At 51.4% G+C, this 139,906-nt stretch overlaps 1 protein-coding gene across 7 annotated transcripts; it reads left to right on the forward strand.

The window, feature by feature from the left end:
• Nucleotides 1–53,606: 53,606 nt before the first annotated feature.
• On the forward strand, nt 53,607–116,465 carry CAPN15 (calpain 15). 7 transcript variants are annotated; one of them, XM_062588273.1, is made up of 13 exons: nt 53,607–53,638; nt 71,217–71,536; nt 100,481–101,978; nt 105,292–105,500; nt 105,753–105,936; nt 108,677–108,900; nt 110,082–110,207; nt 111,035–111,187; nt 112,127–112,288; nt 112,645–112,874; nt 113,091–113,251; nt 113,593–113,771; nt 114,118–116,465. In XM_062588273.1, exons 2-13 carry the CDS (start codon nt 71,361–71,363, stop codon nt 114,293–114,295), a joined length of 3,480 nt encoding a protein of 1,159 aa, XP_062444257.1. In that variant the 5' UTR covers nt 53,607–53,638; nt 71,217–71,360; the 3' UTR covers nt 114,296–116,465. The 7 variants fall into 7 exon arrangements, with proteins under 7 accessions (XP_062444257.1, XP_062444256.1, XP_062444259.1 ...); XM_062588272.1 differs by lacking the exon at nt 53,607–53,638 and adding an exon at nt 53,725–53,818; XM_062588275.1 differs by lacking the exon at nt 53,607–53,638 and adding an exon at nt 53,725–53,818 and having other exon boundaries at nt 105,753–105,846.
• Nucleotides 116,466–139,906: the final 23,441 nt, after the last annotated feature.

Genomic DNA, 139,906 nt, shown 5'->3' on the forward strand with positions numbered 1-139,906 from the left:
TGCTGCTGGTGGTGCTTGTCAGGTGCCTTGTGAAGCAGTGAGTGCTAGGGTAGTGCTGGTTGCATGGCTGCTGTTGGCAGTTGTGAGGTGAGTGCTGCGTGAGGCCCTGAGAGGCCACTGGGAGGCCAGCAAGCTGCTGTTTGGCTTTGGGAGGTGCCTTTGGCTGTGGCCATTGCTGCTGTGGCTGCTGCCTTGGGCCACAGTGCCTGAGAGGCCAGAGCTCTAGGCAGGCTTGTGAGGTCCCTTGTGCCTCAGCAGGCAGTGCCAGGCTGCGGGATGCTGCTGCTGGTGCTTGTGAGGTGCCCTGTGAAGCAGTGCGTCCTCATGCAGCGGTGGCTCCGTGGCTGCTCTTGGCAGTTGTGAGGTGAGTGCTGCATGAGGCCCTGTGGGTCCACTGCGAGGCATAGAAGGTGCTGTTTGGCCTTGGGAGGTGGCTTTGGCTGTGGCCATTGCTGCTGTGGCTGCTGCCTTGGGCCACAGTGCCTGAGAGGCCAGAGCTCTAGGCAGGCTTGTGAGGTCCCTTGTGCCTCTGTGCCTTAGCAGGCAGTGCCAGGCTGCAGGCTGCTGCTGCTGGTGCTTGTGAGGTGCCTTGTGAAGCAGTGCGTGCTAGGGTAGTGCTGGTTGCATGGCTGCTCTTGGCAGTTGTGAGGTGAGTGCTGCGTGAGGCCCTGAGAGGCCACTGGGAGGCCAGGAAGCTGCTGTTTGGCCTTGGGAGGTCCCTTTGGCTGTGGCCATTGCTGCTGTGGCTGCTGCCTAGGGCCACAGTGCCTGAGAGGCCAGAGCTCTAGGCAGCCTTGTGAGGTTACATACGCCTCTATGGCTTAGCGGGCAGTGCCAGGCTGCGGGCTGCTGCTGCTGGTGCCTGTGAAGTGCCTTGTGAAGCAGTGCATGCTAGGGCAGTGCTGGTTGCGTGGCTGCTCTTGGCAGTTGTGAGGTGAGTGCTGCGTGAGGCCCTGAGAGGCCACTGGGAGGCCAGCAAGCTGCTGTTTGGCCTTGGGAGGTCCCTTTGGCTGTGGCCATTGCTGCTGTGGCTGCTGCCTTGGGCCACAGTGCCTGATAGGCTAGAGCTCTAGGCAGGCTTGTGAGGTCACTTGTGCCTCTGTGCCTTAGCGGGCAGGGCCAGGCTGCTGGCTGCTGCTGCTGGTGCTTGTGAGGTGCGTTGTGAAGCAGTGCTTGCTCATGCAGCGGTGGCTCCGTGGCTGCTCTTGGCAGTTGTTAGGTGAGTGCTGCGTGCGGCCCTGAGAGGCCACTGGGAGGCCAGCAAGCTGCTGCTTGGCCTTTGGAGGTCCCTTTGCCTGTGGCCATTGCTGCTGTGGCTGCTGCCTTGGGCCACAGTGCCTGAGAGGCCAGAGCTCTAGGCAGGCTTGTGAGGTCCCTTGTGCCTCAGCAGGCAGTGCCAGGCTGCGGGATGCTGCTGCTGATGCTTGTGAGTTGCCTTGTGAAGCAGTGCGTGCGCATGAAGCGGTGGCTCCGTGGCTGCTCTTGGCAGTTGTGAGGTGAGTGCTGCGTGAGGCCCTGAGAGGCCACTGGGAGGCCAGCAAGCTGCTGTTTGGCCTTGGGAGGTCCCTTTGGCTGTGGCCATTGCTGCTGTGGCTGCTGCCTTGGGCCACAGTGCCTGAGAGGCCAGAGCTCTAGGCAGGCTTGTGAGGTCCCTTGTGCCTCTGTGCCTTAGCGGGCAGTGCCAGGCTGCGGGCTGCTGGTGCTGGTGCCTGTGAGGTGCCTTGTGAAGCAATGGCTGCTCTTGGCAGTGCTGGTTGCATGGCTGCCCTTGGCAGTTGTGAGGTGAGTGCTGCGTGAGGCCCTGAGAGGCCACTGGGAGGCCAGCAAGCTGCTGTTTGTCCTTGGGAGGTCCCTTTGGCTGTGGCCATTGCTGCTGTGGCTGCTGCCTTGGGCCACAGTGGCTGAGAGGCCAGAGCTCTAGGCAGGCTTGTGAGGTCCCTTGTGCCTCTGTGCCTTAGCGGTCAGTGCCAGGGTGCAGGCTGCTGGTGCTGGTGGTTGTGAGGTGCCTTGTGAAGCAGTGAGTGCTAGGGTAGTTCTGGTTGCATGGCTGCTGTTCGCAGTTGTCAGGTGAGTGCTGCGTGAGGCCCTGAGAGGCCACTGGGAGGCCAGTAAGCTGCTGTTTGGCTTTGGGAGGTCCCTTTGGCTGCATACATTGCTGCTGTGGCTACTGCCTTGGGCCACAGTGCCTGAGAGGCCAGAGCTCTAGGCAGCCTTTGAACTTACGTACACCTCTATGCCTTAGCGGGAAGGGCCAGGCTGCAGACTGCTGCTGCTGGTGCTTGTGAGGTGCCTTGTGAAGCAGTGCGTGTTCATGCAGCGGTGGCTCTGTGGCTGCTGTTGGCAGTTGTGAGGTGAGTGCTGCGTGAGGCCCTGAGAGGCCACTGGGAGGCCAGCAAGCTGCTGTTTGGCCTTGGGAGGTCCCTTTGGCTGTGGCCATTGCTGCTGTGGCTGCTGCCTTGGGCCACAGTGCCTGAGAGGCCAGAGCTCTAGGCAGGCTTGTGAGGTCCCTCGCGCCTCAGCAGTCAGTGCCAGGCTGCATTCCGCTGCTGGTTGTGCTTGTGAGGTGCCTTGTGAAGCAATGGCTGCTAGGGCAGTGCTGGTTGCGTGGCTGCTCTTGGCAGTTGTGAGGTGAATGCTGCGTGAGGCCCTCAGAGGCCACTGGGAGGCCAGCAAGCTGCTGTTTGGCCTTGGGAGGTCCCTTTGGCTGTGGCCATTGCTGCTGTGGCTGCTGCCTTGGGCCACAGTGCCTGAGAGGCCAGAGCTCTAGGCAGGCTTGTGAGGTCCCTCGCGCCTCAGCAGTCAGTGCCAGGCTGCATTCCGCTGCTGGTTGCGCTTTTGAGGTGCCTTGTGAAGCAATGGGTGGTAGGGCAGTGCTGGTTGCGTGGCTGCTCTTGGCAGTTGTGAGGTGAGTGCTGCGTGAGGCCCTGAGAGGCCACTGGGAGGCCAGCAAGCTGCTGTTTGGCCTTGGGAGGTCCCTTTGCCTGTGGCCATTGCTGCTGTGGCTGCTGCCTTGGGCCACAGTGCCTGAGAGGCCAGAGCTCTAGGCAGGCTTGTGAGGTCCCTTGTACCTCTGCAGGCAGTGCCAGGCTGTGGGATGCTGCTGGTGCTTGTGAGGTGCCTTGTGAAGCAGTGCATGCTAGGGCAGTGCTGGTTGCATGGCTGCTCTTGGCAGTTGTGAGCTGAATGCTGCGTGAGGCCCTGAGAGGCCACTGGGAGGCCAGCAAGCTGCTGTTTGGCCTTGGGAGGTGCCTTTGGCTGTGGCCATTGCTGCTGTGGCTGCTGCCTTGGGCCACAGTGCCTGAGAGGCCAGAGCTCTAGGCAGGCTTGTGAGGTCCCTTGTGCCTCTGTGCCTTAGCGGACAGTGCCAGGCTGCAGGCTGCTGGTGCTGGTGCTTGTGAGGTGCCTTGTGAAGCAGTGCGTGCTCATGCAGCGGTGGCTCCGTGGCTGCTCTTGGCAGTTGTGAGGTGAGTGCTGCGTGAGGCCCTGAGAGGCCACTGGGAGGCCAGCAAGCTGCTGTTTGGCCTTGGGAGGTGGCTTTGGCTGTGGCCATTGCTGCTGTGGCTGCTGCCTTGGGCCACAGTGCCTGAGAGGCCAGAGCTCTAGGCAGGCTTGTGAGGTCCCTTGTGCCTCAGCAGGCAGTGCCAGGCTGTGGGATGCTGCTGGTGCTTGTGAGGTGCCTTGTGAAGCAGTGCATGCTAGGGCAGTGCTGGTTGCATGGCTGCTCTTGGCAGTTGTGAGGTGAATGCTGCGTGAGGCCCTGAGAGGCCACTGGGAGGCCAGCAAGCTGCTGTTTGGCCTTGGGAGGTCCCTTTGGCTGTGGCCATTGCTGCTGTGGCTGCTGCCTTGGGCCACAGTGCCTGAGAGGCCAGAGCTCTAGGCAGGCTTGTGAGGACCCTTGTGCCTCAGCAGCCTTAGCGGGAAGGGCCAGGCTGCGGGCTGATGCTGGTGGTGCTTGTGAGGTGCCTTGTGAAGCACTATATACTAGGGCAGTGCTGGCTGCATGGCTGCTCTTGGCAGTTGTGAGGTGAGTGCTGCGTGAGGCCCTGAGAGGCCACTGGGAGGCCAGCAAGCTGCTGTTTGGCCTTGGGAGGTGGCTTTGGCTGTGGCCATTGCTGCTGTGGCTGCTGCCTTGGGCCACAGTGCCTGAGAGGCCAGAGCTCTAGGCAGGATTGTGAGCTCACGTACGCCTCTATGCCTTAGCGGGCAGGGCCAGGCTGTTTGGTGCTGCTGGTAGTGCTTGTCAGGTGCCTTGTGAAGCAGTCAGTGCTAGGGTAGTGCTGGTTGCATGGCTGCTCTTGGCAGTTGTGAGGTGAGTGCTGCGTGAGGCCCTGAGAGGCCACTGGGAGGCCAGCAAGCTGCTGTTTGGCTTTGGGAGGTGCCTTTGGCTGTGGCCATTGCTGCTGTGGCTGCTGCCTTGGGCCACAGTGCCTGAGAGGCCAGAGCTCTAGGCAGGCTTGTGAGGTCCCTTGTGCCTCAGCAGGCAGTGCCAGGCTGCGGGATGCTGCTGCTGGTGCTTGTGAGGTGCCCTGTGAAGCAGTGCGTCCTCATGCAGCGGTGGCTCCGTGGCTGCTCTTGGCAGTTGTGAGGTGAGTGCTGCATGAGGCCCTGTGGGTCCACTGCGAGGCATAGAAGGTGCTGTTTGGCCTTGGGAGGTGGCTTTGGCTGTGGCCATTGCTGCTGTGGCTGCTGCCTTGGGCCACAGTGCCTGAGAGGCCAGAGCTCTAGGCAGGCTTGTGAGGTCCCTTGTGCCTCTGTGCCTTAGCAGGCAGTGCCAGGCTGCAGGCTGCTGCTGCTGGTGCTTGTGACGTGCCTTGTGAAGCAGTGCGTGCTAGGGTAGTGCTGGTTGCATGGCTGCTCTTGGCAGTTGTGAGGTGAGTGCTGCGTGAGGCCCTGAGAGGCTACTGGGAGGCCAGGAAGCTGCTGTTTGGCCTTGGGAGGTCCCTTTGGCTGTGGCCATTGCTGCTGTGGCTGCTGCCTAGGGCCACAGTGCCTGAGAGGCCAGAGCTCTAGGCAGCCTTGTGAGGTTACATACGCCTCTATGGCTTAGCGGGCAGTGCCAGGCTGCGGGCTGCTGCTGCTGGTGCCTGTGAAGTGCCTTGTGAAGCAGTGCATGCTAGGGCAGTGCTGGTTGCGTGGCTGCTCTTGGCAGTTGTGAGGTGAGTGCTGCATGAGGCCCTGAGAGGCCACTGGGAGGCCAGCAAGCTGCTGTTTGGCCTTGGGAGGTCCCTTTGGCTGTGGCCATTGCTGCTGTGGCTGCTGCCTTGGGCCACAGTGCCTGATAGGCTAGAGCTCTAGGCAGGCTTGTGAGGTCACTTGTGCCTCTGTGCCTTAGCGGGCAGGGCCAGGCTGCTGGCTGCTGCTGCTGGTGCTTGTGAGGTGCGTTGTGAAGCAGTGCTTGCTCATGCAGCGGTGGCTCCGTGGCTGCTCTTGGCAGTTGTTAGGTGAGTGCTGCGTGTGGCCCTGAGAGGCCACTGGGAGGCCAGCAAGCTGCTGCTTGGCCTTTGGAGGTCCCTTTGCCTGTGGCCATTGCTGCTGTGGCTGCTGCCTTGGGCCACAGTGCCTGAGAGGCCAGAGCTCTAGGCAGGCTTGTGAGGTCCCTTGTGCCTCAGCAGGCAGTGCCAGGCTGCGGGATGCTGCTGCTGATGCTTGTGAGTTGCCTTGTGAAGCAGTGCATGCGCATGAAGCGGTGGCTCCGTGGCTGCTCTTGGCAGTTGTGAGGTGAGTGCTGCGTGAGGCCCTGAGAGGCCACTGGGAGGCCAGCAAGCTGCTGTTTGGCCTTGGGAGGTGGCTTTGGCTGTGGCCATTGCTGCTGTGGCTGCTGCCTTGGGCCACAGTGCCTGAGAGGCCAGAGCTCTAGGCAGGCTTGTGAGGTCATTTGTGACTCTGTGCCTTAGCGGGCAGGGCCAGGCTGCGGGCTGCTGCTGCTGGTGCTTGTGAGGTGCCTTGTGAAGCTCTGCGTCCTCATACAGCGGTGGCTCCGTGGCTGCTCTTGGCAGTTGTGAGGTGAGTGCTGCGTGAGGCCCTGAGAGGCCACTGGGAGGCCAGCAAGCTGCTGTTTGGCCTTGGGAGGTGCCTTTGGCTGTGGCCATTGCTGCTGTGGCTGCTGCCTTGGGCCACAGTGCCTGAGAGGCCAGAGCTCTAGGCAGGCTTGTGAGGTCACTTGTGCCTCTATGCCTTAGCGGGCAGGGCCAGGCTGCGGAATGCTGCTGCTGGCGCTTGTGAGGTGCCTTGTGAAGCAGTGCTTGCTCATGCAGCGGTGGCTCCGTGGCTGCTCTTGGCAGTTGTGAGGTGAGTGCTGCGTGAGGCCCTGAGAGGGCACTAGGAGGCCAGCAAGCTGCTGTTTGGCCTTGGGAGGTCCCTTTGGCTGTGGCCATTGCTGCTGTGGCTGCTGCCTTGGGCCACAGTGCCTGAGAGACCAGAGCTCTAGGCAGGCTTGTGAGGTCCCTTGTGCCTCTGCAGGCAGTGCCAGGCTGCGGGATGCTGCTGGTGCTTGTGAGGTGCCTTGTGAAGCAGTGCGTGCTCATGCAGCGGTGGCTCCGTGGCTGCTCTTGGCAGTTGTGAGGTGAGTGCTGCGTGAGGCCCTGAGAGGGCACTGGGAGGCCAGGAAGCTGCTGTTTGGCCTCGGGAGGTCCCTTTGGCTGTGGCCATTGCTGCTGTGGCTGCTGCCTAGGGCCACAGTGCCTGAGAGGCCAGAGCTCTAGGCAGGCTTTTGAGGTCACTTGTGCCTCAGCAGGCAGTTCCAGGTTGCGGGATGCTGCTGGTGCTTGTGAGGTGTCTTGTGAAGCAGTGGTTTCTCATGCAGCGGTGGCTCCGTGGCTGCTCTTGGCAGTTGTGCGGTGAGTGCTGCATGAGGCCCTGAGAGGGCACTAGGAGGCCAGCAAGCTGCTGTTTGGCCTTGGTAGGTGCCTTTGGCTGTGGCCATTGCTGCTGTGGCTGCTGTCTTGGGCCACAGTGCCTGAGAGGCCAGAGCTCTAGGCAGGCTTGTGAGGTCCCTTGTGCCTCTGTGCCTTAGCGGGCAGTGTCAGGCTGTGGGATGCTGCTGGTGGTGCCTGTGAGGTGCCTTGTGAAGCAATGGCTGCTAGGGCAGTGGTGGTTGCGTGGCTGCTCTTGGCAGTTGTGAGGTGAGTGCTGCGTGAGGCCCTGAGAGGCCACTGGGAGGCCAGCAAGCTGCTGTTTGGCCTTGGGAGGTCCCTTTGCCTGTGGCCATTGCTGCTGTGGCTGCTGCCTTGGGCCACAGTGCCTGAGAGGCCAGAGCTCTAGGCAGGCTTGTGATGTCACTTGTGCCTCTGTGCCTTAGCGGGCAGTGCTAGGCTGCGGGCTGCTGCTGCTGGTGCCTGTGAGGTGCCTTGTTAAGCAATGGCTGCTAGGGCAGTGCTGGTTGCATGGCTGCTCTTGGCAGTTGTGAGGTGAGTGCTGCGTGAGGCCCTGAGAGGCCATTGGGAGGCCAGCAAGCTGCTGTTTGGCCTTGGGAGGTGGCTTTGGCTGTGGCCATTGCTGCTGTGGCTGCTGCCTTGGGCCACAGTGCCAGAGAGGCCAGAGCTCTAGGTAGGCTTTTGAGGTCCCTTGTGCCTCAGCAGGCAGTGCCAGGCTGCGGGATGCTGCTGGTGCTTGTGAGGTGCCTTGTGAAGCAGTGCATGCTAGGGCAGTGCTGGTTCCATGGCTGCTCTTGGCAGTTGTGAGGTGAGTGCTGCCTTAGGGCCTGAGAGGCCACTGGGAGGCCAGTAAGCTGCTGTTTGGCCTTGGGAGGTGGCTTTGGCTGTGGCCATTGCTGCTGTGGCTGCTGCCTAGGGCCACAGTGCCTGAGAGGCCAGAGCTCTAGGCAGGCTTGTGAGGTCACTTGTGCCTTTATGTTTTAGCGAGCAGGGCCAGGCTGTGGGCTGCTGCTGGTGGTGCTTGTGAGGTGCCTTGTGAAGCAATGGCTGCTAGGGCAGTGCTAGTTGCATGGCTGCTCTTGGCAGTTGTGAGGTGAGTGCTGCGTGAGGCCCTGAGAGGCCACTGGGAGGCCAGCAAGCTGCTGTTTGGCCTTGGGAGGTCCCTTTGGCTGTGGCCATTGCTGCTGTGGCTGCTGCCTTGGGCCACAGTGCCTGAGAGGCCAGAGCTCTAGGCAGCCTTGTGAGGTTACATACGCCTCTATGCCTTAGCGGGCAGTGCCAGGCTGCGGGCTGCTGCTGCTGGTGCCTGTGAGGTGCCTTGTGAAGCAGTGCATGCTAGGGCAGTGCTGGTTGCGTGGCTGCTCTTGGCAGTTGTGAGGTGAGTGCTGCGTGAGGCCCTGAGAGGCCACTGGGAGGCCAGCAAGCTGCTGTTTGGCCTTGGGAGGTGGCTTTGTCTGTGGCCATTGCTGCTGTGTCTGCTGCCTTGGGCCACAGTGCCTGAGAGGTCAGAGCTCTAGGCAGCCTTGTGAGGTTACATACGCCTCTATGCCTTAGCGGGCAGTGCCAGGCTGCGGGCTGCTGCTGCTGGTGCCTGTGAAGTGCCTTGTGAAGCAGTGCATGCTAGGGCAGTGCTGGTTGCGTGGCTGCTCTTGGCAGTTGTGAGGTGAGTGCTGCGTGAGGCCCTGAGAGGCCACTGGGAGGCCAGCAAGCTGCTGTTTGGCCTTGGGAGGTCCCTTTGGCTGTGGCCATTGCTGCTGTGGCTGCTGCCTTGGGCCACAGTGCCAGAGAGGCCAGAGCTCTAGGTAGGCTTTTGAGGTCCCTTGTGCCTCAGCAGGCAGTGCCAGGCTGCGGGATGCTGCTGGTGCTTGTGAGGTGCCTTGTGAAGCATTGGCTGCTAGGGCAGTGCTAGTTGCATGGCTGCTCTTGGCAGTTGTGAGGTGAGTGCTGCGTGAGGCCCTGAGAGGCCACTGGGAGGCCAGTAAGCTGCTGTTTGGCCTTGGGAGGTCCCTTTGGCTGTGGCCATTGCTGCTGTGGCTGCTGCCTAGGGCCACAGTGCCTGAGAGGCCGGAGCTCTAGGCAGGCTTGTGAGGTCACTTGTGCCCTTATGTTTTAGCGAGCAGGGCCAGGCTGTGGGCTGCTGCTGGTGGTGCTTGTGAGGTGCCTTGTGAAGCAATGGCTGCTAGGGCAGTGCTAGTTGCATGGCTGCTCTTGGCAGTTGTGAGGTGAGTGCTGCGTGAGGCCGTGAGAGGCCACTGGGAGGCCAGCAAGCTGCTGTTTGGCCTTGGGAGGTCCCTTTGCCTGTGGCCATTGCTGCTGTGGCTGCTGCCTTGGGCCACAGTGCCTGAGAGGCCAGAGCTCTAGGCAGGCTTGTGAGGTCCCTTGTGCCTCAGCAGGCAGTGCCAGGCTGCGGGATGCTGCTGGTGGTGCTTGTGAGGTGCCTTGTGAAGCAATGGCTGCTAGGGCAGTGCTGGTTGCATGGCTGCTCTTGGCAGTTGTGAGGTGAGTGCTGCGTGAGGCCCTGAGAGGCCACTGGGAGGCCAGCAAGCTGCTGTTTGGCCTTGGGAGGTCCCTTTGGCTGTGGCCATTGCTGCTGTGGCTGCTGCCTTGGGCCACAGTGCCTGAGAGGCCAGAGCTCTAGGCAGGCTTTTGAGGTCACTTGTACCTCAGCAGGCAGTGCCAGGCTGCGGGATGCTGCTGGTGCTTGTGAGGTGTCTTGTGAAGCAGTATATGCTAGGGCAGTGCTGGCTGCATGTCTGCTCTTGGCAGTTGTGAGGTGAGTGCTGCGTGAGGCCCTGAGAGGTCAGTGGGAGGCCAGCAAGCTGCTGTTTGGCCTTGGGAGGTGGCTTTGGCTGTGGCCATTGCTGCTGTGGCTGCTGCCTTGGGCCACAGTGCCTGAGAGGCCAGAGCTCTAGGCAGGCTTGTGAGGTCACTTGTGCCTCTATGCCTTAGCGGGCAGGGCCAGGCTGCGGAATGCTGCTGCTGGCGCTTGTGAGGTGCCTTGTGAAGCAGTGCTTGCTCATGCAGCGGTGGCTCCGTGGCTGCTCTTGGCAGTTGTGAGGTGAGTGCTGCGTGAGGCCCTGAGAGGGCACTAGGAGGCCAGCAAGCTGCTGTTTGGCCTTGGGAGGTCCCTTTGGCTGTGGCCATTGCTGCTGTGGCTGCTGCCTTGGGCCACAGTGCCTGAGAGGCCAGAGCTCTAGGCAGCCTTGTGAGGTTACATATGCCTCTATGCCTTAGCGGGCAGGGCCAGGCTGCGGGCTGCTTCTGCTGGTGCCTGTGAGGTGCCTTGTGAAGCAATGGCTGATAGGGCAGTGCTGGTTGCATGGCTGCTGTTGGCAGTTGTGAGGTGAGTGCTGCGTGAGGCCCTGAGAGGCCACTGGGAGGCCAGCAAGCTGCTGTTTGGCCTTGGGAGGTCCCTTTGGCTGTGGCCATTGCTGCTGTGGCTGCTGCCTTGGGCCACAGTGCCTGAGAGGCCAGAGCTCTAGGCAGGCTTGTGAGGTCACTTGTGCCTCTGTGCCTTAGCGGGCAGGGCCAGGCTGCGGGCTGCTGCTGCTGGTGCCTGTGAGGTGCCTTTTGAAGCAGTGCATGCTAGGGCAGTGCTGGTTGCATGGCTGCTCTTGGCAGTTGTGAGGTGAATGCTGCGTGAGGCCCTGAGAGGCCGCTGGGAGGCCAGCAAGCTGCTGTTTGGCCTTGGGAGGTCCCTTTGGCTGTGGCCATTGCTGCTGTGGCTGCTGCCTTGGGCCACAGTGCCTGAGAGACCAGAGCTCTAGGCAGGCTTGTGAGGTCCCTTGTGCCTCTGCAGGCAGTGCCAGGCTGCGGGATGCTGCTGGTGCTTGTGAGGTGCCTTGTGAAGCAGTGCGTGCTCATGCAGCGGTGGCTCCGTGGCTGCTCTTGGCAGTTGTGAGGTGAGTGCTGCGTGAGGCCCTGAGAGGGCACTGGGAGGCCAGGAAGCTGCTGTTTGGCCTCGGGAGGTCCCTTTGGCTGTGGCCATTGCTGCTGTGTCTGCTGCCTAGGGCCACAGTGCCTGAGAGGCCAGAGCTCTAGGCAGGCTTTTGAGGTCACTTGTGCCTCAGCAGGCAGTTCCAGGTTGCGGGATGCTGCTGGTGCTTGTGAGGTGTCTTGTGAAGCAGTGGTTTCTCATGCAGCGGTGGCTCCGTGGCTGCTCTTGGCAGTTGTGCGGTGAGTGCTGCATGAGGCCCTGAGAGGGCACTAGGAGGTCAGCAAGCTGCTGTTTGGCCTTGGGAGGTCCCTTTGGCTGTGGCCATTGCTGCTGTGGCTGCTGTCTTGGGCCACAGTGCCTGAGAGGCCAGAGCTCTAGGCAGCCTTTTGAGGTTACATACGCCTCTATGCCTTAGCGGGCAGGGCCAGGCTGTGGGATGCTGCTGGTGGTGCCTGTGAGGTGCCTTGTGAAGCAATGGCTGCTAGGGCAGTGGTGGTTGCGTGGCTGCTCTTGGCAGTTGTGAGGTGAGTGCTGCGTGAGGCCCTGAGAGGCCACTGGGAGGCCAGCAAGCTGCTGTTTGGCCTTGGGAGGTCCCTTTGCCTGTGGCCATTGCTGCTGTGGCTGCTGCCTTGGGCCACAGTGCCTGAGAGGCCAGAGCTCTAGGCAGCCTTGTGAGGTTACATACGCCTCTATGCCTTAGCGGGCAGTGCCAGGCTGCGGGCTGCTGCTGCTGGTGCCTGTGAGGTGCCTTGTGAAGCAGTGCATGCTAGGGCAGTGCTGGTTGCGTGGCTGCTCTTGGCAGTTGTGAGGTGAGTGCTGCGTGAGGCCCTGAGAGGCCACTGGGAGGCCAGCAAGCTGCTGTTTGGCCTTGGGAGGTGGCTTTGTCTGTGGCCATTGCTGCTGTGTCCGCTGCCTTGGGCTACAGTGCCTGAGAGGTCAGAGCTCTAGGCAGCCTTGTGAGGTTACATACGCCTCTATGCCTTAGCGGGCAGTGCCAGGCTGCGGGCTGCTGCTGCTGGTGCCTGTGAAGTGCCTTGTGAAGCAGTGCATGCTAGGGCAGTGCTGGTTGCGTGGCTGCTCTTGGCAGTTGTGAGGTGAGTGCTGCGTGAGGCCCTGAGAGGCCACTGGGAGGCCAGCAAGCTGCTGTTTGGCCTTGGGAGGTCCCTTTGGCTGTGGCCATTGCTGCTGTGGCTGCTGCCTTGGGCCACAGTGCCAGAGAGGCCAGAGCTCTAGGTAGGCTTTTGAGGTCCCTTGTGCCTCAGCAGGCAGTGCCAGGCTGCGGGATGCTGCTGGTGCTTGTGAGGTGCCTTGTGAAGCATTGGCTGCTAGGGCAGTGCTAGTTGCATGGCTGCTCTTGGCAGTTGTGAGGTGAGTGCTGCGTGAGGCCCTGAGAGGCCACTGGGAGGCCAGTAAGCTGCTGTTTGGCCTTGGGAGGTCCCTTTGGCTGTGGCCATTGCTGCTGTGGCTGCTGCCTAGGGCCACAGTGCCTGAGAGGCCGGAGCTCTAGGCAGGCTTGTGAGGTCACTTGTGCCCTTATGTTTTAGCGAGCAGGGCCAGGCTGTGGGCTGCTGCTGGTGGTGCTTGTGAGGTGCCTTGTGAAGCAATGGCTGCTAGGGCAGTGCTAGTTGCATGGCTGCTCTTGGCAGTTGTGAGGTGAGTGCTGCGTGAGGCCGTGAGAGGCCACTGGGAGGCCAGCAAGCTGCTGTTTGGCCTTGGGAGGTCCCTTTGCCTGTGGCCATTGCTGCTGTGGCTGCTGCCTTGGGCCACAGTGCCTGAGAGGCCAGAGCTCTAGGCAGGCTTGTGAGGTCACTTGTGCCTCAGCAGGCAGTGCCAGGCTGCGGGATGCTGCTGGTGGTGCTTGTGAGGTGCCTTGTGAAGCAATGGCTGCTAGGGCAGTGCTGGTTGCATGGCTGCTCTTGGCAGTTGTGAGGTGAGTGCTGCGTGAGGCCCTGAGAGGCCACTGGGAGGCCAGCAAGCTGCTGTTTGGCCTTGGGAGGTCCCTTTGGCTGTGGCCATTGCTGCTGTGGCTGCTGCCTTGGGCCACAGTGCCTGAGAGGCCAGAGCTCTAGGCAGGCTTTTGAGGTCACTTGTACCTCAGCTGGCAGTGCCAGGCTGCGGGATGCTGCTGGTGCTTGTGAGGTGTCTTGTGAAGCAGTATATGCTAGGGCAGTGCTGGCTGCATGTCTGCTCTTGGCAGTTGTGAGGTGAGTGCTGCGTGAGGCCCTGAGAGGTCAGTGGGAGGCCAGCAAGCTGCTGTTTGGCCTTGGGAGGTGGCTTTGGCTGTGGCCATTGCTGCTGTGGCTGCTGCCTTGGGCCACAGTGCCTGAGAGGCCAGAGCTCTAGGCAGGCTTGTGAGGTCACTTGTGCCTCTATGCCTTAGCGGGCAGGGCCAGGCTGCGGAATGCTGCTGCTGGCGCTTGTGAGGTGCCTTGTGAAGCAGTGCTTGCTCATGCAGCGGTGGCTCCGTGGCTGCTCTTGGCAGTTGTGAGGTGAGTGCTGCGTGAGGCCCTGAGAGGGCACTAGGAGGCCAGCAAGCTGCTGTTTGGCCTTGGGAGGTCCCTTTGGCTGTGGCCATTGCTGCTGTGGCTGCTGCCTTGGGCCACAGTGCCTGAGAGGCCAGAGCTCTAGGCAGCCTTGTGAGGTTACATATGCCTCTATGCCTTAGCGGGCAGGGCCAGGCTGCGGGCTGCTTCTGCTGGTGCCTGTGAGGTGCCTTGTGAAGCAATGGCTGATAGGGCAGTGCTGGTTGCATGGCTGCTGTTGGCAGTTGTGAGGTGAGTGCTGCGTGAGGCCCTGAGAGGCCACTGGGAGGCCAGCAAGCTGCTGTTTGGCCTTGGGAGGTCCCTTTGGCTGTGGCCATTGCTGCTGTGGCTGCTGCCTTGGGCCACAGTGCCTGAGAGGCCAGAGCTCTAGGCAGGCTTGTGAGGTCACTTGTGCCTCTGTGCCTTAGCGGGCAGGGCCAGGCTGCGGGCTGCTGCTGCTGGTGCCTGTGAGGTGCCTTTTGAAGCAGTGCATGCTAGGGCAGTGCTGGTTGCATGGCTGCTCTTGGCAGTTGTGAGGTGAATGCTGCGTGAGGCCCTGAGAGGCCGCTGGGAGGCCAGCAAGCTGCTGTTTGGCCTTGGGAGGTCCCTTTGGCTGTGGCCATTGCTGCTGTGGCTGCTGCCTTGGGCCACAGTGCCTGAGAGACCAGAGCTCTAGGCAGGCTTGTGAGGTCCCTTGTGCCTCTGCAGGCAGTGCCAGGCTGCGGGATGCTGCTGGTGCTTGTGAGGTGCCTTGTGAAGCAGTGCGTGCTCATGCAGCGGTGGCTCCGTGGCTGCTCTTGGCAGTTGTGAGGTGAGTGCTGCGTGAGGCCCTGAGAGGGCACTGGGAGGCCAGGAAGCTGCTGTTTGGCCTCGGGAGGTCCCTTTGGCTGTGGCCATTGCTGCTGTGGCTGCTGCCTAGGGCCACAGTGCCTGAGAGGCCAGAGCTCTAGGCAGGCTTTTGAGGTCACTTGTGCCTCAGCAGGCAGTTCCAGGTTGCGGGATGCTGCTGGTGCTTGTGAGGTGTCTTGTGAAGCAGTGGTTTCTCATGCAGCGGTGGCTCCGTGGCTGCTCTTGGCAGTTGTGCGGTGAGTGCTGCATGAGGCCCTGAGAGGGCACTAGGAGGTCAGCAAGCTGCTGTTTGGCCTTGGGAGGTCCCTTTGGCTGTGGCCATTGCTGCTGTGGCTGCTGTCTTGGGCCACAGTGCCTGAGAGGCCAGAGCTCTAGGCAGCCTTTTGAGGTTACATACGCCTCTATGCCTTAGCGGGCAGGGCCAGGCTGTGGGATGCTGCTGGTGGTGCCTGTGAGGTGCCTTGTGAAGCAATGGCTGCTAGGGCAGTGGTGGTTGCGTGGCTGCTCTTGGCAGTTGTGAGGTGAGTGCTGCGTGAGGCCCTGAGAGGCCACTGGGAGGCCAGCAAGCTGCTGTTTGGCCTTGGGAGGTCCCTTTGCCTGTGGCCATTGCTGCTGTGGCTGCTGCCTTGGGCCACAGTGCCTGAGAGGCCAGAGCTCTAGGCAGCCTTGTGAGGTTACATACGCCTCTATGCCTTAGCGGGCAGTGCCAGGCTGCGGGCTGCTGCTGCTGGTGCCTGTGAGGTGCCTTGTGAAGCAGTGCATGCTAGGGCAGTGCTGGTTGCGTGGCTGCTCTTGGCAGTTGTGAGGTGAGTGCTGCGTGAGGCCCTGAGAGGCCACTGGGAGGCCAGCAAGCTGCTGTTTGGCCTTGGGAGGTGGCTTTGTCTGTGGCCATTGCTGCTGTGTCCGCTGCCTTGGGCTACAGTGCCTGAGAGGTCAGAGCTCTAGGCAGCCTTGTGAGGTTACATACGCCTCTATGCCTTAGCGGGCAGTGCCAGGCTGCGGGCTGCTGCTGCTGGTGCCTGTGAAGTGCCTTGTGAAGCAGTGCATGCTAGGGCAGTGCTGGTTGCGTGGCTGCTCTTGGCAGTTGTGAGGTGAGTGCTGCGTGAGGCCCTGAGAGGCCACTGGGAGGCCAGCAAGCTGCTGTTTGGCCTTGGGAGGTCCCTTTGGCTGTGGCCATTGCTGCTGTGGCTGCTGCCTTGGGCCACAGTGCCAGAGAGGCCAGAGCTCTAGGTAGGCTTTTGAGGTCCCTTGTGCCTCAGCAGGCAGTGCCAGGCTGCGGGATGCTGCTGGTGCTTGTGAGGTGCCTTGTGAAGCATTGGCTGCTAGGGCAGTGCTAGTTGCATGGCTGCTCTTGGCAGTTGTGAGGTGAGTGCTGCGTGAGGCCCTGAGAGGCCACTGGGAGGCCAGTAAGCTGCTGTTTGGCCTTGGGAGGTCCCTTTGGCTGTGGCCATTGCTGCTGTGGCTGCTGCCTAGGGCCACAGTGCCTGAGAGGCCGGAGCTCTAGGCAGGCTTGTGAGGTCACTTGTGCCCTTATGTTTTAGCGAGCAGGGCCAGGCTGTGGGCTGCTGCTGGTGGTGCTTGTGAGGTGCCTTGTGAAGCAATGGCTGCTAGGGCAGTGCTAGTTGCATGGCTGCTCTTGGCAGTTGTGAGGTGAGTGCTGCGTGAGGCCGTGAGAGGCCACTGGGAGGCCAGCAAGCTGCTGTTTGGCCTTGGGAGGTCCCTTTGCCTGTGGCCATTGCTGCTGTGGCTGCTGCCTTGGGCCACAGTGCCTGAGAGGCCAGAGCTCTAGGCAGGCTTGTGAGGTCACTTGTGCCTCAGCAGGCAGTGCCAGGCTGCGGGATGCTGCTGGTGGTGCTTGTGAGGTGCCTTGTGAAGCAATGGCTGCTAGGGCAGTGCTGGTTGCATGGCTGCTCTTGGCAGTTGTGAGGTGAGTGCTGCGTGAGGCCCTGAGAGGCCACTGGGAGGCCAGCAAGCTGCTGTTTGGCCTTGGGAGGTCCCTTTGGCTGTGGCCATTGCTGCTGTGGCTGCTGCCTTGGGCCACAGTGCCTGAGAGGCCAGAGCTCTAGGCAGGCTTTTGAGGTCACTTGTACCTCAGCTGGCAGTGCCAGGCTGCGGGATGCTGCTGGTGCTTGTGAGGTGTCTTGTGAAGCAGTATATGCTAGGGCAGTGCTGGCTGCATGTCTGCTCTTGGCAGTTGTGAGGTGAGTGCTGCGTGAGGCCCTGAGAGGTCAGTGGGAGGCCAGCAAGCTGCTGTTTGGCCTTGGGAGGTGGCTTTGGCTGTGGCCATTGCTGCTGTGGCTGCTGCCTTGGGCCACAGTGCCTGAGAGGCCAGAGCTCTAGGCAGGCTTGTGAGGTCACTTGTGCCTCTATGCCTTAGCGGGCAGGGCCAGGCTGCGGAATGCTGCTGCTGGCGCTTGTGAGGTGCCTTGTGAAGCAGTGCTTGCTCATGCAGCGGTGGCTCCGTGGCTGCTCTTGGCAGTTGTGAGGTGAGTGCTGCGTGAGGCCCTGAGAGGGCACTAGGAGGCCAGCAAGCTGCTGTTTGGCCTTGGGAGGTCCCTTTGGCTGTGGCCATTGCTGCTGTGGCTGCTGCCTTGGGCCACAGTGCCTGAGAGGCCAGAGCTCTAGGCAGCCTTGTGAGGTTACATATGCCTCTATGCCTTAGCGGGCAGGGCCAGGCTGCGGGCTGCTTCTGCTGGTGCCTGTGAGGTGCCTTGTGAAGCAATGGCTGATAGGGCAGTGCTGGTTGCATGGCTGCTGTTGGCAGTTGTGAGGTGAGTGCTGCGTGAGGCCCTGAGAGGCCACTGGGAGGCCAGCAAGCTGCTGTTTGGCCTTGGGAGGTCCCTTTGGCTGTGGCCATTGCTGCTGTGGCTGCTGCCTTGGGCCACAGTGCCTGAGAGGCCAGAGCTCTAGGCAGGCTTGTGAGGTCACTTGTGCCTCTGTGCCTTAGCGGGCAGGGCCAGGCTGCGGGCTGCTGCTGCTGGTGCCTGTGAGGTGCCTTTTGAAGCAGTGCATGCTAGGGCAGTGCTGGTTGCATGGCTGCTCTTGGCAGTTGTGAGGTGAATGCTGCGTGAGGCCCTGAGAGGCCGCTGGGAGGCCAGCAAGCTGCTGTTTGGCCTTGGGAGGTCCCTTTGGCTGTGGCCATTGCTGCTGTGGCTGCTGCCTTGGGCCACAGTGCCTGAGAGACCAGAGCTCTAGGCAGGCTTGTGAGGTCCCTTGTGCCTCTGCAGGCAGTGCCAGGCTGCGGGATGCTGCTGGTGCTTGTGAGGTGCCTTGTGAAGCAGTGCGTGCTCATGCAGCGGTGGCTCCGTGGCTGCTCTTGGCAGTTGTGAGGTGAGTGCTGCGTGAGGCCCTGAGAGGGCACTGGGAGGCCAGGAAGCTGCTGTTTGGCCTCGGGAGGTCCCTTTGGCTGTGGCCATTGCTGCTGTGGCTGCTGCCTAGGGCCACAGTGCCTGAGAGGCCAGAGCTCTAGGCAGGCTTTTGAGGTCACTTGTGCCTCAGCAGGCAGTTCCAGGTTGCGGGATGCTGCTGGTGCTTGTGAGGTGTCTTGTGAAGCAGTGGTTTCTCATGCAGCGGTGGCTCCGTGGCTGCTCTTGGCAGTTGTGCGGTGAGTGCTGCATGAGGCCCTGAGAGGGCACTAGGAGGTCAGCAAGCTGCTGTTTGGCCTTGGGAGGTCCCTTTGGCTGTGGCCATTGCTGCTGTGGCTGCTGTCTTGGGCCACAGTGCCTGAGAGGCCAGAGCTCTAGGCAGCCTTTTGAGGTTACATACGCCTCTATGCCTTAGCGGGCAGGGCCAGGCTGTGGGATGCTGCTGGTGGTGCCTGTGAGGTGCCTTGTGAAGCAATGGCTGCTAGGGCAGTGGTGGTTGCGTGGCTGCTCTTGGCAGTTGTGAGGTGAGTGCTGCGTGAGGCCCTGAGAGGCCACTGGGAGGCCAGCAAGCTGCTGTTTGGCCTTGGGAGGTCCCTTTGCCTGTGGCCATTGCTGCTGTGGCTGCTGCCTTGGGCCACAGTGCCTGAGAGGCCAGAGCTCTAGGTAGGCTTGTGATGTCACTTGTGCCTCTGTGCCTTAGCGGGCAGTGCTAGGCTGCGGGCTGCTGCTGCTGGTGCCTGTGAGGTGCCTTGTTAAGCAATGGCTGCTAGGGCAGTGCTGGTTGCATGGCTGCTCTTGGCAGTTGTGAGGTGAGTGCTGCGTGAGGCCCTGAGAGGCCATTGGGAGGCCAGCAAGCTGCTGTTTGGCCTTGGGAGGTGGCTTTGGCTGTGGCCATTGCTGCTGTGGCTGCTGCCTTGGGCCACAGTGCCAGAGAGGCCAGAGCTCTAGGTAGGCTTTTGAGGTCCCTTGTGCCTCAGCAGGCAGTGCCAGGCTGCGGGATGCTGCTGGTGCTTGTGAGGTGCCTTGTGAAGCAGTGCATGCTAGGGCAGTGCTGGTTCCATGGCTGCTCTTGGCAGTTGTGAGGTGAGTGCTGCGTGAGGCCCTGAGAGGCCACTGGGAGGCCAGTAAGCTGCTGTTTGGCCTTGGGAGGTCCCTTTGGCTGTGGCCATTGCTGCTGTGGCTGCTGCCTAGGGCCACAGTGCCTGAGAGGCCAGAGCTCTAGGCAGGCTTGTGAGGTCACTTGTGCCTTTATGTTTTAGCGAGCAGGGCCAGGCTGTGGGCTGCTGCTGGTGGTGCTTGTGAGGTGCCTTGTGAAGCAATGGCTGCTAGGGCAGTGCTAGTTGCATGGCTGCTCTTGGCAGTTGTGAGGTGAGTGCTGCGTGAGGCCCTGAGAGGCCACTGGGAGGCCAGGAAGCTGCTGTTTGGCCTTGGGAGGTCCCTTTGGCTGTGGCCATTGCTGCTGTGGCTGCTGCCTTGGGCCACTGTGGCTGAGAGGCCAGAGCTCTAGGCAGGCTTGTGAGGTCACTTGTGCCTCAGCAGGCAGTTCCAGGTTGCGGGATGCTGCTGGTGCTTGTGAGGTGTCTTGTGAAGCAGTGGTTTCTCATGCAGCGGTGGCTCCGTGGCTGCTCTTGGCAGTTGTGAGGTGAGTGCTGCGTGAGGCCCTGAGAGGCCACTGGGAGGCCAGCAAGCTGCTGTTTGGCCTTGGGAGGTCCCTTTGCCTGTGGCCATTGCTGCTGTGGCTGCTGCCTTGGGCCACAGTGCCTGAGAGGCCAGAGCTCTAGGCAGGCTTGTGAGGTCCCTTGTGCCTCTGTGCCTTAGCGGGCAGTGCCAGGCTGCGGGCTGCTGCTGCTGGTGCTTGTGAGGTGCCTTGTGAAGCAGTGCGTGCTGATGCAGCGGTGGCTCCGTGGCTGCTCTTGGCAGTTGTGAGGTGAGTGCTGCGTGAGGCCCTGAGAGGCCACTGGGAGGCCAGCAAGCTGCTGTTTGGCCTTGGGAGGTGCCTTTGGCTGTGGCCATTGCTGCTGTGGCTGCTGCCTTGGGCCACAGTGCCTGAGAGACCAGAGCTCTAGGCAGGCTTCTGAGGTCACTTGTGCCTCAGCAGGCAGTTCCAGGTTGCGGGATGCTGCTGGTGCTTGTGAGGTGTCTTGTGAAGCAGTGGTTTCTCATGCAGCGGTGGCTCCGTGGCTGCTCTTGGCAGTTGTGAGGTGAGTGCTGCGTGAGGCCCTGAGAGGCCACTGGGAGGCCAGCAAGCTGCTGTTTGGCCTTGGGAGGTCCCTTTGGCTGTGGCCATTGTTGCTGTGGCTGCTGCCTTGGGCCACAGTGCCTGAGAGGCCAGAGCTCTAGGCAGGCTTGTGAGGTCAGTTGTGCCTCTGTGCCTTAGCGGGCAGTGCCAGGCTGCGGGCGGCTGCTGCTGGTGCTTGTGAGGTGCCTTGTTAAGCAATGCCTGCTAGGGCAGTGCTGGTTGCATGGCTGCTCTTGGCAGTTGTGAGGTGAGTGCTGCGTGAGGCCCTGAGAGGCCTCTGGGAGGCCAGGAAGCTGCTGTTTGGCCTTGGGAGGTCCCTTTGGCTGTGGCCATTGCTGCTGTGGCTGCTGCCTTGGGCCACAGTGCCTGAGAGGCCAGAGCTCTAGGTAGGCTTGTGAGGTCACTTGTGCCTCTATGCCTTAGCGGGCAGGGCCAGGCTGCGGGATACTGCTGCTGGCGCTTGTGAGGTGCCTTGTGAAGCAGTTCGTGGTCATGCAGCGGTGGCTCCGTGGCTGCTCTTGGCAGTTGTGCGGTCAGTGCTGCATGAGGCCCTGAGAGGGCACTAGGAGGCCAGCAAGCTGCTGTTTGGCCTTGGGAGGTCCCTTTGGCTGTGGCCATTGCTGCTGGGGCTGCTGCCTTGGGCCACAGTGCCTGAGAGGCCAGAGCTCTAGGCAGGCTTGTGAGGTCCCTTGTGCCTCTGTGCCTTAGCGGGCAGTATCAGGCTGTGGGATGCTGCTGGTGGTGCCTGTGAGGTGCCTTGTGAAGCAATGGCTGCTAGGGCAGTGGTGGTTGCATGGCTGCTCTTGGCAGTTGTGAGGTGAGTGCTGCGTGAGGCCCTGAGAGGCCACTGGGAGGCCAGCAAGCTGCTGTTTGGCCTTGGGAGGTCCCTTTGCCTGTGGCCATTGCTGCTGTGGCTGCTGCCTTGGGCCACAGTGCCTGAGAGGCCAGAGCTCTAGGCAGGCTTGTGATGTCACTTGTGCCTCTGTGCCTTAGCGGGCAGTGCTAGGCTGTGGGCTGCTGCTGGTGGTGCCTGTGAGGTGCCTTGTGAAGCAGTGCATGCTAGGGCAGTGCTGGTTGCGTGGCTGCTCTTGGCAGTTGTGAGGTGAGTGCTGCGTGAGGACCTGAGAGGCCACTGGGAGGCCAGCAAGCTGCTGTTTGGCCTTGGGAGGTCCCTTTGGCTGTGGCCATTGCTGCTGTGGCTGCTGCCTTGGGCCACAGTGCCAGAGAGGCCAGAGCTCTAGGCAGGCTTTTGAGGTCCCTTGTGCCTCAGCAGGCAGTGCCAGGCTGCGGGATGCTACTGGTGCTTGTGAGGTGCCTTATGAAGCAGTGCATGCTAGGGCAGTGCTGGTTCCATGGCTGCTCTTGGCAGTTGTGAGGTGAGTGCTGCGTGAGGCCCTGAGAGGCCACTGGGAGGCCAGTAAGCTGCTGTTTGGCCTTGGGAGGTCCCTTTGGCTGTGGCCATTGCTGCTGTGGCTGCTGCCTAGGGCCACAGTGCCTGAGAGGCCAGAGCTCTAGGCAGGCTTGTGAGGTCACTTGTGCCTTTATGTTTTAGCGAGCAGGGCCAGGCTGTGGGCTGCTGCTGGTGGTGCTTGTGAGGTGCCTTGTGAAGCAATGGCTACTAGGGCAGTGCTAGTTGCATGTCTGCTCTTGGCAGTTGTGAGGTGAGTGCTGCGTGAGGCCCTGAGAGGCCACTGGGAGGCCAGCAAGCTGCTGTTTGGCCTTGGGAGGTCCCTTTGCCTGTGGCCTTTGCTGCTGTGGCTGCTGCCTTGGGCCACAGTGTCTGAGAGGCCAGAGCTCTAGGCAGCCTTTTGAGGTTACATACGCCTCTATGCCTTAGCGGGCAGTGCCAGGCTGTGGGCTGCTGCTGCTGGTGCCTGTGAGGTGCCTTGTGAAGCAGTGCATGCTAGGGCAGTGCTGGTTGCGTGGCTGCTCTTGGCAGTTGTGAGGTGAGTGCTGCGTGAGGCCCTGAGAGGCCACTGGGAGGCCAGCAAGCTGCTGTTTGGCCTTGGGAGGTCCCTTTGGCTGTGGCCATTGCTGCTGTGGCTGCTGCCTTGGGCCACAGTGCCTGAGAGGCCAGAGCTCTAGGCAGGGTTGTGAGGTCACTTGTGCCTCTATGCCTTAGCGGGCAGGGCCAGGCTGCGGAATGCTGCTGCTGGCGCTTGTGAGGTGCCTTGTGAAGCAGTGCTTGCTCATGCAGCGGTGGCTCCGTGGCTGCTCTTGGCTGTTGTGAGGTGAGTGTGCGTGAGGCCCTGAGAGGGCACTAGGAGGCCAGGAAGCTGCTGTTTGGCCTTGGGAGGTCCCTTTGGCTGTGGCCATTGCTGCTGTGGCTGCTGCCTTGGGCCACAGTGCCTGAGAGGCCAGAGCTCTAGGCAGGCTTGTGAGGTCCCTTGTGCCTCTGTGCCTTAGCGGGCAGTGCCAGGCTGCGGGATACTGCTGCTGGCGCTTGTGAGGTGCCTTGTGAAGCAGTTCGTGCTCATGCAGCGGTGGCTCCGTGGCTGCTCTTGGCAGTTGTGAGGTGAGTGCTGCGTGAGGCCCTGAGAGGCCACTGGGAGGCCAGCAAGCTGCTGTTTGGCCTTGGGAGGTGCCTTTGGCTGTGGCCATTGCTGCTGTGGCTGCTGCCTTGGGCCACAGTGCCAGAGAGGCCAGAGCTCTAGGCAGCCTTTTGAGGTCCCTTGTGCCTCAGCAGGCAGTGCCAGGCTGCGGGATGCTACTGGTGCTTGTGAGGTGCCTTATGAAGCAGTGCATGCTAGGGCAGTGCTGGTTCCATGGCTGCTCTTGGCAGTTGTGAGGTGAGTGCTGCGTGAGGCCCTGAGAGGCCACTGGGAGGTCAGTAAGCTGCTGTTTGGCCTTGGGAGGTCCCTTTGGCTGTGGCCATTGCTGCTGTGGCTGCTGCCTAGGGCCACAGTGCCTGAGAGGCCAGAGCTCTAGGCAGGCTTGTGAGGTCACTTGTGCCTTTATGTTTTAGCGAGCAGGGCCAGGCTGTGGGCTGCTGCTGGTGGTGCTTGTGAGGTGCCTTGTGAAGCAATGGCTACTAGGGCAGTGCTAGTTGCATGGCTGCTCTTGGCAGTTGTGAGGTGAGTGCTGCGTGAGGCCCTGAGAGGCCACTGGGAGGCCAGCAAGCTGCTGTTTGGCCTTGGGAGGTCCCTTTGCCTGTGGCCATTGCTGCTGTGGCTGCTGCCTTGGGCCACAGTGGCTGAGAGGCCAGAGCTCTAGGCAGCCTTTTGAGGTTACATACGCCTCTATGCCTTAGCGGGCAGTGCCAGGCTGTGGGCTGCTGCTGCTGGTGCCTGTGAGGTGCCTTGTGAAGCAGTGCATGCTAGGGCAGTGCTGGTTGCGTGGCTGCTCTTGGCAGTTGTGAGGTGAGTGCTGCGTGAGGCCCTGAGAGGCCACTGGGAGGCCAGCAAGCTGCTGTTTGGCCTTGGGAGGTCCCTTTGGCTGTGGCCATTGCTGCTGTGGCTGCTGCCTTGGGCCACAGTGCCAGAGAGGCCAGAGCTCTAGGCAGGCTTTTGAGGTCCCTTGTGCCTCAGCAGGCAGTGCCAGGCTGCGGGATGCTACTGGTGCTTGTGAGGTGCCTTATGAAGCAGTGCATGCTAGGGCAGTGCTGGTTCCATGGCTGCTCTTGTCAGTTGTGAGGTGAGTGCTGCGTGAGGCCCTGAGAGGCCACTGGGAGGCCAGTAAGCTGCTGTTTGGCCTTGGGAGGTCCCTTTGGCTGTGGCCATTGCTGCTGTGGCTGCTGCCTAGGGCCACAGTGCCTGAGAGGCCAGAGCTCTAGGCAGGCTTGTGAGGTCACTTGTGCCTTTATGTTTTAGCGAGCAGGGCCAGGCTGTGGGCTGCTGCTGGTGGTGCTTGTGAGGTGCCTTGTGAAGCAATGGCTACTAGGGCAGTGCTAGTTGCATGTCTGCTCTTGGCAGTTGTGAGGTGAGTGCTGCGTGAGGCCCTGAGAGGCCACTGGGAGGCCAGCAAGCTGCTGTTTGGCCTTGGGAGGTCCCTTTGCCTGTGGCCATTGCTGCTGTGGCTGCTGCCTTGGGCCACAGTGGCTGAGAGGCCAGAGCTCTAGGCAGCCTTTTGAGGTTACATACGCCTCTATGCCTTAGCGGGCAGTGCCAGGCTGTGGGCTGCTGCTGCTGGTGCCTGTGAGGTGCCTTGTGAAGCAGTGCATGCTAGGGCAGTGCTGGTTGCGTGGCTGCTCTTGGCAGTTGTGAGGTGAGTGCTGCGTGAGGCCCTGAGAGGCCACTGGGAGGCCAGCAAGCTGCTGTTTGGCCTTGGGAGGTCCCTTTGGCTGTGGCCATTGCTGCTGTGGCTGCTGCCTTGGGCCACAGTGCCTGAGAGGCCAGAGCTCTAGGCAGGGTTGTGAGGTCACTTGTGCCTCTATGCCTTAGCGGGCAGGGCCAGGCTGCGGAATGCTGCTGCTGGCGCTTGTGAGGTGCCTTGTGAAGCAGTGCTTGCTCATGCAGCGGTGGCTCCGTGGCTGCTCTTGGCTGTTGTGAGGTGAGTGTGCGTGAGGCCCTGAGAGGGCACTAGGAGGCCAGCAAGCTGCTGTTTGGCCTTGGGAGGTCCCTTTGGCTGTGGCCATTGCTGCTGTGGCTGCTGCCTTGGGCCACAGTGCCTGAGAGGCCAGAGCTCTAGGCAGGCTTGTGAGGTCCCTTGTGCCTCTGTGCCTTAGCGGGCAGTGCCAGGCTGCGGGATACTGCTGCTGGCGCTTGTGAGGTGCCTTGTGAAGCAGTTCGTGCTCATGCAGCGGTGGCTCCGTGGCTGCTCTTGGCAGTTGTGAGGTGAGTGCTGCGTGAGGCCCTGAGAGGCCACTGGGAGGCCAGCAAGCTGCTGTTTGGCCTTGGGAGGTGCCTTTGGCTGTGGCCATTGCTGCTGTGGCTGCTGCCTTGGGCCACAGTGCCTGAGAGGCCAGAGCTCTAGGCAGCCTTTTGAGGTTACATAGGCCTCTATGCCTTAGCGGGCAGGGCCAGGCTGCGGGCTGCTTCTGCTGGTGCCTGTGAGGTGCCTTGTGAAGCAATGGCTGCTAGGGCAGTGCTGGTTGCATGGCTGCTGTTGGCAGTTGTGAGGTGAGTGCTGCGTGAGGCCGTGAGAGGCCACTGGGAGGCCAGCAAGCTGCTGTTTGGCCTTGGGAGGTGCCTTTGGCTGTGGCCATTGCTGCTGTGGCTGCTGCCTTGGGCCACAGTGCCTGAGAGGCCAGAGCTCTAGGCAGGCTTGTGAGGTCACTTGTGCCTTTATGTTTTAGCGGGCAGGGCCAGGCTGTGGGCTGCTGCTGGTGGTGCTTGTGAGGTGCCTTGTGAAGCAGTGGCTGCTAGGGCAGTGCTAGTTGCATGGCTGCTCTTGGCAGTTGTGAGGTGAGTGCTGCGTGAGGCCCTGAGAGGCCACTGGGAGGCCAGCAAGCTGCTGTTTGGCCTTGGGAGGTCCCTTTGGCTGTGGCCATTGCTGCTGTGGCTGCTGCCTTGGGCCACAGTGCCTGAGAGGCCAGAGCTCTAGGCAGGCTTTTGAGCTTACGTACACCTCTATGCCTTAGCGGGAAGGGCCAGGCTGCAGACTGCTGCTGCTGGTGCCTGTGAGGTGCCTTGTGAAGCAGTGCGTGCTCATGCAGCGGTGGCTCTGTGGCTGCTCTTGGCAGTTGTGAGGTGAGTGCTGCGTGAGGCCCTGAGAGGCCACTGGGAGGCCAGCAAGCTGCTGTTTGGCCTTGGGAGGTCCCTTTGGCTGTGGCCATTGCTGCTGTGGCTGCTGCCTTGGGCCACAGTGCTGAGAGGCCAGAGCTCTAGGCAGGCTTGTGAGGTCACTTGTGCCTCAGCAGGCAGTGCCAGGCTGCGGGCTGCTTCTGCTGGTGCCTGTGAGGTGCCTTGTGAAGCAATGGCTGCTAGGGCAGTGGTGGTTGCATGGCTGCTGTTGGCAGTTGTGTGGTGAGTGCTGCGTGAGGCCGTGAGAGGCCACTGGGAGGCCAGCAAGCTGCTGTTTGGCCTTGGGAGGTCCCTTTGGCTGTGGCCATTGCTGCTGTGGCTGCTGCCTTGGGCCACAGTGCCTGAGAGGCCAGAGCTCTAGGCAGGCTTGTGAGGTCACTTGTGCCTTTATGTTTTAGCGGGCAGGGCCAGGCTGTGGGCTGCTGCTGGTGGTGCTTGTGAGGTGCCTTGTGAAGCAGTGGCTGCTAGGGCAGTGCTAGTTGCATGGCTGCTCTTGGCAGTTGTGAGGTGAGTGCTGCGTGAGGCCCTGAGAGGCCACTGGGAGGCCAGCAAGCTGCTGTTTGGCCTTGGGAGGTCCCTTTGCCTGTGGCCATTGCTGCTGTGGCTGCTGCCTTGGGCCACAGTGCCTGAGAGGCCAGAGCTCTAGGCAGGCTTTTGAGCTTACGTACACCTCTATGCCTTAGCGGGAAGGGCCAGGCTGCAGACTGCTGCTGCTGGTGCCTGTGAGGTGCCTTGTGAAGCAGTGCGTGCTCATGCAGCGGTGGCTCTGTGGCTGCTCTTGGCAGTTGTGAGGTGAGTGCTGCGTGAGGCCCTGAGAGGCCACTGGGAGGCCAGCAAGCTGCTGTTTGGCCTTGGGAGGTGGCTTTGGCTGTGGCCATTGCTGCTGTGGCTGCTGCCTTGGGCCACAGTGCTGAGAGGCCAGAGCTCTAGGCAGGCTTGTGAGGTCACTTGTGCCTCAGCAGGCAGTGCCAGGCTGCGGGATGCTGCTGCTGGTGCTTGTGAGGTGCCTTGTGAAGCAATGGCTGCTAGGGCAGTGCTGGTTGCATGGCTGCTGTTGGCAGTTGTGAGGTGAGTGCTGCGTGAGGCCCTGAGAGGCCACTGGGAGGCCAGCAAGCTGCTGTTTGGCCTTGGGAGGTGCCTTTGGCTGTGGCCATTGCTGCTGTGGCTGCTGCCTTGGGCCACAGTGCCTGAGAGGCCAGAGCTCTAGGCAGGCTTTTGAGGTCACTTGTACCTCAGCTGGCAGTGCCAGGCTGCGGGATGCTGCTGGTGCTTGTGAGGTGTCTTGTGAAGCAGTATATGCTAGGGCAGTGCTGGCTGCATGTCTGCTCTTGGCAGTTGTGAGGTGAGTGCTGCGTGAGGCCCTGAGAGGCCACTGGGAGGCCAGCAAGCTGCTGTTTGGCCTTGGGAGGTGGCTTTGGCTGTGGCCATTGCTGCTGTGGCTGCTGCCTTGGGCCACAGTGCCTGAGAGGCCAGAGCTCTAGGCAGGCTTGTGAGGTCACTTGTGCCTCTATGCCTTAGTGGGCAGGGCCAGGCTGCGGAATGCTGCTGCTGGCGCTTGTGAGGTGCCTTGTGAAGCAGTGCTTGCTCATGCAGCGGTGGCTCCGTGGCTGCTCTTGGCAGTTGTGAGGTGAGTGCTGCGTGAGGCCCTGAGAGGGCACTAGGAGGCCAGCAAGCTGCTGTTTGGCCTTGGGAGGTCCCTTTGGCTGTGGCCATTGCTGCTGTGGCTGCTGCCTTGGGCCACAGTGCCTGAGAGGCCAGAGCTCTAGGCAGCCTTGTGAGGTTACATATGCCTCTATGCCTTAGCGGGCAGGGCCAGGCTGCGGGCTGCTTCTGCTGGTGCCTGTGAGGTGCCTTGTGAAGCAATGGCTGATAGGGCAGTGCTGGTTGCATGGCTGCTGTTGGCAGTTGTGAGGTGAGTGCTGCGTGAGGCCCTGAGAGGCCACTGGGAGGCCAGCAAGCTGCTGTTTGGCCTTGGGAGGTCCCTTTGGCTGTGGCCATTGCTGCTGTGGCTGCTGCCTTGGGCCACAGTGCCTGAGAGGCCAGAGCTCTAGGCAGGCTTGTGAGGTCACTTGTGCCTCTGTGCCTTAGCGGGCAGGGCCAGGCTGCGGGCTGCTGCTGCTGGTGCCTGTGAGGTGCCTTTTGAAGCAGTGCATGCTAGGGCAGTGCTGGTTGCATGGCTGCTCTTGGCAGTTGTGAGGTGAATGCTGCGTGAGGCCCTGAGAGGCCACTGGGAGGCCAGCAAGCTGCTGTTTGGCCTTGGGAGGTGCCTTTGGCTGTGGCCATTGCTGCTGTGGCTGCTGCCTTGGGCCACAGTGCCTGAGAGACCAGAGCTCTAGGCAGGCTTGTGAGGTCCCTTGTGCCTCTGCAGGCAGGGCCAGGCTGCGGGATGCTGCTGGTGCTTGTGAGGTGTCTTGTGAAGCAGTGGTTGCTCATGCAGCGGTGGCTCCGTGGCTGCTCTTGGCAGTTGTGCGGTGAGTGCTGCATGAGGCCCTGAGAGGGCACTAGGAGGCCAGCAAGCTGCTGTTTGGCCTTGGGAGGTGCCTTTGGCTGTGGCCATTGCTGCTGTGGCTGCTGCCTTGGGCCACAGTGGCTGAGAGGCCAGAGCTCTAGGCAGGCTTGTGAGGTCCCTTGTGCCTCTGCAGGCAGTGCCAGGCTGCAGGATGCAGCTGGTGCTGCTTGTGAGGTGCCTTGTGAAGCAGTATATGCTAGGGCAGTCCTGGCTGCATGTCTGCTCTTGGCAGTTGTGAGGTGAGTGCTGCATGAGGCCCTGAGAGGCCACTGGGAGGCCAGCAAGCTGCTGTTTGGCCTTGGGATGTCCCTTTGGCTGTGGCCATTGCTGCTGTGGCTGCTACCTTAGGCCACAGTGCCTGAGAGGCCAGAGCTCTAGGCAGCCTTGTGAGGTCACTTGTGCTTTTATGTTTTAGCGGGCAGGGCCAGGCTGTGCGCTGCAGCTGGTGGTGCTTGTGTGGTGCCTTGTGAAGCAATGGCTGCTAGGGCAGTGCTGGTTGCATGGCTGCTGTTGGCAGTTGTGAGGTGAGTGCTGCGTGAGGCCCTGAGAGGCCACTGGGAGGCCAGCAAGCTGCTGTTTGGCCTTGGGAGGTGCCTTTGGCTGTGGCCATTGCTGCTGTGGCTGCTGCCTTGGGCCACAGTGCCTGAGAGGCCAGAGCTCTAGGCAGGCTTGTGATGTCACTTGTGCCTCTGTGCCTTAGCGGGCAGTGCTAGGCTGCGGGCTGCTGCTGCTGGTGCCTGTGAGGTGCCTTGTTAAGCAATGGCTGCTAGGGCAGTGCTGGTTGCATGGCTGCTCTTGGCAGTTGTGAGGTGAGTGCTGCGTGAGGCCCTGAGAGGGCACTAGGAGGCCAGCAAGCTGCTGTTTGGCCTTGGGAGGTGCCTTTGGCTGTGGCCATTGCTGCTGTGGCTGCTGCCTTGGGCCACAGTGCCAGAGAGGCCAGAGCTCTAGGTAGGCTTTTGAGGTCCCTTGTGCCTCAGCAGGCAGTGCCAGGCTGCGGGATGCTGCTGGTGCTTGTGAGGTGCCTTGTGAAGCAGTGCATGCTAGGGCAGTGCTGGTTCCATGGCTGCTCTTGGCAGTTGTGAGGTGAGTGCTGCGTGAGGCCCTGAGAGGCCACTGGGAGGCCAGTAAGCTGCTGTTTGGCCTTGGGAGGTCCCTTTGGCTGTGGCCATTGCTGCTGTGGCTGCTGCCTAGGGCCACAGTGCCTGAGAGGCCAGAGCTCTAGGCAGGCTTGTGAGGTCACTTGTGCCTTTATGTTTTAGCGAGCAGGGCCAGGCTGTGGGCTGCTGCTGGTGGTGCTTGTGAGGTGCCTTGTGAAGCAATGGCTGCTAGGGCAGTGCTAGTTGCATGTCTGCTCTTGGCAGTTGTGAGGTGAGTGCTGCGTGAGGCCCTGAGAGGCCACTGGGAGGCCAGCAAGCTGCTGTTTGGCCTTGGGAGGTCCCTTTGGCTGTGGCCATTGCTGCTGTGGCTGCTGCCTTGGGCCACAGTGCCTGAGAGGCCAGAGCTCTAGGCAGCCTTGTGAGGTTACATACGCCTCTATGCCTTAGCGGGCAGTGCCAGGCTGCGGGCTGCTGCTGCTGGTGCCTGTGAGGTGCCTTGTGAAGCAGTGCATGCTAGGGCAGTGCTGGTTGCGTGGCTGCTCTTGGCAGTTGTGAGGTGAGTGCTGCGTGAGGCCCTGAGAGGCCACTGGGAGGCCAGCAAGCTGCTGTTTGGCCTTGGGAGGTGCCTTTGGCTGTGGCCATTGCTGCTGTGGCTGCTGCCTTGGGCCACAGTGCCTGAGAGGCCAGAGCTCTAGGCAGGGTTGTGAGGTCACTTGTGCCTCTATGCCTTAGCGGGCAGGGCCAGGCTGCGGAATGCTGCTGCTGGCGCTTGTGAGGTGCCTTGTGAAGCAGTGCTTGCTCATGCAGCGGTGGCTCCGTGGCTGCTCTTATCAGTTGTGAGGTGAGTGTGTGTGAGGCCCTGAGAGGGCACTAGGAGGCCAGGAAGCTGCTGTTTGGCCTTGGGAGGTGCCTTTGGCTGTGGCCATTGCTGCTGTGGCTGCTGCCTTGGGCCACAGTGGCTGAGAGGCCAGAGCTCTAGGCAGGCTTGTGAGGTCCCTTCTGCCTCTGTGCCTTAGCGGGCAGTGCCAGGCTGCGGGATACTGCTGCTGGCGCTTGTGAGGTGCCTTGTGAAGCAGTTCGTGCTCATGCAGCGGTGGCTCCGTGGCTGCTCTTGGCAGTTGTGAGGTGAGTGCTGCATGAGGCCCTGAGAGGGCACTAGGAGGCCAGCAAGCTGCTGTTTGGCCTTGGGAGGTGCCTTTGGCTGTGGCCATTGCTGCTGTGGCTGCTGCCTTGGGCCACAGTGCCTGAGAGGCCAGAGCTCTAGGCAGGCTTGTGAGGTCCCTTGTGCCTCTGTGCCTTAGCGGGCAGTGCCAAGCTGTGGGCTGCTGCTGCTGGTGCCTGTGAGGTGCCTTGTGAAGCAATGGCTGCTAGGGCAGTGGTGGTTGCATGGCTGCTGTTGGCAGTTGTGAGGTGAGTGCTGCGTGAGGCCGTGAGAGGCCACTGGGAGGCCAGCAAGCTGCTGTTTGGCCTTGGGAGGTGCCTTTGGCTGTGGCCATTGCTGCTGTGGCTGCTGCCTTGGGCCACAGTGCCTGAGAGGCCAGAGCTCTAGGCAGGCTTGTGAGGTCACTTGTGCCTTTATGTTTTAGCGGGCAGGGCCAGGCTGTGGGTTGCTGCTGGTGGTGCTTGTGAGGTGCCTAGTGAAGCAGTGGCTGCTAGGGCAGTGCTAGTTGCATGGCTGCTCTTGGCAGTTGTGAGGTGAGTGCTGCGTGAGGCCCTGAGAGGCCACTGGGAGGCCAGCAAGCTGCTGTTTGGCCTTGGGAGGTCCCTTTGGCTGTGGCCATTGCTGCTGTGGCTGCTGCCTTGGGCCACAGTGCCTGAGAGGCCAGAGCTCTAGGCAGGCTTTTGAGCTTACGTACACCTCTATGCCTTAGCGGGAAGGGCCAGGCTGCAGACTGCTGCTGCTGGTGCTTGTGAGGTGCCTTGTGAAGCAGTGCGTGCTCATGCAGCGGTGGCTCTGTGGCTGCTCTTGGCAGTTGTGAGGTGAGTGCTGCGTGAGGCCCTGAGAGGCCACTGGGAGGCCAGCAAGCTGCTGTTTGGCCTTGGGAGGTCCCTTTGGCTGTGGCCATTGCTGCTGTGGCTGCTGCCTTGGGCCACAGTGCTGAGAGGCCAGAGCTCTAGGCAGGCTTGTGAGGTCACTTGTGCCTCAGCAGGCAGTGCCAGGCTGCGGGATGCTGCTGCTGGTCCTTGTGAGGTGCCTTGTGAAGCAATGGCTGCTAGGGCAGTGCTGGTTGCATGGCTGCTGTTGGCAGTTGTGAGGTGAGTGCTGCGTGAGGCCCTGAGAGGCCACTGGGAGGCCAGCAAGCTGCTGTTTGGCCTTGGGAGGTCCCTTTGGCTGTGGCCATTGCTGCTGTGGCTGCTGCCTTGGGCCACAGTGGCTGAGAGGCCAGAGCTCTAGGCAGGCTTGTGAGGTCACTTGTACCTCAGCTGGCAGTGCCAGGCTGCGGGATGCTGCTGGTGCTTGTGAGGTGTCTTGTGAAGCAGTATATGCTAGGGCAGTGCTGGCTGCATGTCTGCTCTTGGCAGTTGTGAGGTGAGTGCTGCGTGAGGCCCTGAGAGGCCACTGGGAGGCCAGCAAGCTGCTGTTTGGCCTTGGGAGGTGCCCTTTGGCTGTGGCCATTGCTGCTGTGGCTGCTGCCTTGGGCCACAGTGCCTGAGAGGCCAGAGCTCTAGGCAGGCTTGTGAGGTCACTTGTGCCTCTATGCCTTAGTGGGCAGGGCCAGGCTGCGGAATGCTGCTGCTGGCGCTTGTGAGGTGCCTTGTGAAGCAGTGCTTGCTCATGCAGCGGTGGCTCCGTGGCTGCTCTTGGCAGTTGTGAGGTGAGTGCTGCGTGAGGCCCTGAGAGTCCACTGGGAGGCCAGCAAGCTGCTGTTTGGCCTTGGGAGGTGCCTTTGGCTGTGGCCATTGCTGCTGTGGCTGCTGCCTTGGGCCACAGTGCCTGAGAGGCCAGAGCTCTAGGCAGGCTTGTGAGGTCCCTTGTGCCTCTGCAGGCAGTGCCAGGCTGCAGGATGCAGCTGGTGCTGCTTGTGAGGTGCCTTGTGAAGCAGTATATGCTAGGGCAGTCCTGGCTGCATGTCTGCTCTTGGCAGTTGTGAGGTGAGTGCTGCATGAGGCCCTGAGAGGCCACTGGGAGGCCAGCAAGCTGCTGTTTGGCCTTGGGATGTCCTTTGGCTGTGGCCATTGCTGCTGTGGGTGCTACCTTAGGCCACAGTGCCTGAGAGGCCAGAGCTCTAGGCAGGCTTGTGAGGTCACTTGTGCTTTTATGTTTTAGCGGGCAGGGCCAGGCTGTGCGCTGCAGCTGGTGGTGCTTGTGTGGTGCCTTGTGAAGCAATGGCTGCTAGGGCAGTGCTGGTTGCATGGCTGCTGTTGGCAGTTGTGAGGTGAGTGCTGCGTGAGGCCCTGAGAGGCCACTGGGAGGCCAGCAAGCTGCTGTTTGGCCTTGGGAGGTGCCTTTGGCTGTGGCCATTGCTGCTGTGGCTGCTGCCTTGGGCCACAGTGCCTGAGAGGCCAGAGCTCTAGGCAGCCTTGTGAGGTTACATACGCCTCTATGCCTTAGCGGGCAGTGCCAGGCTGTGGGATGCTGCTGCTGGTGCCTGTGAGGTGGCTTGTGAAGCAGTGCATGCTAAGGCAGTGCTGGTTGCGTGGCTGCTCTTGGCAGTTGTGAGGTGAGTGCTGCGTGAGGCCCTGAGGGGCCACTGGGAGGCCAGGAAGCTGCTGTTTGGCCTTGGGAGGTCCCTTTGGCTGTGGCCATTGCTGCTGTGGCTGCTGCCTTGGGCCACAGTGCCTGAGAGGCCAGAGCTCTAGGCAGGCTTGTGAGGTCACTTGTGCCTCAGCAGGCAGTTCCAGGCTGCGGGATGCTGCTGGTGCTTGTGAGGTGCCTAGTGAAGCAGTGGCTGCTAGGGCAGTGCTAGTTGCATGGCTGCTCTTGGCAGTTGTGAGGTGAGTGCTGCGTGAGGCCCTGAGAGGCCACTGGGAGGCCAGCAAGCTGCTGTTTGGCCTTGGGAGGTCCCTTTGGCTGTAGCCATTGCTGCTGTGGCTGCTGCCTTGGGCCACAGTGCCTGAGAGGCCAGAGCTCTAGGCAGGCTTTTGAGGTCACTTGTGCCTCTATGCCTTAGCGGGCAGGGCCAGGCTGCGGAATGCTGCTGCTGGCGCTTGTGAGGTGCCTTGTGAAGCAGTGCTTGCTCATGCAGCGGTGGCTCCGTGGCTGCTCTTGGCAGTTGTGAGGTGAGTGTTGCGTGAGGCCCTGAGAGGGCACTAGGAGGCCAGCAAGCTGCTGTTTGGCCTTGGGAGGTGCCTTTGGCTGTGGCCATTGCTGCTGTGGCTGCTGCCTTGGGCCACAGTGCCTGAGAGGCCAGAGCTCTAGGCAGGCTTGTGAGGTCCCTTGTGCCTCTGTGCCTTAGCTTGCAGTGCCAGGCTGCGGGCTGCTTCTGCTGGTGCTTGTGAGGTGCCTTGTTAAGCAATGGCTGCTTGGGCAGTGCTGGTTGCATGACTGCCCTTGGCAGTTGTGAATTGAGTGCTGCGTGAGGCCCTGAGAGGCCACTGGGAAGCCAGAAGCTGCTGTTTGGCTTTGGGAGGTCCCTTTGGCTGTGGCCATTGTTGTTGTGGCTGCTGCCTTGGGCCACAGTGCCTGAGAGGCCAGAGCTCTATGCAGGCTTTTGAGCTTACGTACACCTCTATGCCTTAGCGGGAAGGGCCAGGCTGCAGACTGCTGCTGCTGGTGCTTGTGAGGTGCCTTGTGAAGCAGTGCGTGCTCATGAAGCGGTGGCTCTGTGGCTGCTCTTGGCAGTTGTGAGGTGAGTGCTGCGTGAGGCCCTGAGAGGCCACTGGGAGGCCAGCAAGCTGCTGTTTGGCCTTGGGAGGTGCCTTTGGCTGTGGCCATTGCTGCTGTGGCTGCTGCCTTGGGCCACAGTGCCTGAGAGGCCAGAGCTCTAGGCAGGCTTGTGAGGTCTCTTGTGCCTCAGCAGGCAGTGCCAGGCTGCGGGATGCTGCTGGTGGTGCCTGTGAGGTGCCTTGTGAAGCAATGGCTGCTAGGGCAGTGCTGGTTGCATGGCTGCTGTTGGCAGTTGTGAGGTGAGTGCTGCGTGAGGCCCTGAGAGGCCACTGGGAGGCCAGCAAGCTGCTGTTTGGCCTTGGGAGGTCCCTTTGGCTGTGGCCATTGCTGCTGTGGCTGCTGCCTTGGGCCACAGTGCCTGAGAGGCCAGAGCTCTAGGCAGGCTTTTGAGGTCACTTGTACCTCAGCTGGCAGTGCCAGGCTGCGGGATGCTGCTGGTGCTTGTGAGGTGTCTTGTGAAGCAGTATATGCTAGGGCAGTGCTGGCTGCATGTCTGCTCTTGGCAGTTGTGAGGTGAGTGCTGCGTGAGGCCCTGAGAGTCCACTGGGAGGCCAGCAAGCTGCTGTTTGGCCTTGGGAGGTCCCTTTGGCTGTGGCCATTGCTGCTGTGGCTGCTGCCTTGGGCCACAGTGGCTGAGAGGCCAGAGCTCTAGGCAGGCTTGTGAGGTCACTTTTGCCTTTATGTTTTAGCGGGCAGAGCCAGGCTGTGCGCTGCAGCTGGTGGTGCTTGTGTGGTGCCTTGTGAAGCAATGGCTGCTAGGGCAGTGCTGGTTCCATGGCTGCTGTTGGCATTTGTGAGGTGAGTGCTGCGTGAGGCCCTGAGAGGCCACTGGGAGGCCAGCAAGCTGCTGTTTGGCCTTGGGAGGTCCCTTTGGCTGTGGCCATTGCTGCTGTGGCTGCTGCCTTGGGCCACAGTGCCTGAGAGGCCAGTGCTCTAGGCAGCCTTATTGAGGTTACATACGCCTCTATGCCTTAGCGGGCAGGGCCAGGCTGCGGGCTGCTGCTGCTGGCGCTTGTGAGGTGCCTTGTGAAGCAGTGCTTGCTAATGCAGCGGTGGCTCTGTGGCTGCTCTTGGCAGTTGTGAGGTGAGTGCTGCGTGAGGCCCTGAGAGGGCACTAGGAGGCCAGCAAGCTGCTGTTTGGCCTTGGGAGGTCCCTTTGGCTGTGGCCATTGCTGCTGTGGCTGCTGCCTTGGGCCACAGTGCCTGAGAGGCCAGAGCTCTAGGCAGGCTTGTGAGGTCCCTTGTGCCTCTGTGCCTTAGCGGGCAGTGCCAGGCTGCAGGCTGCTGCTGCTGGTGCTTGTGAGGTGCCTTGTGAAGCAGTGTGTGCTACGGCAGTGCTGGTTTCATGGCTGCTGTTGGCAGTTGTGGGGTGAGTGCTGCATGAGGCCCTGAGAGGCCACTGGGAGGCCAGCAAGCTGCTGTTTGGCCTTGGAAGGTGCCTTTGGCTGTGGCCATTGCTGCTGTGGCTGCTGCCTAGGGCCACAGTGCCTGAGAGGCCAGAGCTCTAGGCAGGCTTGTGAGGTCACTTGTGCCTCTATGCCTTAGTGGGCAGGGCCAGGCTGCGGGATACTGCTGCTGGCGCTTGTGAGGTGCCTTGTGAAGCAGTTCGTGGTCATGCAGCGGTGGCTCCGTGGCTGCTCTTGGCAGTTGTGAGGTGAGTGCTGCATGAGGCCCTGAGAGGCCACTGGGAGGCCAGCAAGCTGCTGTTTGGCCTTGGGAGGTGCCTTTGGCTGTGGCCATTGCTGCTGTGGCTGCTGCCTTGGGCCACAGTGCCTGAGAGGCCAGAGCTCTAGGCAGGCTTGTGAGGTCCCTTGTGCCTCTGTGCCTTAGCAGGCAGTGCCAGGCTGCGGGATGCTGCTGCTGGTGCTTGTGAGGTGCCTTGTGAAGCAGTGGCTGCTAGGGCAGTGCTGGCTGCATGTCTGCTCTTGGCAGTTGTAAGGTGAGTGCTGCGTGAGGCCCTGAGAGGCCACTGGGAGGCCAGCAAGCTGCTGTTTGGCCTTGGGAGGTCCCTTTGGCTGTGGCCATTGCTGCTGTGGCTGCTGCCGTGGGCCACAGTGCCTGAGAGGCCAGAGCTCTAGGCAGGCTTGTGAGGTCCCTTGTGCTTCTGTGCCTTAGCGGGCAGTGCCAGGCTGCAGGCTGATGCTGGTGGTGCCTGTGAGGTGCCTTGTTAAGCAATGGCTGCTAGGGCAGTGCTGGTTGCATGGCTGCTCTTGGCAGTTGTGAGGTGAGTGCTGCATGAGGCCCTGAGAGGCCACTGGGAGGCCAGCAAGCTGCTGTTTGGCCTTGGGAGGTCCCTTTGGCTGTGGCCATTGCTGCTGTGGCTGCTGCCTTGGGCCACAGTGCCTGAGAGGCCAGAGCTCTAGGCAGGCTTGTGAGGTCACTTGTGCCTCAGCAGGCTTTGCCAGGCTGCGGGATGCTGCTGCTGCTTGTGAGGTGCCTTGTGAAGCAGTGCATGCTAGGGCAGTGCTGGTTGCATGAGCTCACAAAACCCACCTGCCCCTATAGCAAATACTAGTGGGTTTACCACCTTAGAATTAAAAGATCTGGAATAGACATATCAGGCAAACCCAGTGAAAGCACCTGTGAAATGGCTGGCACAAATCTGGACAGCTGGCGCCGACCAGCTGCATCTTAACCTGGATGTTAGCATTAGGTCAATGAATATTATTAGATACTGCAGAGCCCAATATTATGAGTCTCTTATGCACTAGTGCTTTACACTGGGGATGCACTTTACATCTTGCTGATCATGGGGGAAAAGCACTTGGCCATGGAACTCAGCAGCCAGCTTACGAACTGCCTTGCTGAAAACTGCTATTTTAGATTAATTGGAAGGATCAGCACCCATTGCCCCAGGTGCCAGGCAAGTCCTTCCCACAGAATGAAATCTCTGGATAGTTTTTGAGCCTGGACATCTCCATCCCATGGTAAAGGAAGCAGAGGGAGAGCTGAAACTGTTAGCCTTTAGCCATTAAGGCAGGCAACAACTTCCAAGAGTTTCTCCTATGTGTTATAGCAGATTTATTGCTAGACATCACAAAAGATGAAAAAAAACAACAGAGGAGAACATTGGCTACAGTAAATGTAACAGAAAAGAGTCAGCCTGTCTCTGTGCAAAAGGGGAAAGTAAAATGAGAAAACCACTCAGTCACTACTGAACATAAGAAGCTATGGAAAACATGTATAGATAAAGGGCTTCCTCTAAGCCACTTAAATGATCTGCCAACTCCCATGTTATGGCAGTTGCACAGGTTCCTTCATTAACTCCTCATGATAATCCTCTGGGACCTAGGTCAGGGGACGGAGGAGACACCAAATCCCCCCTCCCCCCCCCCCCAAAAAAAAAACAAGAAAGTAATGACTAGAGAGCTGGAGGATATTAGGAATATGAGCTTGGGGAAAGACTCAAATCTACTAGCACTAAATCTAGCTGTGCATATGCCAGAAACCACCACTGAGGCTTGATTCAGTGGAAGTACTAGCACACAGTACTTCTACTTCTAAGGATTCTAGTCCCAAGATGATGGTCACAGTTAATGATTACTAGTTTATGTCATTCTTTATTGACACAGGAGCCAAAATTTAAATAAGGACACTTAAAAAGGGTAGCATCCACTTAGCAGTTAGTTTCTATCATTGGCATCAATAGATGAGTCACTACCCACTCACTGGTCAGGGCCCAGTCTTGCTCTTAGGTTCTGGCAATATCTTAGGTATGGATGCATTTAAGGGTTAGACATGGGTAGATTGATGGCGAAAAAGGAGAAATTGGGACTCTACCCTCTTTGTCCCACAGTTTACCTTGCATCTACACACCCCTAGCTATTAGCTTGTTTCAGATGGTTGTCTCCTGCCATGCAGCAAGCTAGTTAATATTCCACAGTACAAGTTACTTTCTGATGTCATTCGTCTTGTTACTAAACTGATAAAAACAGCTGGAAAAACAAGGAATTATTGTCAAGCATCATTCCCCTCACAGTTCTTTGGTATGGCCTGCAAGGAAACCTAGTGGCAAGTGGCTGCTAGCAGTAGATTAATAGAGCCCTGAAGGCCATCACTGAACAGCTTACTGCAGCTTTTCCTGGTATAACAGATATAGTCAATTCTCGTAACAAACAATACCAGGGGCAGAGAGATTTATTTTCACCTGATATACAACTCAGATATACATTTATTCGCTTAACACAAGGTTTTAAACATTTCATTACCATTCATTGCTCATGCAATATTGGCTAAAGAATTAGAAACATCATTGAAATTACCACAAGAGGTCACTGTTGTACGATAGATAGATGACATCCTACTAGGTGACCACTCTGTAGACTCTCTAAAAACAGACAGTGGACACTATTACAACACACCTACAGTTAATTGAGCTAGAGGCACTAGATGAAAAGAAGCAAGGACCCAGCCAGGAAGTAACCTTTTTAGGAGACTGGTGGATAAATGGGAGAAAAGCAGTACCCACTGAAGTGTTACAAGAAATCCAACAGTTATCTGCCCATCCCTGGGAATAAGAAGGAGTTACATGCTGTGACTGCAAAGCAGGCAAGAGAGGGTCAGATACTGGTGGAGAGAGATACTCAAGGTTCACGAGGGATTGAGCAGGATAGGTTTAATAAAGGACTGGCTTACACTCCAAACTGCACAGGGAGCCCCAGAAAGCATGAAGAGGGGTCACCAATGGAAGGCTGCTGGAGGCACAGGTCGGACGAATGGGTCAGACACCCAGGTGGGACTCGACTTACTGTTCCAAAGGACCCCTTAAATGTACTAGAACTATTTCCCTATCTCAGCTGTGCTAATATTGAGCAGCTACTGCCCGGGAAGCAGCCAGATATTGTTGACAAAACAGAATATGCATGTCTGGCCCTGATGGGAATTTGGTCAGCTTGTAGTTTCAAATGCTGGGCCTGCTACGACGTACTCTGCCAGCCACTGACTCTTTGCCAGATCTTCCACAGGTGTTCTCACTACACTTCACCCCCTGAGTGACAGAGCAATGGTATCAGTGCCACCAGCATGTAGACAGTGTTCAGATATGCCTTTCCAGAATTAGCTTAACTAACAGTTAAGGTGTGCAAGCAATTAAATCATAGTGAATATATATATATGTATATAGTAAATTATAACATGTATGCACACAGAACTAATCAGCCCAGAACCAGGAGCATAATGCATTTTCCCCATAGTCCTAAACTCGATAGCTGTGATGACAGTCACTGTTAGAAGTTGTCCTGAGCTGATTCTTCAGACTTTACATCATGTAATACTTGAAGTCGGCTCTTTATCTTGTGGATGTTGAGTTCAATGTGCTCACCACAATTCCATTGGTGTTCTGACTGCTGTCGGTGTACAAGTCTGGGATGGAGAGCAGTAATGTGGCACTGCTTGGCATACCCATCAGGTCACAGTTCTCTGGGTGAGAGTCTCCTAGAAGAGATACAGACTGAGACACTTTTCCCTTTGATTAGAACCAGATGGGTGTTCCTGGCCCATCAGCAGTGCTTTCCCCCCTCTGACTGTTCAGGTTTAGCCATATCACGCACCCACACAGCATGCCCTGTAGAACCGAAACCACCTGGTTGCTGAGTAGGTTGCAGTGAATCTAACTCCCTGGATAGTGGGGACTTCTAACCGCTCATATATCAGTTGGGCTATTTGATCTCCCTGTGTACATCGCAGGGGTTGGGATCCACTGTGATGGATCACAATCTTCACTTCTTCAGGACAGTTCGATGCAATGACTCCTGCAATGATGTCCATCCCCTGGAGACCTAAACTATTACAGGGTGCCATGTGACCATAATACTCTCGAGCTATGGTGGCTGCCAACCCCATACTCAAAAGATGGTCATCTCTCTGGTTCCAGGGTTATTTCTTTGTGTGGCAGTCGCAGATCCAACTGTGCACGCCCGGGCATTGCTTGCCTGGGCAGGCAGGCTTGGGTGTGAAGCCTTTGCACTGTAAACACAAGCAGCCGCTCCATGGATTCTCCTTTGAAACGAGCACACGAGGTACAGCCACGCAGTGGTCTGTCATTAAGGCAGGCAGGTGCCCGATGAATGGTTTTGCTCCAACCCACAAGGGCACCAGTAGGGGACAGTTTGCACAACTGCTCTTTGAGCAGCCCACTTATTCATTCTATCAGTCCTGCCCTTTGCAGATTGTAGGGTATGTGATATGTCCAAGCTATTCCTCGCTCTCCAGCCTAATTTTGAATGTCATTCCCTGTAAAATGAGTGCCCTGATCACTTTGGACTTCCATGGGAACCATAAAACCCAATCATGTTTTCTTGCCCTAATGGTGTGCACCCAGGTTGCTGTGGCACGGGACTGGGTGTACAATAGACCAGAGCAGGTATCTACAGTGGTCAGGACATATCTGTGCCACTGGTTACTTGGTAGGGGTCCAATATAATCAATTTGTCACACTTCCCCAGGCTTCTGACCTCCATGGATATAACACTTTTAGTCTGCACTTTGTGCATGCTGCCGGTGGGGCAGTGAGTGCCGCCGTTCCCCTGTGCTCTCCTGGCTGCTAGTTTCGCATGCTGGGCCTGCTACCATGTACTCTGTCAGTCACTGACTCTTCACCAGATCTTCTACAGGCATTTTCACTACACATGCTTTGCTGTGGACTTTAGGATTTTGGAGGATGAATATTCCAGGATTTGGTACAATTGCCCAACCACTTTATAATCTACTAAAGAAAAAATACAACCTGGAAATGGATCCCACATGAAGAAGTCCTTTTCTTTTCTAAAGGAAAACATGTTTGTCAATCACTGGGACTTATCCACCCTCTGTGGCCCTCCTCTCACTAGATATCCATGTGGGAGAGAAGAAGGGACTATGGCAACAAAGTCCTACCTACCCTGAATTCAACCTGTCAGCCAGGTGGTGGCTGGTTTCGTGACAGAAGTGCTTGCAAAATACAGGGTGAATGGCTGCTGCTGTGTCCATAGCTGATAGATGCACAATGACCAGCCATCTATTGAAGGTTCTGAGAAGGTTCTGCTCAATTAGCAGAGCTCTATCCCATGGTGTTAGCTCTCAGAAATGGCATACGGACCATATACACAGATTTTTATGCTCTTTGGGCTGGTGCTACATAACGGCTACGAAATTGGGCAAAATATAATTGGCAAATAGGGAACTGAGATGTTTGGGGAAAGGAATTCTGGGAGCAAATATATGACATTGCTAACTCTCATCCTACTACTACAGGGCACACAGCAGCACACCAGAAAAACATCACTCTGGTGACCAAATAGTAAACCACAATATGGCTGACCACATAGCCAGTCTAAATGTGTCAGGATTTTCTTCTACCTTGAGTACTGAATGGCTAGATAAATGGCTGCATGAATGGTTGGGACACACTGAAGCACATGACCATGCAGTGAGGTGGGCTAATTGATTACTCATATAGTATGAGTAATCAAGCTCATATACTCAATACTCAAGCAACTCATATGGTAAAAACCTGCAGATTTTGTAATGAAATGAAGGATTAGCTTGTCAAAAATCAACAACAAGCAAACCTCAGGGAAGGAGAAGTCCTTTGGCAAGTAGACTGTATCAGATCTGTTCATCTACCTTCGAGGGGAAAATTTATGATTGGAGTTGCAGTAGTAAGTGGTTTGGATATTGTTTATCCTACGCACACTGCATCCAGATTGGTAACTGCAGCAGGATTAAACCAATGGGTTGCTACTCACCCAGTGCCACAAGAGAAACAGTCAGATAATGGGTCCCATTTCAAAAATAAAATAGTACAAGAATGGTATCTTAAGCATGGAGTTGTGGACTTTCCACTTATCCTATAAACTTCAGAGTAATGGTATAGTAGAAAGAGGGAACAAGTTGCTTAAATATCAACTCAGATGGTGTGACAGTGGCACCAGCTGCACAAAGTTTATGGGAGGACATGAGATGCCTGGCAGATGCCTACTGGTAGTCTATTATACAGAAGTTTTGAACAATCCACTGTGCTGAACCAATACCAGCAGAGTGCCTCAAACTCATCAATCTAGTAACTCAGAAATTGAATGAGAATTCAACACCCACTGCTCAGAAAATCCTGGGTTACTTTGCTATGCTTTCAAGGGAAAGTAATAGAGGAAAAGTAGATAATATGGGAGATAGGGTAGATACTTAATCATTATTGTGGCTTGGATATAACCTGAGATCTAAGTCTTCTTTTTCCCTTCCAAGAAACTACTCACCTCCTGGACAAATGAGCAAAAGCCGTTGTTTGATCTGCATGCTATGGAAAATGTTTGCTTAACAAGTACATTAAGTATCCCCTGGGATTTTGCTAACTCTCTATGATGTGGTGCTATTGCTGGAGAGAACACTGAAATTAACTAAAAAAACCCGAGACCCTTCTTCATGTATCAAACAATTCTGATACTTCTGTTGGGAAATCATAGAATCAGTAAGGTTGGAAGGGACCTCTGCAGATCATCTAGTCCAACCCCCTGCACAGCAGGGAAACAAGTAGCCCATACAGGGATTGAACCCATGACCTTGGCATTATTAGCAATACGCTCTAACCAACTGAGCTAAACCAAACTCCCAATCTAGGACACTTACATAAATGTTGAACGAGTATGCAATAATCGAGCAAACCCAGAGATGCTGGTAACCACTTCCATAACATGGGGTATACAGTGTGAGGCCCAACATATCTAAGATTCACCAGTGGGACAGTAAGAGGGCCAGGATCCTCCAAGTGCTTTTTGGTGAGGGCCAGGAGCCTTTCAGTGCAGCCTAGGGGGCCTTTGAGTGCTTTCTGGTGCAGGCCAGGGACCTCTGAGTGCCTTTTAGTGCAGCTTAGGGGCCTCTCTGTGCATCCCAAGGAGGTATGACCCAAGGAGGCCTCTGAGGGCCTCCCTGGTGCAGCCCTGGAGAGTTTTTGTGTTTTTCAGTGCAACCAATAGGCCTCCAAGAGATTTTTGTTGCAGGCTTGGGGTCTCCAAGTACCTTTCAGTACATGCCAGGATCTTTCTAATGACTTTTCTTATGGGCTAGAGTCCTCCAAGCTCCTTTTTGTGTGGACCCAGGGCCTCAGGGCCCCTTTTCATGCAATCCAGGGGGTGACACTGACTTCCTTTTGATGTGGCCCAGGGTCCTCTGAGCACCTTTTGGTGCATCCCAAGGGGATCTCTGAGTGGCTTTCAGTGTGTCCTCTAAATGCCTTTCACTGAGTCCCAAGACTACCCAAATGCCTTTTGGTGAGTCCAAGGACACTTTGAGAGCCTTTCTGTGCATCCCAGGGGCCTCCAAGAGCCTTCCACTTCATCCCAGGTGTCTCTGTGTGCCTTTTGGTGTACCACAGGACCCTCATTGTGTCATTTGCTATGCCACAGATCACTCCCTGTGCCTTTCAGTGCCTCTTAGATCCCTCAGTGTGCTTTTCAACATCTCTTTGATCCCTCTCTGTCTGTTCTGGTGCATTCTGGAGCCCTCCATGTGCCTTTTGCTGTGCCCCATGGGCCTTCTGCTTTCCTTTTTTCATTATCCAGGGGCCTGAGTGAGCCCTCTGCTCCCCTCAGCACTTCCTGAATTTCTAGGTAAATCAGAGGATTCTTGGACAAGGAGTCTAAGGGCTTCATAGTCTCAAGTAAGAGAAAAGACTCAGTCCTGTCCCACCTGAGCCATCTCCCCTCTCTTTCAGGCCAGCAGCACGAACAGCTCAGACATCAGTGACACACAGATGGAGGCAGCAGGCATTCAGGGCATCTCCCTTGGCTCCTGCCCTCTCTGCTGTGACCTGCCAGAACCCTCCATTCCTCCCAGCCTGGCCAAAGGATGATCTTAGGGACAGCTGTAGTAGTCGGCTGGATCCTAATTTCACTGCAGACTGCTGCACTGGAGGCCAAAGAAACAAGTAAGCAAAGAGCAAAAAAAAAAAAAATCCCTAAACCTGATTCCTTCCCCTGCTTCTGTGGAGGGCAGTGCTGGGAGCCATCCTTCAGCAGCCAGCTGCGTTGGTGCTGCCTCCCCTCAGCCAGGGCAAGTTTGCTGAAGGTTTTGAGACCAGTGCAACTTGTGTTCGTGTGTGAAGGCCAGCTGAGGAGAGGAAGGCTGCCTCAAGTCTTCCACTCAGCTTTTCACCTCTTTCCCTTCTCAGGCTCTTGGCATCTCATGCCAGTTTATTCATAGAGGTTAGGTTTCCCTGAAGTTAATAGCATAGAAGAGTTACTGGGAGAAGCTGGTGCCTCTTGAATCTCATTTCCCAACAAAGCTGTGCACTGGTAAGGCAGTGCTTTCAGCAAAAGTAAAGTATAAGCTGATGCCTTTTTTCTTAGGCGATCCAGTGTGCCTGATCACCTCTGCCTGGTGTGGCAGACCAGAGGTGCTGCCTGTTGCACAGTACCATAGAAGCTGAAGAACCCTAAATCCACCTCAGCATTCACTACTTTGGAGCACCTACCTGACATCTCCTGTACCTGGATCCTCCCTCACTCCCATATCTGCAGAGCTGTCCTCCTCACTGGGGGTTGCTGGTACTTGCAAGGACACAGCATCACCTGTGCTGAAAAAAAAGCCCCTCATGAGTAAATGAGAGCAGCACCAGGGCAAGACCAACATAGAGCTCTCTGGCACCCAAGCTGCAGGTCAGGCTCTGCCTTGCAAGCTCCAGCCTAACAAACAGTGGCCAGGAACTGGCTCTCTGCTGTGGAGGAGCCATGGATCCTACTGGCTCCCCAAAATAACCTGTCTGACAGCACCCAGAAGGCAACAGCAGTGGGTTCAGCCCCAGTCTGCCCTCTTCAGCCCCCTTGCTCCCAGCAATGCCACTGCTTCAGTCCCTCTTCCCCAATACTGCAGGAAAGGAGAAGCGAATATCAGCCCTCCAGTTAAACATCTTCCCTGTGGCTATTGCTAGCAAGGCTAGAACCAGCTTTTTCCAAGTCCTGTCTCCCAGTAAACATAGACCAATTTGGGAAAAACACTGTTGTAGGGACCCTGCTAACACACTGTTGCTCCTGTGTGCCCAGCCAGACTTCTCCAACTGGGCTGAAGAGATCAAGGCAGCATTTCATTTACTGGCATTGCCAAGTGTGGAGGGAATCGCAGCTCCAGACATAGTGATATTCTCCCAAGTGTGACAGAGATGATGGCATGAAACAGAACAGATGTAAAAGACCAGTCACAAAGCAAACATTTGCCTCTTCATTAACTCCAAAATCATGGCTAACACCTCAGGCCAGCTGCCTGAGGATGGAAGCAGGCGCAGGAAACTCAGATGGGAGGAAGGCTGGCATTTCTCTAGCAAGGCTGGATTTGCACTGGCAGAGGGAAAGCCTCTGAATGCTCCTTGTAACCCCTGAGTATGCCTGATGGTCACTACTGCATCCCCAATGTTGTGGAGATCACTAGGCCTTCCACCACCAGCATGAGCCCCCTGGGAAACCTGAGGCTGGAGACAAAGAGTTTTCACTGGGTTCCCACAGACAGGCCCTGGTGCCTGTTGCCTCTCTCCTTTCCCCCGAGGAGCCACAGTCCAGAGACAGCTGCGGCACATGACAGCACTGGCACCAGAACTCCCAGCTGTACAATGCCCCCTTGCACCACCAGGCACCCACCTAGCACCCATCCTGGCCATCAAATCCAGCAAAGCATGAGACATGTGGGCTGGGAGGGAGCAAACATTCATATGGGAAGGTTGGGAAAGCTGTCATCTCCCAGGGGATGCTGACTCCATTGTGGACCAGCACAGCCTTTCCTACCTGAATGAGAGGGGGAAAACCACCAGGCTCCACGGTGTACACACCAGCCATCACTCTCCAGGCCCAGATATTTTCTGAATTCACATGGACAAGCACTAAAAGCTCCTTCACAGCTTCTCCCATCACAGGAGGGGAAAGACAGAAGAATGATCACAGACCATGACCAAAAGTCTCTCCCAGGTACTGCACAGTGGGATCCAATGTCAGGCGGACATAAGTCCCCAAGCTCTGTGCACCACAGCCCTCACTACAGCCACACCACTAAAAGTGGCTCCAATATACCACAAACACAGCACTCCCAGCACTGGGATTGCTGAGCCACACAGAGCATCAGGGTGATGTTTGATCCTCTTCCCTAAGGGGCAAGGAAGGGAGAAATTACACACTCACACACACACACACACATATCTGTGTGTGCGCATATATATATACATATATATATTTATGCACATACACACACACATATATATATACAAACACACATACCACAATTTGCCAAGAGATCTCTACCTTTCAGATGAGAGTTTGTTATCTGATGATTTTGCTCCTTCAAGTATCCATGTTTTCCACTGCTGCAATTGGGATTTTACTCATAGGAAAACTCACAAGCAAGGACTGATTAAGGCTGAGATTAGCCCCAATCTCCCCAGCTTCTTTAGCAGCTGCTTCTCAGAGGGATTTCAGCTCTATCAGGAGAAAGAGGTCTAGACTGATCCTTCCAGAGGCTTCATCCCCAATAATCCCTCCAGGGACAGAAGGGTTCTGGCTCCAAATGCCAACACACCTGCCCTTATGCTCTCCCCAGGCACGCTGCCCCATAGTTCCTTTCCTTGCTATCGGACTTGACTGGGGATAACTGCCTGAGGGGGCTCCTGACAATGTTTTGGCTTGGAGTATTCCAAAGTTTTTCCAAAATGTGACTGCAATGCCCAGTAAGGAGATTTTCCTGCTCTCAAGGTGCGCAACATGCCTGTCCTGAATTGCAGGAGAGGGTTAAAAATGCAAACAAGGAGGCAGAAACAGGCTCCCCACACTATTCTAGCATCCTCCAGCCTTTTACCTGACGGCTGCTGTCTTTTCTCATGAAGGAAGACTTTCCAACAGATTGTCCTAGCAGTAGTCCTGGGCCAAATAGCTCCTCCAATAATGGCTGGACAGGTCAGATGTGGCCAAAGCAGTGGTGACTGGGCAGCCCTCATTGAACAGAATCACAGAATAGTTGAGCATGGAAGGGACCTCTGCAGATTGTCTAGTCCCTTGCTCAAAGCAGAGTCAATGGGGACAGGGTACTTAGGGCCACATCCAAGCAAATTTTGAATATCTCCAGTGCTAGAGACTCCACAGTCTCTCTGGGCAACTCATTGCAGTGCATGACCACCTCTTCCATAAATATTTTTCTTATATTTAAATGGATTTTTTTGCATTTCAGTTTGTGCCCATTGCCTTTTGTCCATTCACTGGATACCACTATCTGTCTCCATTTTCTTTACTCCTTCCCATCAGGTATTTATACACAGTGATAAGATTCCCTTTGAGCCTCTTTTCCCCAGCCTGAACAATCCCAGCTCTCTCAGCCTCTCCTCATATGTCAGATGCTCCAATCCCTTAATCATCTTTGTGGCCCTTCTCTGGCTTTGCTTCAGTATGTCCATACCTCTCTTGTAGCAGTGCACCCAGAACCAGACCCAGCACTCCAGATGCAATCTCACTAGCGCTTAGTAGAGGGGAATTATCACCTCCCATGACCTGCTGATGCCACTTGTCCTAATGCTGCCCACGAAGCTGTTGGCCTTCTTTGCCATGAGGGCTCATTGCTGACTTATATGCAGCTTGTTCACCACCAGGGGCCAAATAGTCCCCACCAGGACTTTCCAGCCACTCATTCCCTGCCCTGTATCAGCACATGGGGTTATTGCTCCCCAGGTACAGGACTTTGCATTTCTGCTTATTAAACGCAGTAAGATTCCTGTTGGCCTATTTCTCCAGTCTGCTCAGGACCCTCAAAACAGCAGTACAACTATCTGGTCTATCAACCACACCTCCTAGTTTTGCATCATCTGCAAACTTGCTGAGGGTACACTCAATCCCATAACACAGGTTATTATCAAAAGCGTTAAACAGTATTGTCCCGATATTGATTCCTGGGGTACACCATAGGGGTACACCACAGTGACAGGCCTCCAGCTGGACTTCGGGCTGCTGATCATAACCCTCTAAGGTTGACATTTAGGTGGTTTTCACCTCACTATCCTCTTATCTAGCCTATACTTCATCAGTTTGTCCATGAGGATGTCACAGGAGACAGTGCTGAAAGCCTTACTACAGTGAAGATGAACATTCACTATTCTCTCCTCATGCACTGAGCCAGACATGTCATCATAGAAGGCTATGAGATTGGTCAGTTGTTATTTCTCCTTAGTAAATCCATGCTGACTACTCCTGATTACCTTTTTGTCCTTCATACATTTGGAAATGGTTTCTAGAAGGATTTGCTCCATCACCTTCCCAGGCATTAAGGGGAAGATGACTGGCCCCTAGTTCCCTGGATAATTCCTCTTGGTCTTCTTGAATAGGAGTGACACTTGCTTTCTTCCAGCCCTGTGAAACCTCCCATAGCCACCATGACCTTTCAAAGGCAATTGAAATTGCAATGAATCAACCAGCTTCCTAAGCACTTATGCATGCATCCCATTAGCTCTCATATACTTGGGGATGTTCTCTAGCTTCGTCCTGCTTCATGAAGGGTAAGTCTTGCTCGCTCCAGACTTTCCCACTGGTCTCAGGAGCCTGGGATTCCTGAAAGCAGATCTTACCAATAAAGACAAAAGCAAAAAAGGTGTTCAGTACCTTGACCTTTTCTGTGTCCCCTGTCACCAGGTCCCCTCCCCATTCAGCAGCAGGCTCGCATTTTTCCCAGTCTTCCTTTTGCTTCTGATATACTGTAGAAGCCTTTCTTGTTGCCTTCATATCCCTCACCAGATCCATTTGGGCTTTGGCTTTCCTAACTCCATCCCTGCATGCTTGGGCAGATGTTTGGGTCACCTGGCCCTACTTTCAGCTCTTATATGCTTCCTTTTTATGTTCAAGTTTTATCAGGAGCTCCTTATTCATTCATGGAGGTCTCCAGCCACCTCTCCTTGACTTTCTGCAAGTAGAGATGGACTATGCTGCGGAGGTGATCCTTGAAACCAACCAGCCTTGCTGGACCCCTCTACTCTCCAAGACCATATCCCATAGAATTTTTTTTTCAACTAGATCTCTTAAAAAGCCAGTTAACACTTTCATTCATGGTCCAGAAAATGTTAAAGAAAAAAGGGGGGGGTGATGAACAAACACTCCTAAAAAGGGCATGTAAAGGAATTCCTTAACTATATGAACATATTTTTCATTTTTATTGCAGACTTCTCAAAGAACATGAATATGCAGGTTGGTAGTACCCTCAGGTAGCACCCAGGAGGAGAGACTAGGAACATCATTCTAGCACTGAGGATTATCAGCAACAAACCACTAAATGTGGAAGTCATCACAAATTTCCTATCCAGACATAAAACAAACAGTATCAGTTAATTACAGATTAATAATTTACCAGTGTAGTAGAACCATGGAAAAAGCTACACTTTCCTAGCAGAATTCATACAAGAGAATTCATAATGGCACTTGAGTGATATATGACGTATGCAGATAACTCTGGTCTCATTTTAAAAAATGGAATTCAGATTCAAACAAAGAACTACAAAGACAGGCTATTAAGATGCCCAAAGAATGAAGCACCTATCATTCAAAAGGACACTAGAAGAATTTAATTTAACAAACAAAACTAAGACACAGAAAATATGATTGTTGTACATATCAGGAGCTACTCTAGGGACAGAGGACAATTAAAGCTCACAGGCAACATGGGCAAAGGAACAAGTACACATGAAGTATCCATTAATAGATTTAGTTTGGAATTTAGAAAGCTCTGAATCCCTGAAAAGAAAATTCTGGAAGTGTCTTTCATTATTTTTAAATGGTGCTTATATCAATTTATGAAAACAATTATAAGATACATTTATCTGTAAAGAGGACTAAACTACAAAGTGCAGGAGTGTCTTTGCAAAGTGATGAACTATTTGGAATCAAAACCCAAGCCACAATAACAAGCACAGGAAGTTAAACAATACCTTTTCAGCCTGTTGGCTAACCCAGTTTTCCATGAAAATATCCCCTTTTTGTGCATGATGAATAATCGGACTTAACAACTAAGGAGTGAAATCACAACAGATACACAGCTTAACTGTGCCTGTGTGATGGAAGGCATCAGGTAGGCTTTTTGCACATTTCAATCCCAGTCATTACTTTTCTTAAGTTTTGAAGTGAAGAACTAAATCCTGATTCTGCTGCGTATAAACAGAGGAACCACTCAAAAATCACAATAAGGCAATTCTGAGAACATAGCATAAGATGTGTGTGCCAACATCTCACTGTTATTTCACGTTTTCTGAAGAAATTTCTGCCCCTCCATAGAGGATATTTATAGCATGGCCATGCCTATAAGTTTGTAAGCCATAATTAGAGAGCAAAAATTAAAGTTCTTTTAGAAAATTAAAGTTCTTTTAGACTCTTTGGAAGAAGTTATTTCAGATAAACTAAAAATACAATTACATCATTTTGCTCTGTAAAATATATTACTTATACAAAAAGAGTAAGGTAAATTAGTATTTGCTTCTTCTTCATCCTTGTACACCCCAAAGTCTTTCAAGTAAGTCCATCATTTGGCATCTATGCATCTTCTCCCTATCTCCTGCAGTACTAATATTAAAAGTGGCACACATCAGAGTAAAGAGAAGCAGGCATGAAAAAATGTTTGAAATAATAATCAGCAGGACATTTTAATGGGGTATGCACAAAACAAGAGTCAAGCTGATACTTAGTCAGGTTTTTAAAAACTAATTAATATTAGTTCGAATCTTTTTATTTTTTAAGAGTAAGTGTTTGAGGGTTTATAATCACACACTAGTCAGGTTTATCTTCCCAATTGCGGAGTGCAACAAAAAAAAAGGCTTATCTAAGAAAAAAAAATCTGAAGATCCTGGTAAGATATTAGGAAAAAAAGAGTGGTTGTTTTTAACATTATTTGAATTGCTCTGCATTAAGTCATTTGCAGTTAATGGACTTCTTTAGATACAAAACATTTTTTCTTCTCTCAACTGCAGTCTAACTTTCATGTCTATTTTTCCATGATTACATATATCAGAAGGGCCATCCCTGCCATTGTTACACTTCGTAAATCTAGAAAACAAGGCCAGTTTGGACTGCATGATATACCTCAAGAAGTAAGTCAGAGATAGAAACGCAGAAACATTAGGGCGACATCAGTTTGTCTGCAGTCAATTCTGTCAGGTCCTGTCACCCCAAGTGACAACAGAATTGCAACAAGGATGCTAACACACTACTCAGGAACAAAGATGCTAAAAATGCAAGCTGTGCAATCCTGACAGTACTGTATTATGAAAGGCTCCTACAACCCAGCAGTTATCACATGGATAAATCATGTAGGAGTGTATAGGGAAATCTCAGCCCGGTCATTTAATACATTTGGCTTTTTCTGGCAGGAATAATAGAGGAAATGTCCAAGTCCATCTTGACTGGGGTGGAGGAATACTGTGGTCCAACAATTCTTGAGATGATTGCAGCTGTTGACAGCAATTCTAAGCATGTAAGAGTAGTGCTGGTTCCCTATTGAAATCCCTCTGCTAAAACATGCCACCAAAAAGATGCAGCAATGGCTCAGTCTAGAGTGGAAGACTGTACTCTATCCAAGGCTCTTTATTTACTGTGGGAATCACATCAAGTAAGTGGGGTACACACAACCTCCCTGGGGCCCTGCTAGGCAGACAGTACTTCCTGCACTCATTCCTGGTTCAGCATCAAATTTTGGAAATCAGCAGAAATAGTCAGTACTCCCACTTCTCACCTCCATGTTGTGTGATGGTTTGAAGGTGCTTCTAAGTTTAAAGAGTGAGTGAGGAAGGGTTTAGGAAATCTATGTGGTCAAAGGGGGTAGGTTTAGATTTGAGTTGGACTGGAAGACTCTAACCTGCATGTATCTGGTAGCACAGTCACACCTAAAGGTCTGCCGGTACAGCATCTCAAGGCTGCAATTTACAGAATCACAGAATGGTTCAGGTTGGAAGGGACCTCTGCAGATCATCTAGTCCAACCCCTTGGCTCAAGCAGGGTTACCTAGAGCATGTTGCACAAGCTTGCATCTAGGGAATCTCCATGGAAGGAGATTCCACACCCTCTCTTAGCAATCCGTTCTGGTGCTCTGTCACCCTCACAGTGAAGAAGTTTTTCCTCATATTCAGACGTAACTTTCTGTGTTTCAATTTGTGCCTGTTGCCTCTTGTCCTATCGCTTGATACCACTGAAAAGAGTCTTGATCCTCCTGACACCCTCCTTTAAGGTATTTGTAGACATTGATAAGATCCCCTCTCAGCCTTCTCTTTTCCAGACTAAACAGGCCCAGCTCTTGAAGCCTTTCCTCATAAGAGAGATGCTCCAGTCCCCTAATGATCTTTGTAACCCTATACTGGACTCTCTCCAGCAGTTCCATGGCTCTCCATTCCATTCACAGTGGGAAGGCTTCCCTTGGGAGGTTTGCAAAGGTTAGTACTCCTGCTGCTGCTTCCACACACTCTGCTAGCCCATCAGCACGGCTCCTTGCAAATCCAAAGCTGAAAAAGGCTGCTTGTTGCCTAGAGGATCAAGGTAACTCAGTGCCAATTTCAGGTTTCCTTTAATGTACCACCAGGTCATTAACTGTTGTAATTAGCAAGTATTTAGTAGCTCCTTGCAAAGCAGCTGGGCTGTCCCTGCACCTGAGGCAGGATAGGCATGGAGGAGTGGTAACAGCCACACCTCACACCAGCAACACTGGTTCTGCTCAGGTGCAGGGTTCTATCTCTGCACTGAAAGCATCAGTGTCTTTATCCTTCACCTCATAATAGCTTGGGTTTTCCACGAGAAAGCGAAACAAGATTGCTTATCCTGCAGCATTAGTTGTCAGATGCTCAGAGTGGCTGAGCAAAGTCTGAGAATGTTAGTGGATCACATAGCTTCAGGAAAAAAAGGTCTATATTCATATTTTCTCAAAGAGCTCCAGACTGTGTAACTTGCCTGTGATTAAGACTTGAACACAGGTCTGATAACACTGAGTGACTGGAAGCACAAGAGCTGCCCACTAGGCCTTCATGGCTCTGCTAGGGAATAAATGTGGCCTGGACAGGTTCCTTACCTTAAAGTCTCCTTCACTGCCAAGAGGAATGCTCTGGGAAAGGCTCTGCATTCCTGTGGAACAACTGTCACATCTTTTTATTTTGTAGAGATCTCTCCCCCCCCCCCCATGCAATTAGACACATGTTATTAACTGTCATAATGTATCAGTTACTTTCGGCACTGCAGTCGAGCCAGCAGAGACCATCAAACTGTAACATCTCAGTTTTCATAAGAATTAGGAACTGGCATCTTCTGTGCAGTCTCATTTCTCCCGACAGCGTGAAACTGCTTTACAAAGCCGCGAGCAACCGCGGGGCCGCGCGGCTCCCGGCCCCGGAAACGCCGCCGGCCGCAGCAGCGCCCCTGGCGGGCGGTGGTGGCACTGCAGATTCCGGCTGGAGAGCCTCCGCGCGGCCGCAAAGCTCCCTGGGGGCTGTAGTCCCGCCTCAGCGTTCCCTCCGCCAGTTGGCCCTCGCCCGCGCCGGCCGCCTCCCGGCCGCGGGGATTCTGCCCTGTACGCCCTCTTGCGCACAACCGCCGCCCCCCGGCAATCCTTCCCCTCTGGGGCCGAACCACAACTCCCGGCGTGCCTCGCTCGGGCGGGCAACTTCCGCTTCTCCTGCGCACAGCCCCTTGGGGCTTGTAGTCTTGTCACGCTATTCACGACGGCCTTTGCGCTGCTTCCGCGCCGTAATGCTCGGAGGCGGGGATGGGGTACAACGTTACGGTAGCGGCGTAAGCTCGGGCTTCTGGACTCTGGGGCAGGCTTGGCCGGAGCTGCTGGAGGAAACCGTTCGCGGAGCGGCTGGGAGCCGTGCAGGGCGGGCGGGCGCGCGGGGTCAAAGTTACTCTGCCTGGGGGAAAGTGCGGGTCCGGGGGGGACGCGAGTAGCAGCGCGGCCGCCTCGCTCCCCAGGTAAGTGGCGGTCCTGTGGGCGAGGGGAGCCGAGCTCCGGCGGCTCCAACCGGCCGGCAGAGGCAGCGGGGCCCAGCCGGCGAGACTGGCCCGGGGTTGTCCCCTGCAAGGGGGCGGCGAGGGTCCCTTGTAGGCGGCCCGGCGAGAGTGGCCCGGTGGGGTTCGGCCCGGGGCCTCTGGTGGAGCCCGGGGGGGCGGGCTGCCCAGGGGCCCCCTGTCTGCGCTGCTCCGGGGCCTGTGGCTGCCTTTGGAAGCCTTCGGAAAGATCGAGCCGAGCAGCTTGGCTTTCACGGACTGTCTCTTAGTTCGCAGCCTCTGCGGAGCCTTTGGCGGGCCGTTGCTCTTGGGGGGGCTTGTTGCTGGCTTTCTCACTGCAGTTTCTCCCATGGGCTCTGCCGCCTGCTCACCTGCATGCTCAGCATCACCTGTTGCTGCATGCTGTCTAGCGAGAGCATTGCTCCCACTAGCAAAACTGCGAGGCTGCAGGACAGGCTTTGGTCACCTGGAGGGGAGACACGTTTTTAGCTGCCTTAGCAATGTAAATCCATTTTGAAAGTTGCGCTCCCTTGCATGGCTTAGAAAACAGTTTCCCTAGCAGCTGGGATAAACTCTGGTTTGGGGAATGGGGGAGCCATCAGAGCCAGGAAAGCAATCTCATAAATATTGCATAGAGTTGGGGTTGTCATTATTTGCAGGCAGTGCTGTGCTTCATCCAGGATTTATAAGATGATCTACAGATTATGCCTAGCCTGTTAATATCTCTGACTAGCTATGAGAGACTTGCAAATGATGCCAGTATGGGTTTTTAGCAAACTTAAAAATTACATGGCAGCAATAGGGAGACAGTGGAATGCACTGTAATACCTAACTGAACTGTTGTGGTGTGCCCCATTTGTGGTACAGGGAATAATTGAGGCTCCCAATTCTTCTGTCAGGCAGGTAAGCATTACTCTTTCCACTTAATAGACACAGAACAGCTGAGTGCCTGCCCTAAGGCTTGACAACAGCAGAGCCCTCAAGCGAATCAAGAGCTCCTGCCTTTTATATCTGTACTCTAACCTCCAGGTTAGAAATCCCTCCGTGGTGGTTTAGCAGGATTTAGTTTCCAGTTTCTAAAGCGTTTGCATGTTTGCCCTTTAAAATTGGTTGGTGGGCTCTTATTCTTGGATCTTAGATGTGGCATAAGGCTACGGGGTTCCTGATGCTTGTCAAGACCTTAGGTTTTACTTCACTTCAGATCAACTTCTGTTGTATACACGTCAGCCTCCAAATCCTGGATGCAGAAGTCTGTTATACTGGATGGAAAAAGTTCCATATACTAGATAGCCTCTTCAATTTCTGAAAAACTTTCATCTCCCTTCCTTGCTTCTAATTCTGTTGTTACATCCCTTTTCTCCCAAACATTAAGAAAAAAAAATGTTACAGGATGATTGTCTAGTGAAATGTTGGGGAGATGAGATAATGTGCATGTTGTGTTTAAAATGTCATGTTATTTCCTCTTTGAATGTTTCAGATGGGAATTTCAGCTAGTACTCAGCATTCTCTAGGCCTTCAGGCCCAGGAAGTAGATGTCTGTTTTTTGCACAGTCAGACAGAAGGTTGTCTTATAAGTGCTTACAGTGTATGACCTAGGGCATCTGTGCACTGACACTGCTGTATATTGGTCAGGAGTTACTGGAGACAAGGTGGAGATGAGCAGTGTAGAATGCAGCTGCTGACTGTTGGAGATAGGCTTGTGGCCTCAGGAGACTGGAGATCCCAGGTTGCAATGCTTGTTGACCTGAGCAAAGAGATCTTGGCATGTTTAGCCCATTGTAACCTGAGACTCATAGAGATCATCTTTCTATGTATTTAAGTGTCTGTAATCTGTGTTAACTTCCGCATTACTAACTTGAACAGAGCTCTGGTGGAAAGGCCTGTTGACTAGACTGGAATCCAGTGGCACCAGAAGTCTTCTGGGTGGCTTTTCTGTGGCCATGTTTTGGAGACCTTTAGTCAAATAGACTGGCCTGTGCCTGTGAGCATGACTGAATTGGAGCAAGACTGAGCTATGAGGAATGAGTTGCATTAGCATATCAGGTAAGGTGTCCGGCACTACTACCTTTTGTCTTTGGTACAAATATTACCCTATAGTGTGTCAGAAGGGCATAATTCAAATTGCTGTCTACACGTAAAATCATGGTCATATTAACTAGTTTAAAGTTGCATCAGCTTCTGTTAATGTCCAAGACTTCAAAAGTTCAAGGCAAAAGGCAAGACCCAACATTGCTCCCTTCCCCTGATGGGGCTTGAGGGCTGGAGAGGCCTTTGAAGATTTGATGTGACTTACTCTATTTGCTAAGTTATATTGTTTTGGCAGGAAAGAAGGGCAGCCTGCTGGAGTCTGATTACTTACTGTGAAATTAAACTGTGTAAGGAAACTCAATGCATAGGCTGGGCATAATGTCTGTTGAAACAGAACAAATATTGAAAAACAAAACAAGAAAGCTGCTAAAGTTGTGTGAAAGAAAGTTTGGCATCTTACTCCAGCTTGGAGCTGGTTTGTGTTAGCCAAGGACTAGGTAATCACATGGAGGGGCCTCCGTGCCGTCATGCATAGGGAAATGTGCTGATTACTCTGCTAGTCCCTGAAGCAATCTCATGGGATGGAAACCAGAGGACATGGTTTATCTTTACTCAGATTACTACTGGCTTTGTGGAGAAAATGGCTTGGGCCCCAGTGTTGTCTCAGCCAGTTGAGAGTGATTGTTTTTTTCTTGTGGAAAATATGGAGCTTTCATCTGTCCCAGTAGTTTTGTGAGGATTTACTGGGTTTGCACTGGTTCCCCATGAAGCCTAGAGAGAGACCCAGCTAGTCCCCAGACTGGTTCATACAGTTGTGGCTGTTAACTTACTTCAGCTAGGTGGTTGCTTGCTGTTAGGTGAGATATAAATGGGAGTAATGCTTTTTCCTCACATCTTCCTGCTCTATCTGAACCACACTCTTTTGTCTCTTGTTGTCTTTCACTTTTTATGAACCATTTCTGCAAACAGAGGGGCCTGGGTAGGAATGAAGTCTATGACTTTCCCTGAATGTGGGTCTGTCATCTTGTAGGTAGTTGGCTTTGTATGTGATCAGATCTGGGAGCAGGGAGAGATGTAGCTGTTTTAGAAAGTTCTTATCAGAGCCCAGGATCCTGCAGGGAAGGCTTGTTTCTGAGACTACTGCATTGGGAGGCAGCTGTTATAAATGACCAAGCTGCTACAACTTGAGCCTCCAAGGAAGACCATACATACTGTAGCTTTGGGAAAGCTTGTAATATGGCTGGGACAGGTAAGTCTGTGCCTTCCTTCTCCTTTTGCATCATAATCCTGCTCTTCAGAGTGAGATGTGCTATCTGCCTGCTCCTCGGCAGTCCTCTGGGTCTGCCTGCATTTAGCTCTTTGTTGCTGTTGCTTCTTGAATATGCAGCCCTTTCCAGGCCATAGTTACCTGAGACTAGCAGAGAGGAGCAGGCTACTACTGTATTTCTGTCACACTCTCATTACTATTAAGAGTGTTGTTGCTTGCTTTGTACTTAGCAATAGCAACTGAGAAAGCAAAGGGAGAGAGAAAGCTGTTGTCTGTACATAAGAGACGTTTAACTCTAGCTTCCAGAGTTCCCCACCATGTGTTGGTGGCTTTTAAGTTGGCTAATTGATACCCCTGGAGTTTTGGTAAGGATTGTTAATCCCAGCATTGGGGCAAAACACCAGCTTCGCCACTCTGATGCAGTGCAGTCAACACCTTCTTCAAACATCGACAGTGTGAATGCTGTTCCCAAAACTTGCTCATGTTCAGTGGCTTAAAAGATGAGGATGTTTTTTTGTGTACCATTTCCTTCTGCTCTGGAAAAAATGCTGCTGCCCTGGTACTTGGGCAGAAGGGAGAAGGGGGAGCTCTGGAAAGGAAATCAGATCCAAAGAACTGTGTCTCCAGCAGCAGGAAGGATTATTTTTGTGTATTTGCATTGCAGAATGTAGTTTCCTGTCAATAGGGCCAGTGTTTGACAGCCAAGATGATACATTTTTATCGATGTAATTAGCAGGACATAAAGTTTGCCGAATGGCTTGGGGGCAACGTACTTTTCTATCTAACTCCAGCGAATAGATCAGTGAGGATTGGAAAGGAGCTATGGGTTGCTAGGATTGGCCTTTTGGGTTTCTGGAGGTTGAGTACATAATTGCTGATATCTCATATTGTGCTGCAACCTGTCTAGTTGAGAACAATATAAGTTGAAAAAAACAAGAGGCTCTACTTACCAGCTTGAGGTGATAAAATTTGATTTCTAAAAGCTCAAGCTCAATCTTTAGGCTTTTACATTAAAAACAGTACTCACACCATATCTGTGTTCCTCTACAAGTGCATGTCTATGCACTTTGCCAGTAGTGCAAATTTTAGTATACATTAATGAAAAAGAAGTTTTTTTTTTTCCATTACTGAGATGCAGCTATGCTTGTAGCAATGTAGAGGGCTCACAAAATGCTATGGGTCTGAACAGTGTCAGTGTTTGAAGAGAGTTGTGAATGCACTGTATCAGAGAGGCCAAGCTGGCATCTTTCCTCAATACTGAGATTAGAAATCTGTACTAAAACTACAGGGCTATCAGTAAATATTCACTTGGGTGAAATAGAGGTCTAGACCATACAAAAAGGTATTGTCCTATTCCTGCAATATCACCTGGTTGTACTTCTAATGCAGCACTTCCTCTGGCACCTATATTTCCCCTTCAACAACTTGTATCAGCACCAGTGCAGATGATAATAGTTTACTGAGGAATGAGGAGATCAAAGCCAGCTTCTCTGCTTGCTCTCAACAGTGTTCCTGTGAAGGCAGAAGATCTTTCTACTGTCATAGCGTAAAGGTTTGCAAAGAAGCTAAATTTCAAACTGCTTCACCAGGTAACAGGCTAACTCACCAGTGTTTGTGCAGGACTGGAAATGGGAACATGGTGCAAGTGTTGAGCCATGGCTCTTGTGTGCTGGACTGTGTTCTCCCTTGCTTGACAGCTCTGTTCTCCAGCAAGGCTGCAGCACTGATACAGGCAAGATCTTGCTCTCCAACTTGCCTGCATCAACTACCTGCCTGCCTAAAAGACTTAAGCCAACAGACACAGCTCAGATCACCCTTGGAATTTCAAGACTGCTAAGAGATTTTGTTTTAAGCTGTTGTGTGTTATGTGGTTTCCCTTTCTCAACTGTGAATGTGGCAATATGTCTCCTGCAAGAAAAACTGACATGATATCATGTAGACTGATGTAGGCGTATGTGATGTACTCTGTCTTTTGGTGTTGATCATGTTATCTCTCTGGCTTTGATAAGTCTTAAGTTTTTCCATTGTGTAAGCAGGAATGGCTTGAATGTTGGAACGCCTTCCACGTGAGGTGCTGTTGGCCAGGAGTTCCCTCTGTAGCCTGTTCTGTACAGACTGTTGAGCTAGAAGAATCCAGGTGGTCCTTTCTGACTTTATTCAAAACATTATGTACTTTCTGTTGATTCCTGAGAGGTATCTCCACCTGCTCTGTGACATTCTTCATTTACTGGTTTGATGCCTGTAATAGTGCATGCCCATAGGCCCAGGTGTTCACCGTAGATCATCTTTTTCCCACTGCCTAGGAATCTTAGGGACGCAAAGCATTAGGAGAGAAAAATACTGAATTCACTGTGACCTACCCCAGTGGCAACGTATTACACAGGCGAGGTGGTGGGACAGAATAAGGTTTGTTGGTTTTGTGCGCTTCTATTATGCTTCAGTGATCACATGGTTCTTGCTTAAGCCTCATTTGCTTCCTCCCCTCCCTCCCTCTGTGTAGCCCCTCCCCCTCTGTCCTCAAAAAAGAGAGAAAATGGAAATGTGCCAGTGTACCAAATAGCTATAGACAAGGGTTCTTATTGCTTCTCTTTTATAAAAATCCATCCTAAAGGAGATAGCACTTTCACAGAAGGCTAAATTTCATTAAAACAGGTTGTTCTGAGAGCAGAGAATATGAAGGGGGAAGGGGACACATCTTGTAAAGAGCTAGGGGAAGGAGGTTTGCTAGGTTCACTGAGGTGAATGTTTGAACATCAAACCATCTGGAGATAGGCGTATTTGACAATCAGAGGAATCTGTGCTCTTGAATTTCCAGTAGATACAACTGAATGATTTCCTGGCTGTGAAGAGTAATTAACATCTGTTTCTGTATTTGAACATACAGGCAGTGTGCCCCCTCAGACATCTCTGCATTCATATCCAGATCTCCTGGGAGATCCTGCCCTGTTGCTAATTGTTTAAAGATGTCCAAAATCCTTAACATTAAGATCATGCTGAGTCTGTGAGGTGTTGCGTTACCTTATACGTTGAAGGCTTTCACCAGAGCACTAGGCAGTAGCTATGGTTAGTAGCTATGGTTATGGCTAGTGGTGGGAAGAGAGCTGTAAGGTCACAGCCAAACATGCTGAAATGGAGAGCATCTGAGTTGATCCAAAGGCAGACTGGTTCCTCTCTCCAAGGGGATTGAAACCCCAGTCCTTCGTCAACTTGATGCTGCAGGAAACATCAAGTGGATGCTGACTGAATGACCTAGAATTTGAAGATGGTTTTGTGTGTTGGTAAGATGCTTATTAGCCCAGAGTCTTAGTAGCCGTTTATTCTTATGTACCTTTCCTCTCTGTTCACCAGCTTGATACAGCTGCCGCTCTTCCTAGCAGGCTGCAATCTTGTTATCAGGAAATAGTGTGTTAGCAGCCGTTTTGTGCAGAGACCATCTAGCGTGTTCCTCAAACCAGACCTTTCAGCTGGTGCCAAGAGCAGCTGTTTGATTCCAGGGACACTAGGCTGACTTCAGACCAACTGAGCATTGGACCTGCAGAGCAGAAACTGTGTTGGGTGAGAGGCATTTTTGACTGCAGTTGGTTCCATCTTGGGCTGAGAGGGACTAGAAGGAAAAAAGGAACTTTTCTCCTTCAGCTTGGGAGCATGGTTTCTCACTTCTCCCCTGCATCTCATTCTTTTCTCTTCCTTGTTTTGATTCCTTCTCTGACTATTGCCCAGTACTTGATGTTTGTGTGAAAGGCCTTATGCTCTAATGGGTGGCATGCTGATGTACCCTGGTTTTCTCATGGTGAAGAAGAGACTGTAAGAGTGAAAAAGAAAATGTGGGGTTATCCAGGAACTCATTATCTTAGGCCACAGGAGCTGCATGACTGTACCAAACTGTGTTTGAGGCAACACAAGGGCAGGGAAACAAACTGATCGAAGAAACTGTGTGCTGCTTTGCCTGCAACCACCACAGTCACATGGCAGTTCCCAACACAGGACTAGAATGGATAAATAATTATGTTGTGCCTCATGATTGGGGTTAGCCCAGCTGCTTTTCAGCTTGGCAAGTTGCAGCCTGCTCTGCAGAGATGGGACAAGATTGTGGGAAACTAGTCTGAGGTTATACCTTCAGGAGACACTTTCGGTGTCCACTGCAAGACTGGTCTGTTGGTGTTGGCCGTGTGCTCAAATGACTTAGACCGAAGTGGCCTTATCCCAAACCAGGGCTTTGAATTGATCAGATGGACACTGGCATCTGCTGATGCATTCATTGCCCAATCTGGTTTGCCATGATACTTAAAGACTGGCTGGAGTTTTCCTGTTGCCTTAGTGTCCAGACTCAGCAAAGATCTGCAGAATTCTCTTATGGTTCGGGGTCAATGAAACCAGGCAATGAGCACGCTGATCTTTTTGAGTGATTTACTTCCATGGCAGGCAGGTGATGTCAGCTGAGGTCTGCGTGATGGCTAATTCTCAGTTGTGGGAGGGATGAAGCAATGGTCCTGATCTTGAAGAAGTGCTTTTATGCAGTCTTTGAGTGTCTTTGAATGTTTGCAGCAGCTTTCACAAGCCCTCATCCCCATTGCCCAGCCTTGCCATGGAACATGCTTTCACAAGCAGCGCCTCCTGGAGGGAATGTTGTCTGTCTGTAGCAACACATGGTGCTAACACAGCTGGCTGTTTCTTGCAAGGCATTTAAGAGTGACTCCTGTAATATGCAAACTCCTCCATCTGCCTACTTGAGTTAAAGTGAGTCCAGGATCCAGCTGGCAGGTCCTGGATAAGAGGTCAGTTCCACTTCTGTGCTGTGAGGTATGTTGGATGATCTCTTGGGGTTGAGTTTGTTGCAGTGAAGGCAAAGTCTTACAGAAAGCATCTGCATTAAGTTTCTGTCCTCTCATTTAGGGTACTGCATCTTCCTCAAGTAATTGTTATGTTTATTCAAAGAACTGCTATCATGAGCAAATGTTTCTGAAGTCTTTGTATAATTGAACACATCCTACATTTTCAGTTGTACTGGTGTAGCTGAAGAGGAACTGCTTGTGACACAGACAGTAAACCAGTGTAGCTACTCCAGTGGGGAAAGGGGACTATCACAGCAGTTTTGGGCACTGCTATATCTCTATCACTTGTGTTATGTCAGATGTTATTCCAGTTATGTAATTCTGAAGATAGTATCATCTCCTAATAGAAATAATGTCAAGACCAAGACATCGATCTGCAGAAGGATTGATGTCTTTTTCTAGGATGGCCCAAGCAGGGTGCAGATCTGGAGCGGGAGAGTGGGGTGAGCAATAATGTGATACTCCTTTGTTAGATAGCTTATGATACTGAACTGTGTCTGAAAGGGAACTGTCCTTTGTTTGCTCGATTCCTGTTTCTCTGTCCCTCCGCTAAACTCTTCTTGTTCCCTGTAGTTGTGAAGATAGCAGCTCTTACACAGTTTGCAGTGATTCTTATGCTTTTATTTTCTGGGGTTTTTTTGCTTTTTGTTTTTTGTTTTCCTAAAAAAAATGCCAAATTCCATTGTTGTGTATCAGGCTTATTCTACTTCTGCCCTTGGCCAAGGCAGAGCCAGAGACATGGTCATCTAAATCTAGGTCATTGGGTTGGAAATTGGGACATGATGCCTGATTAAAGCGAGGGAAGTCCAAATGGCAGAAAAAAAGGTGTCAAGGTACTGTTGCACTTGTGAAAGAAGCCCTTTTGGCTCTGGACAGGCCAAATGAAGTGAGGACTGCGAGTTGTCTCTAGCAAGGAACACAAGTGAGTATGGCTTGGATGAATTACGCATTTCTCATCTGTCTAACCAATGTTAGAATAAAAGCTGCAACTGGGGTGTCTAGGGACAATATGTTGAGGGGACATCTCTTCCTCTCTCTGAGACTTTGCTGTTCAAGTCTCTGCCCTGAGTTTTCGCTTTCTGGTTGTGAGACTCCATTTAAAGATGGTCAGAGGGCTGGAGCATCTGCCTATGAGGAACGGCTGCGAGAGCTGGGCCTCTTCAGCCTGGGGAAGAGAAGACTCAGGGGGAATCTTATCAATGTGTATAAGTACCTGAGGGGAGGGTGTCAGGGGGATGCAGACAAACTCTTTTCAGTTGTCCCATGTGACAGGACAAGAGTCAATGGGCACAAAATGAACCACAGGAAGTTCCACCTGAATATGAGGGGGAATTTCTTCACTGTGAGAGTGACAGAGCTCTGGAACAGGTTGCCCAGAGAGGTTGTGGAGTCTCCTTCTCTGGAGATATTCAAGGCCCGCCTGGATGCAACACTGTCTAACACGCTCTAGGTGACCCTGCTTGAGCAGGGAGGTTGGACTAGATGATCTCCAGAGGTCCCTTCCAACCTTACTGATTCTATGATTCTTGCTGCATTCTCTTCTCCCTTCTTCCGTAGCCAGTCTTTCCTTTGTCTACCCATTTGTCAGCTTAGCATGATCTCAACATACAATACTTCATGTCCTTTTGGATATGACCTTGGGTTTGTGTCATGCCTAGGCACCCATAGACCACTACTAACTCAGAGATGGGGAGAGACTTCCTAGGTCATCAAGTCCAGTTCCCTGCTATTGAAGATAATGATTTTGTGCTGTTCATGAGCTTGTCCAGGTCTGTGTTAGCAGTAGTTCTGTCCTTTTGCCTCAGGACTTCTGAAGCAGCTACTCTGGAGCTCTGCTCTTTGGAAGATTAGAAACCTTCCTCTACCATCCAGTATCCATTTTTCCTGGACTTGTTTATTTTTCTTGTGCAATTGTAGAGCATCATCTTTGATATACATGTTTTCTTTTTCTTTCTCTGGTTCACTGTAATCTTTAGCAATGGCTAAAGCAGCAATGGCTCTTGATGCAGATTTGTGCCAAGAAATCTGTTGAAAACTTCTTTTACAATGCTGCTTTTTGAGAGATCAGTTTTGTTGAGCCCATTTGTTTTCATGTTTTGCTCTTGAGTGGTTTTAATACAGGTGAAGTTTGTGAATGGTAGTGAGTACAGAAGAGAGCTTTTTGCATTAATGTCACTTCTGCCTTTTTTTTTTAACTGGTTATCCTTGCTACTTGTGCCACCTTGGCCCTTCAAGATGCAGAGATTTTCTCAAGAACTGTCATTGCTCTCGAATGAAGGTGAACTTGATAAAGCAAATACATTGAAGAGCCAGTGCCTGGCTCTTACTCGTGAGTCTTACTCATGTTTATCTCTAGCTGCAAATGTGCAATAACAACAGTTCTGTTCTGCACAGGCTGGCACAGCCTCACACAGGAAGATCTGCTGTTTACCAATCAACACTCTGCTGTAGTGAGAAAGAAAAAGTGGTCTATTGCTCCTGGGAAGCCCAGAGTCTAGTTAAACCAATCTGGAAAAAAAAAAAAAAAAAAAAAGTATGCAAAGAGTACATTACTTGAGATATATTTTCCTGACTGGAGTCCAACGTGTGTGTTCCTTGTGCAATGCATCCCTGTTTATGCTACTTCCCCTTAAATCTATAGACTATTGGTAGCAGGCAAGGGAAAACTTCCTGTTTTTATAATGCAACTGATGTCAATAGGCATTCTGAGGTGACTTTTCAGCCTGGCATGTCTTGTAGCTGGAGCAGTCTTTGGGCTGAGCAGGATGACAGAGCTCTGCTATGAATATTATAAACACAGAGAGGAAAAGATCTAGCAATTAGATCTGCTGGTAAAGCTTTGTGAGACTGAACACTGTGGCTTGTCTTGTTTTGTTTCTTCCCCTTCTCTTTCTGTGACATTACTGTGGTGTTGCTAATGAGATGAACCATGTGAGCCCCCCCCCCACACTTTTGTTAACTGCGTTCAAAAGCCAGCCATGATTGATTGGTAAACTGAAGGTCAGAAACAGCACCATAGCACTTCACTGAAGTAACACTAATTAACTTAATAGAGCACTATGTTTTTAGACTTTTTTGTGTGTATGTGTACATTCAGGCCTCAGCAGTGCTCTTGTTGCCGTTTTCATGCTTATTCACATAAGCACCTTCCTGCTTTTCAGTTGTCAATATAGATGGGTTTTAAACATAAACTTTATTTTGAAAAAAGCTTCCTGTCCATTGTTTCTCCCCCTTCTTCTCCCCATAGCTTGTAACTAAGATGTTGATTGCCCTTTCAAATCTATATAATCCCCTCCTTCAAAGTGACCATGATAGATTTGCAATAGTTCACTGGATAATCTGGCACTGGTTTCCAGTGTGCTGTACAAGACAGAAGAAGAAACTTCTTCTAGACTTTGATGCTAGTTGCTTTGGGGCTAAGCTGGCTCTAAAATCTTTTTTTAAATCAATCTTTTGCTTCAGGCTTTGGGCACCCCTTCCTCTGCCTGTATACTTATGAAGAGTCAGTACTAGGCATGAAATGCAGCTCTGAGCAACCTAACTCCTGTGTATGGGTTTCTCCTCTGTTAAGGTTGGGCCAGAATGAGTTCAGACTAGGTAGCTGTAAGAAAGTAAAGAGCCTCAAGTTCACCTTTTTATGTGTTATGTCCATGACCAGAAAGGTGTGCCTCTGGTCTGGACCTAGCTAAGATATGGCCTCAAGCATGAGGCCCTGTTCGTGCTTGTTTAGGACTCTAGGTGAAATTCCCATTTTATCTCGCTAATATCCCATCTGGAAATCTGTTTCCAAGCAGCTCATTTTATCTAATGATATCTCAAAGTGGTGCACCCTTCTTGTTTCTCACCATGATTTGGAAAATACTTCATTTGCAGCTTCCAATCTCATAGATTTGATCTGGGACCAGAACAGCTGACTGGCTTGTCTTCTGTCAGACTTACTACCCTATAATAAAGATCGGAGTGGCCGAGTTTTACCCTTCCCTCTATCTCGCTATATTCCCTTTGATGATGCTTGCATGCTGCCTGTTTTGCTAGTACCTTGAGAACATGAACATTTCTTGGCCGTGGAAGGTAGAGCAGTGCTTTCTGGGTCAGAGGACTATGCCCTGAGTCACACAAGGGAAGCTCTGTGGTAGAGCATGAAGGTTGAAACAGGCTCCCATGTCCCATTTTAGTGTGTCCACTGCTGGGCAGTCCTTTCTGTTATACTTATGTCTCAGTCTGTCCTTAGAGGTACCTTCCTACTCTTTCCTGCCAGAAGCTTTGAAAGGAACTGGAATTTGCTGACGCCCTCGTTTGCTGCTGAGAGTGCAGCAGAGTCATGCTGCTTTGTTCCTCACAGTGCTGGCTCAGTAGGTGAGGATAGGAAAGAAGGGCAGTAAAACTACGTTTCTTGTCACCAAGACACCAACATTGTGCAAGATACTTAACAACTAGGCATGGAGCATTCCATTTTACTTGGCTGTTTTACAGCAGGGATCCTACTTGGCAGTTGTGGGAGCTATGGAGCTCTCACTGGGTTGGCATCTCTGATTTTCAGTCTGTCCTACTACCCTTTGAGGTGAATATGTTATTGCTTGCCTGTTGCCTTTCCCCCTCATGAAAGAAGAGGAATTATCTTCCCTTCCTGCCCTAGTGTTTCTTCTTTTGTCAGGGTTCTCTCAGCATGGTGTATACAAATCATGCTGTGCTTCATGCCAGTTTATGGCATTGTACATCCTCAGGTCCTGCCACCCTGCCCTGCAGAGAGGAGCCTGTCTGTGTGTCACTATAAACATGAATGCTTGAGCTTCTTTTCCTTGTTCTGTTGACATGGCATATCATGAGGCCTCCTGCTGTGTTACCTTACCCATTCCCTGTGCGTTGTTCCCACCTGCCCTAATGGGCGTATTGGCCTCTTGTGATTGCCTGCCTCCTTCAGTGCTGGCTGGGGCTCTCCTGTTTGCCTGGTGGCATAGCAAAATTGGCACAGGGCTGAGGGTCTGCCCTGCCTTTAGGATGTATGCAGTATCTTCCTCCAACTTAAAGGCCCTGAGCCAACCACAGTTACTCTGGCTGTACCCACCTAACACAGAATGACTTTGTGCTCAAGAATATGAGAGTTATCCCCTGCAGTGCCCAGAAAGGCTGTTCTTGCCAGGGAGGTGTGTGGGAACTGAGAGTTCAGAGCTCTTCAGGAACCCTTGTTTCTCCTGGTAAGCAGCAGGTTGCATGTGGAGAAGAGTAGGGAGCTTTACCTTTGCTATGGTTGTGGGTATCAGGTCCCAGCCATCTGAGCCAGCCTTGCAGCCAGAATTCACATAGGAAGAGGAGGAAAGGATTGGTCCTTGTAGCTTCAATCTTAGAAGAAACCTTCTAAAAAACATGGCTTACTCTCAGCATAGCTTTAAGGGATACTTTTCGCCCAGGTACATGGGGTATCCTCTCCTGGGTCAGCTGCTGGCCCAGCACCTCAGACAAAAGCTGTCTGGTGTGTGGAGTGGCTGTGTTTTCATTCCCACATTCTCCTCAGGGCAAGGCGACTATCATTGGAAGGTGTGGAGGAATTACCAGAGTGATAAACTCTTGGCCTGGGGCTTGGAAAGCTGAGAACTAAGAGAGACTGGAAAACTCATGCAGGAGCTGAGCTGGTTTGTGCTACATGAGTGGATGAATAAAGGACAGTGTGTGGAGGGGAGTCGCATCATTTCAGGAGGAGGTCCTGCATATAGGACCAGCTGGGATGAATCTGTCTCACTGGTTTCCTCCATGGGCTGGAGCAGCTCCAGGAACCTCTATCTCTCCATCTTGCTATATACCAAAGAAAAGAGCTTGAAGTTGATCCTGTTGCCCCCTTTGAAACACCCAGTTATTCCCAGATACTTTGCCACACCTGAGCTAGGTCCCTTTCTTTTTGGAGCAGCAGGAGAGAAAGGAGTTTGAGCACACAGCCAAAACCTTCTGCAGTGCCAGGGGGAAGAATGAAGAACAGGGGTTGGACAGACCCAGGTCCCCAGCCCTGCCTCTCTGCTTTGCTTTACAGCAGTATGATAGAAGAGCTAGAGCCCAGGGGGTCAGCGCTGCTGATTGGTGTTGAGGAATAGGGTTATGCTGAAGGCATCAAGGTGACTGCTCTGCAGTTCTGGCAGCAGGAGGAATCTTCATGGGAAAATTTTGCCTTCCTGAACTTGTTTTAAGTGCCCACTACTTAGGGTGGTGGTGACACAAGACAGACCCTTCCCAAATTGTGTATAATGGATCAGAGTAAGTGAATATGAGCAACTTGGAAGTGAAAAGGTCAAATCCAGTTTTGTTTTAGAAGCAATATTCTGGGAGTAGTTAAACAGCATCAGTTGAAACCTGGTAATTATTGCAGCTGCAAATGTCAAAAAACCAAAAACCAAATGTAGCATCTCACCGAGGAACTTAACTTCACCCTTCCCAAGCCACCTCAGTTTGTTCACTTTGTCGCTCCCTCTCCTGTTTAGATAGATAGAAGCAGTGTTTCTTTATTAGGAGGAAAATCCTACTCCCTCCTGCCAAAGCAAAGGAGCCCCTGGCATTTTGCTCCCCTTCTTGTGACTGAAGTTTTCCCTGTTCAGCACAGGCTATGCGTCTGCAAGTCCTCTCTGGGGGCATCTTCCTATTCAGTGGGAGAGGTTCCTCAAAAATAAGGCTGAGCACTTCCAGAGAAGCTTACCTCTTCATAGCCTGCTTTAATTCACCCCTTACCTTGCTAGGGTGTCATTCTCATTCTTACCTTCACTTCTTGCATGCTCTTTACTTACATATTGTTGGCCAAAGGCATCTCCTGAATCCCCTGAATCAGCATGGCAAGTGGATACATGCTTTGCATTGAGCTGTAATGATGCCACTCCTTCTGTTTTCAAACTGACTCTCCCTCTCTCTGTCCTGTGCCAGTGTTCTCCCCTAAATATTGTTCACTGGGTGCCCTCGCCTGGCAGGAAAGGTGACCCTGGAGAAAAAGATTTACTGCTTTGCCCAGAGAAATCCGATTTCCTTCAGCAGTCACAGCCAAGCAGCCCACTTAGACCAGACAGTCTAGGAGATCACTACGACTTAGCTAGGTTATCCTGAACCTATTTATAGATCCCTTCCTGTTCCCAACTCCACCCACTGTGGAGTTTTACAACACAGTTTTAAAGTAGGATTCCTAGACTGTCTTCTTCCTGGAGCATATTTGCATTGAGCTGGCTGCTCAGACTCGCTAGTACAAATCGGCAGAAGATGCTAGCAACATGTTGGAAGCCAACAGTAACGCAGGCAGCAGGCATGTCTCTTGCCTGTTTTAGTGAGCTAAAACTGGTATTTCTGTCTTTAGGAGGAGGGAGCAAAATGCTCTGCTTTTCTAACTTTGGAGGCAGCTGAGGAAGTGGTCTCAAATCAGCCTGTGAGATTGCTTTATTTTGTAGCTTAGCTCTACTTTGGGAAAAATAGTTATTAACCTGACTAGCTTCCTACCTTCTCTTTAGCTCTGTTCATGGTGAACTGTATGTGGCTGTGTTTCTTCCTATCTCCCTTCTTTTTCCTTCTAGTAGATTCCAAGTCTTGAGATGAGAGTCAGAGTTCATTCTCTTGACAGACCTCTTGGTGGTATCCTCTGTTCCTTTGCTGCCGCTGTGCGGCATGGCTGTGGATATGGGGAAGCAGTTGAGGGCTGAGGCAGAAAGTCTTTCTAGGTGTGAGACAACTGATATCTCCAGTTAGACTTAAACTGATGATACTTGGAAATACTCTTCCCCTCACATTCCATTTAGCTAGGAAAATCTAATTTGTTACGAACTAACTGACAAGAAGTGAGAGGGGAAATGCCAGGGACCCGTTTTGGCTGGACCTTGCTGGTGGTCAGGAAGCAGAAACAAAGTGTGGAGGTATGCTGTCTTTATTACTGCTGATGCACAGCAGTCAGGCAGACTAATTATAGGGAGGAAATCTAGATGGGGAAAATAATGTTCTTGGGCATTTTTCTTTTTCCTTTTTCATCCAGGCTTTGCAAGTTACAGAGAAGAGACTGTGAAAGTGTTGTTAACCTTCTCCACGCACGTAATGCATACACATTCTAGTATTAAGCTCCTAGCAAAACTGTACCTTCTCCCTGAGCTCTAGCATTCCAGAGTCTGTTTTCTACCAAGGCCTTTCTTGATCCCTTAGAACAATCCTTGGATTGAAAAACTGTATTTTAGTAGTCCTTATTTCAGCCTTTTTTATGGCACCGAGTAGTTTCTTCACAAAGGTCTTTCTACAGTTCATTCATCTCTAAAAATCCTGGCGGATAATTGAATAATCTCAGCTGTGCTAATTTTTTCTTCCTTGTTTCTTCTTTTTTGCTCTGATAAATGTTCCTTTGATCTGTTCCTCCTGACATGCATCCAGATTGCCATGCCTTTTTGCTTTAAGAAAAGAGGTATATGTTTAAATTTTTAGAATACTAGAGGGCAAGAAATATTTCTGTAGTTTAATTTTGAGACTGCTTAAAGAAAAAATTCTAAAAGGTGGGAAAGAGACAGAGAGAAAAGGAAAAACAGTCAAAGCCCCAACCCTGCTGTTGAGAGGGAGGGAGATGCTGAGTATCAGCCAAAAATTGGCTTGAGCTGAAGTATTTCATTGCACTGTGCAAAACAGCTGCAGAAAACAGTCATGCAGATGCCCAGTCTCTGTGTGCAGCCTTACTGCTCTGTTGACAGGGAACAGGAAAAGACAGATATTTTATTTTACATACAAAAACCTAAAATTTCCTAACCTCAGACAAACTGTCAAATTATACTCCTCATCGCTGATGTAATTAAAATGCTGATGTGGCAGTTAGAGCCTGGAGCTTTCAGAATCACCTTTTTGTGCTTGTGATTCCCAAGGGCTTTTGGTTTAGGCTCTGGGTGAGACTTTTGTCCCCTTCTTGCTACTTGATGTGGTGTCAAGGGCTTTCTGTTGGGTGCTGGTGTGCTTTCCTCCAGCAGTCATGCAGTTTCCCTCCCACCTGAGCCTGGGAACTCCTGGCACTTAACAACCTGTTCCCCTGTACCACTCATCTTCAGGCAGCAAAACCTGGCTTCAGTAAAACAGTGCTTCCCATTCCAGTAAGTGCTGTGATGGGAATCCTGGTCAGAGCATGCATTAATAGACTTCTAAAACAGGAGGATTGATGCTTAAATCATACCTTATATTTCTCTCTTTTCTTTTTTCTCTCTCTCTCTCTCTTCCCCCCCCCCTTTCTCTTTATTTTTCAACTTTTGATCAGAACCGACCTTCCTTTCTGCAGTGTGTTGGGATCTTTACAGCAGCCCATGCTGCAGCGCCTCGCCTATTCCACTCGAACTGCCTGCACCGCTGGCTTGGACCTAACCTAGGATAAATCTCAGCGTGGCCTGGGTAGGGGGGAACCATGGGGAGCTCTGCCTCGTCGCTGGCTGCAGAGACGGAGTCGGACCATGGCTTCACTAGCCCACCCTACCCGGGGCACCCAGCTGTGAGCTGGTATAGGAGTAGTCACAGTGGCCCGGTTTGGGAAAGTGCCCTTATAACACGGCAGCATCAGCATTTACACCATCGGATGCGAAGGTAAGGAGGAGGGGAACCCTGCTTACCTCTCAGCTTGCATCCAGGGCAGTGCATTTGGGAGATAACTTGCTTTGAATCCTGTTGGTGCTGTGTCCTTTCATACAGAGGCTGAGTACTAATTTTTGTGAAATCTAGAGCTGAATTTCCACTGACTCAACTGAGGCCAGGCTACATGCTTTTTACAGGGCTGCTGATGTCTCCTGCAAATCAGACTGCAGGGCTTACCCCAGCTTTTCCTCACTCACCTGAATTGTGAAGCTGGCTGCCTGGGAATGGGATCTCAGTTACTTTGAGGAGTTTCCCATGCTTTTGTTGCTTATGGCTCTTCTTCTTTTTGACCTCCCAACTGATTGCTATAGAAGTATCAGATACGGAGAATTATCTCTCCAGGTTGGGTAGGGATAAGGAGCAAGAGTTTCTGAACTCGAGAGGGCAAGAGATACTGTTTTCATGCAAAAGCAGTGAAATGCTTTGAATGAAGATCCAGACAAACAAAACATACCAGGACAGAATTTCTCTGAAAAAGAACTCAGTGCTGCCTGTCCTCAGTGTCTCTCCCTCCTCAATGAAATCAGCACCTAAAACTGTGGCTCTCAGCCACTAGCTCTGCCCCTTCCCAAGAGCCACTTGCAGTGAAGAATCTTTTGTCTTATTAGAAGACTGTTGTCCTGCATTGAATCTCTGACAGGTTGAGAAATATGTCAAAAGCATCTAGCAATCCTCTGCCTGGGGGCTTTGCTGCAGAGGCTGCTATGTTTTTTGAAACAATATTTGAGCCTTTGTCTAATGCCTGCTTTATATAGATTCCCACATGGCTGGGGTTTTATACTTGCTTGAGTCTGTTTGTAGCCGCTAGCCTTTTAGGAGTAGCTGCTTGCTTTTGAGTGTCCCTGAGCTGTTGTGGCTTTCCCCTGAAGGTGTTAGCTGTGATGGTCATGCTATATCTGTTGTGTAGTCCTCATTTTCTTGACTCGCTGCTGCTCTTGGTCCCAGTGAGTCTGCTTTGTGGCATCTGGCATAAGATTCAGGGAGACTACAAGGAAAAAAAAACTCCTACTTTGCTCCTTTGCTGCCCTATCTTGGGTTTCCTTGTAGAGCTAGTAACAGTGTGAAACCAATTAGTTGTTATCTTTGCCCTCCGTTATGAGCTTGAGTTCCTAGCAATACCCAAGTGAGCTTTAAAAGGCTCTTTTGTGTAAGTCTCAAACATTATTTCTGTGTGTACCAGCCTCTGTGGCTGGCTCACAGTTCTTTTTGTTGGGTCTGTGCTGTTTAGGTTTGTCTTGTCTAGTCCAGAAGGATCTTGACCACAAAGCTGGGTCCTTCCTGCAGGGTTATTCCTTCTGGCCTGCTGCTTTTTCTCTATTGCCTTAGAAGCTTTGAGGGAAGGTGTGTGAAAACTCGCAACTAAATGCCCCTGGTGCACCTGTGCACAGCCAGTATGGAGGTTTAGGAGCTTCCAGTGCAGAACTGGTTCTCAACTAAAAAGATTATGCCTTTGTAGTCAGGTGTTTGTTAGCTTTTGTGTGCTGCTCTACTGTGCATAATTCAAAATCTGTGTCTTAAAGGAGCTTGAGAAACTGTGAGATCCTGACACATGGACATAAATTTCCTAAATGACCGGCCTTCATGGCAGAGCAGGATGTTGGGGCAAGAACAGGAACCACTGGTCTCTGTGTAGATAAAACCAATGTCCTGTTAGAAGAGGTGTGTTTTTTGATAATTATACATTTCCCCTGATAAAGGGAGAAGAGAATTCCTCTAAGTGCCTCGTGCTTTCTAGAGACAGGAAAATAGCTGGCTGTGGATCACCAAGGAACAGTTGTGCGGGAAGAACACATTTTAGGCAGTGATTATGGAACTGGGTTCAAAAGACCTGGTGAAAACAGCCAGCCTGTCAGGCATCAGAGTACCCACAGTTCCCATGGTGAGACTGATGAAGCAGAGTGAAGAAGCAACAGCCAATTGGTATCCAGAGAGGAACAAATAAATATGTTCTTTTTAAAAATAAGTAAATAAATAGACCAAGTCAGAGCAGATAGCTCAGCCTCTGAACATCCACATCCCTGGAGTCCTATAGTGCAGGAAGGAAGTGGAGTACTGAGGAGTCAATTGGAAGCTGGTCAGGAGATCTGGGATAGGCTTTGCTTTTCCTGTTGATTTCCTGTCTCTGCCCATAGCCATCTTTGAGCTGATAACGCTTCAGCCCCTGTAGACATATGCAGAGCCAAGCCTGCTCTGGTCTGTCTAATGCTTTGGGATGAACACAGACCTTCTTTGACAGGAAGATAAGGACGCCAAGTACTTCATGAGTGACTTTTCTCTGTACTACCCAGAGGAATGGTAGGGGCACAACCCTCATGGTGGGTTGCAAACGGGAAGAAATCGGTGCTGTCTGGCTTTCAGGATTTTAAAGGCAGGGAGGAAACAGATACAGAGTCTTAAGAGATGGATCCTGTTGCCTGGGTGAGGCTAGTAATCTGGAGTAGCACTTCTGATGAAGATAGATCGAGGGTGGGGGAAGGACATGAGGAAGAAGAGGAAAGGCCTTAATGACAGTAGCTTGAGACTTTTTTTGACACCCACATTTGGGTCCCTGTTTCCTCCTGGGCCAGGCTGCACAGTCTCCTTTTATGTGTCAGAGTCCCATCTCTTTAAAGTGAGTATGCACCTGCCTTTCACCATGTGCTGGGAGGACATAGCTGGAAAGACTAAAGGTACTGTGCATTAATGCATGTTAGTGAAGGGAAGCTTATTGCTGAAATCTGGGCTTAGGGGAAAGATTTTATTTTTAAATATATCTTTGGTAAGTATGTGTGCATTACAGGCAAATTCTGGCTTAGCTCGAAGTCCCCAGGGACTGTTCTGGCTTGTATGCTTAAAGGTGTTGAGCCTGGGCTGTCCTTGGATCAGTATTCAGTGGAGCTGGCAGATGCAGAACGGCAGAGCTTACTGACTAGCCACTACAAACTAAAACCTTCATCAAGCTGAGAGCAACAAGGCAGGGTGTCACAAGACACAAGGTGGTAGAACATAACCTTGTCCCTGCTACTGCAATCAAATTACTTGGGAGCTGTGTGTTGGTCACAGCTGGAAGTGGTGATGGCAACTCTCAAGTGTGTATCCTTCTATACCTATCAAGGTATTAGGAGGGCATTAGGGCACTGGAATGCCTTCTAGATGAGATTTAAGGGAGTGTTTCTTCTGTTCACCTATCTTCATTCCCCATCATTCATAAAGAGTGGCAATAGGCTTCTGTCTTGGTGAAATTCTTGATGGTTTTCTTCAACATAACCCTGTTTCCTGCCTGACCTGTTACGTTGCTGTTGGCTGTGAACCTTTCAATGTGGTGTGTCCCAGAACTGGGTACATACTAGCGCAGGCTAGCACTTCAGACACCGCATGGAAGGGCTTATAACACTGAGAATTGTTTGAATTTGCTCCATTCAGTAGACACACTTTGGGGAAAGTCTTATGAGATCCATGTGGCTGAATTTGAGTGTATCTGACCATCATTCTGTTTAGTTGGAAGCACTCTGAGCACCTTCTTCTCACAAAGAGTCTGCAGTTTCCGAGGTGTTGGAAACCCTCAGCATTCTGCAAAGGCTTCGCATTTTTCAATAAAAGCCTCTTCAAAATGAAATACAGTTTGATACTAACAACTGTGGTAGCAGGGCAGGAACAGATAGTGTTTTGTTTTTTTTTTTTGTTTGTTTGTTTTTTTTAATCTGTTTTAATACTAAAAATGTATGAATCTCACAACTTTGAGAGAAGAATGAGAGGACTTGCTTTTATTGTTGGCGACTGGTAGGAGGGCACTTGCTGTATACCTCCCAGGAGCAGCAGCTCTGCTGCTCCCCAGAAGCACCACTGAATTCTGTAGAGAAACCTGGAGTGAGGCATCCAGGTGTTTGAGAAGCTCATGGCTTAAATATATGTAAAGAAACCAATCAAAACTGCTGGGTTAATGTCACATAATCCTGTCTTGGGGTTTTTGAGCCTTCGTGAAGAATGTGAGGATGTTAATAAGGGGATGCTGAAATACTGATGAATGGCAAGAAGCCATATGGAGGGGGAGTGCAGTGGTTTGCAGCTCCTCCCCACCGTCTTGGCTTGTGGCATTTCACCTCTGAGTTGAGGTACAAGCAGAACTGGCATCTAGAGGACGTATTTCCTGTTGGGAAAACTGAGGCCCAGAGGAGAAGTGAGATATGTGGGACTGGGGAGAAAAGCTAGTGATATAGCATGAGAGTACTCTGCAGAATTCCCCTGCTTGTATTTTCTGTTATGAGATCACAGATCAATGCTTCAGCCTCAAGAGACTGATTGCGTCAGAGGACTAGTATTCTGCTCTTTAGAATACATTTACATGGACAGAGCTGTGGTTTGGGCTGTGGGTCAGGGCAGGCAGTTCCTAGGTTTTAATTAGGTGCCTGGTTGGTTTGGGGCCTGCTCGGGGACTTGATTTTGCACCTTACGGGGGTTAAACCTGCCTGTCGTTTGCCTGTGTTTACTCTCCCCGTGACAGCAGTGTTTCAACCCATTAGTCATCTCAGTTTTTATTCCCTCTCCTCTATTTACCCCTTGAACTCCTGTCTTCTTATTCTCAGACTCTTAGGAACAGCTCAAAAACATCAGGCACAGTAATCATTGAGAAGCTGATTTGAGGATTTTACAGTATATTCTCAAAGCTTGTGGAACTGTTCCAATACAAAGCTAACCAAATCCACCTCTACGGGCACAAACATGCTGCATATCCTTACAGTGACTGGTAAACTACTTCCAAGCTTCTGGGCAAGGAACAGAGATCTATGGTTTCGGGAAAACTGAAGATAACTAAAATCTGATCTGACTATATCGATGGAAGAGGGACAAGGAGAAAAGTGGGACCACTCTGCTAAACCACAGGGGTGTTAGCATCTACTGCAACATTCTTGCCTGTTCATCAAGCTGGAGTGGAGCTCACGTTCCCCAGGCGCTGCAGGGAGATAGAGGTGCCCCTGTGCAGGTTGTCCTCCCTATGGAGGAGCTGCAGCATCAAAGTTCAGCTGGGATTTTGTAGAGTAATGATATTGCCGGTTGTCACGAATACCTGCTTGATAAGAGCATTGGGCTTGTAACTGTTTGCTTGCCAGTTCTTGCTGAAGTATGTGTCAGCTGGAAGAATGTCTTGTCCAGGGAAGTGGGCAATGCAGAAGAGTTGGCAATGTTACATATTATACTCTTTCATCAGCCTGAGGGTTCTAGTCCTGCCCATCCACTCTCCATGCTGACTGCTTCATCAGTCCACTCACTCACTCACAAAGGCTCTTAGTTGTTTAAATTGAGGCTATTTATAGCTCTGGAGCTTTGCAGAACTTGGAGGATGGCACCGAGTAGTGGAGATTGAAGTTCTTGGTATCTTCCTGAACAGAAATTGTCCCCTGCAGTACCAGGGCAAATTACCCTTTCTTCTCCCCCTCCTAAGCCTCCTGACTGTCCCTGCTTTGCTCTGGGTTGGCAGCACTTCTCATAGCCCTCCAGACCTCAGCTTCTCTGATGCTTTGGCTGGGCTGTTCCTTGGAAAATGGGTGAAGACATCTATTTTCTTTTTTTTTTTCCTGACTTTGAGCACCCTTGTGAGGGCAGTGGATGTCAGATATTTATATTCCCAGGCTGAAAGCCAGCACAGGAATGCAGGAGCAATTCCTTATCTTCATTTCTCCACAGCAAGTGGAGATAACAAGGCTGTCCTGCCTGCTTATCCTCTCCAAAGAGGGGCAGAAACCAGGGCAAGGAGTCAGAGCTTGTGTGCTAAGCTCTTACCCAGCAGGGTTGGCTAAAGTTTGAACAGAAACACCTGAACTCCTTGCCTGGAGCATTGTTTTCACGCCACGGAGAGCACAGCAGACTAATCCCTTAAATAGTGCCAGCATTGCAGCATGAGAACTGTACTTTTACCTGGGTTCAGGGCACTCCTGATTCTGCAGTAACTGAGCACTCATGTTCCAGGTACGTAGATACAGATCCTTCTCCAAATGCAGGGTAATTTTGCTTTGACCTGGTGCTTGTCTTGCTGCATCTGGCCTTGGCTATGCCTTGATCCATGGTCATATCCTCTTCATCTCTTTTGGGGAAGGGATTCTGGAGATGCAATCTTGCTGTGAACAAAACAGGTCGCTTGTACTGTGGCAAGGTGTGGTAGAAGGACTGGTAGAATGCTTTGGTTTTGCATTTAGAGCAGTGTGTTTCCAAATGCAGATGTATGGGGGAGGGAAACATGGATAGGTTTCTTTGTTTTGTTTTTTAGGAACAGAGAAGAATAAGAGGAGGAAGAGCAGGGATTTTTCCAGAAGAACCCTTCTGCGTTTGTCTCTTGACTTTTTTGCTGCAGAGATGGAAGCCAGGTCCAGTGTTTCTTGGCAATCCTTTTGGCCTCCCTGAAAAGTGTTGTGTATGTGGCCCAGAGCTGTGAAGTGGTCTCAGTCTTCCAGAAGAGTCTGATGGCTGAATCTGATAACAGCAGGAAGCTCAGGGTCCTGGCTGAGCTGTTACAAAGAAGAGGACATAGGAAAGAAAGATTTTTTCTTTTTTTTTGGAGGAGGTGGTGATATTTATTTTTCTCCCATAGTCACATTAGAAAGCTAGAGTGGAAACCACAAACCTGTCCTCTCAGCTCTGTGTAATATCTATCCTGGAGGGAGATGGACCTCATTCTTGTGCTGTTGTAGGCTAATGAGAGGGAGATGAGGGTAAGGAGAAAAGCCTCATGCTTTCTGCCGGTGGATCAGGCAGGAAGCTCCCATCCCCTCTGAGGAGTTCAGCACTGCCAGGTAGCCAGCCATTTTCTGTGTGTGTTCTGAAGCTCCTTGCTTTCTTCCAGAAATGTCAGGTACTGGTTGCTGCGAAAGGCAAGGTGCTGGATTTGCTGAACCTATAACTTAATCCAGTTTGATGCTAGTGGGTCTGGGCTCTGACTAAAATGATTGGAAAGAACATACACAGAGCTACAGTCTCCCTTCCCTCTCCCTTACCCCTCCACCCCTGCTACAAGCTTTTGGCCCCAAACTTGCCATGGCATTGAAAGGCTGTGTTGATCCCATCTCTGCTGGAGGCTGGTGCTCATGCACGGAGGAGTTGGAAGTGAGCGTGTACTGAATGAACGGTCTGCAAGCCTTTGTCTCCTCAGATGAGACAGTCATAGAATCATAGAATCAGTAAGGTTGGAAGGGACCTCTGGAGATCCTCTAGTCCAACCCCCCTGCTCAAGCAGGGTCATCTAGAGCATATTAGACAGGATCACATCCAGGCGGGGTTTGAATCTCTCCAGAGAAGGAGATTCAACAACCTCTCTGGGCAACCTGTTCCAGTGCTCCGTCACTCTCACAGTGAAGAAATTCCCCCTCATATTCAGGTGGAACTTTCTGTGGTTCATTTTGTGCCCGTTGCCTCTTGTCCTATCGCATGGGACAACTAAGAAGAGTTTGTCTGCATCCCCCGACACCCTTCCTTCAGGTACTTATACACATTGATAAGATTCCCCCCCTCAGTCTTCTCTTCCCCAGGCTAAAGAGGCCCAGCTCTCGCAGCCATTCCTCATAGGGAACGGCTCCAGTCCTCTGATGATGTTTGTAGGCCTACGCTGGACTCTTTCCAGTAACTCCATGTCTCTCTTGTCCTGGAGAGCCCAGAACTGGACGCAGTACTCGAGATGAGGCCTCCCCAGGGCTGAGTAGAGGGGCAGGATCACCTCCCTCGACCTGATGGCAACACTCTTCCTAATGCACCCCAGGAGACCATTGGCCTTTCTGGCCACAAGGGCACATTGCTGACTCGTGGTCAATTTGTCATCTACCAGGTCTCCCAGGGCCTTCTCTGCAGAGCTGCTTTCCAGCAGATCAGCCCCCAGCCTGTACTGGTGCCTAGGGTTATTTCTCCCTAGGTGCAGATCTCTGCACTTGCGCTTGTTGAACCTCATGAGGTTTCTCTCCACCCAACTCTCCAGCCTCTCCAGGTCTCTCTGAAAGCCAGGGTGCCAAGCAGCACAGTCCTCCAGGCACCCCACTGCGGGGGCACCATCCCTGGATGGACTCGAACCACCAACCTTTCAGTTAACAGCTGAACGCACTGCCTGTTGCACCACAGAGACCCTCTGAGTGCAGTGCTATTGTGAATAGAAGGACTGTTATTCTAGGGACACAGGAAGAAATTGCAGAAGAAAGATAAATTTGATGCTATTTGAATTTGGCAGGCTTGGGGCTGCATAATTAATCATGCATCTGTCTCTTCCTGCCCAGGGGTCCCCAACCTGGCCAAGTAGCTATACCTTATCAACGTCCTTCCATGTACTGTACAGATTCTCTTCAAACTCCCTTGGACTGTTTGAATTGAGTAACTTCCTATGCTTCTAGCCCTGCAGCACCTGCCTTTCCTCTTTGACTTGCACTGGCAAAGCATGGATAATGCAGCTGACAAACTGTGCCAGCCAGCCCATCAAATAGTACATCCATGCCAGCAAAGATCGCTGAATCCTGGGGAGAGGCAGGTGCTGAAGGTGACTGTGAGAACATGAAGAACCTATCTGAAAAGGAGGAAACTGCTTACAGTTACAGGGTTACAGGGTTACAGATGATATTTATGAAGCTACAGCAGGACATTAAAACCACAAGAAAACTTGAATCAACCTGTGAATGAAGCCTGCGGACCGTCTGGATGGCAGCAGCGCAGTCAGCTGGAAAGTCAGGGCAGTTCATTGTGCAAGGACAACAGTTCAGGCTGCAGGCACTTAAAGGCTGCCAAATCGGTAGCCTGCTGGGAACTAGAGGGACATCATTTGCCCTTGCCCAGAGCAGTTCAAAGCTCAGCTCTGTCTTCTGATGCATGGGTTCAAGTCCTGCTGACTGCAGCTCCTTGCATGCGGCACTGATATTGCATGCTGAGGCTAGTTTAAACAGAGCAATGCTTCTAAATTTGAAATCTGGCAGATTCACTAAAGCAAAAATTGATATTAGGACCTGGCTCTTAGTGTGTTTAGGCATGGAAAGAATAGGGTGTCCATAGTTCCATTTGTCTTCTGTAACACTCTTGGGAACTGTTGTGGAGCGCTGAGAAGCAAGATGAGGTGGACACGTGTAGGATCATTCCATCTTATTGAAAACGTGCTTTTGACCTGCAAAACTCTGAAAAGTAAAGCTGTATGTGTATAAATAGAGATCTATGTGCATATACATAAAGCATATGTGTGTGTATGCATACTCACACACATACATATTTGTATATACATATATAAAATTGAGTAACCTCCTATGCTTCTAGCCCTACAGCACCTGCCTTTCCTCTTTGACTTTCAAAAGGGGGCTGATTACTTCTGACAGGAGGAGAAATGTTTTATTCTGAACCCTTGTCTTGGCTTGCATGTGCCCCATGCAACACTGGGACTTCCTCTCAGACCTGTACCACCAGCTGTGGTAAGTAGGTCCTGTTTAACCTCCCCTGCTGAAGGACTGAGTTTTCTGCCTTACCAGACAGCTTCAGTGTCTGTCTGTGGAGAGGGCTGGGTTTGGAAACATACCACACTTCTAAAATATGAAAAAGATTTTGCAGGAATTGCAAGATTGCAGCCCTGATCATTAACCCTGCTGTTCTCTTGCCTAGCAGCCTCCATGGCATGGAGACCCTGTAGTGACATGTGTGTTAGGTGCATCACTGCATTGCATGTATCTTACAGAACCTCCTAAGAAACCAGTAAAGCTTGGCACAATGACCTGTTTTCTTTGGATTGTATTTTCCTAGAGCAAATGGTTAGATGCTTCCCATTTTGGGGTATGCTGGTGTGGGAACTGCAGCCTCTGTTCTGCTCAGTGCCTGTGCGATTGGCTGTTCGTGAGACTGCTGTCTGTAGTAACATGGTGGGGAGGGTGTAGTGGCTGACAGAACCCATCCATCATGTACAGCACTGAGTCTCCTGCAGAAAAAGCATGCACTCTTTCTCCTCTGCCTCTCTTTCCTCCCTCTCTATGTTTGCCTATAAATATGGGTTGGAATGTTGTCATTGAGGTTGTCCTTGGAGAGAGAGTGTGTGCTGAGGTTACCCTCCTGGCAAGGGAAAGAGAGCTGTTTGTGAGCCCGTTCTTCACTTTTCTTGAAGAGGCTTAAGAGCTTTAAAGGAGAATGGGAGCTACTGTCCATGGCAGGAAATGCTGCATCCTCCTGGGAGGGAAGGGATGCTGAGCTGCATGTTGGAGAAGCCCCAACATGGCCTTTGCTGGACTATTTTGATAGCAGGGTGCTGCTTCAGCATGTGGAGATGTGAGAGTTAATTGCACATGCTCAAGCCAGGAGCATCCTCTAGATTCTAGCTATCAAAGCATTAACTTAAGTGTTCTTAGTACTCAGAACAGTACTTTGTTCTGAACTACTGAGTCCAGAGGCCTCCAGGGTACAGTGTAACTTGTAAGGGCTTCCCTAGTAATTATTACGTCACTGACTGCCGGGGGAGCTGCGCCATCAGCGTAAGGAAATGAAAATGTAGAGCAGGCCATGCAGGTGAGCCTTCACAGCCAAGCAGGAGTAAGATCAGCCTGTTTTATCCTATTGGGCTTCTTGGGAATTCTTGCCAATGTTCCTGTCCAAAGCTCAGGAACAGGCTGACTGAGAAATAAGTGATATTTATAGGTCAGCTGCAGATGCAAACCAAATCCATTCATTTTAAACTGCTGTCAGTGGGTCTCAGCCTGTGTGTATGATCCCATCTTCTCCCATCTCTCTTGCAAAATTGAGTTGGATTCAGTTACTAGGTGGAACATGACAAAATGGTACTTCAGTAGCAGGGCTTGAAAGTTCACTAATGCTTCTGTGGTCATCATTGAGTTCTTCATCTTCTGGTCTCTCATTGTGTGCCCCTGTAGTGGTTACTATAATACAGTGTGAAATTGAGGTCCATATAAGCCTGACCTAGGGGTGCTGAGATGGTGAAAGGCCAAAGTCTGCTTGGATGTAATGCTGAGTTTCCTCCATAGTTCCAGCAATATGGTATAGAGCTTCTATCCCAGAGCAAGCACAGTGCGTCTCTGTGATGTGGAAAGGAAGCTCTTCTGTTAAAGTTCACTAAGAGATTTTGCTTTTGATTTTTGAAGGCTATGTCAAGCATCCAGTCTTGCAGAGCAGAACTAGGATTTCTTGGAAGCTGCAAGGCACCCTAACCTTTCCTTGATTTCTCCTCAGAGGATGAGTCAATGAATATCTTGGTGGGGGAATCCTGTGGCTTGCACATACGAGGACATTGATCCAGTGCATCTTCAGCCAGAACTGCCTTTTTTGGTCCTTTGCTACAGGTAAAAGTTGAGCCCAGGTTGCTGTAGCCCTGAGGAAAGTGCAGAGAGATGCTGATCTGTTTGGTTCTTTTTCTTTCTGATCAAAAGTGAGATTGGCTTTTATAAATCCAAGTATCTCTTTGAAAAGTTACTCAGGCCCTTTTTCCTGCAGATCTGATGTGCAAAGCTGGCAGTCTGCTGGAGGTGCAGGAGGTAATGTAGCTCACCTCTGACTTTGGCAGGCAGGAATGGCAGTTGTGTTTAACCAACACTGGCTTGAGAAAGGAGAAGTCAGGAATGTTGTCAGTTGGGATAGGAATGTCTCTCACCTGTCTTCTGGAGCCTTGACAACTGCAGCATGGAAGCCCTGGGAGCACCCCCTACCCTGGCCTATGAAAGCCCTGGGCACCAGGCATCATTCTATCTGCCACATTTATTGAGCCTGACTCTTCAGCTTGTGAGGATGGACAGATTTCTATTAGGGGTATCCTTTGTGTGTGCTTCCCCTGTGAAGTGAGCTTAGGTATTACCATCACAAGAACTGAAGGCTGGAGAGTAGCAGCTGGAAATGCAATGTGATTTATTCAATCGAGATGTGAGTGATGGGACCAGACAGCTTTGGGGCTATGTTGTTGCTCCTCACCCATTTCCCGTCCCTCCCCTTTCTTTCCTTTTCTCTTTCTCTTCTTCTACTTGTTCTGATTTTATTTTAGTAGTGCCACAAATTGCAGCATAAATCTTAGCTGAGCAGCAATTCAGGTAGGCAGCCACCAGTAAATCTCCTCTCCTATGACCTGCTGCACTGGGAAATGTGAAATGATCTTTAACATGGGATAGAATGGGTGCTAGCGTAAGTTGCAAATGCCGTTGTTCAAGTGTGTGACAAATAAAGCTTTTCCCTATTCATAAAGATAATTAACAGTCATCCTCACCTAGGCAAATGGACATGGGGACATGTTCCTCCCAAGAGTCACATTCTGTATTAGAAAACAAAAGCACCTGTGTGTGCAGGGTGTATTCTCTACAGGCACCCTGTGTGTGCAGGATGTATTCTCTACAGGCTGGGAAGAATGGCAATAAATAACTCCATGCCAGCTAGGTGAAGGGCAAAACGTTTGCCACTTGGTTCATGCTAGGGATCTACATAGACCCGCATCAGGAGCAGTTTGTCCTAGCAAACTTGTTTCCCAGCAGCCTGTATTGTCTCCTTGCATGTGCATTCCATATGTTTGTTTATAGTGCTGTCCCCACCATGCTCCAGCGCTGAGTCCGGGTGTTATCAGAGCAGAGTAAGAGTATCAACCATGCCTTCATCTTGGCCTCTTTGCGGTTCTTGAGGCATCAATGGCATTTTCCATGCTGAGTTCTTAACACTGGACAAATATAGAAAGACACAAGGATGGAACTCTCCAAGGTCAGAAAGACTTGCTTTCCATGTTTTACTGGTGAGGAAACCCAGATGCAGAGGAGAAAGACAACTGCTGCAGAGTTGTGTTGGAAAATTGTGAGATGCTGAGTGCTTCAAATAGCTGGGATTTCTCTCCAAAGGAGAAGCACTGGGCCAGCAGTCCCTACAGTGTATAAAGTCTTCATAGCTCTAACTGTAGATCATTGCCTGGTCATTGCCCTGCTCTGTTCCCTGGGCAGCATGATCTCTTTTGAAGTGGACCACAGAACCTCACTTAAATTCCTTAATCGTCTTAAAGACACTTAGAAAAACAAAAACAAGAAGTAGAGCAGCTTTGTCCAGCTTTTTTTTTCTGCACAGGTGCTCTTAGAATGATTGTTCAAACATATTTCAGATGTGAATGGCCGCACTATAGGAATCAAGTTTCTTGTGGTCCCAAGTGCCACTCTCCTTGCTGAAGCTGTCCCAGCTCCTCAAATGAGAGAGCAGCTTAAATGAGTTCCTTGCTCCTGTCCTTACCTTCTCCCTTCCTCACTTACACCAGATAAATCTTTATTGTAAAGTGTTACCACAGGAGCCAGCCCCATCTTTGCTTTCTTTCCTTCATACTTTCACAGATTCTCAGCACTGAAGGGTTCCTCATTTTTCTTGCTCCCTACTAGGATCTGTTTTCAAAGAGCATGCTGCACTCTGTTTCTCCAGGGCCTGCTCCAAACTGGACCTGGAGAGAAGTAATCAAGACTGTTTTTTGAAGGGTCGCCCAGCTCCTTCACTGGTATTGCTGCTACCTCTGCTGAAGCTGGGACAGCATCCTCTGTTGGAGTCCTTTCTCTCCAAAGAGAAGTGTTGCCCAACTGAATTGCCACACTGCAGGATATCTTTTCTCATCTGGACTGACCCAGCTCATGTACAGAGACTGCTTTATGTCTCAAATGAAATGAAACTGGAGTAAAGGGAAGCCCTCTCTCTAAGCTCTGTTGCATCTAGCTTGGAGGAGCTTCCCAGTTAGTGGTGGGTATGGAGTTCATTGCAAGTAAGCCTGCCTCAATGCTTGCATGTAGGCAGTGCGTAGTATGCCGACACTGTCCTTAGCTAGGGCTTCTATGGTTGGAGAGCTTGATTCAGCATAAACTGCTCTGCTTCTAAGGGCCACTTACTGCCACTTCAGCTCCTGGTTAATTCCTGTTTAACCTGATCTCTGGCTCTGACCACATCTGGAGATCAGGCCTTCACTCTTCAGTACCACTACTTCGCAGGGGGTAGCTGTCGTTTTTGAAAGGAAACGAGAGTCCTCATGATCTTGTACTGTTGATACAAATCTTACTGAAAGATTGAGTATGACAAAGTCGAAGAGCTAGAAGCTCATTCACAGCCCCTTGGTCTGATGCCTGCAGACAAATGCTGTTCTCCACTGCTCTGTGGTCAGGTGCTGATGTCTGTAGTCCTAAAGGGTGCTTAGGGGTCATGGTAGCTCAGTGAATCCCAGGCTCGGTTGCATGTTTTGTTCTCTTAAGATTTCCGCAACATACACACACAAACCTTTTAATCGCTGTAATAAAGCATATGCCCCTTTTATTTAAATAAAATAAAGTAAGTTAGGCTTCACAAGAGCATCTAGAACTTTCCACCACCTGTGGAAAATTGCCAATAAAGATCTGTTTATGTAGTAGAGAGTGGGGAGAAGAGCCTTAAAGACTGTGACAGACACTCCTCTTGTTTCACTGGAAGTCTTTCATCCTCCTGTTGACAGTGCTCTGGTGTGACTCCAGATGCTTTCCATGCTGGGATGCGGGCAGGCATGTACTCTCAGAACCAGCTGGGGAGAGTGTGCAAGGGCTATACTGTTGAAAGTGGTCTGCCCAACATTCCTAAGTTTAAATATGGCATGGGCAACTTTGGCCACAGTGCAACGTGCTTCTCTCTGTCTTTTCACAACTGGATCACCATGCCCTTTACCTTCTGGACTCAAAGGTAAACTGGGCTTCAGTCTCCCTGGTCCTCTTGATTTCTGTGATTATTGCTGTTTGCAGACAGCAGGACTGGATAGAGCCAAAGGTTTGGAAATAATTATTCCTACTTGCTAGTATAATATAGAAGATGGTGAAGAATCAGTACAAGTAATTGGGAAATTCGTGTTTGGCTTCAGGCCTCATCATAGATACAGTGTTTGACCAGGACCCTTGGTCTGTCAATACCTTAGTCCTTGTCTAGATAACAAACTGCTCAGGAGTAGAATCCAAGGCCCTCCGAAGCATCACTGTACTGCAGGCACTGTATAATGCAGGCAGAGGACTGCATGGATACTTAGGCAGAAGTGTGTACAGGCCTGAAATCCTATTTTTTTAGGCATTTGTGTGTTTCTTAGGCCAGAGTGGGGAAATCATTCCCAGTTCTGTCCAGAACTTCCCTAGATGTTTGTGGAAAGAGAGAATCCCACAGCTAGCCAGTTACTGCAAGCTAAGAAAGGAACAGCTGTATTCAGTATGTTCCCTGAAGATTAAACAGATACTGGAGTTACACTGGTTCAAGCTGACTTCTGTGCTGCTGGCTCTATTTTTCTGACTAATCCTGATAATCGGGGTCCCAGATCCTCCTCACTGTTACAGGTCCCGTGTGAGTTAAGAGGTTTTACTTCCTGACCTCCTGGACTGTGAGTGCTCTGCAGCCAACTTGAACCATACTTGGGAGCTCAAGGAGCAAGTGTGTACATCCCACCTGTGACATGTTGCTGGATGCCATTTAACAACATGTCTCACCCCAGGGCCATCTGTCCCCCAAAGCTCAACCCTTTTTGGCTGGGGAAGGGTGGGGGACATGGACTATCTAGAGAGAGGTATATTGGGAGTTGTTCCAGCATGTGTCTGATTGCTGCTTTGAACCCTTAATGGTAGCTGGCAGCCCAGGATACTCCTGACAAGCAGTGATGGCCAGCTAGTACACATTGTGCTTGCTTGTTGCTAGGATCTCAGGGAGATCTTGCAGTCTTTTAAGTTGGTGATGGTCTCACTCTGTGAGTGGTGCATATACCATACTCTCCCCTCTCAGCTCCAGCACATAAGCCTCTATGTGATTTGACAGAAAGAGCCAAACCCACAACAGGTTTTTGCCACGTGTCAGAGTAAATTGCTTCGTCCTCCTATTGCATGGAGGAGATGCTGGTTCATTTACCCTGTGTCTGAACAGCACCTAAGGCAGCTGCTCCCCCTGTACTCATCCTCCCACTGAGCCTGAAGATAGAGCAGAACCTGCTGGCTGCAGCATGGCAACAGGTTTCTCAAACCAAGGCTAGTTCAGCAACTAATTTTGTGCATTATTGCATTCATCTGCTAGACCTGAAATAACCTGGGAAGGGGGATGGAGCTGGAGAAAATAAGGATGATCCAGGAGGAGGAAGGCTGAGGCCAGTTGTGGGTTTGGTGGGATTTACTGTTGTTCAAAGCCTCTGCTCTCCATATGCGTCTCCAGGCAGCCCAGCTGACCAAGCAAGCCTTCAGCCCTGCTTCACCCCAGGTCAATAAAACATGGAGAAATGTGACTCTATTGAAGCAGTCTGCACCAGATCTTCTTGCATGATTTCTCCAGCATCCAGCAGTGAATGTAAGCCACCTTCAAAGTTGCATCTTAAGTCAAAAAGTCCAGGAAGAGAGTCTGCGTGTGTGTGTGTGTGTGTGCGCGTGCAAACTCCAGTACCCGATTCGTTTGGGACAAGTGCTCTTAGAACGGCTCTTGTGTTCTGTGCAGTGTGCTCTAGGTAACCTTGCTTGAGCAGGGGGGTTGGATGATCTCCAGAGGTCCCTTCCAACCTCAGCCATTCTGTGTGATCTGTTGAGACTCTCCTTTGATCAATGTTCACTGGAAGGATTACAGATGTGGTTCCCAAGGTAAAAGAGAACATAGGCAGGTTTGTGCTCTGCTGTTTGGTCTCCTATACCAAAGGAGCAGAGCCACCAAAGCGCATCGAGGGATAACAGTGATTGTCTAGTCAGTGGCATTAACGGCAAATATCTCCAGGAGAAACAACCATCCTCACCTTTCCCCTCGCTGCAAGATGATGTCCATTAGCTTGGCTACGGTGGCTTGATTACTGTGCTCTGATCTGACTACAGGCTGGACTCTAGGCATGTCAAGTTTTGCTAGGGTTCATTTCTCTTCCTTTGTCCCTTGGCAATTTTTCTTCACACAGATTAGTACAAAGCTTGTTGGCTGGGTTACTAAGCATGAACTGCTTTCCTGAGGCACAGGACTAGCTTAGCTTTTTGTTAAGGCCTGCTAATCATCCTAGAGGGAGACTGACAGCCACTGGTGACTGATGACAGTACCCTGCTGGCTTTTGTCTTGTGAGAAGGCTCGAGGTCTTGCTTGCAGTGCCCAGAGCGTGGCTGGTAAATGAGGGGATAATGTTGTGTGGTCTGGCATGGAATAGGGCTGCTGCATTGTTTGGCAGTGTTGATGGTGGTGACAATTAGTTTCCTTGTTTACAGGAATAGTGCTCCAGTAGTTCTTCTCTGAGCAGCAGGAGGGGAGAGGGATTCTGCCCAAGTTAAAAACACAAACTGTGAGATGGGAGCTTTGGGCTGTGCTTCCTTCCTCTGCCAGTGCCTCACTTCATAGCTGTGGGCTGCAGTCTCGGATATGTTTTGCTAGTCTCATACTTCATGGAACCGTGGATCTTTCTCTTTCCCCCCATTCCAAGTAGTGCCAAGCTCCTCTCTCCTTTTCTCACACTAGCTCTCAGCCCAGCCCATAACTTACTCAATGGGGCATTGCTATTTGCTTGAGCAATGGCCTTCCTCCCAAATTCTGCCTTGAAAAATCTTGAAGGCATAGTTCCACGGTGCAATTTGAAAAACAAACAAATCCCCAGTAATCAAGAGCCTGGTACTCCAGCTGCCTTTGCCTCAATTTTCCAATAGTTATGGCTGTGTTTCATAGAATCATAGAATCGGTAAGGTTGGAAGGGACCTCTGGAGATCCTCTAGTCCAACCCCCCTGCTCAAGCAGAGTCACCTAGAGCATATTAGACAGGATCACATCCAGGCGGGGTTTGAATCTCTCCAGAGAAGGAGATTCAACAGCCTCTCTGGGCAACCTGTTCCAGTGCTCCGTCACTCTCACAGTGAAGAAATTCCCCCTCATATTCAGGTGGAACTTTCTGTGGTTCATTTTGTGCCCATTGACTCTTGTCCTATCACATGGGACAACTAAGAAGAGTTTGTCTGCATCCCCCTGACACCCTTCCTTCAGGTACTTATACACATTGATAAGATTCCCCCCCTCAGTCTTCTCTTCCCCAGGCTAAAGAGGCCCAGCTCTCGCAGCCATTCCTCATAGGGAACGGCTCCAGTCCTCTGATGATGTTTGTAGGCCTACGCTGGACTCTTTCCAGTAACTCCATGTCTCTCTTGTCCTGGAGAGCCCAGAACTGGACGCAGTACTCGAGATGAGGCCTCCCCAGGGCTGAGTAGAGGGGCAGGATCACCTCCCTCGACCTGATGGCAACACTCTTCCTAATGCACCCCAGGAGACCATTGGCCTTTCTGGCCACAAGGGCACATTGCTGACTCGTGGTCAATTTGTCATCTACCAGGTCTCCCAGGGCCTTCTCTGCAGAGCTGCTTTCCAGCAGATCAGCCCCCAGCCTGTACTGGTGCCTAGGGTTATTTCTCCCTAGGTGCAGATCTCTGCACTTGCGCTTGTTGAACCTCATGAGGTTTCTCTCCACCCAACTCTCCAGCCTCTCCAGGTCTCTCTGAATGGCAGCACAGCCCTCTGCTGTGTCAGCCACTCCTTCCAGCTTGGTATCATCTGCAAACTTGCGGAGGAGGCACTCTGTCCCCTCATCCAGGTCATTGATGAAGAAGTTGAACAGGATGGGACCCAGTACTGAGCCCTGGGGAACTCCACTAGCCACAGGCCTCCAACTAGACTCCACACCACCGATGATGACCCTCTGAGCTCTGCAATTCAGCCAGTTCTCAATCCACCTCACTGTCCACTCATCTAACCCACACTTCCTGAGCTTATCTAGGAGGATGTTAGGGGAGACCATGTCAAAAGCCTTGCTGAAGTCAAGGTACACAATGTCCACTGCTTTCCCCGCATCTACCCAATCAGTCATTCCATCATAGAAGGCTATCAGACTAGTTTCAATAGCACCCACATCTCTGTTCACCTCTGGAGTGCTCTATCTGGGTTGCTTTCACTTAAGGGACATGGGGCAGCAAATAGTCGTGGGAGATGAGGTGTGGAGCTTGATGCAGATGTGCTGTCTGTAGCCATGGCAGGTCTGAGGAGTCATGTCTGTCCAGCAAGACAGTGAGGGGGCTGGTTCTCTTGATCACTGCACGGCTTCCTCTGACAGCATTATTTTGCCTTTCATGTCTCAAAGGTAGCAAATAGCTTAGAGTTTCATTTTCATCATGGGAAGAAATAATTTAATCTAAAATACAGGGCTATGTTTTAAGGCTAAGCTGGTGGCACTTGCTGTGAAAGTGAGACACTGCTGTGAGATTGTTCTTACGGCATCAGTTGCACCTCATCAATCCTGTCCCATCCGATGCTATCTGTCTAAGAGACATCCTAAGACATGTCCGCTAGTCCATTCCCTCCCATGTCTTATCTGAAATCCTTTTGCCTGACCTCTCATGGCCTTCCCTCCTGTTTTTCGCAACTCCTGCTTCTCAGATGATCATTGATAGGAAGCTCTTCCCATTCTGTCGTCTTTGGGCATGCATCACACAAGCGTTCCTGTAGACAGCCTGTAGATCTGTACATGGACAACAGATGTCTCTTCTGAGCCTGAGGTGAGGAAGGGTTTGTGGCAGGGCCGGTGCAGCAGTTTTTCAGTGGAGATGGTTAAAAAGCAGTAATAGAGGAGAAAGCTCAGAGGAGACCCCACAACTAGCAGGTATGAAGGGCTGGGTGGCTTACATCCCTGATGGAGCAAAAGAGAACATCTCTCCATGGTATATCAACCTCATTTACGTCTCAGTGATGCATTGGAGACAGCAGCGTCATGCCCTTCTCTCTGGCCATAAAACATTGTGAAAGGGCTGTTCTGCAGTCTCCCTGGATGCTATTTATTGGCTACTGTTCATGCTCTGAGAGAGGCATTAAGCCCATGCTGCTCTTCCCTGGGATTTGTTCCTGATTCATTGCTGCTAACAGCTTTTTGCCCCTTTTAAAGGACAAGACTTCTGCTGGCTTTTTAAATTAAAACCTGTTGTGATTTGAAATAAATTAGTGTAATAATAATAGTAAAGAAGATCATCTTCCCAGCTTTTCTACCCTAGTGCCTTGCCAGTCCTCCTAGCTCTGGCATGATAGTTACAAATCCTTTCCTTGTTGTTCTTGATCTCCCTTGATTTCTGTACATCTTGTACTAGCCTTACTTCATTGGAGACTTGGAGGTTTATGCTCCCAGTGCATAACCCCATTACTTCCAGGGTTTGGAAGGCTCTCAGGCACCTGCATGCTGTGTGCTGCTCACATGTTTGGCATTAAACTGATCACCACTTTGGGTCAGATGAGTAGGGAGCCCTGAAGACTGCAAGAGAAGAGCCTATCTGCAGAGTGCACTTTGGCTTTATGTTGTAGGATCCTCTAGGTGCTTTTGTCCTCAAGTTCCTGCTGGGGAAGCAGGCTGTTGCATGTTCCTGGTATCACCCATCCTCTTCCTGGTGCACCTTGAGGTTTAAAGGGCCTTGCCTTCAAGGCTAAAGTTTCATCCTGAGGAATGTGAGGCCATGTGGAGGGACTGTAAGGATTCAATATCTTAGCAGGCTCTACTGGCCACATAATCTGAGTGATGCTATTCTGTCAGTCCTCCATGTGCTGATGGTGCCAGGGCTGTGTTCACTCTGTAACAATATGTTCTTCTCCCGTGTTCAAAGGGCCTGAGTTCTTGGGGCTGAGAGTCGAGTCTGAACACCGTTCCTAGATCAGCAGGCGTCACCCTCCTTCTGCCAGATCTGAAACTGCTTTGTCTGACTGTAGCCCAGCTTGCTGCCTGGCAGCTGAACTGTTCTTCCCTTTCTCTGACTCACTTCTGTTTGGCTCATCTGTATTACTGAGTGAGGAAGTTATCTACCAACTGACCCTTCACAGCCTCTTGGGAAGCTTCCTGAGCTGCCTCAAGACAGAGAAGGATTTGCCAGCCAGTCAGTTAATGATTAGATCTAGTTTTGGAGCCCCTCAACCCTTCCTTCAAACTCTTCCTTCCTAAACAAAGGAGTATATTCAGAAATTGATATTTTTCCTTTACCTTCTTTTCCACAGAAGTGTTCAGGCTTCTCCACACATGAATAATAGCAAACTGGAACTCCTAGCTGCCAGGGCCGTTGAAGTGGGCATTTGGAATTGATAATGCTTGTTTGTACTAAATTTGTTCTCAATGTCAATGAGCAAGCAGGCTTCCAGGACATCTGCCTGTATCTGTATGCAGCAAGCATCTCTCACAGAATAAAAGCACTCCTGGCACTGGCTTTTGAGACTTGTCGTTGACTTCAAGGGTGTTGGATCAGCCCTTTTCCTCAGTGGTTGATGTTGAGTTTTCAGTCCTGTTGTCTCTGTGGAGAGCCAAAGGTTCAGAAGGTTTGTTTAGTTTTGTGTATTGCCAGCCACTGGACCCCTAGATGTTGATGTCTGCATGACTTATGACTGCAGCAGGACCATGAGCTGCAAAAACCTCCCAACAAAATGTAATTCCAAAATTCCCTTTTACAGGTCTCAGAGAAACCTTCCCCTGGTAGTGCTATAAAGATGCATTTGAAGGGTGAAAAGATGAGTTAGGGTAGTTGTCTGAATTTTGGCTTTGTGTTTTTTACATAATATTGGCAAGATCCTTACCCTGCTTGGACTGTGGCGTACATTAGCTTTCTGTTTTTCAGCATGGAGGCCTTGGGTTTGATGGCCAGGTATGAAAGCCTGGTTATGGATCCTTGCTTACAAACGGGTAATTGCTTTATTTTGTTGCAGCTCTCTGAGGTGCATCATTCTGGTTTGTGGGAGTGATAACAGGAGCCTAACCTTCCTCTGCTTCAATTACTCATGATTTTTGCTGGATAAGCTTATTTTACATGAAATATTCTGTGATACTGCTTATATCTCGTATATGATGTGATACTGCTTAAGATATAATAATAAAAAAATACAAGGTAAATGAAGCAATTTCTACCAGGTTTCCTAAAGAAAAAAATTATTGCTCTTTAAGTGCATTCTTGCTTCAAATGTTGAAGAAGCTGAAGCTACAAGAATAGAATGTAACTTGGTTCTGTCATTCTTCTGGAATTCAGTTGTTTCTAGTGCCGAAGACACATCCGTTCTGTTGGCTCTGGCATTTATAAGGACACTGAGATACAGTGTAAGGGGCTAGTCAAGGTCTTGCAAGTTGGTTTAGTGATCTTTATATATGTATATTTTTAAAAGCTTCTCTCTCCCTCCCTCCCTCACCTTTCACAGAATTCTTAAATTCTTGCACTTTTGAAGATGCTTTTGTGCTTTCTACACCCAAATTACACTTAAAATACATCAGTTTAATGAAACCAAGATAAAATGTTATAAAATTAATTAACTTCTCTTGTGTATTAGCTCTTCATGGATTCAAATATCCATGTACATGAATTTTTGACTTAACTCAGTGAGGGAATTTACTTACATAAAGTATGATATGTATGGAAGCCATTCGGTTCATCACCACCTCAGTCAAAAGCAATATATTAAGACATTATCAAATCTATTTAAACATACGCATAGTAAGGCTTTGGGCTAAGTTAATGACACACAAATTTCCTCAGAGTGTAATATTTGGGTGCAGATAGAGCTTAATATTGTTTGATCCTAATCTCCCCAGAGAAGCAAAAAAAAATAGGGAAATTGGATATAGAAAACTTAAAGTAGAGTCTGGGAATGATAGCAATGCTAAAGCTATGTTAAAATGGCTTCTTTGAAAACAACTGACTGAAACTGTAGAAATTTCTCATACTTGCATGCAAGGAGGAAAGATGAGGTTATTAATGATAATAACACACTGGAACTGATCATAGAGAGAGCATTGTGGCTTGAGAAGACCTGAGGCTCCTGGTCCTGCTGGCAGCTATCCCCAAAGTTAGAACTGGGGTGCTTGATGAAGTCTTCAGAGGGGCCTTCCTTAACCTGTTTTCTTGACAGGCTTATTGTAGCAAAGACTGTTCCATGATGATTTGGTGAGTGCCAGAGTAGTACATTTCCTACATCTTGCATCCTTCATTTCTGTTGGATCATTCCCTTTACTGCTGCTTTTCAGTGATTTTATATTTGTTCTACAGGGGAAGAAACTGAGCCTGCAGTGATGTTCAGCAATTTACTTGCTCTAGTGGAGAAAGTGTGTTGAGAAAAGGGAAACTGGGGCTGCCCAGGTTTTGAACAGGCCATGCTGCCACTGGCTATCTCATCTGGTCCTGTGTTGTGATACCCCTCGTGATACTTCAGGATGAGACAACTAATCCCTCATCAAAAGATTGTGAGCCTGGGGCTTGCAAAAGCTCACAATGTTTGATGAAAGATAGTCCTCAGACTTTGTCAGGCTTCTTGAACTAATTTCTCCGTCTCTGTTCCTTCCTCCCCCCCTCCCCCCCCCCCCCCCCCCCGGGATTCTTCTGGTTTCCCTGGCAGAAATTTGGGCAACTCTTCATATGTAAGGAAGCCTTTGAAAATGGTATTGTCTCAAGATTTCTGTAGCTGCACAGCTTACTGCTAGTCATACTGGTTTCCATTCAAAAGCTAGTGTCTCAGAACACTGAAGCAATTAAGACGTATTAAAAGCTAATAATCACGTCCCATTTCTCTTACAAGTCAACCCTTAAAGATTCTGCCTCTGCTTTTATAATTTTGCATGAAGAATGATAAAAGTCTTTTCTCTCCAGTATATTAGTTGAGGATAATGCTACATTCATATGTCTGCAGCCCTAGAGGGAAGCTAGTGTGAAGCATACTCCTTCCAGATGTGTGTGGCTTTGTATTCCTGCAATAACATCAGTCCTGGAACTCCAAAGACTGAGTAAATACATTCTAAGAATCTGCCCCTTCTGTCCTTTTCCCAGACCAAATCCAACAAAGAATTTCAGCTGTGAAGAGGACTTCCCAAGTGATGAAGGTTCCCCAACTTCCTTCCTTCATCAAAGCCAGGCTTTAGTGCATGTTAGAGGAACTTGCAGGCTGCTCCTGTCCCTGCTATGCTACTATCCTCCCTCTGTTTCCCACTCCACTCTTGACAGCTTCCTTCGGGCATGTAGAACTCCCCAGAGGCAGCAAAGGGTAGAGGAAGATGTTTTCTTTTATGCTTACATCCTTTGCAAGCAGTTGTTTCTACAGAGCATTTCCTGGGAAGTCCTTTCTTGCCCAGCCTACAACAAAGTGTTCCCTCTGGCCCTAAGCATCTCTCTTTTGGAGGGGAGGAGGGAAGGAAAAAAAGAAAGAACAAGTGCAAGACAGACAAGGCTGACTTTCTGCACGGTGAGAGACAAAGTAAATTGAGACAGGAAGAGCTGCAGTTTGAGATCAGATTCTGTGATTTTCCTGCAAAAATATCCTGCTGAATAAACTCCATATATTTAGTGTCTATATTTTTTTCTGTCAAGCTTCTCATTAGTAGATATTCCAGCCCTTCCTCCAGGAACTTCGCATTAAAGCTTGTAGCCTTTACTGTTTCTCTGGCCAGTGGAGCACATCTCAGCTAGCTAAGAACTTTGTCAAGGGGATGGGGCCAAACTCTTTTCAGCAGTGCCATGTGACAGGACAAGAGGCAACGGGCACAAAATGAACCACAGGAAGTTCCACCTGAATATGAGGAGGAATTTCTTCACTATGAGAGTGACGGAGCACTGGAACAGGTTGCCCAGAGAGGTTGTTGAATCTCCTTCTCTGGAGAGATTCAAACCCCGCCTGGATGTGATCCTGTCTAATATGCTCTAGATGACCCTGCTTGAGCAGGGGGGTTGGACTAGAGGATCTCCAGTGGTCCCTTCCAACCTTACTGATTCTATGATTCTATGACTGTCTCATCTGAGGGGACAAAGGCTTGCAGACCGTTCATTCAGTACACGCTCACTTCCAACTCCTCCGTGCATGAGCACCAGCCTCCAGCAGAGATGGGATCAACACAGCCTTTCAGTGCCATGGCAAGTTTGGGGCCAAAAGCTTGTAGCAGGGGTGGAGGGGTAAGGGAGAGGGAAGGGAGACTGTAGCTCTGTGTATGTTCTTTCCAATCATTTTAGTCAGAGCCCAGACCCACTAGCATCAAACTGGATTAAGTTATAGGTTCAGCAAATCCAGCACCTTGCCTTTCGCAGCAACCAGTACCTGACATTTCTGGAAGAAAGCAAGGAGCTTCAGAACAAACACAGAAAATGGCTGGCTACCTGGCAGTGCTGAACTCCTCAGAGGGGATGGGAGCTTCCTGCCTGACCCACCGGCAGAAAGCATGAGGCTTTTCTCCTTACCCTCATCTCCCTCTCATTAGCCTACAACAGCACAAGAATGAGGTGGGAAGAGTGGGACCAAATAGAAACTGTACAAGAACCTCCATTAAATTTGGTGCAAAGGGACCAAGAAATTTTTCAGGAACTGGAGTGTACCATCACCTTGGAAAACTCATAATGTTTTTATGAGCCTCTTGGTACCTTCTGGGTACCACCTTCTGTGTGGTATTGATGGTTTTTTAATGGCCCTTTCCATCCTCAAACCTGCGTGGTTTCCTGCTGCAGAATAACAAATACAGTCCTTCTGTTTCAACTCATCACTAGCTATGACTGGTATAAAATGCTTTTTTTTTTTTTTTTTTTTTTTTTTTTTTTACGTAAATGTAGTTGTCCCACTTGAAGAATCCACCTGATATAAGACTGAGATTGCACAAAAAAAAAAGTTGGTTGGTTGTTTTTTTTTTTTCCTCATTTGACTTTGGTGTGATGGTTAAAGCCCAGCTTTACAGAGGGGCCTCTGGTCCTCGATGGTATAAATCAGGTCAGATGGGAAGTACTTTTGCCCTAGGCTGACAGCTACTTGCAGTGGCAGTGCTTGGAAGCACATGAGATGAGAAGTTGGACTGGTGGTAAAGCCAAACTGTTCTAGCAAGGTTTTTCTTGAAAAGTCATATTTGTCCTTTTGCAGTCACCAAATGGCTGAACTGCAGATTCTTCTAAAGCTGGCAAGTTTCTGCTAAGATGAAGGCATGTTTTGTAGTAACTTTTCAACCAAGGTTCCTTTAGCACTTTTTCAGGCTTACCTGCAGCGAGGTGAGGGGGAAGTCCATGTAGTACAAGAAACTTCCCCAATGTTGTACAAGGGGAGCAGGAATGAAAACCAGAAGGATGTAGTCTTGAGACTATGACTTGAACTCCTATGTATACATCCACTCTGAGGCTTCCCAGTACAGTAAGAACCTTGACAAAGAGAGATTGAGGGAGATGGGCTTGTGGAAAAGAAAAAGCTTCAGAAGGGAACTACCAGCAGCCTATGGGGCATGCCTAGGGAGACATCATCAAGATAGAGCCAGGCTCTTCATAGCAGTGGCTGGTGGCGGGACAAGAAATAATAGGCATAAGATGAAACAGGAGAGACTCAGGCTGGATATAAGGAGAAGCATTTTTGTCATGAGGGCAGCTAAGTAGTAAATTGCCCAGAGAGGTTGTGTAGGCTTTGTGGGTTACATAGTGCTGCTATAGGGGGAGAACTGAAGCTCATAGCTGTAGAACTTCAGGCAAAAAAATCAATATTTATACTTCACTTAGCTGTGAAAGAGTCCTGAAATAACTCCAATAAATAAATACCATGTAAAGTTCAAAATATGAAGGAATGATATATGAACTGGAAGTAATTTTCAAGGTCTCTCTTGAAATAAAATTTATTTCTTGGGTTTAGAGTTTATTTAGAGAAATGCTTCATATGTGAAAGGAGTTGAAGGTTGTAGTTGATCTCCTGGTGGTGAGCATGGGTCTTCTGATAGCTGTGGGGCACAGTTTGGAAATGCAGTCAAATTGTTCATAAGGCATTTCTGGGAGAGTTTCTCATGTATCTAGCCAAGTGGCAGGTTGCTTTCCTCCTCCACAAGGTGGTTGTTACCACATCCTCTGTCACATCCAGATCCCACTGCTGCAATGCAATCTGCTCATAACTGCCTTTGGAAGCTGCTTGTGCAGATGCTGCTGCTTGAGACTCTGGAGACAAGCCAGGACCATGTTCCTTCAGAGGACTATGCTAGCATCTCATAGCTTTTTGTACCTGCCCTCTGTGGCATCAAACATCTTTTTTTTTCTTCTTTTTTCTAGTCTATGTTGTGGTTGAACCAGATCCTCAAAGGCCTGCTAGAAAGGGAACAAGTTGTGAGGTCACTGGAGTGCAGACCCCATGATTTGGGCTACTGAATCCTTGGTTTGGGATGTTCTGACTTTGCAGAGAGTAGTGCACTTCCCAGGAAGAGCTGAGGGCATGAGGTGGACTCTGAGGCTTCTCCTGCAGGCCTAGTCCCGCCCAGAGCTCCAGGCAAGCAGGGCAGGGAGGAAGGAACTGGAGGAGGAACAGCACAACCTTAGAGAAGCACAGCTCCCTGTGGCTTTTATCTGCAAGAGCTTCTGCTTACCTGGACCTTGCTTTCAAGGTTGAGGCTTTAGACTTGGCTGCATTATCTGGGAGCAAGGGTGCACAGAGGCAGGGCATTGAGCTCTTGTGCGGCACCTTTACCTGAAGAAAAATTACTTTGCCCTTGTGTGAAGGAGAAGGAGGCAGGAAGCTCTGTTTCAGCTTCACCTTTGCTCACAGCTCCTGGAAATGACCTCAAGGTGAGAGCAAAGGGCACAATGCAGGGCTGCGGTACCTTCTACAGTTTGTTAGCATGCATGAAAGCTTACTGAAAGCACAGAGCAGTCAGAGAGAGCTGTTCCCTGTAAGCCCGGAGGTTTCAACAGCCCTCTGGAATCAGTGCAATTGCAGTGCTTAAGCTTCTGAAAATTGAACCTGCCTAGAAAGCATTAGCCCTGGAGTGAAGCAGCTCTCATCCATTTCCAGTTAGGGTTTCAGGCATTCTCAGGCACCAGCAGAGGTTGAAACCAAGGGTTGGTGCCTGACAGCAGGGCTCTGCAGCCTTTTCTCTAATCAGTGAGGAGGGTGCAATGAGGCAGGAGCTGGGACACAGTGCCCCTCAAAGGCTACTGACCAGAAATGTCTTGCCTCTGTTAGAAGTTGGTAGGAATCAGGAGCTACTGGTGATCTCAGACTCTCTCTGTGGACTGTCTTGGCACCTGGCCTGCTGCAACTTGCCCTAGATCAGTCAGTACTACTACTCAAGGGTGACTGGGCCAGGCATGAGCTAGTTCTGGCCTAGAAGCTTACAGCCATATAAAAGCATCACTGTGTGGCACCAGTGTTTTTCAGTGCTCAGTGTTCTCTGGAACCAGACTGGGGATCTGGGTTTCCTGCCCCTTGGAGAACTTGTATATCCACTGATAAGTGTAGAGGTGAGCCAAAAGGGGCGGAGAGAGACAAGAACAGAAAGCAAAACAGAGGTGGGCTGGAGTGTCATTGAAGGAGTAAAGAATTGATACTGGGAACAGAAAGAGGGGAAAAAAGATGTTAAAGCTGTGAGAAGTTAAAGCTGTTTGAACCCAGGAGAGGCATTAGTGACTTCCCAGGTAGGAATGCCCATTTTTGTCAGGTGCTCTGCTTTCTTCTGCAGTGGGTCTCCTCCCTGATGCAGCTATGTTCCCATGGCTTCCTGAGCTCAGCACTGGCTCTACATGCTAGGCTATGGGCTGCTCCTCTCCCTAAGCCTGGCTGGGGGCGGTAGAGGGTGCCTGTCAGAAGCTAAATGAGTTTTAAGCCACAGCACAGTTCTTTGAAAAAAATGCCTGAAGGTGGAGTATTAACAGCCACTAGGAGCAGCAGTTGCTCTCTGAAGAGGTAAAGGAGCCAGCAGGGGTTTGCCTGGCTCACCATAGTGTCACCTTAGTCCGAGAGTTACACGCAAGCAACAGGGGTGACAAAATTGTCCAGGGCAGCAGTGGTGGCACCTCTGATCTTTTCTTAAGTGGTTTGAGTGGAAGCCAGCACATTGCCTGGCACTTGGAGCCAGAGAAACAAGTCCCTAGAAAGCAACGACAGGTTTTGCCATTTATTCCCTTCCTGGAAGCAAGATCTCATCTATACCAGGCAAGGATATGTATGGTATTTCTATGTACCCAGGGCCCTGCCCTCACACTCTCTTCTGCTTTCTTCCAGCCACTCCCACTCTCCTGGCTCCATGGCTGCTGTGCGTGAGTGGTCCTGCACCCGCTGCACCTTCTTGAACCCTGTTGGCCAGCGTCAGTGCTCCATATGTGAAGCCCCCCGCCAAAAGCCTGACCTCAACCACATTCTGCGGCTCAGTGTAGAGGAACAGAAATGGGCCTGTGCCCGCTGCACCTTCAGGAACTTTTTGGGCAAGGAAACCTGTGAGGTGTGTGGTTTCACCCCAGAACCAGGGCCCAGTAGCTCCCCCTTGCCCATCATCAATGGCATCTTGCCCAAGCCCACTGTGCTGGTAGAGCCCAAAGGCGTATCCAAGGAGGAGGTTGTCAAGGCAGAAAGTGGCAGTGAGGACTCTGGGGGAAGGAGTCCAGATGAGGCAGAGCTGGAGAATGGCTGGGCTTGCCAGCGCTGCACACTGCACAACACGCCGGTGGCCAACTCCTGTTCGGCCTGTGGTGGGCCACGCAAGCTCTCCCTGCCTAAGATCCCACCAGAGGCGCTGGTCGTCCCTGAAGTCATCACCCCTGCTGGATTTCACACAGCACCGGCTACTTCTCAGCCTTCAGTCTCTGTAGAGATCACTGATGGTGAAGCCATAGCCACCCAGGGCCCAGGGGCTTTGGAACAAGAGGCCCAGAAGATACCAGCCTTCAGCCCCTTCTCCCCAGGGCTCCAGAACAACCCTGTGCCCCGGAGCCGCCGGGAAGTGCCCCCACAGCTGCAGATGCCAGGGCCTGAAGCCTCCCAGCCTGTGACTCAGACCACAGCTGTTCAGAAGGGCTCTCCACAGGGTCAAGCCAGAGCTCCACCAGCTGCCCGCTTCCAGGAGCTGCTGTCCAACAAGCGACTGGGCGTGCTGGAGGAGGAGATGGATGTCTGTCCATCCCACTGGAAGTGCAGCACTTGCTCCCTGCTTAACTCTACCGGGGCCAGCAAATGTGAGGCCTGCAGTGCCCAGAAAGGCAGTGACACAATCAACTTGGTGGGGGACTCAGTGAGATTCACCCCATGCAGCCCCTCCAGCCCTGACTTCACGACATGGTCCTGTTCCAAATGCACCCTCAAGAACCCCACACTGGCCCAGAAATGCAAAGCTTGTGGCTCCTCCAAATTGCATGGCTTCCAGGAGCATGGGGCGCAGGGTGAGCCAGCCCCCAGGTGTTCTGACTGTGGGGGTTGTGACAAGGGCGGCTGTTCTTCCTGCAGTGGCAGGGCCCCCTCCGCTCGCAAGGTTGCTCGCCTCTTCCCTTCCCAGCTGCCCACGGTCCAAGACAGGCCGAGCCAGTGGGCTTGTCCTGCTTGCACCTTGCTCAATGAGCTCAAGGCCAAGCACTGTGTGGCCTGCCATACTCCCCAGCACTACATGGCCAAACACAAGGGCACCAAGCCTCTCAAGAGACGTGAGAGCATGCACGTGGAGAAGAGGCGACAGACAGATGAAGGAGAGGCCAAAGCCCTGTGGGAAAACATTGTGACCTTCTGCCGGGAGGTGAGTGCTTGCTGAACTAGTCTTGCTCCTAATCTCACTTGGAGGAAGCCCTTCTCACATTTCCTCCATGGGTATAGGTTATCAAATATCACTTCACACAAACAAGCTGCCTTCTATCTCTTTGAGCCTTAGGATAGACAAAATCTTCCCCTGCAACAGCTGGCTGCTGGGTGTTAATGCTGAAGCATAATGATATGTTAAATTGGTGTGAAATAATCTGCAGGGTAAAGGGGACTTTCCAAGGTGATCCCTCCAGCTTAGTCCGTGTACAAGTGTGAGGAAGGCTTAGTGCTAACTCTGAAACATAGTGATATTTTAAATTGGCGGAGATAACCTTTATGGTGAAGGGGGCTTCTTAAGGCGATCAATCTAGCTTACTTCTTGTCCAAGGATGAGGAAGTCTGGGAAAGGGCATATCCAGGTTTGCTAGTGGCACTGCTGTTTGTGGGCAGCACCTTTGATGTCTATAGGTGTGGGAAATCTAGGGAAGCAAGAGTTCTTGTGAGAGCCTGGGGTTTTTAAGGCCTCCCAAGTCCTGCACTGAAGGCACTGTTTATCTGTCTTGGGGCTTTTCAGTCTTCTGTTTTTGTGTTTGTGAATGCCCAGCTGTGGCTGAAAATAGCTAGCCATGCTTTTGAGCAGCCTTAAAGCTACCTTTTGGTTGCTATTTCTCAGGCACTGTGCAACTCAGGCTTCCCTTGGAGGAAAGTGTCAGGCTGGTGGAATCCTCATTCTGTTTTCTCTGTATGCCTTATGCCCTGAACTCTATGCAGCAGCCTATCTTGTAGAGGAAGTACCGTGGAGCAGGGCTTCTTCTCTGGCTCTATCCATGAGCAGGCTCGTTGCTACACTCTGGGGATTGACTGGCTGTCTGGCAAAGCTGTGCCTGTGCTTGTGAAGCCAAGGAAGGCAGTGCTCCAGATCACTGCTTGGCCCTGGCCAGCTCAGCAGCCTGGGAACAAGCAGAGTTAGCTGCTACAAACACTTCTCCGGCTCTGACATTGCCCCTGCAGCTCTTGTGGTGCATCTCACAGGTATATTGATATTGACCACTTCTGTAAAGCATTAATATGTGAAAGGAAACATCATGGTATAAGCCTGATTAGCTTATTGGGCAGCGTTTCCCATCACTGCTGGGGAACTGCACTGGTACTCTCTTATTGCCTTTCTGTTGTCAGTGTTGACGGATCAGCATGTCAGCAGGCTTGTGTTGCTCTTTGCTGGGACCCTGGCCTTGCAGACCTGTCTGGGCTGGACCAGACCCATCTTGACAGCATGCCACACGCATATGTGAGCTCTGATCTCTGTGAGAGCTGGAGGAAAGGGGTGCTCTAGGCAGGCACTCATTGCTAATTGCATAGTTGCTTTAATTGTGTGGCTTTTGTAAAGGCGGAGCAACCTACCCCAAGATGGTTTCTTCAGTGGAGCTGTCAGTGTCCTGTCCCACCTGTGCTCCCAAATCTGTCACTGAAACAGGGCTTGGTGGCGTTTGGAGGTGATATGCCATTTGTGCCTGAAGCCATGAGGGCCGCTCAGAGGTTCTAAGCTGTACATTGCTGTGCTGGGGACACTTGGACAGCCTTTCTCCCAGTCTGTGCCCCAGTGTACTCTCAAATATGGGGGGGAATTTAGCCCCTAGGGAAGCCACTGAGGGCAGTATTCAGACTGTTCGTTACAAAGCCTATAATGGGCTTAGGCTCCTGCTGAGCCTGGTGTCCTATGCAAGCTGGAGAGAGAAGGAGCTGTGTTCAGATAACTGTTGTGCTGCCTGGTGTAGATGCCCATCTAAGCTTGCACAGTCCTGCTCAGCGCTGTCCTAGCTCAGGACAGTGACTGGTTGGATCCTGGCCGTGGTCTCAGGAAGGCAGAAGGCAGAAGGCCTCCATCTCTGCCTTTTGGAAGAGAGCCACAGTAATTCCAAAGGAGACAGAAAGCTCAGGATGCCCTAAAGTCCCTGACTCAAGAACTGTAATCTTGTGTGTCCATACAGCCCTGCACAGGGAGTTCCTGGAGAACCCTAGTCTGTTCCCCAAGAGGTGACTATGCAAGGCCAAGATGTCGCAAGAAGGGGTATTTTGCAAACGCAGCAGAAGCAGTTTGCTCATCATCTGCACCCACAAGCATGGAACAAATGCCCTCCTTGAGAAAGCCAGTAGGACTCTGGCGCTTGTCCTTTTTGGCCTGTGTCAGTATTTGAATGATAGCATTTATTAGCAGAAAAACTCCCTTTTGCAAAATGTAAACTGAAATTGCTGATTGAAGAGCCACATAGAAAACATTTAAATCAGTGAGTTAGGATTGTAACAAAAGAAAAAGACAAATACTAGTTTGGTGTATATAAAAGCTAATTTAAATTAGAGATGGCTTTTGATGAAAAAAAATGATTTCATCTAATTAATGGCAATAAAAATAATCCTGGTTCTTATTTCACCCTATGTTAAACTGTCTGAATAAGTAGTCCTTCTCCCCTTGGTGAAGTTTTGTGCTTCCATCCTAAATCTGTGGCTAATACTTACGGGATTATCTGTCCTTCATTCAATCCTATTTTATTTAATGTGCAGTAGCTATTGCAGGTGGACTCAGAATGTCCTTATTCCAGAATTGTTTGCCTATTTGTGGTCAGATTGAATCCATTTGCAAAAGGTGCTTCTGACACCCTCCACAAATCTGCCTTGAAAGAGTCACAGAGACCTGCATTACAACCTCCCCTCTCTAGAGCAGGGCTATGCTGTGAATTGATGCAGCAGAGCCTGGGGCTGCCCTGCATGGCTCAACCCCTATGACAGGGCTCTAATTGAGGAGGGTTTTGTTGCCAAATGCTTCTTCACAGGCTTGCTGTTCCTGTACACTTTCCCAGTTACAGAGACAGCCAAGGTCCCCCACAGTCCAGCTTTTAGCACCAGGGCGAAGTGCAAGATGCTTCCTGCCTGGGGAGACTACTGTAAAAAGGAAGAAAGAAGATCCATGTTGCAGTCAGGAGCCTGGTACCCCAGAGAGGTGAACCTGCTCATGGAAGGCACAATAGTGGCATGGCCAAATGTTGGACCTGCTTTACAAAATTCATCTGGGCACAGTCTACTTTGGCCTGTGACATTTTCAGCAGACACCTAGCCTCATGCTGGCCTCAAGTCATGCTATCAGTCATGGCATCAGAAGGGGCTTCCTGGGCCAAACATGAGCAGACCAGGGGCTCTGGTCTCCTTTCCAGGGGTAGAGTGGGACAGGCTTTCCAAGCTGGCCCCATCCCAAGAGGACCTGGGGAGTATGCCATACAGCTGCATACTGATGCTGTTGTTGCCTTTTGCTCTTGCAGAACAAAGTCAATTTTGTAGATGATAGTTTCCACCCTGGGCCCAAGTCTGTGGGATTCCCGGAAGGTGACAGTGTCCAGCAGAGGGTGAAACAGTGGCTGCGACCCCACGAAATCAACTGTAGCATCTTCAAAGACCGATCAGTGAAGTGGTCAGTGTTTCGGACACCCAGGCCCTCAGACATCCTACAGGGACTGCTGGGAAACTGCTGGTAAGAGGGAGAGAGCTGGACTGACACCGTCCTGCACCTCCCCCCTTCTCCACCCACCCACCATCCAGTACCAAATTGTACCACTGAGCCCAACCAAAGCCCATTTATTCACCCAACTGTACATCACATCCTATATCCTACCCCTTACCAAACCACCATGGATCCCAGGCCCCTGTGCTGCTCAGCTGGACAGCCCCAGCTCTCGTGTCCTGCCCTCTCATGCCTTGCTCACAGAGTCTCCCATCTTATCAGGTTTCTGAGTGCCCTGGCAGTGCTGGCGGAGCGGCCGGAGTTAGTGGAGAGGGTGATGATCACACGGATGCTGTGCCCTGAGGGCGCCTACCAGGTGCGACTGTGCAAGGATGGCACATGGACCACCGTGCTGGTGGATGACATGTTGCCTTGTGATGAGTGTGGATACCTCCTCTTCTCTCAGGTCAGCATCCCAGTGGGGGAAAAAGGGGGTACTGCGAAGGGGTGGGCCCCAAGGGCATGGGACCATCTCATCTCCAGATGTCCCAAGAGAGGACTAACAGATGCTGTAGAAGAGGTACTGTTGTGGTTCACAGGGAGCCCTTACTCTAGGCTACATCAGGGAAGGCTGATGAGGCATTTGCAATTTGTGACCCTGTTTTCTGCTGGGTGTTCAGATTGACTGAGCTCTTTGAGACCGTGGTATAAATCCATTCAGGCCTCTCTTGTCATTTTCCAGACTGCAAGAGAGTTCTTTTACAGTCATCTTTCCCCCCCCTCCTCTCCCCACATCGCAGGTCTGCAAGGGAAGCCATCTTTATTCTTCACAGCAAAAGGAAAAGGAAGTATTTTACTTGAGTATTTTTTGTACAGAGGGAGGCTAAGTGAAAGCTATTTCTTTCCTCTGCAGGGAGATCTGGCATCTTGGCTTTGTCAGGGAGGGACCACGGAGAGGGAATTGATTGCACTATAAATCAGCCTATTTTGAGCCAGTGCCTGGTTGCTCTGAGCACACTCAGGTGGCATCTGCTAGGATTAAAGAAGCTCCTTCAGCCCCTTTGGGACATCACTGTGCATTATGCCCTGCCCTGCCTGCCGGGCCCAGAGGCACTTGCCTGGATCATTTCCATGAAAGAGACCAAAAACGTCATTACTGAAAATCAGACAGCAGAATCTGCCAAACAAACTGAAGTGCCACAGTCAGGAGGAGAGACAGGGACCTGGAAACACTGGACTTATCTTTGGGTTTGACTGTGTTCTGCAAATCAAAATTCTCAGTTTTAAAATATACACACTGCCCAAGAGCTACATCATGCTTGAGCTGTAGATGTGTTTACGCAGTGAGGACAGAGCTCTGGGGAGATGGGGACCAAGGGTTAACGCAAATACTAGGAAAACCTTAGTATGGATACAGCTTGCAGAACCGCTGACCTGAGTGGACTTAGTAGCCTGTGCTCTTCGCTGCATGGAGGTGGCCCAAACCTGGCGCAGTAGTTAATTGAATGAGAGCTAGCAGGCTTCTCTGGGCATGGGGTGGCAGAGTCTGTTCAGCATAGTTGGCAGCATCAGCTCCTGTGCCCTGCTTAACCTCTGTAGGCTCTCTGCAGACTACTTTGGTCCAGGCAGGGGCTTCACACTGTTCAAACACAGATATACAATTGCCAAAGCTGGACTGCCTAGCCAGTTTCTCTACAAAGTGGATGATCCCCCAAGGGATACAGGAGAGTCCAGTTTGTCAAAGTCATTTGCTCCTGGAAGTGGGTCCTATTAAAGCGAAACATTGGAGAGGGGACGAAAAAGGAGTCTATATCTATGTTTTGTCTCATGATGGACAGAGAAGACCTACTCAGATTAAATTCTTTATTTTCAGCATAAGATTTACCTCTTGGGGTTTCTTTTGTTTGATTGTTTTTCCTTCTTCATCCATTCTTTCTCTCCTACAAATTTCAAGCTTATATGTTTTGAAGATTGAAGATTTTCACATGAGCTAGGCTTGCTTTGCCTTTGATCCAGATGCATCTGAATCTTGAAGAAATTTTGCTGCTGAGTGTTTAGGTATGTGGCTGAATGTGGAAGATAAGAAGGAAAACCAGAGAGTTTTAAAAATAAAACCAGGGTTTTGTCACAGCTCTCTAGCTGAATCTCGGATGAAAATAAACTACATGGATTTTGTTGTGCGAGGAACTCAAAAACAGATCAAAGAAAAGCTTCCTTCATCTATCACAAAGAAATCTTCATTGCCCCCTTTTCCTCTCCCGACTCCAGACGGTCAGCTGTGAATCACACAAAGTTACCTGTGTACCAGTGATTTTCCCTTGCTACCCTCCAAGCACTGGGTTTTGGAGGATCTCCAGCTGGAACTGATTTACTCGGGATGCCGAGGCTAACAAATGTTTCTGTGGCCTCTGTGCTTGTACACTTGCAACCTTCTGGATCAATCTCTTCGCTTCCTCATGGCAGGTAGGGGCTGGAATGGAGGTGTTTCCTCCCAGATCGGAACATGCTCAGGACAGCATAGGAGGCTGAGAACCTGTAACAGTGACTGGAACACCCTGGTGGTAGGCTTTGTAACCCTCCGGGTGCATTAACGCAGCCTGTACATCTCTTTATGAACACATAATCACCTAGCTATACCAGTAGCCTGGCACCAGAGCAAAGTTACTCCGGGGAGATTTTCAACCTGCGAAATAAGCAGCTTCTGATTATACCTTGCCATTGTCCCTGTACTGGGAGTGGAGAAGTTTGCCAGTGTGCCTCTGAGGTTTTGGAGCTTCATTTCCTTGTCTTTGAAACAACCTCTTCATTGTGTGTGAAATCTAAATGGTTCCAGTGCAAAATATGCTCTAGACAGTCTCCTCTTCTGTAGATGTGTTGTTTTTTATTTGCAGCGACGTATGAGTAAAAGCCAAGTGTCCAGATGTGCCTGATAGCCCCTTCTGTTACTAAATATTTTTGAATCCAGATTGTTGTGGAAAGAAAGGGGCTATTAGCTTATTAGATTTAAAAAAAAAATTTTTTTGGTCGTATGTGAGCAAGCTCCTGGTAGCTTGATGTTGCTGTTCCCATCACTCTATCTCCCTTCAAAATGTGAAGGCTGGCAGATAGCAGGTAAGCAGGGCTTTGCCTTTTCTGCATGTGGTCCATTTGTTTTTCCATCACGTGACCCAGGGTGGCTTGTGACATGTTTCTATCTCTTTCCCCAGGCCCAGAGGAAGCAGTTATGGGTAGCCCTCATTGAGAAGGCACTGGCCAAGCTTCATGGTTCGTACTTTGCCCTCCAGGCGGGGCGTGCTATTGAAGGCCTGGCTACACTAACTGGTGCCCCCTGCGAAAGCCTGATGCTGCAGGTCAGCTCCACTAACCCTCGCGAGGAGCCCATTGACACTGACCTCATCTGGGCCAAAATGCTGAGTTCTAAGGAGGCTGGGTAAGACGAGGCAGGAGGACGTCATGTTAGCTGTCAGGAGCATGGATACTCAAAGAAGGGGGCAAGGGTGGCCACTCATTTGTAGAGACTGAGAGGAGCGGGGCTACTGTGTTGACCCAGGATGTAGTCCACCATCCATCTAAAAGTGTTGATAGAACCCCCCTCTAAGCTCTAAGAAATGATTTCTCCTTTATTTGATTTTCATATGAAATTAAAATCCTAGTGGATTTCCCTATGCATGTTTGCTGCTGTCTTACAGAGGTTTTGAAGTGGCTAGTATTAAACTCACTTGTTTTGCTTTGAGTTTTGTTTCCATATTTCCTGTATTAATAAGGGCTTTACTCTGCACATGTTTCCTACCTATAAGTGACATCTTTGGCCATGCCTAGGCGTGATTAGTCCAGTCTATAGGAGACAAAAGCAAGTCTTATCGCTGGGAGACTCAATCACTAGGAAGAATGGGAGGGAAGTTAGGTTCCTAGGCTCTGCACAATGAAAATCAGAGTGATTTTTGTTGTGATAGCTAAAAGCAGGGTAGCTCCTACTACCCTGCGGTACTGGGCCATGACTGTGGTTCTGCCACATGGGAGGCTAATCTATCCCAGCACAAGTTTGGGTGGTGCAGACTTCCAACCCTGAGTGGTCTATGTCCTCACTCCCACAGACGGGGCCTGCTCCCTGAAAAGTGAAGGCAGTCACACCATTTGCCATTTCAATTTGGCCTGAGCCCTACCAGCCATCAAGACACCCTTGGCAGTACCCTGGGGCCTGACAGAAAATGAGTGAGGTTGGGGGGAAAGCCCCACTGTGCATGTGGGAAGAACAAGCAGGAAGAGATGGGATGCCTTGACAGAAGGATGAGGACAGCTTTGCTTTGTCCATCTGCTGTTAGAAGAAAATCATGTCCGCTGATCTGAGAGCACTGCTTGGTGAAACTCTCCATGGAGCCTGGACCTGAGCACATAACTGAGTGGTGGGCTAAAGAAAGCTTGCTGCCTAGGCAGAGCTCCAACCATTGGGGTCAGGGTGCTGCTCTGGGGAGGGTTGCAGTGGCGTTGCAGAGAGGGAGTACAGAGCATACTGCCAGGGGAAAGTTTGCCCGATGTCTCAAGTTGTGGGGACCAACTTCCTCTGGTGGCAGGCGCTGCAGGACCCTAAGCATTTTGCTGTCCCCTGTGCAGATTCCTCATGGGTGCATCCTGTGGTGGAGGAAATATGAAGGTGGATGACGTGGCCTACGAGAGTATGGGTCTCCGTCCACGGCATGCCTACTCCATCCTGGATGTTCGGGATGTCCAAGGCTTCAGGTGAGTTAGATGGTAGAGGCTGGCATACTACAGCAAACATTCCTAACAATATAACCTGAGCAATATAACCCTTGAGACAGATAAAGGAGAATGCAAGGAGTGAGCATGCTGGACAAGACCTTGAGGACTCTCATATGTCCCATCCTTACGGTCAGCAAGGACTGCTTTTCCATCTCATGGTGTCACATAAATGTTGCTGTCATACAAGTCAGCTTTGTGTGACACTGAGCCCATGTCCTAGGCTGTTCTGCTCTGCTCTAGGTGACTCTCTCTGATCTTTGAGGTTTGTGCTGTATTGTTTGCACACTCTTCCCATCAATGGGCGGCATGACACAGAGAATTGAGTCAAGTTCTTTCAGTATGATTTTCTCAGGACATCCTTTGCATCTTTTTGGGTTGGAGGAGATAGAAATGAGTGTTATCCCAATGACTTGGGTGCCTGTATGAAGGCCCATTTTTAGCTATGTCACATGGGGGCTCGTGCTACTCTCTGAGCATTTGCTCACCAGCCCCTCCCCACAGTGCCTGACTGGAGGCCATTCTGGGCACGGAATGGTGGGATGAGCTGCAGCAGATCCAAAGAGAACTGCAGGACATGGTTCTTTGGGGCTTGTTGCAGAGGAGGGATGGAAAATTTGATTTGGGATGCTCTGAAGGCTCTAGAAGTAAGGGGCAGGCCAGACGGGTAGAAGGTTGTATAATGACCTCCTTGGGGGTGGCCAGACTAAGTGGCTGAGTTTGTGAAGAGGGATGAGCATTTGAGAGACGATCACCCTTGTGTCCTCCCTTGCCCTGGGCCTCTGAAACCCTTGTTCCCCTTCCCCCAGGTTATTACGGCTCCGAAACCCTTGGGGCCGCTTCTCCTGGAACGGCAGCTGGTCTGATGAGTGGCCCCACTGGCCTGCCACCTTGCGTCATGACCTGATGCCCCATGGCAGCAGCGAAGGGGTCTTCTGGATGGAGTACAGCGATTTCATTAAGTACGGTAGTGCCTGGGAGGCAGAGATGCCCAGGCCTCCACTGAAGGGGCAGATCCTGGGCTTGGGAGTGCGAGCAAGGCAGCATGACATGGGGATTGAAGAGCAGAAAGAATGGGTGGAGACTATGTGAGGAAATTGCCTCAAGGGCTGTTTTGTATTGGGCCATGGGAACTCCTTCACTCAGAGGAGAGAGGATGGAGAGTCCTTACAAGGAAGGACTCTGGCCTCCATGGCCTGATGTGCTGACTGTGCCCACACATTCAGTGGCAGATGGGCACTGCCTTCCACAGTGCAGCCAAACTGGCTTGTGCCAGGATCAGAGATCAGTGGCACTTCTGAGTTGAAGCCTCTGCTGGACTATGAGACAGTGTGGGGGACTAAGGCTCCTGCTCCCTTTCAAGGAGGATAAAGCAGGGCTGCTACTGGCCCAGCCTGACACTGGCAGGGCTGCTCACCCAGTGTGGCAGGGCCATGCCACCTAGTGGGTGCAGCAGCTGCTGCATCTCCTGGCAGTGCCTGTTTCCTTGCCTGTCTGGGGACCCTGGGCCCAGGTGGGTGTAGAGCTTTGCAGAGAGCCTTCCCAAGGGCACTGCTCTCCCTCCCTTCACCCCTTCAGCTTTGCCCCCTCTCCTGTCACTCTCACCTTATCAGAGTGCTCTTGTCCCATCTGGAAAGCAAGCACTACCCTTCTGTAGGTCACATCTTAGTGGTGTGGAAACTGACCTGTTGTCTGAGCCCAGAGTCTCTGGGCTGGGAAAGAAAATTGGGCATGAGGGCAAAGATGGGGCACAATGAGCTAGACATCTCCAGAGGGGCATGTGGAGCTTCTAGTGCCTGCCTCTTTCCAGCTGTGTGAGGCACAGTGGGTTGGGGCATGAGGGCAGAGCAGTGCACCTGCAGAGGACCTTACAGGGCCTGCTGAACCTAGATTTCCCGCAGGTATTTTGACTCTGTGGATATCTGCAAGCTCCATTCGGACTGGCATGAAGTGCGTGTCCAGGGCATGTTCCCCAACAAGGCCAACGGGCCGGTGACAGTGACATCGCTGACAGTTTTGGAGCGTGCTGCACTGGAGTTTGCCCTCTTCCAGGAGGGCAGCAGGTGAGTTGGGCAGCCACGAGGGCTGAAAGCAGCGAACCAAAATTGAGGAGAAATTTGTTTTACCCTGATTTCACTACACGTGCCATCTCACGGGGTTTCAAAGCTTGGGGATGCGTCCATTGGTGTTTCTTCACTGATTCTCATGGCCCCTCATGTTTCAGGGCTAGGGTGATCACAGCTGAAACCCCAGCCCTGACCAGGCACTGGTTCATGGGGCAGGATATTCAGGGAATCTATCCAGGCCCAGTGGGAGGACTGTTTTTCTAGATTGGTCATCCTTCCCAGAGTGGGTAGCAGTCCTTGTGCTCTGCTGGGAGATGCTCAGGTGAGGTGTGACCCTCCTTCTCTTGTTGCAGGCGATCGGACACAGTGGACAGTCATTTGCTGGATCTGTGCATCATGGTTTTTCGTGCTACCTTTACCAGTGGGAACAAGCTGAGCCTGGGCCGGCTGATGGCTCACAGCAAACGAGCCGTCAAGAAGTTCGTCAACTGTGATGTCATGCTGGAGCCGGGCGAGTATGCTGTCGTGTGCTGTGCCTTCAACCACTGGAGCGCTGCCCTGGCAGGCCCTACTGCAGCCCAAGGTAAGGGGTGCTGGGGCTGTGTTGGAACTGGGCTATCCTCACCAACCAAGATGTTGGGGGAGGCAGAAATGATGAAGCCCCCCAGCTGTTGCTGTGGGGGCCCTACTGGGTTGTGGGTTACCTGGGTGTACAGCAACCCAGCTGGGCTCCCAGGGAGAGATGAGCTCTGGGATAGTCTTACTGAATACCCCCATGTGTACTGTGTCATCTCCACAGCGTCCAGTCCCACTAGCAGCCGGCAGGCCACTGATTATTCCAGCTATATCCTGGCCATCTACAGCTCCCGCCTGGTGATGGTGGAGCAGGTGGAGGCACAGCCCACCACATTGGCAGATGCCATCATCTTGCTGACTGAGAACAAAGGCGAGCGGCATGAGGTGAGTGAGGGTGGCACATGGCAGGGGATGGTGCAGGTCATGGCTACAGAGGGGAGGGGGCAAAGGTGCCAGCAGAAGCCAGTACACTGCCCTCTACCATGTCGTCAGAGTCCCTGGTAATAATCAGGAAGTTCCTGTGGCAGCTCTGGAGTCCAATCCTTTCCTGCCCCATGGGTGCCCACCCCTTCTCTATGTGGGTCAGCATCGAGTACCTCAGCCAGATGGGTGGGCACAGGGTGGCAGTGCTTGGCTGGGAGATGAAAGATGCTGATTCAGAGGCTGAAACTCAGAGACATGGGTATCCGCAGGGTTCAGACACCTGACTGGGTTATTTGCCTCAGGGTCGCGAGGGGATGACATGCTACTACCTGACCCATGGCTGGGCAGGGCTCATTGTGGTGGTGGAGAACCGGCACCCCAAATCCTACCTGCACGTCCAGTGTGACTGCACTGACAGCTTCAACGTCGTATCCACACGTGGCAGCCTCAAAACCCAAGACAGCGTTCCCCCCCTGCACAGGTCAGGGGTAGGCAAGGGTGGGAGGGTTGGAGTTGGTGCAGAGCTGCATGAGGAAGGCAGGTGTGTGTGCTGTTGTCACTGAGGGATGGTGAAAAGATTGGAACAAGGCAGGGTATAGGGTTTATGGGGTGGTGTGGGCAAACATTTGCAGGGTGGGCAATGGGTGGGCAGAGCCAGGCACAGCACTGGCATGAAGGATGGGTGCTTGGCCGAGCCAAGCAGGGTATGGGATTGCCGTGGTAGGGGTTAAGGCAGGCAGCAAGCCTTTCCGCCTGGCATGGGCACAGCATATTGCTTTGCCAAGCTGGGCAGCTGGCCAGCCCTGAGCTTGGCACTTTCCTTGCAGGCAGGTGTTGGTGATCCTTTCCCAGCTGGAGGGTAATGCTGGCTTCTCCATCACCCACCGTCTGGTACACCGCAAAGCTGCCCAGGCCTTCCTCAATGACTGGATGTCCACGAAAGGGACCCATAACCCCCTGCTCACACCTGAAGTCGCCGGGCTCCATGGGCCCCGGCCACTATGACAAAACGCCTCCTCAACCTCACTCCTCTCCCTCTTTATTTTCACAGAGCCTCTGGCCCATGGTTGCCCCCTGAACTGTCAGCACTGAGCCGCAGGGCCGAGTTGGAGTGTCATGCCAAGCACTTTGCCCTGTGCTCACGGGGCTGGGGGCAAGTTCTCAGGGGCCAGGGCCAGCTCTGCTCACCGCCTCCTCCCTGGCAACCCCTGCCTCCCCCTACACCAATTCACGCACTTTATGAGGAGCCGCTAGGGGGGGTGTGCAAAGGGATGAGGGAACGGCCTGGCCTGTGGTTATCTCAGGATCCCACCTCCCCCAAACTTGCCCTGGGGTCTGGTGCCCTCTGCCTTGCCCCTGGCATGCAGAGCAGTATCAGGGGACTGCAGGAGAGGGAGGGGGTTGGAGGTTGCTGTCAACCCCTGTGCCAGGCATCATGCTCAGGACTCTGCCCCCTCCCATGGTGCCAGGGCCCTGGCGCTGCAAAAAAAGCAAAAGTATATACCTCTCAAGTCTGTCCATCTATGTGATCCTCCGTCTGCCTGTTGGGCCCTTCCTGCTGTCTTTTTCCCCTGTTGTCTGCTGTGAGAAATGAATGGGAGACTGGCATCAAGGTACCTTTGCTGAGCAACAGAGGCTGCTGACTCAAATGACCACGCAGGCATGGGATGTGCTGTGGTCGCCCTACCCTTGTGCCACCATTGCTTACTGTTCATGGTGTGGAGTTGCTGCATTTCCCAGACCTCCTCTGGCATCTTGCCTGGCCCCAGGAGACAAGGCTACCCCTACCTGTGGAGTAAGGACAGAGGGGCAATGGTTGGGGTCAAGAAGAAGATGCTTAAAAATTCACTGCTGATGGTTTTCACATCTTGGAGCAAAATGAACAGGTCCAATTCTCTGCCTGTGCTCTGCAGTGGGGAGCAAGGGTAGGTTGCCTGCATCCTTGGAGGGAGGAGACACATCACTGTTCTGTGGCAACAGGGGCCCCCTCAACTCATCACACAAGTGTTACTATGCAATGGCAGCCCCTGAAAGCAGTGCCTGAAGAGAAGCCATGAGTCCTGAGCCAGGGCTTGGCTCCCCAGCCCTGGGCACTGCCCTGCTGTGACCTCACCAGGCTAGCCCCGTGCCCCATGAAAGCAAGGGTTGAACATTAGCAGTTTTGCAGTGCCCAGCAGGAGATGGAGGGCAGTAGGGTACAGGGCAGCAGGTACAGACCCAGTGGTAGAGGCGCAGCTCCCAGCAGGTTGCTTAGTTGCTACATGCAGGGGTGAGGGCAGCAGTTAGCCCCATGCTTTAGAAGCAAAGTTCCTTGGAAGCCAGCTGGGAAAGGCAGACTTGCAGGGACCTTTTGGCATAATTGAGGCCCACTGGATACTCCATGGCAGGGGCTGTGCCCTGTAAGCAAGCAGCAGTGTAAAGGCATCAGATGTCAACAGGCAATCTCATGCTGCCCTGAGGCTTTTCCCTGGTGTTTTCTGGGCATCATGGCTCTCCAGTTTGGTTAGAGAGTGAGGGAGTGAGTGTATGAGTGTGTGTGTGTGTCTGTGTGTGTGCTGGGCAGGGGGGAGGAGGTCTGCTAGTGTTACTACTAGCTTTCCTAGGTTGTGAGGATCTGCAGCTCCAGGGGGTGATGGGAGATGTTGAGCCCTGCTAATGGCCAGGCTCCTGGTTGTGATGCAGGCTGGAGTGCATTCTGCATCCCACTGCCTGTGATGGTGGCCACCTCTGGGCACACTGAGAACCCCAGGCCCTGGGCATGGGGATCTGCTAGGTTTGGAGTTTGCCCACCTGAGTTCATCTCTTCCCAGTCCATGAAGAGATGAGGGGTGGGAAGAGGCCTGGGCAGAAGTGCTCTGGGGCACACGCTGCCGTGGGACCTTCCTGGCCCCTTGGGATAGGGGCTGCTCAGCCACGTTGTCTGTATTTTTATTTGTTGATCTGTTTTCTCTTTTCCCTGTTCCTTCCTCCTTGGGATGATTTGTTCTTTGCTTTTTCTCGTTCTGTCTTTGATCTGTGAAAATTTTTAACCCTGTACATACTGTCCAGCTCTTAAGAAACATAGGCTATTTTATCAAATGTAAATCAAATCAGTAATCCCTGTATGATACAAATTATGGTGGTTTTCAAACTCAGGTTCTGATGGACCAAATAAAGTTTTGTTTTTTACTGAAAATGCCTGGATTTGCTGTGCTTTGAGGATATGAGATCAGGTGCACCACCATCACAGAATCACAGAATGGTTGAGGTTTGAGGGGACCTCTGAAGATCATCTAGTCCAACCCCCCTGCTCAAGCAGGGTCACCTAGAGCATGTTAGACAGGATCACATCCAGGCAGGCTTTGAATAGCTCCAAAGAAGGAGACTCCACAGCCTTGCTGGGCAACCTGTTCCAGTGCTCCATCGCTCTCACAGTGAAGAAATTCTCCCTCATATTCAGGTAGAACTTCCTGTGGTTCATTTTGTGCCCATTGCCTCTTGTCTGTCACATGGGACAACAAAAAAGAGTTCAGCCCCAGCCCCTTGACACACTACCTTCAGGTACTTACAGACATTGATAAGATTCCCCCTCAGTCTTCTCTTCCCCAGGCTAAAGAGGCCCAGCTCTCGCAGCCGTTCCTCTCAGGGAATGGCTCCAGTCCTCTGATCATGTTTGTAGGCCTACGCTGGACTCTTTCCAGTAACTCCATGTCTCTCTTGTCCTGGAGAGCCCAGAACTGGACGCAGTACTCGAGATGAGGCCTCCCCAGGGCTGAGTAGAGGGGCAGGATCACCTCCCTCGACCTGATGGCAACACTCTTCCTCATGCACCCCAGGAGACCATTGGCTTTCTTGGCCACATTGCTGGCTCACGGTCAACTTGTCATCCACCAGCACTCCCAGGGCCTTCTCTGCAGAGCTGCTTTCCAGCAGGCCAGCCTCTAGCCTGTACTGGTGCCTAGGGTTATTTCTCCCTAGGTGCAGATCTCTGCACTTGTGCTTGTTGAACCTCATGAGGTTTCTCTCCGCTCAACTCTCCAGCCTCTCCAGGTCTCTCTGAATGGCAGCACAGCCCTCTGCTGTGTCAGCCACTCCTCCCAGCTTGTTATCATCAGCAAACTTGCGGAGGAGGCACTCTCTCCCTTCATCCAGATCGTTAATAAAAAAGTTGAACAGGATGGGACCCAGTACTGAGCCCTTCAGAACTCCTCTAGCCACAGGCCTCCAACTAGACTCTGTGCCACTGATGATAATCCTCTGAGGTCTGCCATTCAGCCAGTTCTCAATCCACCTCACTGTCCAGCTCTATCATGGTGAAGTGCTGAGGAGATAGGCTTGAAGGGAAAGGGAGGAAGGATGGCACCTGGCTGTGTGACTTTGGGGGCTGAGGAAGAGGCCTTTCTAGGGAGAGCTGGGGTGGCTGGAGGTTTTAGCAGGCAGCTGCAGGCTCGCATGCTTGAGGGCCGGGCTACAGCCAGCCCTGAGAGGTTTCCTTGTGGTGAATGGTCCAAGTGTCTTCTCTCTGGTCTGACAGTGCCCCTGCCTGTAGCGCCTCCTGCCCCTGAAAACAACTGTTGCTGCAGTGGACAGAGAGGCTTGTGACAAGGTGCTGCACTGATCGGGACCTGGTGGTAGTCTGTCTGGAAGGCCAGTACCTCCCAAACCTGGCTGAGCAGCTCCCACAACATGCTCACGATGAGCAGTGCTGGAGCGTTTGGTTCAGCTCCTCCGGGTGCCCTGGCCTGCTGCAGGATTGGGGTAACGTCAGGCAATAGCTGCCCAGGGTGCACCTGACTTCAGCCGCCTGAAAATCAGCCACAAAGCCAAAAAGAATGAATTCTGGGCTTCAGATGTGTCGAGCTGCATCCGGCCCAGAAAAAGCGGCAGTTCGCGTACAGCAAGCGGCAGCCGAGGGCTAGATTTACAGCGGCCTCGGAGTGGCGGCGCCAGGGGGCGCTGCGCGCCCGGGAAGGGCCGAGGCGGCGGCGCCGCCGCCGTCGCTCTGTGCCTTCGCGCTCGCTTCCAGGTGGTCGCAAGCGGGGGCTCGGCGCAGGGACCATCAGGCTTGGGGGAAGGAGGGGGGCGCACAGCATCTGATGTAGCAAACCCCTCGCTTGCTAGCTCAGCAAGGTGGCAAGAAGGGCACCCCAGGAGGCCATCCGGTAGCAACCACAGTGTGTGGGCTGGGGCAGAGGTGGAGTAGGACTCAGCTGCTTCTGCCTCTCCAGGTCTTGACAAAGGTTGTGGTTCATCAGGTTCTGCTGCACCTCTGGGAGCTGCTGGCACTCCCACTTGCCCTGGATCTTTGTCTAGTCTCACCATCAGAGGGAAGGCTGAAGCTGGTGTGTGCGTGCGTGTGTGTAGTCCTACAAAGCAAAAGCAAGCCCTTCAACTCCCCTATCCCTACGGAGCCACCAGCATGCTTCTTGGGAAGCAACTGCCTCGGTTTCCCCATCTGTATCACGGAGGCTGACTCCAGGGGAGATCAAAGCCCCAACCCCAGGAGGGGCCAAGGAACCAAAGCAGCAGTTCCAGCATCCCAGGCCATCTTTGTAAGGGTGTTTTTCAGTCTCGTGTGAGCAATAGTGCCAGGGCAGGACCAAGTGCCTCAGAAATGCCGTGTCATGGTTGGGGGAATGTTGTTTTTTTTTTTTTTTTTTTGCCTTCTTTCTTACTTGCATGCCAGGCAATGCCCCCACCCTCACCAAATCCTATGGCCCACTCACACAGCCTGGCCCTCTGCCACATGATCCTCATTCCACCACCGCCCCCCCCCCCCTCAATGCCCCCCATTTTGGGGCCTGTGGCAAAGCAGGCCAAGCTGCAGCCAGGCGAGGGTGAGCTTTCCAGCTCAGTGGAGGCAGCAGGCTGTGCACTCCAGCCCGCCAGCCCGTCTCTCGCCTGGGGTGGGCACCTTGAGAGACCAGTAGGGAGAGACAGAAGGAGAGAATTTCTGTCTTTCTTAGAGCAACTTGTAATAGATTTTCTGGGTAAAACATCTTTGCGTTCAGGAGGCCCTGTCACAAGCCATCAGCCTCAGTCGGAAAGAAACAGATGGAGAGTTAATTTTGGTGGGGAGGGCAGTGAGGGCACTGCCTCCCTCTTTTGCTCGCCTCTCCTCTAGGTCTGTTCAGGGAAAAAAAAAACTCAAAGGCAGAGGGAGTTTTTAACCCTTTCATCCCTTGGAGCCTCTGCTACCCTGGCCTCCCCAAGGCCTCTTGAAGGGCAGGGCTACCCCGTATGTCTTGGCCTGTTCTGCACTACTCTCCTCCCTCTTAACCTGGTCCCTCCTGTGTCATCAAAGGGGAGCATGCCCAGGACACATGGCAAGTTGCATTGCAGCTAGCTGAAAGCATGGTCTGACACCACAGTGATACCCAACGTGCTTTGGCAGAGGTCACCAGCAGGAACCCACCCTGGCCACAGTCTCATGCTGGCAGCTAGTTCATGATGTAGACAACATTGCAGCCACAGAGCCACCCCACGTGTGAATGAGACATCTTCTCTGCAGCCTCCTATCCTCCCAGCAACTCTGCTGCTTCATGTCAAAGATGAGCCCAGACAACTCATACCAAACTATGCCCTAGTGATATGCTTTGCTGGAGCAGTGGCTGCCATACGCAGCCCACACGTGGGCCAAATCCTGTTGTCCCCCAAAGGACCTGCAGGTCATGCCTCTCATGTGCCATGTCATGACCAGCCAAGCCCAAGTGAATGAGCTCTGGGCAAATCCCGCCATCTCCCCACGGACATGGCCTAACAATGCCAGGAGCAAAGCAAGGCATAGCACTAAATGTGAAGCCACGAGAGCCATCACCTTGCTGATCTACCAGCCCCAGCATCTGGGAATTTCAGGCAACAGTTGAGATGGCACATAGAGAGCAACGGAGACTGCTGTGCAAACCCAAGGGACAGCCATAGACCTTGATAAGGGTAAGTCACAGCTGTGAAGGGATAGCTTTTCATGCTACCCAGCCCCAGGCGGTCATCATGGGAAGAGGATGAGTCTGGTGTGATACAGGTTAGGGTAGCTTGGGAAGCTGTGTCTCAGGCAAGGGGGGACTGAGATGTTGACATAATTTGGGGGTGACAGGAGAGAACCTAGTGCTTGCAGAGCTGCCTGTGTCAGGAAATCCCTTTACCTGAGGTGAGATCATCAGCATTACTCTCCTCTTGGCTTTCCTAGACACATGCTAGGGGATGCTGTTATAGGTCAGATGCTGGGGCAGGAGATTTGCAGTCCAGCTCAAGAAAACTGCTGTTTTGTGTAGAACGACTTCAACATCCTGCAGAGATAAAGCAGCAGGAGGAAATGGGTTTCGTCTGCTGATGGCTGAAAGGCATCTGGGATGCAGGCCCTGCAGCCCCACACCATTGCTTTGGCTCTGAAGGAACTAAGCAACACTGCCTCCCAGGTACAAGAAAACACGACGGATACGTCTCTCTACAAGTGCTGGGACTGGGAGAGAAGCAGGGGTAACAGGCTCCCCTTTCACCACTGTAAGTGGGAATGAGCCACCAGCGAGGCAGCTTGGGAAAAGCTCAAAGGGTGCAGCTAGTAGAAGGGGGCTGGCTAGAGTACTAGACCAGTAACCAGCTCTGGGAACTGAGAGGGCGAGGAAATAATCCAAGTGTAAGGGTGGTGTGTGAGCACAGAAACCGGATAAAAGGCATGTTGCTGTTGCTCTGGTGCGCAGACTGCACAGGCAATAGGAAACTGCCAGTACTGTATTGGAAGGAGGGAGAAGAATCAAGGTTGGAGTGATTTATCTTAGAGAGTATGTAAGATAATATGTTGCCAGATAATTTTAGGGGAGTTTTGAGATGCAGAGTCTTGCAAGGTCACCTGCTGCAAGCTGTAATAGCATACAACACCAAGATTGCACTGGTAATGATACCTAAAACACCAGATTTGGTTATGGATGTAGCAGAATTGAGATCAAGAAGGAAAAAGTAATTAGAAACAAGTTCTTTATTTGGGAGGAGATAGGGCAAAGAAAGGGAAGTATGTGGTCAGTTAAAAGATGGATCCAGAAGTAGAAAAAAAATGGAGAATAAGGTATAAAATCAAGTAAAGAACAAGGAAGGGGGATGAGATTGTCCAACATTAGAAGAGCAGGTGATGCTGGCTTGCAGAGACAAGTCCAGGAGGCTACTGTAGGGAACCCTGCCATTTGCTTTGTTAGGGTGGTGTTCTAAAGACTTGGTGTGGGGAGATAGAGTAAGGAGTGATGGACAGTACTTGCTGGTAGAGGGAAGGGTGATGAAATTGCAATTCAACAGTAGTTGTGCATGATTCATGTGATTTAAGAGTTATAATTAATAGCTTTATAATTGTGCATAATAGTATGCCAAAAGATACAGTTGTATTTGATTTAGTAGTTTCTTAGTAGTGGTAATCAATAGTAGTAGTAGCTAATCATAATAATAGCAGTAGTTAATCAGCACTGCAGACATTAAATCAATCATGTCTTAAGTCTACCATCTGAAGGGGGAGAGTCAGACCTGGGAAGTAAGAGCAAGTTGGTCAAGAGGAAGGGGAGGAAGATGTCTGAGGAAGAAGAGTAGTGTTGTGCTGATTCTGCATGTGAGGCTGGAGCAGGAAGAGAGGTGGGAGCACTGTGTGAAAATAAAGTAGCAAAAGAGGGGATGTTGTGCAGAGATGTGTTGTAGCCTGTCTATAAGAGCTATCTCATTAAGAGGATATGGTTTTCGGTGAATCGCTATAAAAAGTCAAGTGACAGAGTCAGACGTAGCAGGGACTCCAGTTATTTAGAGGGATGAGGAGATCTGGCAAGGCTCTTGGAGAGCAGTAGGGTTGTTTTCAGGAGATAGAAGGAGTTAGTAGGAGTACAGAGGACTTGAAAGTGGAAGCTGACTGCAGTAAAGGGGGATCTGCCTTTCATGGTTGCTATTGTTAAAGGGCAGAAGGCTCAAAATGAGAGGAAGAAAGCTCATGGAGCTGAGGAGACTGCGATAAGCTCAGGAAAGGGGGATCTCCAAGGACTGCACCTGGAATGCTCTGCCAAGATTTGTGTGTGAGAATGATTTTGTGTGGAAGAGCCTGGACACCGTCCAGCAGCTCCCACCACTGTCTTGGCCTCTTGGCCATGACATGACCCATAACCAAAGAGATTGCTCAAGCCGTGCAGGAGCCACAGCCTCACAAGCACACCTTAGCCCTGGCTCACCATCCTCCAGTTGTCCTTTCAGCAAAGGGGATGGCAGTCAATGTTTTGGCTCTAGAAGTCTCTGGCTGGCTGTTGTCATCCATCTTTATTCTTGGCCCAAAGTCACTGTACTCTAAAGGACATACAGAACCCAGGGGACATCTACCAAGCTGGTGACTGCTTAGTGATGCCTGTTGCCATGATGATGGCTCTGGTCCTCTCCACATGCACAAAGGCCAGAGGATTTAGGAAACATCCCTCTGAGGAGTCCATGCAGATGCTCTGGCAGGAGAAGGTTTTTACCATCACATCGGCTTGGTCACTGCACGCTTTTCCCTGCGTGCAGTTGCCATTCAGGACTGAGACATACAGGAGGGATTTGTTTCAAGTGGACAGTCCATCCTCACTTGACCCACCAAGCCCAGTGGGTACTTCCAGATGAGATGGTTGCCACTGCCAGGGGCAGAGGCAGAAATGAGGGGGTCTTGTTGCTTCCCCACATGCAGATGCCAAGTGATCGAGGCAGGAACTGGCTGTTTGTCAGTGCCTGGCACCAATGCTGATGTGGCTCTCAGGCTTCTCTCCTTTCGCCCAGCCCTGCAGCCTCACTGAAGCATCGGGGGACAAGGCCAGAGAGACTCATAGGGTTTACACAGCTGAGAAGTGCGTGGAGGCGGGGGAGACATGTCAGGGAGCAAGGGCTCCAGCTTTCTCTGTGATTCACTCTGACTATAATGGGAGCTGCTGGTGAATATTTTATAGCTCCCACAGGGCAGATAGAACATATTGTGCATTTTACGCCACAAATCTCCGCCTAGAGACAGAGGGGGGGCTTAAAAAGAACATCACCAACACTCCTTCAGGGTGGAGGGGGAAGGGCATAGGCAAGGAAGGGGGGCTCTGGAGCTGTGGTATCTGTACAAGCAGTGAGGTTTGTGAAGGGGATGTCTCTGTCTTCCCCTTGGGCCTCCCCAGCTCTATGCGGATGGTGCAGGGGTCATCAGCTGCAGGCATGGTACCTAGCTGTGCCACCCTCCCCAGCATGCAGGTATGCGCAAGCAGCTTCTCCTAGATGCCCTGATCCCCAGCAACATCTCAGGCAGGCAAGGTGTTTTGCAGCCACAGCAGCATGCAGTTACTTACGCTGCCTCCCGAGTTAAATGCTCCCCGGGCTGTAGTCACTGTGCCTCGCAGGCCTCCTTGCCCCCAAGCCAGGCCTGGTTGCTCTGTGGCTTTGAGGAGCAGGCAAAGTGCTTTGCCCGGGGCTACTTGTGGTATGAGGGGGCTCCTCTACACGTAGCCCGCCTGGCTCTGCCACTGCCTGAGCCAGCGCCTGCCTACCACTTCGTCAATAATGCAGTCCATGCCCCGGACCACCTGCCGGCACTGCCCGCGATAATTGTTTGGGGATGTGAGCAACCACCCCAGCTCAGCCAAGCAGGAGACTATGTGCTTCCCCATCTCCTTCATCATCCCAGCCAGAGTCTGATTCTCTTTCACGGGCTCCTAAAGAGCTGGAAGGTGATGTAGACTTCCCCAGCAGGAGCCCACTGCCTCCTTTTCCCTCACAAAAAGAGCATCAACCACATTTAGCTACCTAACCCTGGCCCATCCTAGGGATAGGGCTCTGAGGCCACCAAGATGGTTTTTTGGGATGCCTCTTTCAAGGTAATATTGCAAGGACCGCTGTGTTAAGCTACCTCTCATGTGGGTACCTATGTGCATCCTGTCACCTTAGGGAAAGTGTAGTTGCTGCTGGGGCCTGATCTCCTGGCTCATCCTGATGACTAAATAAAGACCTCATTGTCTAAGATAACAAAGATGGGGACTTAAGAGGTCAGGGACTGAGGGTCAGTGTAGAACCCTGCCAAGTATAACTAGATCTTCTGAGCTCTGTCAGAGATTTCTCCTTTCTCCTACTTGTAGAGAACACTTGGAAGTCCTCAGGCAGGCAGCAAAACTGAAAGATTAAATAGGAAGCCTGTGGCAGTGATGCTCAGCTCCTGTCCCAGATCTGGGGCACAGCTCTGGGAGCAGCAGGTGAGGTGTAGGAGACTGTGGCTGAGCTGTTGATGTGCAGACCCCATTGAATGCATTAGCATGGGGACAGGGACAGGACATGTGTCTCTGCTGCCCTAGTGTAGAACTTTGCAGGGGTGGTGGGTCAGATAGGAGTTCTGCAGCAATGTCTTCTTGCATCCCTTGCTGCATTAAACGGTTTTGACTGCAGAGAAGTGTTTCTACACAGTTAAACTCATTGCTCTGACTCCCACTGTGGGCCCTGCTCCCCTCAAGCGTGCCCAGCTGCTTGGCAGGCTGGGATCCATTAGAGATATAGCCAGCAGCTGCCTTGATGGACTGCATCTCAACTGGAGAGAGGGGGAAAGAAGCATCTTGGAGCACAGAAGCAGGGAGGAGGATGCTAAGCATAGGCTCCAGTGGGTCAGAGACATCAAGTGATGTCTGAGGCCCTGATCTGCGAGGCTTTCAGAGGGGGAGACTCCTCTGCCCCAAGTCTGGGTCCTCCAAAGCTCTGCTGTGCCATCCATGGACACCTCCCACTACTGCTCTGTGTCCCAAGGGCAGCTGTCAGTGCTGGCACTCTGACCCAGCAGCCCCCAGCTCCCTGGTGCACACCTGGTGCAGACGAAGTGTAGACTTTTGCCTGCTGCTCTGCCCATGTTGCCCTCACAGGCAGCCCCTTGCTCTGTGCCATGGTGAGTCAGAGGTCCAGCAGCCAAAGGTGAGGGCCAGCCGGGGCCGGTACTGCATTATGGAACCCTTGTGCAACCCAAGCTGTGCTACAGCCACAGGGAGCCCTGTGGACAGGAGACCCCATCTTTATCTCCTGACGGGAGAGCAAAGCACTCCAATGTCTTCCCCATGCTTGGGACAGGATAAGCCACAGGGAAATTAATAAGTGCACCTTGTGAGCGGAGAAGTCCGATGCTCTGGGATCTGATCTGTGGGGTAAGCCCCTCACCTGGTCATCCATGAAGGCAGGTGGTAGAGTGGTTCCTTTTATGGCATTAATATGCACTGGTGTCACTGGGGTTTAATCCCATCCCATGATTTCCTGGTGACTCGGTTTCCCCAGCTCTGAAGCAAGGCTGGTGACTCAGGCTCTTGTCCTGCCAGAGGGAGGCCAGGTGGCCTGTTGGGCAGCCAGGAGGCCCTGCTGGGTGGGGGCAGAGGAGGAGCTTGTTGCTGCAGTAGGGTGCATGGGCCAAGGACTCTCCTCAAAAACTGAGGTGAAGAGCTTTCAGCACTGTAAGAACCAAGGGGAGAGTTTGTCAGTCCCTTTGGGACTGACAAAAGAAAGACCAAATCCAGCAAAGAAGCAGGACAGTTTCTGTCCTCCTTCTGTGTGGTCTTTCCTTTCAAAGGGAGCTGGAAAGGGAGATAAAAAAACAGGTCCCATGCCTGCCGACACAGGGACAGTTGGCACAGCTGCAGCTGCTGCGGTTGCACAGCCCAGGCTGTCACGGGCTGGGCTATCGAATCTGAAAGCAATTAAAGCCATCATCAGTGCTAGCTCCGGGCTGGCTCCAGGCTGCAGGGAAGCTGCCACAACAGATCATGTGCTCGATGCTGCTGGCCCGAGGACCCAGGCTCAGCCTGTGCTCGCCCTGCTCCCACCTGCCTGCAAGGGCTGGCTGGAACCTTGCAAGTCGAGCCCCACATGCCAGTGGGGAGGTGCACCGGAAAATACTGGTGTCACCATGATCTTCTGGGAGGTGGTGAATGGTGTCCCAGAGGTAGCCAGGGTCACCCTGGTCTTTCCCAGTGAGGCAGGGCTGGTGACCTGGACTTCATAGAGCTGTCAGTGTGGCGAAGGATAGGGGCATGGCATGGCAAGAAGAAAGGTGGAGGAGTCCACTTGCAAGCCCTGCACCCAGATGCCACTGTAGCAAGCTCCATGGGGCAGGCACCTGCTTGTTTTCTGTGTGTCTACTCAGCAGAACAGGTCCTGGGCCTGCAGCCTGAAAGGGTCCTGGCAGAAAGGCAGACTCATATCCCCACAAACTGCCTTACAATTACACTTCCAACTCTGGGATGGAGCCATTCCTTTCCCTGTAGAAGCTCTGGCGCACCAACATTGTCTGGTAAGAGGAAGCAGCCTGCAGTGTCTGGTCTGGCTCCTGTGTTGGCCTTAATCATGCCATTAGTACCAGTAGAAGGGCCTTTCAGCCAGATTCAGCTGCTACTGCTAAATCTCTGAAACCGCTGCAGTACCTGATGTGATGATGAGGAAAAACAGCACCAAGTGGGCAGCAGGATAGGTGGTATTAGGGTGGTCCCACTGGGTCACCTCAGCAGAGGGGTGGGTGCTGCAAAGGGCTGGACAACCAAATACTCTCTCCCAGGGAGCATTGCCAGATTGGGATGCAGGCAGGCAGCCCTGAGCCTATTCATACTGTCCCAAAGGTAATTTTTCCCAGCAAGGTGAATGGACTCTGTGGCCATGTAGGGTTCATTTGCAGAGGGAAAAGGATAGTCAGACCATAGCAGGATGGTTGCCTGCTCCCCGCCTTCCCAAGCCTGGTGGGGGAAAAGGCCCTGGCAGTTCTACAGTTTAGAGTGAAAAGGGACAGGCTTCTATCTGGAGAGGTAGGATTGTCCCTTCTGGCCTCAGGGAATGGGAGACGGCTGAGGCAGATGTGGCTGAGGATCTGTGAGAGCAGGTCTTGACTGGGTGGTAGAGCCTGTCAGCCTCAAAGGGGAAGGTCTTAGGGCAGAGGGCTGGACTGGCACCGAGCATGGAGGCAATAAGGGTCTCTGTGTGCCTCTCCATGGCACAGAGGTAGGAGTTTCACACGGGCCAATCAATGTGCTTGGGTCTGCATCTCCTCTGCCAGCAAGCAAGCCTGACTTTATCTGGCATGACTGTGTCTGAGCTTTCCATGATAACAACCCCTTCCACGCTATTTCTGCCAAGTGCTTTCTGTGGCTTTCCTGCCTGTGGTCCCCTTCCATAGGGCCATGCAGAGAGATCTGTCTCAGTCAGCTGAGTTGCCTTGACCTGCCCATAGCCAAGTATCTTCATTCTGTCTCTGATGGGCTCCGTCTCTAGTCTTGACACATCCCTGGGTTTTCAGCTTTCTCATAAGAATTAAGTAACATCAAATCAGAGTCCTAAATCCATTCCTCAGCTTTTCAAGGGGGTTAGTGAATCAGGGTCTTTCATCTCTAGGCCTAGCTGATAGGACTGGAAGCAGCACTTATGAAACTGTGTGGTTTGTAAAGAAGCTACTCAGGAAATCAGATGCTAAGGGAGGAGCTGTCTCACAAATGCATCTCCATTGCATAGTGCTGAAGCAGAGGGAGCAAAGTCTGCTTTGAAACAGAGCCTCTCCCCTCCTGATTAGAGCAACCTCACCCCAGTCAACTCTCATAGTTGGCATTATCAACGCATATGCCTAGAACAGGACGTCTCTTTCTAGGGTATGTGTCTATGTCACAGGATGGAGAAATGGCCAGTATTGCGCAGGGTGATTTCAGAGGGCTTGAGGAAGGCATCGGCTCTGGGCATAACTCTCCAAGGCAGAACTGGAGCTGGATAGTGGGAGTTGGTGTGTCATCCAAGGCTGCAGCCTGCCTCCACTGGACCCCAGTACACTGGACCCCAGGGGCCCCTGCTCTGCATCTCAGCCCCTTGGCTAAGGTAGCTGTTCACAGGCTAGCAGGCCCAACAGAACCAGCAAGTGCCATACAACTGACTAGATTTACACTTGCATAAAAGCAGGGCTGCCTTATGGTTAGGTCATGGGACCCAGGAGACTTGTTGGTTGATGGGAACAATCATGCCTCTGCCATCACACACATTCCTTTTGCCTCCTGCTCTTTTCCATATTAGCTGCAAATCCTTCAAGGCAAAACTGACTCTGGTCATATGACGTACAGCACCTGGCACAAGAAGGGTCCATCTTCCTTTGGGTGGCATTCAGACAAACATTGCTTGAGAGCCTGCAGGGAGTCATTCCCAGGCACTAAGCAGGGGCTCCAAACTGGCCTGGTGTCCCTCTCTGAGGCCTCAGCACACCAGAGTATTTTGGTGAGATGTCATTACCAGGGAGCTTGTTAATGCCTGACCAAGGTCCTCCCAGCTCACGGGTCTAATCCAGCACTTCTGTAAGCATTCAGGATCAGACTTCTGGGGCTAAAACCAGCCCTAAAATCTTTATGTCTGGCCTGTACCACTGAGGTCTAGTAAGAAGCATGGCAGGGTTGTGCGAAGGTGTGGGGTGGGCTTTTTCCCCTCCTGCACTAAACAGTTAAGCAGAAGTTTGCTGGTATGGAAGTTGAACATTGTCTTGAGGCACATTTTCTGTTTTTTCACTTGTGAAATATTTCTGTCAGAACCAGTTAATGTACAAATTAGCAGCGGTGGTCTCTCTTACGTCTTCTGACTCACTAATTTGACAGGGGGTGTTTCAGTGGTGAAGCTAGCTCTTGACAGGCAAATAGGAGGTCAGTAATCTTGTCTTCCCGGGAAAGGACCTGCAGGTTGAGGCCACTGGAGAGGAGGGGGAAGGGAGGCTGAGAATCAACCAACCTGCTGCTGCAACAGTTAGGGAGCAGGAGCTGAGTGCTTGTTGGGGCTAGGAAGGTCTCAGACTGAGATTTGCAGAGATGTCCTCTCCTTCCTGATCTATCCCAATGTTCCTTCTAGTAATCCCTGTCTGAAGAATTCAAGGTTTCTTTTCAAAAATGTCTTTTTTTTTTCCTCCAAGGGCTACTGTGTTAGTTAAGGAGATGGGAAGGGCATTAGATGATGAGTTTGAGTATCTTTAATCACTGGAGACACAGATTTGGTTTGTGCTGTTAAAAGCCTCAGAATGTCAGAAGGCTGCTGTGGGATGCTAAGCAGTGATGCTCAGGTGCTAAGGGAGAAGAAAGCTCCACATTTGCAAATGCTGTTGAAAGACTGGGCAAGGTGAGACCTGTCCTGGGATGGTGGCAGCACCACCTGAGAGGGCAGGACAGTGCTTCAAGGAAGTTGGTAACAAGAAGCCATAGGGCAGGATGGACCCCTTCCTCAGATCCCTCCAGACAACCTAGACTGCCTACTGATCACAGCACAAGGGAGCTAGTGTGATGAGGAGGCCACACAGAAGAGATGTAGGCTGCTGTTTGCCATGGAGAGCAGGCAGGGAGAGGGCCCATTGCTCCTTGGCCTTTTTCCTCACTTCTCAGGACAAGTTGTCAGGCTACTCCTGTGAACACGAGTCTCCATTTGTAGGATGACAGCACTCATGACAAGTTTCTTTCTCTTCCTGATTTTTATAGGACATCATGCTGCACACATCTTTTTTTTCTTTTCCTTTTTTTTTTTTTTTTTTTTTTTTTTTTTTTTGTGCATGTTACCAATATGCCAGGTCATCAGTGAGGGAAGAATAGGCTCAGTACAGTGCAGGCCCCTTTTATTTCTGTATCTGAATAATTAGTTTGTTAGTTGATATCAGGGAATGCACCACTGCCTGCAGGAGCCTGGAGACATGTGCTACATTTTACAGCGATGCACAGTGGACTGACCAGAGTCAAGGCATACCCAAGAGATTCAGCCCCAGAGTTAAATGATGCTCAGGACCATGTCCTTCAATCTGTCCCCCAGGAAAGAGGCTCACAGAACAGATGGACTTTCTCTCTTCCCCTGGAGGTCAACAACTTTTGGGTCTATGGAGGGCTGTATGCTAAAAATTACCAGCATTGGTCACTTGTGAGTTTTCACTCTCTAAGATCAATTTTCTGGCAGTCTTTCCCACAAGCATGATGGAAGAGGCTGCAGTGTGTCCCATACATATATACTACCGAAGCAATTCTGTATCTCCTCACTCAGCTTTACTTCTTATATCTTCAGAAGACTTCTCTATTCCAACTTAGCTAATTCTAGCAAAGTAATTTCCAACATCAGAGAAAAAAAAAAAAAAAAAAAAAAAAAACAACGTATTCCCAAAGATGAAGGTAAGAATAGAACTAAGCAGGACTCACTCATTTTCTGGTAGTTCTTACCAAGTTCAGGAAGGACAGATTAGTACCCTGGCAACAAGAGGGATCCAGCCTGGATAGTCCCTGTGTTGGAGTGATGCTGGGTAACAGAAACCAGTTTTGGGACAACATTTGGATTAAGCTAGCCCAAGCTTTATTCATTGGGTTGCTGCTTAGCTTCTGCATGCTCTATTCTCCTTTGACATTGGGCCCCAATATGGAATGCAGTGGGTTGACCCAGATGGGCCCTTGGCACCAAGAATCAACTGGAAGGCCAGCTTCCCAGCTACCCCCAAAGCCTTGTATTCAGCTGGCTCAGAAAGCCCACCGTCAGGATTGACCTCACTGGGTTTGAGTCTGCCTAACCTGGCAGAGGAATGCATGGCTGGATAAGCCCAGGCACCTTCTGACTCCACTAAGGTCTGATTTCTACTGAAGTAAGCAAAGGTGTTTTGTGGGTATTTTATCCAGGCAGGGAGCTCCAATCCTCACACTCAGGAGCAGAATCAAAAGGAGGTCATTACACCAACCTCACTTTTTAAAATCCTTCTTGCCTCCCGAGCAAAGTTGTGGGCTTCAAGCTGTCCTTGGTTGTGTCTGCAAGTTCAGTTCCACTGGCCCACACCACATCACCCATCCATTTACAGGGAGCTGACTGTTGAGTCAAACTGGCTAGTTTTGGAGCTAGCCAGTTTGTCAAAGTCACCTACCTAGTGGTCTGGAAAAAATAGACTTGCTGAGTATATGGATGGAGGTTGTTTCATGTCTAACCCTGTTGGTTGCCTTTGAGGTCTCATACTAAAATCACTGTGAGATCATGCACCAAAATTTCCTGGTTGCATCACCTTAAGGGGATACAAATATAAACCAAAGCTGAACATCAGGACAGCTCCAAAGCATGTTCATACAGTTCGGTGTTCTCCTGTATTCACCTCTTCTTCCTGATGTTTACTGATGACCTTTTGAGGGGGAGAGGTCTTCTTGCTCTTCGAGTTTTCTCCTATAGACATAAAATTCCCCTGGAAGTTGGTGTTATATTCTGTTGTCTGTGTAACATTGCAACTACCTATGTGTACCAGACCCTTGCAAAATCCTCACTTTTAGGGGTAGACTAGGCACATGGGTGATCAGAGCTGCTGTTTTGCAACATCAGGGCAGCAGCCTGAAGAGTTTTGAACATTTACAATTGTTGAAGGCTTTGAATCAGGCAAATTGGGTGGTCCCTATCTTTCTCCAGATTCAACTTCATTTTTCTGACACACTCTCATTTTGAAAACTGGAAGCCTCAGATGTTGTCCTATAAGGGTGAATCACCTGGCTCTGAAAGCAATTCTCAAGAAAAACAATTTTGTTTATGTCATCCTGCATAGAAACAGTGGCCCAGTTCAGCCTACTCCAAGAAGCCCTTCAGCAGCACCACCAGGTTTTTCAAAGGAAGTGAGAACCCCTGATTTATCTCTCTAAATTAAAATTTGAAGTCTTCTTCCCAGGACTCAGTCTGTGTCCAGTTGGAAGACACACAAAAATCCACCAATTTTTGGTGATAACATACACATCACTCAGGAAGATCCCTATCTGCCTGCCAATGTAGTTCTCTATTGCTCTTGTGACAAACAATTTTTGAAGAAACTCAGTTTCAGCAATGTTACAGTGTTGAGCTGCTGTTATGTCCTTATATTTTCCTGACATGGTCTCAGCCATAGCCAACTTCACCATAAACCTACCCAAGCCAGATGTCAAGGTAATTATCCTAACTCTTCTTAGCTGGTTCATAAAAACTCTGCCCTTCATCTAGTGCCTGAAAAATTCCCATGAAAATCATTATGTTTAAAACAAACAAAGTTGCTTTCTATATCTCCCATTCTATAACTTGCTTTTGGCAAGTTATGCAAACAAAGCAGATGGAGGGTCAGAATCTAGGAAGACAATAGGTTAACACAGCAGCTTTCTCTCGGCTAGTTCCAGGCCTCTCTTTTGGGGCATTGCAGATACTGTAAACCAACATGACGGTGGAGTGTAAGAATAATGGAGAGACCTTGAATGCTACCCTTGTCATGATACAATGTAAAGGTCAAGAATGACTTTGTGCAGTAGCTTTTTGGCAATAGCTTTCAGGGACCCCAGTAGAGCTCAGGGCCCTGAAAATGGAGAGTGAATCTTCCCTCAGGAAGGAATGGTGTGACTAGAAAACAGATACAGCACAGAGCTGACGGTTATCTAGGATGTGAGGACACAGGAAACCAGGGCAGGTCATATGGTTCCAGGCAGAGGTCCTGTGCACCCTGACCCCCTTTTAACAGCATTGTTGCAAATGCATCAATCACACCACCAAAACCTGAGACCTGCCTGATGGCCTTCTCTCATAGGCCTCCGTCTCAGATGCAGTCCGACCTGCTGCCTTGCTCCACATCCACCACCTCTTAATGCATGCTGATACTTCAGCATTATGCCAGACACTATCCTGGCTAGGAGGAAAGACAGAACTGGAAGGAGCAGGCATGGGGGTTCCTCTCACCTGGCTCCCCATGAAGCTGCCAGCTGGGTGCTCTTGTGCTGAGGGGCAGCAAGCATCGAGTATCAACTTCACCAATGCCTCAGAGCCCTCAGAGGGAGCTGCTGTATTCAGATGGAGGCTGGGGTGAAACAACTCGGGCAGCACAAATCAGCTGTGACAGGCCCAGAAAGGCTGAGCCTGGGGGTGCGGAAAAATACAAGTTAGTTTCCTTTTTCTTACCATATGTTCCCCTTCAGCTGTGGGCGGCAAGATAATTATTGCTATCCACCATGCTAGTCTGGCTTGTCACACAGGCTGCCTGCTGCTCAGCAGCGAGGAGCTGAGCTTCAGGTCTGCAGGCAGTGCCTAGGCACCAGGGTTTCCACAACCCACCCCAGTGGGCCCTGCAGGGATCCCTGATCCCTCAGACTGAGAAGCAGGAATTTGGATGCCTGGTTCCCATCTCAGGGGTAGGCTCTGGTTCCCAGGTTAGATCCTTCTTGAACTGAGGGGACAAGAATTGGGGAGCAGACTTCAGATGCCCCTTCCCTCAATGGCACTGTCTGGAGAATGCATGTCATCTTGCCATTCAATATGGAATGCGTGCCCTCTCCCATTTCTCTACCGATCATCTCCCAGTTGCATTAAAGCCTAGTGTAAGTACCTCTGCCCTCCTTAGCAGGACATTGCCAGGGAAGTCCTATGCTAGCTCCAGGCACTTCTGCTGCCAGACTGCTAGGATAGCTCCTTTGGGTCAGCTATCACTTAGGCCAAGGAGAAGAGCACGTTGGAGTATCTGAACAAATCAGAAAGGAGGCAGGATTGCATTAGGAGAGAGCGGGTGGGCTAGACGATCTCTAGAGATCCTTTCCAACATCAGCTATGCTGTGATTCCATGATTAAGCAGAGTTTCTGCTGTATGAGAAGAAGCACCAGGCCCCAAGGCATGCACAGTCTCCCTGGTATGCATAAGACTCAAGTCAGAACATTCTTCTCTAAGGTAACAGATATTGGAGGGCTTGCAGGTGAGTAGCCCTGCACCTGGAGGGCGCAGGACTGTAAGATCAATATGAAGAAGGATGAAGCTTTGCTTTGTCCAATCTGACAGTCACCTCCAAAGCACATCAGCGACTTTCCCACCACCCAACTTGTCCAAATCATAATGACACTATAACAGGCACCCGTAGTGGGATCTTCTAGGACTGTGTAGTCCAGAAAGGTTGAAGCATGGCTCTTAATACCTGCAAATAGAGATGCCATGTTGGGGCAGAGAGGGATTTGTCAACTCGTGAACTGCCATCCCCATGCATGGATCAAAGTGGCTCTTCATTTACCAGAATCTGTCTGGCATCAGCATGAACTTCTTCAGTCCCTTCAATTGGCAAGTGAAGGATGATCCCACTGACTGTGTTACCACTATGTCTCTTTGTATCCGAGCTGGGCTCAGAGCCTAGTATAGGGCTGCCCGTGCTAATGAAGCGAGTCTGTAAGTTACATGGCTTCTCTTTCCCAAGTCTTCACAGGCTGAGTCCACTGCCTTCACGGTAGTCACTAACCAGAGCTGAATTTGTCCCATCCTGCAGATGCATCTGGCTCTGGGCATTTGGAGTTGGCAGCTTGCACCATGAGATGCATGGCACTGTTTCAGAGGAACAGTGGCTGACAGGCTGACAGGCATCAGCAGGGTTCAGTCCATAGGAATTACGTGCAGAGGAGGAGTATAGAGATTTCATACCTGCAGAGTTGAGGGTAGTACTGCAGAGCTGGCAGCTGAGAAGGAAACAGCTGAGCACAATTAATCCACAGGTCACTGAGAAAAAATAAATATTAGTCTACCTCTCAAGGTCTCCAGGGTGAGAGATGGGAAACACAGTCTTTGGAGCAGGCCTAGCCTGCCAATAACAGAAGCCTGTTCTCAATTACGACATTTTTGAAATAAACTGATAGCTTCTCAGTCTGGTTTGTGCCGGCCAAGAGTTCCCAAGGACATATAGGGCCACCAGCATGGTGTTACTGGAACTGGGAACATCTGGGCCAGCCACCTGACAGTCACCTCCAAAGCACATCAGTGCCTTTCCCACCACCTAACTGGTCCAAATCATAATGACACTATAACAGGCACCCATAGTGGGGTCTTCTAGGACTGTGTAGGTCAGAAAGTTTGAAGCATGACTGGTTCTTATAGCCTGCAAATAGAGATGCCATGTTGGGGCAGGGAGGGATTTGTCAACTTGTGAACTGCCATCCCCATGCATGTCTGAGGCTCACTTACTATTAATATCCATAGATGTGTTATCTTGACAGAGTGGAAAGGAGAAATGTTACACACATTGACTGATGGACTCACTGCCACAGTGGCTGAGTATTTAGGAATAAGGAGAGTGATACTATCCAGGGTTAGCATCATGCCTGCTTATAAAAATTTGAGAGGTGATAACTTGAGCTACTTGCTCTGCACCATGGTTTAGAATGGATTAGTTTGGTGACTATACTTGTCTCTATTCAGATCTCACATCTTTCTCTGGATCATCTGGTTCTGGATGCTGAGCAGGAAGTAGCTGGGCTGTCATTGTCATCTGGTTTAGCCCTGGGCATTTGCATCCAGGGCCACCCTGTCTCCATTCTGCTATGTCCTACTTACTGCAAAAGGAAAGAAGGAGAATTTGGAGGATGTCAGCAGGACTTTGGCTCTGTGAGGATGGATTTCTGGACAGTGTTGCTGAGTTTCCAACTCAGAAAGCTCTGTACAGAATTCTGGATTCTGGCTTTGGTCTGTCCTCAGAGAGATATTCACAGCTGTGAACAGTATAAACAGGACTGGCTAATGGCCCAGTCTCTCCCCTATGAAAAGCACTTCATGTAGAGGTCTAGAAGGAGCCACTGGGAGTGGGATGGAGATATGGTGCCATGAATTGGCATAGTCCATCCTTCCTGGACCATCACAGATGTGTTGTCCTGCCATGGACTTTGTTTCACTTTGCCACAGTAGCTCTCTCCTCAGCGTCTATGGGACACTATCTAAAGCAGTAGATACATTTGTAGAAGTGGGAGCTTTCAAGCAGATGCCTTGTCCCTATCCCCAAACCAATTTCCCCATCTTCTCCCTAGACCTTTGGTGAACTAGGAAATCCCTTCAGCACTTCCCCTCTGTGGACATTCAGGTTTACAGTTCACATTTTTAACAGCCCATGTTAGTTAAAACAAATAGCTTCCTGACAGTCCTAAAATCCATCAGTCATGATTTTAGATAGCACTTGTGCTCCTTGTTACTGCTTGAGCATCAGGTTCCTGCCTCAGTTTCCTCATGAAATTGGCTCTGTGATGATGTCTGCTGCTGACTGATGTCTGCCCTGTGGCCTCAGCAGACATCCTACAGGTCTAGTGGAGGTGAGGATCCAAAGGGGACAATTGCAGCTGAGACACTGGAAGATGTAACTACTGAAAAATAATCCAGTGCTGGGTGACTCTCCCAGGTCTCCTCAGGGGCTGTGACATAGAAGGGAATGGATGCAGCCCCTAGCCTACGGCTGGACTATCCTTGCTAAGCTTCATCCTAAGGACTCAGCTCACCAGGGTAGATGCCATACAAATGGAAAAGCCAAATTTAGGAGAAATATGTGATGCCATAGGCTTCGCAATAACTTGAGGAGCTGTTTGGAAGATTAACTTTTCCACATACCAAGAAGGACTCTTGCTTTCTCTGTTTCAGAATGAATAAAAGAAACCCTAAAACATATTTTTTTTTCCTCCACCATTTGATTTCTCTCTAATGCCCAGCATCCCTGGGAGATACCAGTGTCTCGCCAGTGACCTGAGCCACAATTGGTTCTGCCCAGCCAGTTGAGTGAATCACTGACTCTTTAAACTGGTTCTGCGGCGAAGGACCTTAATCGAGTCACCGCACTGGGGCCAGGATGCTGATGCGATGTGACAGCAGCCCCACACACCTCCCTGAATGCGACTGCTTGGGGGCAATGGCCAGCACGCTTCTCAGATCCTGGAGGGTCGCGAGGGAGCTGGTGGCAGCAGGGCTTTCTGGTTGGCTTCTACCTAGCACCCAGGGGTGGGGGGAGAGATAGATGCCCTCCCTACCTGGGAAGGGCTGGGGGTCATGGGTGGCATGAGGCTGAGGGAAAAGCGAGGGGGCTGGGGAATCCTTCACAAGTGCTGAAGTGATCTCTGACGTCACTGGAAGATGGTTTAATATCTGTCAATCACATGGAAAATTACATGTTTGGCCCCAAAGCCCTCCTCCCTGCTGCCCCCCCCCCCCCGTCCTATTTTGAAGGGCTCATTTTCTTAGCATTAATGAAAGTGACAGCCGGGCAGGGTTGGTATTTGGTATTATCAGTGAGAATATTAATGGCTGGTGCTCAGAATTAACTCTTTGAGAGTCCAGCCAAAGGCCATCATCAGTGAGGGGCTGCCTCTGCTGGCTGTATTGCACAGACACAGCCCAAGCTGGAGCCTTGTCTTCCCAATCCTCTGTCAGAGGCTGCAGGCGGGAAGGTGGCCCCAGTTTCAGGAGTTTTTAATCGCCAATTTGCAGCTCAGAGGAGACTATTGACTCAACTGCCTCCTGCTTACAAGGGCCTGCATAAGGGTCCCCTGGGGGTAAGCAGAGAGGTGGAGCCTGCAGGGCTGGTGATGAATGCTGGTACCTGGGGCAGCTGTAGGGGAAAGGGGTCATGGTGATGATGATGGGATGAGTGCCACCAAAGGACCATTTATGTGGTATTAACAGGCTTCTTCAGAGACTGGAGTGGGAGGGGAGGGGAGAAGGTCACAACTAGAGGTGACCTGTCATAGCAAGGTTATGGATAGAGAAAAGGGACGAACTCACCTTGAAACAAGGCAGGCTCTGCCAATCTGAGCACGGTCATCTTCACTACCAGCACAAGGGTGACTGTTTGGCTGGAAATATCAGTGATTGACTCGGAAGTAGAGTTCCCTGTGAGGACTTGAAAACATATTTGCTTATGATTGCTGAAAAACAAACATATCTCAAAATCTCTACTGTAATACTGAGGATGTTTTTCCCCCTCTCTCCTTTGCTCCATCACTGCTGTTTCATTTGGTATCACTTAGGACACTTTGGTGCCAATGAATCTGGCCTATGTAAATCAATCTGTTGTTGCTTTTAAGTGGGACCTCAAACAATGTGTCTTCTACTTGCTGATCCTATTAGCAATGAGATTGTTGCCAGTGGTGAAGGCATGCTCTCTGATGGCTTCCCTTTCATGCACAGCCTGTAGAGGATATCCACATGTCATAGCCCCTTAGAGAGAACATGCCTTCTTGGGCTGCATCTCAGCAATGACTAATTGTAGTCATGAAGAAGCTAGTTCAGAACCTGATATGTCAGTCTAAATGGTGCCAATCATACAGGTTATTCCTGCAAACAAAGAAGGGAAAGGGGAGTCATACTGTGCCAGAGACACCAGGCACTAGTCAGTAGTCTAAGAAGTTCCACTGGAAAGCTGGGACTGATGACAATGGGCCAAGGAAAACAGAGGCTGATTTTATATAAATATTTATCCCAACTTTAAGTATGCTATGATTCACTTTCAGGTTGCTTGGTTCTGCCATCTTGGTGTAAAATCAAGAGGGACTCCAAGAATGCCAACAGATCAGCAGCAGTGACATGCTTAAATAAGGATGTGTGTACCGCAGGAAGAACAACTTGCCATCAGTCTTCAGTTAGGACATGAGGATTTCTGGCAGGGGCTCAGTCTGTTCAGGAGGTGGCTGTTTGTCTCTAAAGACTCCTCTAATTGGATACATTTAAGGATGTCTCCTGAGCTGTCTCTGTCTCCTTGCAGCCAGCAGGACACACATCCCTAAAATGACACTGGCTAATTAAGCCCATGGAAGCCCAAGAACACTTCTGCACCTTGTTTGTTATCTAAGAGCCTGAGGCAACACTGAAGCCAGTAGGACCCTGACAGACAGCAGGGGAAACCTAGTAATGACAAGGCCACCAAACCAGTCAGGGAGAAAGAGGGAGAAGAATAAAGAAATCAGCAATAACAATAACAACCAGCCACTCCTATTGTGACTCTTATTGTGCCTTGGAGAGATGGGCTCAATAAACCAGAGAGAGCTTCATCCCTACTCCTCACCTTTTACTAGGCACCTCCAGGCTAAGATGGGATGCAGGGTGGGAGTGAGAAAGGGAGGGGGCTGGGGATGATGTCCTTTGTGTGAAGACTAAGAGATGAAGCTGTTTCACACTTGCAGCATCTTTTCAGTTTAGGTAGAGAACAATCCCACCAACCAACTGCCTGATCTGCATGGCTATTCTAATTCCTTTCTGTTTGCCTTCTGCAACTAGAAGCAAGGGCAGAATGTGTATGTGTGTTGTTATGCACGTATGCAGAGCTGGACATGCAAAAATATTTCATATGAGGACAGAACCTTTTTCTCTGTTCTCCACCCTCCACTTTTGCCTTGTGAGAAAGATTACCTCCTGCACTGTCCCTGGGTCCATTCTCATCTTCCTCATCCTGCACTGTCTGCATGCCCTTAAGAGTTGTTCCTGCATGTGTTCAGTGTGGTAGGACAAACATGAATGCATGGGTTGGCATCAACTGCTCTTAGCAAAGTCCACATTCCTTGTCTATAGTCATGAAGGAGTCATTTGATTACTGTGGATATTGAAGCATTTCCCCTAATAACAGAAATGCTGCCTGTCATGGCTTAGGTCTGGAACAAGTGCTCTCATCTCTCCCAGGTCCTGTAAGTCTTCACCCAGACTGGCTCTCACCAACATTTTTCCTCTAATAGCAGCCTCAAAAGAGTAGCTATCAGATCAGTCATCAGTACTGGCAGTCATCAGAAAGCCAGCCAGCTTGTCCTTCTCCCAGCAATTCCTGTCCACAGCTTCTTTCCCAAAATTATAGTTCTGGCCTTGCAGTCAGTTCTTCAGCTCCCAGAGAAAAGAAAAGATAGCCTGTGAAGAAGGAGCATGACCCATTTCTGAAG

The sequence above is a fragment of the Rhea pennata genome, chromosome 15 (genome assembly GCF_028389875.1).
Source record: "Rhea pennata isolate bPtePen1 chromosome 15, bPtePen1.pri, whole genome shotgun sequence".
NCBI lineage: Eukaryota > Metazoa > Chordata > Aves > Rheiformes > Rheidae > Rhea > Rhea pennata.

Bases quoted from the DNA above. Each gene is read 5' to 3' on its own strand.
- CAPN15 (XM_062588273.1), top strand. From the start codon at position 71,361: ATGGGGAGCTCTGCCTCGTCGCTGGCTGCAGAGACGGAGTCGGACCAT. The intron at 101,979-105,291 runs GTGAGTGCTTGC...TTGCTCTTGCAG, and splicing joins TTGTGACCTTCTGCCGGGAG to AACAAAGTCAATTTTGTAGA. The intron at 112,875-113,090 runs GTAAGGGGTGCT...TCATCTCCACAG, and splicing joins AGGCCCTACTGCAGCCCAAG to CGTCCAGTCCCACTAGCAGC.